This window comes from Oncorhynchus mykiss, chromosome 13 (assembly GCF_057628025.1).
Source record: "Oncorhynchus mykiss isolate SJ-2025 chromosome 13, ASM5762802v1, whole genome shotgun sequence".
Classification (NCBI taxonomy): domain Eukaryota; kingdom Metazoa; phylum Chordata; class Actinopteri; order Salmoniformes; family Salmonidae; genus Oncorhynchus; species Oncorhynchus mykiss.
The window spans coordinates 39,336,667-39,480,845 of NC_143034.1; the positions used below are offsets into that span (position 1 = coordinate 39,336,667).

At 42.6% G+C, this 144,179-nt stretch overlaps 3 protein-coding genes and 1 long non-coding RNA gene across 4 annotated transcripts; 2 read left to right on the forward strand and 2 right to left on the reverse strand.

The window, feature by feature from the left end:
- The first annotated feature begins 16,041 nt into the window (after positions 1-16,041).
- LOC118938065 (uncharacterized) lies at positions 16,042-19,892 on the forward strand. Its single transcript, XM_036939734.2, has 4 exons — positions 16,042-16,936; positions 17,072-17,137; positions 18,254-18,346; positions 19,023-19,892. The coding sequence occupies exons 1-4, from the start codon at positions 16,075-16,077 to the stop codon at positions 19,733-19,735; spliced, it is 1,734 nt and encodes a 577-aa protein (XP_036795629.2). The 5' UTR covers positions 16,042-16,074; the 3' UTR covers positions 19,736-19,892.
- A 26,795-nt stretch (positions 19,893-46,687) lies between these two features.
- Positions 46,688-93,440, forward strand: LOC110486087 (apoptosis-stimulating of p53 protein 2). Its single transcript, XM_090196159.1, is given in 20 exon segments — positions 46,688-47,287; positions 72,038-72,185; positions 72,738-72,851; positions 75,338-75,414; positions 75,537-75,638; positions 76,563-76,731; positions 77,250-77,431; positions 78,482-78,646; positions 79,298-79,511; positions 79,684-79,818; positions 80,215-80,330; positions 80,764-81,112; positions 81,338-81,799; positions 82,062-82,309; positions 87,181-87,318; positions 87,804-87,937; positions 88,288-88,454; positions 88,672-88,807; positions 88,809-88,869; positions 90,622-93,440. Coding segments are annotated over 20 exon segments (3,168 nt in total). The 5' UTR covers positions 46,688-47,278; the 3' UTR covers positions 90,664-93,440.
- Positions 93,441-98,637: 5,197 nt separating this feature from the next.
- LOC110485135 (GTP-binding protein 2-like) lies at positions 98,638-104,035 on the reverse strand. Its single transcript, XM_090194341.1, has 7 exons — positions 104,026-104,035; positions 103,745-103,944; positions 101,713-101,891; positions 101,133-101,351; positions 100,010-100,145; positions 99,583-99,641; positions 98,638-99,161 (listed from the first exon to the last, which is right to left on the reverse strand). Exons 1-7 carry the CDS (start codon positions 104,033-104,035, stop codon positions 98,927-98,929), a joined length of 1,038 nt encoding a protein of 345 aa, XP_090050467.1. The 3' UTR covers positions 98,638-98,926.
- Positions 104,036-104,240: 205 nt separating this feature from the next.
- On the reverse strand, positions 104,241-104,938 carry LOC149978880 (uncharacterized). The gene is made up of 3 exons (XR_016485885.1): positions 104,886-104,938; positions 104,530-104,714; positions 104,241-104,344 (listed from the first exon to the last, which is right to left on the reverse strand). It is a non-coding gene; the product is annotated as an uncharacterized LOC149978880 (long non-coding RNA).
- Positions 104,939-144,179: the final 39,241 nt, after the last annotated feature.

A 144,179-nucleotide genomic window follows, 5' to 3' on the forward strand; every position in this document is an offset into this window, starting at 1 on the left:
TGCATTTATACGGAGACTTGATTACACACAGGTGGATTGTATTTATCATCATTAGTCATTTAGGTCAACATTGGATCATTCAGAGATCCTCACTGAAATTCTGGAGAGAGTTTGCTGCACTGAAAGTAAAGGGGCTGAATAATTTTGCACGCCCAATTTTTCAGTTTTTGATTTGTTAAAAAAGTTTTAAATATCCAATAAATGTCGTTCCACTTCATGATTGTGTCCCACTTGTTGTTGATTCTTCACAAAAAAATACAGTTTTATATCTTTATGTTTGAAGCCTGAAATGTGGCAAAAGGTCGCAAAGTTCAAGGGGGCCGAATACTTTCGCAAGGCACTGTAAATACTACAGTATACTAGTCATGTCCGTAAAAACACTACAGTAAATACTACAGTAAAGTCTGCAAAAACACAAGTGAATAATATAGTATACTACAATCTGCAAGAACACTTGAATCAAAAAGTGAATCCTACAGTGAATACTATAGTATATAAATATAGTAATACTACAGTATTTAAACCATAGTATACTATAGTATTTTTATCCAGTGTGGGTTAGCTGTAAATGAGTAACATGTTTAAACTAGGACCACAATGGAAATAAATCATTATTCTCAACAAATATTCTAAATGCATTATCCACATGTGGATGTATTATTTTTAAATGGTCAAATAAAATCAATCAATCAAGGGATACTACAGTGTGAAGTTAAGTATAGTATACTACAAAATTCTATAGTAAGCACTACACGATCGAGGGGGAACCGCTGAGGAAAACCACAACATGAACTCTCCAAGGACAACACATTCAAATCAAAACAGCACTGACAAAGCTAGCAGTAAATCGATCTAAAAATTCTAAAGTAAGCACTATGTGATCAAGGGATACTACAGTGTTTAGTATAGTATTCCCCAGTATACTACAAAATTCTAAAGTAAGCACTACATGATCGAGGGATACAAAAGTGTTCTGTAAAATTATAAAGCAAGTACTACACATTTGAGGGATACTACAGTGTAGAGTATAGGATTTTAAAGTATTCTACAGTTCACTACAGAATTCTATAGTAAACTGTGGTAGTTTGTATGTGGGCTTTCTCACATGGCCATGAAGTTCTCTACTGTAATGGACAGAGTCTCTCCACAGCAGCGGTGACCTCACTATTATTGTTAAACACACACACACACGCGAGCACAAAATGGGCTCTGAGAGTCACAGCATGATACCTCAGCCATGGGGAAGAGCGTAGTCTCTTGGGAGTGTATGTTTTTGAGCCCCCAGCGGCCCCATCACGCAAGGTGGGATTCTGCTCTTCTGATTTAGGAGTAACAATTGAGGCAAGACAGTCTAAAACAAAATACCTTTTTACCATCACTGACTTGGTACCAGACGGTTGTGGTATTTGTTCCAATACACCCCACAGAAACAAAAATGTTTTTATAATTAAAATGAAATTCTATAAAAAAAACATTCATCTAATATTTAAGAATGCAAAAAAATGTCAACATCAAAATGTGTTTGAAAATACACTACACAACCAAAAGTATGTAGTCACCTGCTCGTCAAACATCTCATTCCAAAATCATGGGCATTAATATGGAGTTGGTCCCCGTTTTGCTGCTAAAACAGCCTCCACTCTTCTGGGAAGGCTTTCCACTAGATGTTGGAACATTGCTGCGGGGACTGATGTTGGGCGATTAGGCCTGGCTCGCTGTCGGCATTCCAATTCATCCCAAAGGTGTTTGATGGGGTTCAGGTCTGGGCTCTGTGCAGGCCAGTCAAGTTCTTCCACACCGATCTCAACAAACCATTTCTGTATGGAGAATCATCTAGAATGTCATTGAATGTCAATGCATGCTGTAGCGTTAAGATTTACCTTCACTGAAATTAAGGGAACTAGCCCGAACCAGGAAAAACAGCCTCAGACCATTATTCCTCCTCCACCAAACTGTACAGTTGGCACTATACTGTACATTGAGGCAGGTAGCTTTCTCAGATTCGTCCGTCGGACTGCCAGATGGTGAATTGTGATTCACCACTCCAGAAAACGCGTTTCCACTGCACCAGAGTCCAATGGCGGCGAGCTTTACACCACTTGGCATTGCACATGGTGACCTTAGGCTCGTGTGCGGCTGCTCGGCCATGGAAACCAATTTCATGAAGCTCCCGAAGAACAGTTCTTGTGCTGACATTGCTTCCAGAGGCAGTTTGGAACTCAGTAGTGAGTGTTGCAAACGAGGACAGATGACTTTTACACGCTATGCGCTTCAGCACTCGGCAGTCCCATTCTGTGAACTTGGCTCAGCAATTGTTACTCCTAGAAGTTTCCACTTCACAATAACAGCACTTACAGTTAAGTGCACTTACAGTTAACCGGGGCATAGACATTTTACGAACTAACTTGTTGTAAAGGTTAGGTTAGGTTAAAAGCATCCTATGATGGTGCCATGATGAAAGTCACTGAGCTCTTCAGTAAGGCCATTCTACTGCCAATGTTTGTCTATGGAGATTGCATGTCTCTGTGCTTTTCAACAATGGGTGTAGCTGAAATAGCCAAATCCACTCATTTGAAGGGGTGTCCACATACTTTTGTATATATAGTGTAGCTCAAGCACATTTTCCTATCATTGTAAATTACATTTGATACAGTTGACCTCATCCCTCTCGTCAAGCTGTGGTTCCTTCTTGACTGTCTCTGTTGAAGGCTTGAAACACATAGAACCTTCAACTCTTCAACCTTCAACTTAATCCAGACATCCATGGGCATTTCCATGGTTACAGAGTAACACAGACTTTTCCAATTTTTCACACACACACATATATAAATGATATATATATATATATATATATATATATATATATATATATATATATATATATATATATATATATGCTACGGTCACAAGACGCAGGCCTCCTAATTGTCCCTAGAATTTCTAAGCAAACAGCTGGAGGCAGGGCTTTCTCCTATAGAGCTCAATTTTCATGGAATGGTCTGCCTACCCATGTGAGAGACTCAAACTCAGTCTCAACCTTTAAGTCTTTACTGAAGACTCATCTCTTCAGTGGGTCATATGATTGAGTGTAGTCTGGCCCAGGAGTGTGAAGGTGAACAGAAAGGCTCTGGAGCAACGAACTGCCCTTGCTGTCTCTGCCTGGCCGGTTCCCCTCTTTCCACTGGGATTCTCTGCCTCAAACCCTATTACAGGGGCTTAGTCACTGGCTTACTGGTGCTCTTTCATGCCGTCCCTAGGAGGGGTGCTTCACTTGAGTGGGTTGAGTCACTGATGTGATCTTCCTGTCTGGGTTGGCGCCCCCACTTGGGTTGTGCCGTGGCGGAGATCTTTGTGGGCTATACTCGGCCGTGTCTCAGGATGGTTAGTTGGTGGTTGAAGATATCCCTCTAGTGGTGTGGGGTCTGTGCTTTGGCGAAGTGGGTGGGGTTATACCCCCGGACAGGGCCCAACAGGAAGGATATCATCGGATGGGGCCACAGGGTCTCCTGACCCCTCCTGTCTCAGCCTCCAGTATTTATGCTGCAGTAGTTTGTGTCGGGGGGCTAGGGTCAGTTTGGAGTACTTCTCCTGTCTTATCCGGTGTCCTGTGTGAATTTAGGTATGCTCTCTCTAATTCTCTCTTTCTCTCTCTCGGAGGACCTGAGCCCTAGGACCAAGACTCAGGACTATCTGGCATGGTGACTCCTTGCTGTCCCCAGTCCACCAGGCCATGCTGCTGCTCCAGTTTCAACTGTTCTGCCTGTGATTATTATTATTTGACCATGCTGGTCATTTATGAACATTTGAACATCTTGGCCATGTTCTGTTATAATCTCCACCCGGCACATCCAGAAGAGGACTGGCCACCCCTCATAGCCTGGTTCCTCTCTAGGTTTCTTCCTAGGTTTTGGCCTTTCTAGGGAGTTTTTCCTAGCCACCGTGCTTCTACACCTGCATTGCTTGCCGTTTTGGGTTTTAGGCAGGGTTTCTGTACTGCACTTTGAGATATCAGCTGATGTACGAAGGGCTATATACATACATCTGATTTGATTTAAAGAGAACAATCTGAGTCTGTGTCACTGTTATCATGGAGTTTTATCTGATTCTTGTTTGCTTTGCTTTGCTTTTTCAAGTGCTTTTGAGATGATATTTGTCATGAAAAATGCAATAGAAGTTGAATAAATTATTAGTGTTATTATTTGGGTAAAGAAAACTGCCTAATACTTTAGTGACTTTTGACTCTGGCCTTCTGTGTCTAAGGCAGTGAACCAGGCAAGCAGTAAGACACTGCCCTCTGCTGGACAGTTTAGGGATGAGCGACTGATGGGGGTGGGGGGCACAAAAAAATCAGAATTTATGAGTGTCTCGCAGGTCTGCATGCCCACAACTATAGAGAGAAATAGTAATAGTGTCTTTTTTGTAGGCACTAACTCCGCCATAGTTAGTTTTACAAAGCCTATGGGGAAATTAATGGCATTGTAGGGTTTTTGGATAAATGCCAAAAATAAGGTCTGTGGTAAATACAGGCTTAGGAGATCTTATACGTTTTGTCTTATGAGATAATCTTCATTAGCTAACATCTCTCTTTGTGAATTTTGAAGCATTTATGTCATTTTAAAAAAGCACCTATCATTTCAATTCATAAAGGTGATGTTAACTGACTTGATATCATCTCACAGATCTCCTAAACCTGTGTAAACCTCAGACCTTATTTTTTGTGTTTATCCCAAAACCACATTCTTTCCTCATTATTTTTCTGAACGAACCAGAGGTAGCGCATGTCCAGTTTTTAGGACTAAGCTGGCGAGCTCTATAACCACACATGCCTGCCCTAGGCTTTTGGGGGCCCTAAGTGTTTCAGGGCTTTTTTCAGAATAAAAAAAAATGACGTTTTAGAGTTCATTTCATGCAATTCTATACATTTTGGCATGGGGCATAGAGAAAAAGTTGCAGTTTTAAAGCTCATTTCATGTCATTCTGCTCATTTTGCCATGGGGCGGAGAGAAACATGTGCCATTTCACAGTTCATTTCCTGCAATTTAACACATTTTGCCATAGGAGAGAAATGTTTGCAGTTTTCAACATGATATCAAAGTGAGAGTGACTTATCAAGGAAAATTGTGCCAAGGAAAATAAAATCAAATGCATAAACATCACATTATTTGATATTATTATTTAATATTATTACTTCCTACTTTTTGTACTTTTTCTTTTGAGTTATTGTATGTATTCTATTATTTCAAATACAAATAACAAACTCATATTTCACACTGGTTTGCAGACCTCATGGTAGTGCAATATGAATGTCAATACGCTGATTGGGTAGTTGATTCCCCACAGTCTCTGAAACACAGTCTCTGAAAATCTCTGAAACTAGAAACACTTATCTCCCGCACTAGCTTTAAGCACCAACTGTCAGAGCAGCTCACAGATTACTGCACCTGTACATAGCCCACCTATAATTTAGCCCAAACAACTACCTCTTTCCCTACTGTATTTATTTTATTTATTTATTTTGGTCCTTTGCACCCCATTATTTTTATTTCTACTTTGCACATTCTTCCACTGCAAATCTACCATTCCAGTGTTTTACTTGCTATATTGTATTTACTTTGCCACCACTGTATGTTTGTTTTACTCCATGTGTAACTCTGTGTCGTTGTATGTGTCGAACGGCTTTGCTTTATCTTGGCCAGGTCGCAATTGTAAATGAGAACTTGTTCTCAACTTGCCTACCTGGTTAAATAAAGGTAAAAATAAATAAATAAATAAATAAAACCGTCAAAGTCCCGCAATAAGAGCCATGATGCTAATGTTTGTGTAAACTCGCCACAGTTGTGGGTGTCACAGAGTAGGGTGATATCCCATTTTATGGATCCACAATTCATAGTTAAGGCTGTACAGCAGAAGAGGCTGGTGGAGGGAGCTATAAGAAAAGAGCTATGGAAATCCTGTTTGACTCTGTTCCATTAATTCCATTCCAGCCATTACAATGAGTCTGTCCTCCAATAGCTCCGCCCACCAGCCTCCTCTGCTGTACAGCCTTAACTATGGATTGTGTGCAAAATGAGTGTCAATCAGTGTTGCCATGTTCATAGTTTTTCCGCCAAATTGGGCTACTTTGAAAACAATGTTGCGTTTCAAAATGTATTGGTCACATTTCTCTTTAATTTAAAAAAATATATGTTCACAGCTCTATCGCAAATGGCGTTATATGTTCACAGCTCTATCGCAAATTCTACACATTTAATGTCAGTTTCATTGTGGACTTTTCCCTGAAATTTGTTGTTGGCATATCAGGGTTTATAGGCTAACTGTATCTAGCTCAGCAAACCATGGCAAAGTTCAATTGCAATTTAAACCCAGATTTTAGTCAAGGAGCCTATGCCTACTGAAATAACAAGTCAATCTCGAAAATAGGCCATTTATAATGGTTTGTAGTCTTAACATCTGGCACATAATAATGGCACAATTGCCAGAAAATAGCTTAACGTTCATTTTTTGAAGTTCGTCCGTGTGTTTTGCACAGAGATTTCGAGATCCTCTGTCCAACTTTCATCACTCAAACTCTCCTGTCAGATGCATCTATAGTTATGCACATGCGCAAACGGGATTGATTTACAATTATAAACTGGGTGATTTGAGCCCTGAATGCTGATTGGTTGAAAGCAATGGTATATCAGACCTGTACCACGGGAGTGACAAAAACATACTTTTTACTGTTCTAATTACTTTGATTACCAGTTTATAATAGCAATACGGCACCTCAAGTGTTTGTGGTATATGGCCAAGATACCACGGCTAAGGGCTATGTCCTAAGAACAGCCCTTAGCCATGGTATATTGGCCACAGTGGCGACCCGTCATTCAGGGCACTGATCATGTCAATGTCATACTTTCAAAATCTTGACTAGCAGTCATTATCATGAATCAAGTCGACAATCTACTGCTAAATCCTTTTTAATCCTTGTCATATGAAATTATAGATAGAAATGATAGATAAAACGTATTGGTGGTCATCGGCCATTGGACATAAACATTTCACAACAAGTTGGAAACCGCAAATTCAACAATTAGTGGGTTGGGAGGAATTAGTGACGGTGGCTAACTACAAGCATTGCAAGACAATCACTAGCCTGATATTCAGTGGAGTGGCTGTGTGGTCCCAAATCTGGGATTAAGTGTCTCTTTTCAAGTTTAAAATTATAAACATTCAACATTGGCCATGCTGTCAATGAAGCATGATTTGTGCCGCGCTCAAAACAACTGTTAAAACTTCATTTCAGTGAGTTCAAGACAACTGGGAATTCTGGAAAAAAAACTAGCTCCGACTAGGAAATACGTTTTGAACAGTCATCCAACTCGTAATTGTAAATCGGGAACTCGGGCCTCTTTCTAGAGCTACGACCAATGACGTCATCATGATTTGACCTTGCTTTTTTCATAGTTCCCAGTAGTCTTGAAAGCACCATAAATCCAGAGAATGCCAGACTTTGATGACAAAATTTGCACACGGACTGCCGTGCCACTTTCCTGTTTGAGCACAACAACAGGAGTCCAAAAATGTCTTGTATGCTGCTGCATAAATTATGTAATATGCTAGGGAGATATGTATACTGTAGCTAAGAAAGTAATACTAAGTATATGTTGTGTAGTAAGCTGTTAGTAGCCCATGTGCCTCACCCTAATCATTTGGTTTATTTACCCCTCTAAATTTCGCCTTCTGTTCTGACTTGGTGGTGCACATGTAGCCTATAACCTGTTTAAGAGAAATGTAACGATCAAATTTTGCAAGAGCTTTCATTATCTGCTTATGTCCCCTTTATCTATCCAACAGTTCTGACTTGGTGTACTGGGAGAACACTGAAAGAATGGCCCATGTTCTGAATTCTGTCGCTGTACATTTCAAAGTGCTGAACAAATAGTTAGATTGACTACAGTGGCAGTTAGTGAGTGCTGTTTATGCACTGCAGTGCTAGCTTATGCTTTCAGTACTAGATTCGTTCTCGGATCCTTTGATTGGGTGGACAACATGTCAGTTCATGCTGCAAGACCTCTGAAAGGTTGGAGGATGTCCTCCAGAAGTTGACATAATTACTGTGTTAATCTATGGAAGGGGGTGAGAACCAAGAGCCTCCTATGTTTTGAAAGTCAATATACCAAGAGGATGAAGGAAGCTAGCCGTCCTCTGGCTACAACATGGTGCTACCCTACAGTGCTGTTAAGGCTACTGTAGACATTCATTGCAAAACAGTGTGTTTTAATCAATTATTTGGTGACGTGAATATATTTAGTATAGTTTTATCTCAAAAAGGATAACCTTTTCAATGTCTTACCATTTATCTTTTTATGAAATTCACTGAGGAGGATGGTCCTCCCCTTCCTCCACTGATTGACTAGGCCCGTCCTAGCTCGCTCATTAATGTCTTAATCGAAATTACGGATTGCATTTTATACGCTCGTTGTCCCCTTATGCCATAGTTTGTACATATCAATTGTCAGTAGAAAACACATTATTTTAACTAAGTCAGCCATATCAGCAATGTTTTTTAAATGCAAGGGAATGTGGCTGAATGAACTGTTTCATTGCCAGACAAGGCTTGGCTGATCAAATCAAATGTTATTTCTCACATACGCCGAATACAGCCTTATAGTGAAATGCTTACTTACAAGCCGTTAAAAATAAGAGAGATAAGAATAATATAGAATTAAAGAGCAGCAGTAAATAACAACAGCGGGGCTATATACAGGAGGTACCGGTACAGAGTCAATGTGCGGTGCCTGGAGTCATGGAAATTGAGGTACTATGTACAGGTAGGTAGAGTTATAAAAGTGACTATGCATAGATAATAACAGAGTATCAGCAGCGTAGGGGGGGGGGGGGCAATGCAAATCATCTGTGTCGCGATTTGATGAGATGTTGAGGAGTCTTATGGCTTGGGGGTAGAAGCTGTAAAGAAGCTTCTTGGACCTAGACATGGCTCTCCGGTTCCGCTTGCCGTGCGGTAGCAGAGAGAACAGTCTGCGACATTGGGTGGCTAGAGTCTTTGACAATTTTTAGACACCGCCTGATATAGAGGTCTGTAGTGCCTTGCGGTCGGAGGCCGAGCAGTTGCCATACCAGGCAGTGATGCAAACCGTCAGGATGCTCTCGATGGTACAGCTGTAAAACCTTTTGAGGGTGTGAGGACCCATGCCAAATCTTTTCAGTCTCCTGAGGGGGAATAGGTCTTGTCGTGTCCTCATCACGACTGTTTAGATGTGCTTGGACCACGTTGGTTTGTTGGGGATGTGGACGCCATGGAACTTGAAGCTCTCAACCTGCTCCACTACAGCCACATCGATGAGAATGGGGGCGTGCTCAGTTCTCCTTTTCCTGTAGTCCACAATCATCTCCTTTGTCTTGATCATGTTGAGGGAGGTTGTTGTCCTTGCACCACACGGTCAGGTCTCTGACCTCCTCCTTATAGGCTGTCTCATCGTTGTCGATGATCAGGCCTACCACTGTTGTGTCGTCAGCAAACTTAATGATGGTGTTGGAGTTGTGCCTGGCCATGCAGTCATGAGTGAACAGGGAGTATAGGAGGGGACTGAGCAATCACCCCTGAGGGGCCCACGTGTTGAGGATCAGCGTGGCGGATGTGTTTGTTACCAACCCTTACAACCTGGGGGCGGCCCGTACTGAGCGGCCTTTCAGGTTGTCGATATAGGACTTGTTTTTACTGTGGATATAAATACTTTTGTACCTGTTTCCTCCAGCATCTTCACAAGGTCCTTTGCGGTTGTTCTGGGATTGATTTGTGCATATCCTTCCTGAGACGTATGACTGCTGTGTAGTCCCATGGTGTTTATACTTGCATACTGTTGTTTGTACAGATGAACGTGGTACCTTCAGGTGTTTGGCAATTTCTCCCAAGGACGAACCAGACTTGTGGAGGTCTACAATGTTTTTTCTGAGGTCTTGGCTGATTTCTTTTGATTTTCCCATGATGTTTCCAAAGACGCACTGAGTTTGAAGGTAGGCCTTGAAATAAATCCACAGGTTCACCTCCAATTGACTGAAATTATGTCAATTAGCCTATCAGAAGCTTCTAAAGCCATTACATCATTTTCTGGAATTGTCCAAGCTGTTTAAAGGCACAGTCAACTGAGAGTATGTAAACTTCTGACACCCTGGAATTGTGATACAGTGAATTATAAGTTAAATAGGTCTGTAAACAATTGTTGGAAAAATTACTTGTGTCATGCACAAAGTAGATGTCCTAAATGACTCGCCAAAACGAGTTTAATGACACCAACCTAAGTGTATGTAAACTTCCTCCTTCAACTGTACGTGCTTTCAGTTCGTTCCATTTATTTTTCCAGCGATTGAACGCTAGCTAGCAGGACTGAAGGCAAAGGCAGATTTGCCACTCGTCGCCTGATCCTCACAAGGCACCCTGATCTTTTTCAGTGAAATCTCTGTTTCCTTCTCCAGCGAATGAAGGAGATCTGGCCTGGTCAGGTGTCTGTAGTATCTCGCCCCCGTCTGACTTATTGAAGAAAATCTCTTCCTCTCATCTGAGGTGAGTAATCTCAGTTCTGATGTCTAGAAGATCTTTTCAGTCATAAGAGACGGTAGCAGCAACATTATGTGCAAAACAAGTTACAAACAATGCAAAAAAACAAACAAAATAGCATGATAAGTCAATAAGTACCCCGGTGTAATAGTGGTAAGGATTCTACGAAAAAAAAATCAAAACATAAAATGATTGTGCAGCACTGTAGCAGTAGCTTGTTAATATGGCCAATGAAAAAAACGTATTGAATTTGAACAATTTCAGACAGCGGTCATTATTTAAAGTATACAATTGTAACTTGGTTTCAAAGAAGAGCTTTTATTTTGAAGGCACAAACCGGAAGTTATTTTTGTATTACTACCAGCAGCAGCAGGAGGAAGTAAACGTTTAGAAAAAGTATAATTATTTTATCAAGAACAGTAGAGGGGCAAAGTCAACTCCGAGATAGCTGAGCTAGTAATTAGCTCTATGTTCATATCGAGACGGTAAGACATATTTATTGTGTTGTGTTTTCTACATGTTCTAACAGTTTTAGAAGAGCAGTAACGTTAAGACAGGTCGTGCTATATTAAGAATATAGTCACAGGAAAATGGTGTCGGGCCATCCATTTACCCGTGACTATATTCATCATATTACACGGTCGTATGTGTACTACTATGTAACGTTTACAAACTAGCTTAAAAATTACAATTGAAATGAACTAATGTTATTTTTTGTATCTTTATTAATCTGCCCACCGGAGCGCGTTTGTTAGACCTAGACATGTTAAAAACAAGATTTTGTTGCTATGCTACAGAAGTATTGGGTGTTTTCACTAGGAACCAAACGGGAGGGGCCTACCTGAATTCGTCCAATAGAAACTGTAGTTTTTGTTGCAAAACGTTTCCCGTTGCAAATTGTTTTGCTTCAGTTACTTTTATTTATTTTTTTATTTTTTTATTTCACCTTTATTTAACCAGGTAGGCTAGTTGAGAACAAGTTCTCATTTGCAACTGCGACCTGGCCAAGATAAAGCATAGCAGTATGAGCAGACAACACAGAGTTACACATGGAGTAAACAATTAACAAGTCAATAACACAGTAGAAAACAAAGGGGGAGTCTATATACAATGTGTGCAAAAGGCATGAGGTAGGCGAATAATTACAATTTTGCAGATTAACACTGGAGTGATAAATGATCAGATGGTCATGTACAGGTAGAGATATTGGTGTGCAAAAGAGAAAAGTAAATAAATAAAAACAGTATGGGGATGAGGTAGGTGAAAATGGGTGGGCTATTTACCAATAGACTATGTACAGCTGCAGCGATCGGTTAGCTGCTCAGATAGCTGATGTTTGAAGTTGGTGAGGGAGATAAAAGTCTCCAACTTCAGCGATTTTTGCAATTCGTTCCAGTCACAGGCAGCAGAGTACTGGAACGAAAGGCGGCCAAATGAGGTGTTGGCTTTAGGGATGATCAGTGAGATACACCTGCTGGAGCGCGTGCTACGGATGGGTGTTGCCATCGTGACCAGTGAGCTGAGATAAGGCGGAGCTTTACCTAGCATGGACTTGTAGATGACCTGGAGCCAGTGGGTCTGGCGACGAATATGTAGCGAGGGCAAGCCGACTAGAGCATACAAGTCGCAGTGGTGGGTGGTATAAGGTGCTTTAGTGACAAAACAGATGGCACTGTGATAGACTGCATCCAGTTTGCAGAGTAGAGTGTTGGAAGCCATTTTGTAGATGACATCGCCGAAGTCGAGGATCGGTAGGATAGTCAGTTTTACTAGGGTAAGCTTGGCGGCCTGAGTGAAGGAGGCTTTGTTGCGGAATAGAAAGCCGACTCTTGATTTGATTTTCGATTGGAGATGTTTGATATGAGTCTGGAAAGAGAGTTTGCAGTCTAGCCAGACACCTAGGTACTTATAGATGTCCACATATTCTAGGTCGGAACCATCCAGGGTGGTGATGCTAGGCGGGCATGCGGGTGCAGGCAGCGATCGGTTGAAAAGCATGCATTTGGTTTTACTAGCGTTTAAGAGCAGTCGGAGGCCACGGAAGGAGTGTTGTATGGCATTGAAGCTTGTTTGGAGGTTAGATAGCACAGTGTCCAATGACGGGCCAAAAGTATATAGAATGGTGTCGTCTGCGTAGAGGTGGATCAGGGAATCGCCCGCAGCAAGAGCAACATCATTGAAGTATACAGAGAAAAGAGTCGGCCCGAGAATTGAACCCTGTGGCACCCCCATAGAGACTGTCAGAGGACCGGACAGCATGCCCTCCGATTTGACACACTGAACTCTGTCTGCAAAGTAATTGGTGAACCAGGCAAGGCAGTCATCTGAAAAACCGAGGCTACTGAGTCTGCCGATAAGAATATGGTGATTGACAGAGTCGAAAGCCTTGGCAAGGTCGATGAAGACGGCTGCACAGTACTGTCTTTTATCGATGGCGGTTATGATATCGTTTAGTACCTTGAGTGTGGCTGAGGTGCACCCGTGACCGGCTCGGAAACCAGATTGCACAGCGGAGAAGGTACAGTGGGATTCGAGATGGTCAGTGACCTGTTTGTTGACTTGGCTTTCGAAGACCTTAGATAGGCAGGGCAGGATGGATATAGGTCTGTAACCGTTTGGGTCCAGGGTGTCTCCCCCTTTGAAGAGGGGGATGACTGCGGCAGCTTTCCAATCCTTGGGGATCTCAGACGATATGAAAGAGAGGTTGAACAGGCTGGTAATAGGGGTTGCGACAATGGTGGCGGATAGTTTCAGAAATAGAGGGTCCAGATTGTCAAGCCCAGCTGATTTGTACGGGTCCAGGTTTTGCAGCTCTTTCAGAACATCTGCTATCTGGATTTGGGTAAAGGAGAACCTGGAGAGGCTTGGGCGAGGAGCAGCGGGGGGGGGCGGGGCTGTTGGCCGAGGTTGAAGTAGCCAGGCGGAAGGCATGGCCAGCCGTTGAGAAATGCTTATTGAAGTTTTCGATAATCATGGATTTATCGGTGGTGACCGTGTTACCTAGCCTCAGTGCAGTGGGCAGCTGGGAGGAGGTGCTCTTGTTCTCCATTGACTTCACAGTGTCCCAGAACTTTTTGGAGTTGGAGCTACAGGATGCAAACTTCTGCCTGAAGAAGCTGGCCTTAGCTTTCCTGACTGACTGCGTGTATTGGTTCCGGACTTCCCTGAACAGTTGCATATCACGGGTACTATTCGATGCTATTGCAGTCCGCCACAGGATGTTTTTGTGCTGGTCGAGGGCAGTCAGGTCTGGGGTGAACCAAGGGCTGTATCTGTTCTTAGTTCTGCATTTTTTGAACGGAGCATGCTTATCTAAAATGGTGAGGAAGTTACTTTTAAAGAATGACCAGGCATCCTCAACTGACGGGATGAGGTCAATGTCCTTCCAGGATACCCGGGCCAGGTCGATTAGAAAGGCCTGCTCACAGAAGTGTTTTAGGGAGCGTTTGACAGTGATGAGGGATGGTCGTTTGACTGCGGCTCCGTAGCGGATACAGGCAATGAGGCAGTGATCGCTGAGATCCTGGTTGAAGACAGCGGAGGTGTATTTGGAGGGCCAGTTGGTCAGGATGACGTCTATGAGGGTGCCCTTGTTTACAGAGTTAGGGTTGTACCTGGTGGGTTCCTTGATGATTTGTGTGAGATTGAGGGCATCTAGCTTAGATTGTAGGACTGCCGGGGTGTTAAGCATATCCCAGTTTAGGTCACCTAACAGAACAAACTCTGAAGCTAGATGGGGGGCGATCAATTCACAAATGGTGTCCAGGGCACAGCTGGGAGCTGAGGGAGGTCGGTAGCAGGCGGCAACAGTGAGAGACTTATTTCTGGAGAGAGTAATTTTCAAAATTAGTAGTTTGAGCTGTTTGGGTATGGACCTGGAAAGTATGACATTACTTTGCAGGCTATCTCTGCAGTAGACTGCAACTCCTCCCCCTTTGGCAGTTCTATCTTGACGGAAGATGTTATAGTTGGGTATGGAAATCTCTGAATTTTTGGTGGCCTTCCTGAGCCAGGATTCAGACACAGCAAGGACATCAGGGTTAGCAGAGTGTGCTAAAGCAGTGAGTAAAACAAACTTAGGGAGGAGGCTTCTGATGTTGACATGCATGAAACCAAGGCTTTTTCGATCACAGAAGTCAACAAATGAGGGTGCCTGGGGACATGCAGGGCCTGGGTTTACCTCCACATCACCCGCGGAACAGAGAAGGAGTAGTATGAGAGTGCGGCTAAAGGCTATCAAAACTGGTCGCCTAGAGCGTTGGGGACAGAGAATAAGAGGAGCAAGTTTCTGGGCATGACATGTAAATAGCATAACAAAAATGGGAATTTTTTAGAAAAAAATTAGATTTTCAAAACAGTAGTACGTCTGAGATTCATTCCACCAGCACTAAGCTTTTATCAGCTTCACTTTATTGAAGAAGTCCACATCTACTCGTTTTTGTAGTTCAGAATATGTATGTTTTATAATGTTTTATTGTGTGTTATGTGTTATGTGTTATTTTAACTGGTTGAATGATGCAAATTGCTTATCTATTTGTTCTATTGTGGCCAGACCCTTTCTCCCCCACTCAACAAATACTTTATCAGACCAGGATGGAACATAATAGTAATAATAATAATAATAATAATAATAATAATAATAATAATAATAAAAACATTGAGGTGTATCAGGCTCCTTAAAAACATTTCTCAAAAGAAAGGTATTGTTTGTTTAGGCACTCTGCTTTGCTCCTGAGTGGCGCAGCCGTCTAAGGCACTGCATCTCAGTGCTAGAGGCGTCACTACAGACCCTGGTTTGATTCTTGTTTAGATCCCGGGCTGTATCACAACTGGCCGTGATCGGGAGTGCCATAGGGCGGCGCACAATTGGCCCAGCGTCGTCCGGGTTAGAGGAGGGTCTGGCCGGGGTAGGCCGTCATTGTAAATAAGAATATGTTCTTAACTGACTTGCCTTGTTAAGTTTTAAAATTATTTGTATATATGTATTTAAAGAATGCATGGCTGGAAGAGAGGAATTTGTTGCGGTCTTGACTTCAATATTTTTCCACAGGGGGGCTTCAGTGTCCAATTTATCAGGGAAACCTAATACCCTGGCATTTGCAGCCCATTATTAATGTTTACAGATTGGTAGGCCTAGGCCGCCACTTTCCTTGGGCTTTTGCAAGGGAGCTTTACAGATACAATGGGCTCTGTTACCCCAGACAAATGTCATGATTGTTGAATCCAATGTTTAAAAATATGAAGAGGAAAGAAAAAATTAAGGAACCTGGGAAGAGAACATTTTTATGGCATTAATGCACCCATCATGGATAGTCACTATTCTCCAGCTCTCTGTTTTGTTTTAAGATTTGTAACCAGTAGTTGTAGTTAAGCTTGAAGATGAGCTTTGGGTTTCTAGGTAGTGTACCGCATGTTTCTTTATTTGACATCCACATTAAAGCTTCTGATGCTCATTGTAGTGATAGTTATTAAAATATAATTCTTTATAATGCAGTCACACTCGGCACAGAGTCCCAATGCCAGTGCTCCCCAGTGTCTTCAGAGCCAGACGGGACCCAGCCGAGGTAGAGGGAGCCCCTACAACAATCGATCCCGTGGGAACCCCTGCACCAACAGAGCTACACAGAATACCCATATCCATCCGACTGAACATAATACCCACACAAACAGAGACGTGCAAACACAACACACTAATCAATCCAGTGGAAACCCCTACAACTATCAATCCAGCGGGAACCACGGCACCAACCAAGCGAGACGGAATCCCCATATCTTTACGACGGAACCTAATCCCCACACCAACAGAGCCAGGCAAACCATCCACACCAACCAATCCAGTGGGAATCCCTACACCAACCAATCTAGTTGGAACTCCTACAGCAATTGATCCATCAGGAACCCCTGCACCAACTATGCTAGACAGAATCCCCACATCCATCAGCCTGAACAAAATTACCAGACTAACAGAGCCAAGCAAACACTCCACATCAACCAATCCTGTGGGAACCCCTTCACCAATTAATTCAGTGGGGACCCCTGCACCAGCCAAGCTAGACGGACTCCCCACACCAACAGACCCAGGAAAACCCTCCACATCAACCAAGCTAGACGGAATCCCCACATACATCTGCCTGAATGGAATCCCCACATCCATCTGCATGAACGGAACCCCCACCTCGATACAGTCCAAAATCCCCAGACCAATACAGCCCAAAATCCCCAGACCTATACAGCCAAAATTCCCCACACCAATACAGCCAGGCAAACCCTCCACACAAAATAATCCAGTGGGAACCCCTATACCAATTGATGAAACATCTGACTCCTCTGAGCACCAGGACCAAGAAATGCAAAGGCCAAAAAGAAAAATGTGGACAGGTAAGCATTAGGAGCCGGTTTCCCTGACCCAGAGTATTTCATTTTTTTTTAAAGGCCCGGACTAATCTGTGTCACAACGTATTGCATATTTGCAGTTTATTTGCAGTTCTCACGTGTTTGCCATTTCTCACACAGAGGGAGATCTAATCGTTGCTGAAGACGGTGCAACCATTCAAGCACAAAAGAAAATCAAAACAACAGGTATAACTGATATTTCAATTCACTTATTTAGGCTTAAGGTTCTGTACAATCAATCTACATTTTTGTATTGTGCCACATTGTCACGATAATGCAAAATGCATCATATGTTGCAAAACACATCATTATGAGGATGTGGCACAATACACTTTGCATCTTGAAGTGCTATATCTTGAAATCTTGATTGCTGACATGTAAAACATTTTGGAACTGGATCAACAGTGCACTAATGATGATGAAGAAAACAACAAAACAGTTTTGAGTGTATTATTCCATTAATACTATAAATGGAGCTGAAAAACATTAAAATAAGGATTGTATCAATAATTTGCTATCATATAGCATTGAGACAAAAATATTAAATAGTTTTACGATCCTGTGTTTTTAAGCTTTCAAATGATATTAAAGACAAACGTATGATCTTTATTAGTTGCAGGGCTATGGGTATTTCATTATAGTGGGGGGTCCAAAATGAGCCAGCTGAGCACCTCTATCCCCTGAATGGTTGTTCATTCAGGTGCAAGATGAGCCATGCTCATTATTTCTACCATCGGCATGTATAGAAAGTTTGATTTAAATAAAAAAGATGATTCATTTAATATGCAATAACCTCACAGCTACTTAATCACTTTCACTCTCAAAAGTATCACCACAGACAAAATACACCAGATACATCATTGGTGATATAAATCTGAAGCATCCGTTTAGAACTTCCACTCACCAGCAAATATAGTGAGAAGAACATGCAGTATGTTGAGTGCAGAACATTTTTTGCTCACACTACAGACTGCTATATCGATCTGCTAATACATGACTAGTAAATGACTAGTAAATGGCCAGTGCACACTTTTTTTTTTTTTTACCTTATATTTATTTATTTTTTATTCCGATTTTTCAGGGGGTGCTGTATGACAGACTCCATGAAATGAGGTATTTTGGTATGGTTTCCTAGAAGCAAGGGTGGCTCATATAATCCATTTGGCTCAATTTACCCCAATCTCCCCGCCACCAAATGTTGTAGACTTGACGCTTTGCCAAAGTTTCAAAAAAATGTTGTTGTTTAGGAGTCCAAGGGTGAATTGAGTTCTTGCACACACAGACTATTTGATCTGTTCGTAGAAGAGTGGCTGAACATGGATACGGATAGGCCCACGGTGTCAAGACATGCAGAGGTAGACACCGAAATATTAGATCAACTAGAAAAACACAAAGGTAATTGATTTAATATGGAATTGCCTCATGGCTACCTCATAGCTTTCACTATAAAAAGGTATCATTGTGAATGATTTACGTTCTGCAACTTTGTGAAGGCGTCCGCATGCTTCCCAGCCAAAACAGTTCGCAAGAGTTCGTGCATGGTAACATGTTGTGACGTTTTGGACTTCGGTGAGGGTTTTTTCGGTTGTTCGGGTACACCATTTTTTTTTCTTAAGGCAAGCTGAAGTTCGGAACTGAAGTCTACGCCCCTTCGGTGATTGGGATTCTTCAATAAAGTATTTTTTTGTCATTCAACGAGAACTCGTTTTGATGCAAATCTTTTCATTAAGAAATACTGCACCAAACATCTTAGTCTCGCAATTTTACATCTAACTAAGATCTCCTTTACAAAAACGTCTAAATTAATAACAGATTTCTTGAGTTATTTAGATCCATTCTGACTGTTTTGAGGAAGCGTATACTGGCTACAGCGTATCAAAACGGACCAACAGTACTATTGCCACGTTTTTCTGGCAAAGGTCTTTTGAAGGGAGTAGGCGAGCACACTCGTTCGGGTTCGCCTAGCCGCCAGCCGAACTGAAGCATGCTGACGCCTTAACAAAACATTGTCACAGTTATCCCAAGGATGAATTTGCAAACATAACATTTGATTCATTTCATCTGTTTGTAGAAGAGTCGCTGAACATGGATACGGATAGGCCCATGGTGTCAAGACATGCAGAGGTAGACACTGGAGTATTAGATCAATTAGAAAAGAGCAGCATTGTACAAGCAACCAACAAGCAAACTTTGTGGGCTATAAACTGCTTTAAGGACTGGCTGGCAGAGAAACAGATGATAGTGGATTTTTCAACCATTGAGAAATCTGAAATGAATGTCCTCTTGCGAGATTTTTACTGTTCTGTTCGAAGGGGTAAAGGTGGGGAGTATTGCATCCCAAGCTATATCGGAATCCGGGCTGGCGTGAACAGATTCATTAACCTCCCTCCCCTTAGCAGATCCTGGTGCTTGATGAAGGACAGTGAGTTTACCTCCTCTAATAATGTATTTCTTAGGGTACTAAAGAAACTCAGACGAGAGGGCAGGGACAAAACTACCCATCCTAAGGTGATTACAGCACAAGACCTTGAGATTCTTCAAAACTCTACTGTGCTAAGCCCCTACACACCCAGAGGACTAGTGAACAAAGTGTGGTTTGATATCCAGTTACACTTTGGCCCCAGAGGAAAAGAGGGCAATAGACGGCTAAGGCCACAGTCGTTTGTAATAAGGTACGATGAAAACGGAGCAAAATATGCAACTCTGACTTCCAAAGAAGAAAGACCGAACCACAAAGATGCAGAACTGGCAGAATCGCTGTGGAATCATGTTTCAGAACCCTGATAGTCCACTCTGTCCAGTCGCCTCCTTGGAGAAGTATCTGAGCAAGATCCCGCCAGATGCCATCCTAAGAAGATGGTCATCACCAGTGACAGCATGTGGTATAGCCAGGAGCCAATGGGGTTCAACTACCTTTCATCAATGCTGCCGACTGTGCCAGGTTTGCTTTTTTTCAAGCAAATTTCATAACATTTTAATATTCGCTAAATAGCTAAGTTGTACTCATAACTCAACCTGTTGTTGCTTCTTGGCTCACTCACTCTCTTTTTCTCTCTCTAGGAGGCTGGTACATTGGAAAAGTACACAAACAATTGCTTCCGAACTTTGCGCGAGATCATGTCTGTCAGCAGACTGATAGTTCCTTGAAGAATGTCGTAGCTGAATCAGAATTAGTTAGGTAACATAGAGAAATAAGATGTTTTAATTATTTTATACTTGTCATTATAATGTCTTCTTTTGGACTATACTGTTGGCAGTTGCATTTTCCTCTCTTCTCTAGGGAAAAGTCACTTGGGGCCCAGAGAGGGGAGAGGTCAGGCTTGTCTTTTACATGTCTGGTAATAGGCAGAATATCAGAAAGGGAAAAGTCAGGTTTAAACATTGTCTTCATAATGAATATATCTGTTAAACCATGTGAAGGGCTCCACCATGTCTGTACTCCAGTCACTCCCTCCTTTTTCCATTGGGGGGAGGAGTATGGTAATGTCTGGAACCATTGTATGTCCCTCTGATGTTGCCCTTATCTTGATTTAGTATATGACCTAGAGGCTCACTACCCTCCGGGAGTGTCCAGGAGGGGTGTATTTGAGATGGGAGTATCTAGAATTGACAATTGATATATGCCATTGGATGAGGTAATGTTTTGGTAGAACAAGATTAGAACCTCATCTTAGAGAGCAAACTGAACGATAATTTATAGCTAATGCTATCTGGCTATGGGATACTCCTCTCTCTCAAGTAAAAGGCCTTTGTGCTGTTTTCCTATTATCTGTGGTTCGTCATGTTGGTGCTCTTGCTACTGGTGAGTCTCTGATCCAGCTCTACGCAGACGACACCATTCTGTATACCTCTGGCCCTTCTTTGGACACTGTGTTCCCTCCAGGCAAGCTTCAATACCATACAACTCTCCTTCCGTGGCCTCCAATTGCTCTTAAATACAAGTAAAACTAAATGCATGCTCTTCAACCGATCTCTACCTGCACCAACATCACTACTCTGGACGGCTCTGACTTAGAATACGTGGACAACTACAAATACTTAGGTGTCTGGTTAGACTGTAAACTCTCCTTCCAGACCCATATCAAACATCTCCAATCCAAAGTTAAATCTAGAATTGGCTTCCTATTTCGCAACAAAGCATCCTTCACTCATGCTGCCAAACATACCCTTGTAAAACTGACCATCCTACCAATCCTCGACTTTGGCGATGTCATTTACAAAATAGCCTCCAATACCCTACTCAACAAATTGGATGCAGTCTATCACAGTGCAATCCGTTTTGTCACCAAAGCCCCATATACTACCCACCATTGCGACCTGTACGCTCTCGTTGGCTGGCCCTCGCTTCATACTCGTCGCCAAACCCACTGGCTCCATGTCATCTACAAGACCCTGCTAGGTAAAGTCCCCCCTTATCTCAGCTCGCTGGTCACCATAGCATCTCCCACCTGTAGCACACACTCCAGCAGGTATATGTCTCTAGTCACCCCCAAAACCAATTCTTTCTTTGGCCGCCTCTCCTTCCAGTTCTCTGCTGCCAATGACTGGAACGAACTACAAAAATCTCTGAAACTGGAAACACTTATCTCCCTCACTAGCTTTAAGCACCAACTGTCAGAGCAGCTCACAGATTACTGCACCTGTACATTTCCCACCTATAATTTAGCCCAAACAACTACCTCTTTCCCTACTGTATTTAATTTATTTATTTATTTTGCTCCTTTGCACCCCATTATTTTTATTTCTACTTTGCACATTCTTCCATTGCAAATCTACCATTCCAGTGTTTTACTTGCTATATTGTCATGCGTAGATGTAATAGGTGGCAGGGAAGTCAGGCGCAGGAGAGTCAAATGGAGTGTAAAATGGAGTCTTTTAATAAAGTCCACGGAGTATGCTCCATAACACTAAATGTACATAAACATGGGTACAAGGACCCGACGCACACCTATACAACAATCACACTACACTGACAATAAAACAATCTCTGACAAAGACATGAGGGGAAACAGAGGGTTAAATACACAACAGGTAATGAATGGGATTGAAAACAGGTGTATGGGAAGACAAGACAAAACCAATGGAAAATGAAAAAAGGATCAATGATGGCTAGAAGACCGGTGACGTCGAACGCCGAGCACCGCCCGAACAAGGAGAGGCAACGACTTCGGCAGCAGTCGTGACAGTACCCCCCCCCTGACGCGCGGCTCCAGCTGCGCGTCGACACCGGCCTCGGGGACGACCCGGAAGGCGAGGTGCAGGGCGATCCGGATGGAGACGGTGGAATTCTGATAACATGGAAGGATCTAACACGTCCTCCACCGGAACCCAGCATCTCTCCTCCGGCCCGTACCCCTCCCAGTCCACGAGGTACTGAAGGCCCCTCGCCCGACGTCTCGAATCCAAAATGGATCGAACAGAGTACGCCGGAACCCCCTCGATGTCTAGAGGAGGCGGAGGAACATTACGCACTTCAGCCTCCTGGAGCGGGCCAGCCACCATCGGCCTGAGGAGAGACACATGGAACGAGGGGTTAATACGGTAATGAGTGGGTAGTTGTAACCTATAACATACCTCGTTCACTCTCCTCAGGACTTTAAACGGCCCCACAAACCGCGGACCCAGCTTCCGGCAGAGAAGGCGAAGGGGCAGGTTTCGGGTCGAGAGCCAGACCCTGTCCCCTGGTGCGAACACTGGGGCCTCACTGCGGCGACGGTCTGCGCCAATTTTCTGACGCCTTATGGCACGCTGAAGGTGGACGTGGGCTGCCTCCCAGGTCTCCTCAGCGTGCTGAAACCAATTGTCCACCGCAGGGGCCTCGGTCTGGCTCTGATGCCAAGGAGCCAGAACCGGCTGATACCCTAATACACATTGAAAGGGAGTAAGGTTAGTGGAGGAGTGACGTAGCGAGTTCTGAGCCATCTCTGCCCAGGGCACGAACTTCGCCCACTCCCCCGGCCGATCCTGGCAATAAGACCGCAGAAACCTACCCACATCCTGGTTAACTCTCTCCACCTGCCCATTACTCTCGGGGTGAAAACCTGAGGTAAGACTAACCGAGATCCCCAGACGCTCCATGAACGCCTTCCAGACCCTTGATGTGAACTGGGGACCCCGATCAGACACTATATCCTCAGGCACCCCATAGTGCCGGAAAACGTGTGTAAACAGGGCCTCTGCAGTTTGTAAGGCCGTAGGGAGACCGGGCAAAGGGAGGAGACGACAGGACTTAGAAAACCGATCCACAACGACCAGGATCGTGGTGTAACCCTGTGAAGGTGGAAGATCGGTCAAAAAATCCACCGACAGGTGTGACCACGGCCGTTGAGGAACGGGTAGAGGTTGTAGCTTACCTCTGGGCAGGTGTCTAGGAGCCTTGCACTGGGCGCACACCGAGCAGGAAGAAACATAAATCCTCACGTCCTTAGCTAAAGTGGGCCACCAGTATCTCCCGTCAAGACAGCGCATCGTCCGACCTATCCCAGGATGACCAGAGGAGGGTGACGTGTGAGCCCAATATATCAATCGGTCGCGTACAGCAGACGGAACGTACAGACGACCAGCTGGACACTCAGGGGGAGAAGGCTCTGCACGTGACGCCCGCTCAATGTCCGCGTCCAGCTCCCACACTACTGGCGCCACCAAACACGAAGCTGGGAGTATGGGAGTGGGATCCATGGACCGCTCCTCTGTGTCATACAGCCGAGACAATGCGTCTGCCTTAACGTTCTGGGAGCCTGGTCTGTAAGAAAGAGTAAACACAAAACGAGTGAAAAACATGGCCCACCTTGCCTGGCGAGGATTCAATCTCTTTGCCTGCCGGATATACTCCAGATTGCGGTGGTCAGTCCAGATGAGAAAAGGGTGTTTAGCCCCCTCAAGCCAATGCCTCCACACCTTCAAAGCTTCTACGACAGCTAACAGCTCCCGGTTCCCCACATCATAGTTTCGCTCCGCCGGGCTGAGCTTCTTAGAAAAGAAAGCACAGGGGCGAAGCTTCAGTGGCGTACCCGAACGCTGAGAGAGCACTGCTCCTATCCCAGCTTCGGATGCGTCCACCTCCACTATGAATGGCAAAGAGGGATCCGGATGAGCCAGCACAGGCGCAGAAGTAAACAGAGTCTTCAGGTGCTCAAAAGCCCTGTTCGCCTCAGCCGACCACTGCAAGCGCACCGGGCCCCCCTTTAGCAGTGAGGTAATGGGAGCTGCCACCTGACCAAAACCCCGGATAAACCTCCGGTAGTAATTGGAAAACCCCAAAAAACGCTGCAACTCCTTTACCGTGGTTGGAGTCGGCCAATTACGCACGGCTGTAATGCGGTCGCTCTCCATCTCCACTCCTGAAGTGGAAATCCGATGCCCTAGGAAGGAGATGGATTGTTGGAAAAACAAGCATTTCTCAGACTTGACATATAGATCATGCTCCAACAGGCGACCAAGCACCCTGCGCACCAGGGACACATGCTCGGCGCGTGTAGCAGAGTATATCAGAATATCATCGATATACACCACTACACCCTGCCCGTGCAGGTCCCTGAAGATCTCATCTACAAATGATTGGAAAACTGATGGAGCATTCATCAACCCATATGGCATGACCAGGTACTCATAATGACCTGAGGTGGTGCTAAATGCCGTCTTCCACTCATCACCCTTCTTAATACGCACCAGATTGTACGCACTCCTGAGATCCAATTTTGTGAAAAAACGTGCCCCGTGCATTAACTCAATAATCGTATTGATCAGAGGTAGCGGGTAACTATATTTCACTGTGATTTTATTAAGACCTCGATAATCAACGCACGGGCGTAAACCGCCATCCTTTTTTTTCACAAAAAAGAAACTCGAAGAGACGGGTGAAATGGATGGCTGAATGAACCCCTGATGCAGGGATTCAGAGATATATGTCTCCATAGCCTCCGTCTCCGCTTGCGACAGGGGATACACGTGACTCTTGGGATATGCAGCGTCTACCAGGAGATCTATCGCACAATCCCCCAGTCGATGGGGTGGTAATTGAGTCGCCTTCTTTTTACAGAAGGCGAGAGCCAAATCGGCATATTCGGGGGGAATGCGCACGGTGGAGACCTGGTCTGGACTTTCCACCGTAGTAGCACCAACGGAAACCCCTAAACACCTACCTGAGCATTCTCGCGACCACCCTGTGAGAGCCCTCTGTGGCCAAGAAACAGTGGGGTTATGACAAACTAACCAGGGTAGGCCTAGCACCACAGAATACGCAGGAGAATCAATAAGGAAAAGACTAATCTTCTCCTTGTGACCCTCCTGCGTTATCATACACAAAGGTGCGGTTACCTCCCTGATAAACCCTGACCCTAATGGTCGACTATCTAAGGCATGAATAGGGAAAGGCATATCCACAGGAACAATAGGGATCCCTAAACTATGAGCTAGACTTTTATTAATGAAATTTCCAGCCGCACCCGAATCTACTAGCGCCTTATACTGGGAATGCAGTGAAAAGTCAGGAAAAGAGACAGAGACAAACATTAGTGCAGCAGAGGGCTCTGGATGAGAATGGTGCCTACTCACCTGGGGTGACGCCAGAATGCCCTGCCTGCCCTCTCTATTCCCAGAGGAACCAACCCGGCACCGACCAGCAGTGTGCTCTCTGCGACCTTGAATGGTGCTCGAGCGGGAACCCCCTCCGGTCTCCCTGCGCACCATCCCTCCCAATTCCATAGGTTCGGGAGAGAGGGTGCGGGAGGATGGAACAACCAGACCCCGATCTAGACGTCCACGAGTAGCCAGCATGTTGTCCAGCCTGATGGACATGTCCACCAGCTGGTCGAAGGTGAGGGTGGTGTCTCTACAGGCCAGCTCCCGACGGACGTCCTCGCGTAGACTACAACGGTAATGGTCGATCAGGGCCCTGTCGCTCCATCCAGCGCCGGCAGCCAAGGTCCTAAACTCCAAGGCAAAATCCTGTGCACTCCTCGTCTCCTGCCTCAGATGATAGAGAAGCTCACCCGCTGCTTTGCCTTCAGGTGGGTGATCGAATACTATCCGGAATTGGCGGGTGAACTCCTCAAAATGGTCCAGCGCCGCAACCTCCCTACTACACACAGCGCTGGCCCATTCCAGGGCTTTCCCGGTGAGGCATGAGATGAGGGCGTAACTCTTCTCACGGTCAGATGGTACTGGGGAGGCCGTGGCTAGATACAAGTTCAGTTTAAGGAGGAAACCCTGGCAGCCGGCAGTATCTCCGTTGTATCCCGTAGGTAGGGATAAATGGATCCTCGATTCCGGAGAGGAAAAATCGTTCACGGGAGATTCCGGTTGTGGTGGTGGCGCTGGAGAAACTCCCTGTCTCTCCCAGCGATCCATTTTCATGGCAATGTGATCCATGACGGAGCTGATAACGTCAATCTCCCTAGCTTGTTCCTGAACGCGTTCCTCCAGCTCCATGGGCATAGTGTCCTCTCCTGCTGACTTCATATATTTGGTCAGAGATTCTGTCATGCGTAGATGTAATAGGTGGCAGGGAAGTCAGGCGCAGGAGAGTCAAATGGAGTGTAAAATGGAGTCTTTTAATAAAGTCCACGGAGTATGCTCCATAACACTAAATGTACATAAACATGGGTACAAGGACCCGACGCACACCTATACAACAATCACACTACACTGACAATAAAACAATCTCTGACAAAGACATGAGGGGAAACAGAGGGTTAAATACACAACAGGTAATGAATGGGATTGAAAACAGGTGTATGGGAAGACAAGACAAAACCAATGGAAAATGAAAAAAGGATCAATGATGGCTAGAAGACCGGTGACGTCGAACGCCGAGCACCGCCCGAACAAGGAGAGGCAACGACTTCGGCAGCAGTCGTGACATATATTGTATTTACTTTACCACCATGGCCTTTTTTTGCCTTTACCTCCCTTCCCACCTCATTTGCTCACATCGTATATAGACTTGTTTATACTGTATTATTGACGGTATGTTTGTTTTACTCCATGTGTAACTCTGTGTCGTTGTATGTGTCGAACGGCTTTGCTTTATCTTGGCCAGGTCGCAATTGTAAATGAGAACTTGTTCTCAACTTGCCTACCTGGTTAAATAAAGGTGAAATATTTTTTTTTTTTTAAACTGTAAGTGAGAGGGGTGGATCTTTGCTTAAAAAGATCTGTTGCCATTATGTTGACACTCTCAGAATTCATTTATAGACACTGAATTGATCTGAGAGTCACAGGGCTATGGTGAAGCTCATATTATTACAATATTAAGTTTAAAGTATAACTCTGACTTGTGTGTGGTTTGTAAACTCTCCTTTCACTTAGTAATACAGGAAATTACCATGACAAGAGTTATTGAAAACCATCAATGGACAACAGAAAGAGATGTCAAATAGGCACAATGTGAGTCAAGGCAGTGACATGATTCAGTTTTACTTCCTACCAGCAACATTCTCTCGGTCTTATACACAAATAGAGAGCTTGACAAGATGCATACAGTCCTCACCATATGTATTTAGATTTTTTTTGTGGTGACAGTCCAGAATGCAACCTTTTAAATTGAGGTTGTATATTAGGTATAGATTTTGCTTTGTGCTGTGACTTTACTATTCAGAATTGTAAGCCTTTTAAGCTTTCTTTTCACCAACAAGTTGCACACTACTGGAAACTGTTTAACCATAATCATCCATTTAGAAAATGTAAAGTTTAGGGAAAAAAATCTCAGCACTACGAAGAATGGATGGATAAGAGGATATAGTTGCTTCTGATGGATAATTGGGGATAATTCATTTTTGTATGAGAATTTCTCAAATATAATTTTCTTTGTGGCTGGAAGCAATTTGAGATCTGTTTTTAAACTGGTAAAAATAACATGTCTACACTACTTTGTATACCATCTCTTGTGGCAAATGGTCATACTTACAGCTGTTTAACAAATTAGTTGTACCCTTCACATAGAAATTATATTTCCCTAATTTACAAGATCTATTGTTTAAAGGTTATGTACCAACTATCTAAAATTACCTGTACCCCCTTAAATTCAAGATGTTGAACTATATATCTCTTTCTCAGAAAGAAATAGAACTAACAAAACAATTGTGCTATAAGAGTGCTTGAGAGTTAAGGTGGTTACAAGAAGCATGGAAAACCAGATGAGCCAAACATATGTTGCGGGAAGGAACAAAAGGCCCAAGAGAAGTTGTAAACCATAGGGAACCAGGAATAAGAACGCATCGAGAGAACATATGGAGTGAAACAACCTCGTCTGAGGGCATTTGATGTAGAATATGAGTAATAACAAGTACATGTATTCTAAAGTGTGTAGGCATAGTGCACTTGATTACATTATAATTTTGGTCTACATGCATAATTGTAGCCTACTTTTCCTTGCTGGCACTAGGGCTGCTGAATCAAGTGCACCTACGCTTAACAGTGCGAAACAAATGTAAAAAAAATAAAGAAATAGGAAAGCAAGGCTTTATTAGTTTATAAACCATGTCTTTGGGCTTATTGTTTTTTACGGAAATGCTTGGAGATCACGATAGACCTGTTGGTAACCGCTGTTGTGGCCTTTTACTTACGAAGCACATCGGAGCATGAATTGAAATAACTTTCCCCACTACAGATTGACCGTTTATTAGTAAGGAAGGGCAAAGGCCTGCAAATGACTAAACCTGATATTTGTATACTGGTGAGAAGAATCTGTAGTAAAACTCCGACTCGAGAATAAACTGTCTCACAAAATGAATAATTAGACATTCGAAACCAACTGGAACCATTTACAAACGTATTGGAATGACCACACAAACTGAAATTGTCATTCATGGGGTGCGGGCAACCGTAATTTGAAAACCACAAATCAGAACCACAAACCCTGCCACTTGCTACTGGGAGGAGAATATAACCATTATGCAAAATGGAACTGTGACTGCAATGATTGACCTAACATGTCAAAGTTGTTTGTAGAAAAACTTTTTGTTTATGAGAATGAATGAAATACCTAGTGATGAGTTAGGCAGTCATAGGTATACTGAGCCCATAAAGCATGGATGAAAACTTTCATCACTGAAGAATCATTTGATAAAATGGCAGTATATTGCAAAATAGACTACGATTATGCGTGTAGACCAACATTATAATGTAAAATCTGAATGGCTATGTCTATAGACTTTAGGATACTTGTTTTACTGATTACTATACAATACTGGTCCGTGCTTGCCAGCAATGGAATGTCAGGAAATGTAGAAACTGAAATTCCAAATTCAAGTGTTGTAGTTATCCATCTGACTAGCTTTTAGCTTTTGCACTCAACATGGAAATATAATTGTTGTATTGAAGAATACAAGGCTTATCAAGAGACTACGCATGATTATTCATGTAACACACCGACTGTGTTATATTACGATGAGCTATATTATAATCACTAGGCCTATGCATTGCATGCAGAATGTTAAAGAATGTGATGATGAGTTACTATGAATGTCGTCAGATCGATATAAGCATTAATTAATTACATAAAGAATATATCTCTGTTCACTTCCTGCAAAATAATGTTTGACACTAGACAACATATTTTGTTTTATTTTGTATTATTATATCATTTACAAAAATAAACATTTGAATATTAAAACTTATCTACTTGCAGAGAAACAGCTCAACATTTACATTACTTTCAGTCATGTAACAGACTCCCATCCATAGCGACCCACAGAAGCAACCAGCTTCAACACCCTGCTCAAGAGCATGTCGACAGCTCTCCCACAAGGTCAAAAACGGGGACCCGAACCAGCCACCTCCCCAAGCTCCCAACTGCCAGGCCACCAGCCCTCCAAGATCCACAGTTCCCCGAGAGCTGCCCCTCAACCATCCAAGACCCTGCCCTCCCATATTTAAATGTGTGTGTGTATGTGCACGTGTGTGGGTTTGAATGCAAGTGTGTGTATATGCATGTGTACACGTGTACAAAACCTGCGCGGCATCAGCCTCAGTTAAACGGGCATTAGATGTAACAACGTTGCCCCTCAGTGTTATTCAAACGTTATTTTTTTCTAAACTTTTTAAGAAACGTTTATCTTTGACGATCATTCTGTCCCCCGCCCAGCAACTCTACTCCCGTTTGTCTCCAAGTGCAATATGTGCCATGTAAGAAAGCTAACGTTTAAGTTCCTTGCTCAGAACATGAGAACAGATGAAAGCTGGTGGTTCCTTTTAACATGATTCTTCAATATTCCCAGGTAAGACGTTTTAGGTTGTAGTTATTATTGGAATTATAGGACTATTTCTCTCTATACGATTTGTATTTCATATACCTTTGACTATTGGATGTTCTTATAGGCACTATAGTATTGCCAGTGTAACAGTATAGCTTCCGTCCCTCTCCTTACCCCTACCTGGGCTCGAACCAGGAACACATCGACAACAGCCACACTCGAAGCATCGTTACCCATCGCTCCACAAAAGCCGAGCAAGGGGAACAACTACTCCAAGTCTCAGAGCGAGTGACGTTTGAAACACTATTAGCGTGCACCCCGCTAACTAGCCAGCCATTTCACATCGGTTACACCAGCCTAATCTCGGGAGTTGATAGGCTTGAAGTCATAAACAGCTCAATGCTTTAAGCACAGCAAAGAGCTGCTGGCAAAACACATGAAAGTGCTGTTTGAATGAATGCTTACGATCCTGCTGGTGCCTACCATCGCTCAGTCAGACTGCTCTATCAAATCATAGACCTAGTTATAACATAATAACACAGAAATACGAGCCTTAGGTCATTAATATGGTTGAATCTGGAAACTATCATTTCGAAAATGTTTATTCTGTCTGTGAAATACGGAAACGTTCCGTATTTTATTTAATGGGTGGCAACCCTAAGTCTAAATATTGCTGTTACATTGTACAACCTTCAATGTTATGTCATAATTATGTACAATTCTGCCAAATTAGTTCGCAATGAGCCAGGCGGCCCAAACTTGCATATACCCTGACTCTGCATGCAATGAACGCAAGTGAAGTGACACAATTTCACCTGGTTAATATTGCCTGCTAACCTTTCTTTTAGCTAAATATGCAGGTTTCAAAATATATACTTCTGTGTATTGATTTTAAGAAAGGCATCTTACTGCATTCGCGTAACAGGCAGGCTCCTCGTGAGGCAGGTGGTTAGAGTGTTGGACTAGTTAACCGTAAGGTTGCAAGATTGAATCCCTGAGCTGACAAGGTAAAAATCTGTCGTTCCTCCCCTGAACAAGGCAGTTAACCCACCGTTTCTAGGCCGTCATTGAAAATAAGAATGTGGTCTTAACTGACTTGCCTCGTTCAATAAAGTTGGGGAAAAAAAAAAAGAATTGGCAAAATCGGCATCCAAAAATACAGATTTCTGATTGTTATGAAAACTTGAAATTGGCCCTAATTGATCGGCCATTACGATTAATCGGTCGACCTCTAATTTCTATAGTCAATTTTAGAATAATATGATGCTTTTTCAGCCCTTCCTGAACCTGAGACCAGAAGCTGGCTACATGAGGGCAATATCAAAACAAGTGGTCTATTGATTCTGTATCCTCACAACGAAATCTGCAGAGCTTCCCCAAATAATCAACATTTTGTTGGTGGCAAGAATTCTGTACCAACATTGTAGCTGAAAAGCACAAAGTCTTGAGTATTGCGTTGTTTTATGTACATCAAAAATCTCTTCCCAGCTATTTTGCTATCTGTATGGCACAGCTGTCAACGTCCTGATACTCAAATTAAACTGGTATACTTTCCTATTTATGCTATTTTTATTCCTCTGCCAGTTTGATGATTTATATTGGACAGACTGATAAGTTCACTGCCTCCTCAATTTTTGGGGTGTAATCAATTGGTTGGATTGAGCAGACCTTCTCATACAATTATGATAACTCCAACCATTCCAATTTACAAAATAATTTAAAAACAAAATACCACTTTCAGACATATTTTCCATAAATATAGGTATTTTATCAACCAGCACAATTGAGTTCAACCATAACATTTGTTGTGATATTTGTTCTGTCTTTTCAGGGGGATGAAATTGTAACCAGCTGCAGTGCTTGTTTGAAAAATATAGATACTTTGAAAAAGGTTTAATTATCAATTAATCGAAAATGAGACATGGCAATCTGCAAAAAGGCCTTTTTAAACAAGGGTTGACCTTTTCATAGCAATCTACTTGAGAACTATATAGGGTTCAAGTAAAACTTTTGTGTAAGTGAAGCTTTTCGAGAGCAGTTTAGTGCTTTTAACATGAAATGAGTATAGCCTTGTAATCCAAATCATATCACCATCATTGTTGCATCTTTACATAGAACAACACATCCCAGCATTTCCATAGCAATTGATGATTATGAGAGACCTTGCATTACTATAGAGATAGCTTCACTAGAGTACAAATGTATCCCAAACAATATGTTATTATTCCCCAATGTCCCTGTTCTGATATCTTCCCATTGCTTGTTGTTGTGCAAACATGCCAAGTGAGTCTAAATATTTATGATAGTGATTAAGAATCCCTAATGTAAAGAAACCCATTAGCCTATTAAGTGTGCCCCGAGAAATGCCTCGGAGACTACGCAAACGTGCATTTACAAGAAGTGGCAGCATGATTGAGTGAATCAAAATGCCAGGGACATGCTAAGCAGTAATGAGAAACAAAAGTCTGCCACAGCAGGGGCGTAGGTACGGGTGGGCACAGGCCCACCCAATCAGATTGAGCTCGACTTGTTGTTCCCACGGGACATTATTTGTCTTTTTACCTAAGCACGGTACTTGACTTGGGCAGGAGCTCACCATAACTGAGTTCTTGCTCCTCCTGTAGAATATTAGCTCCAAAGTAATTAGGAGTTCCTGCACCTAAATATAACTGGTACCGGCACCCAAAATGAGTACTGGCACCTATTTCAGTCCAAGTCAAGCACTGGCCTAAATATGCATACACCATCAGATTTCATAGCAAGCATTACACCCCAACCCGAGCCCTCTGTTCTACCACATCTGGTCTCTTCGCCCTCCCACTCCAACAGGAGGCCCAGTCCAAGCTCTTCTCTGTCCTGGCACCCCAATGGCAATGGTGAAAAGAGTTCCCAATTGTCATACTTGAGTAAAAGTTAAGATACCTTAATAGAAAATGACTAAAGTAAAAGTGAAAGTCACCCAGTAAAATACTACTTGAGTAAAAGTCAGAAATTATTTGGTTTTAATTATACTTGAGTATTATGTAACTGCTAAAAATATACTTAAGTATCAAAAGTAAAAGTATAAATCATTTCAAATTCCTTATATTAAGCAAATCAGACAGCACCATTTAAAAAAAAATGGATAGCCAGGGGCACGCTCCAACACTTTTACAAATGAAGCATGTGTTTAGTGAGTCTGTCAGATCAGAGGCAATAGAGACGATCAGGGATGTTCTCTTAATAAGTGTGTGAATTGGACAATTTTCCTGGCCTGCTAATAAGCATTCAAAATTTAACAAGTACTTTTGGGTGTCAGGGAAAATGAATGGAGTAAAAATAGTATTTTCTTTAGGAATGTAGTGAAGGAAAAGTAGTCAATAGTATAAATAGTTAAGCAAAGTTTAGATACCCAAAATAATTACTTAAGTAGTACTATCAAGTACTTTACACCCCTGTCCGATGGTGGAACCACCTTCCCCCTGAAGCCATCTTCCAAAATCACCTGAAACCCAACATTAATTATAGGCCTTTGGTTTATTATGTGTAGGTTTATCAAATCAAATCAAATGTATTTATATAGCCCTTCGTACATCAGCTGATATCTCAAAGTGCTGTACAGAAACCCAGCCTAAAACCCCAAACAGCAAGCAATGCAGGTGTAGAAGCACGGTGGCTAGGAAAAACTCCCTAGAAAGGCCAAAACCTAGGAAGAAACCTAGAGAGGAACCAGGCTATGTGGGGTGGCCAGTCCTCTTCTGGCTGTGCCGGGTGGAGTTTATAACAGAACATGGCCAAGATGTTCAAATGTTCATAAATAACCAGCATGGTCGAATAATAATAAGGCAGAACAGTTGAAACTGGAGCAGCAGCACGGCCAGGTGGACTGGGAACAGCAAGGAGTCATCATGTCAGGTAGTCCTGGGGCATGGTCCTAGGGCTCAGGTCCTCCGAGAGAGAGAAAGAAAGAGAGAAAGAGATAATTAGAGAAAGCACACTTAAATTCACACAGGACACCAAATAGGACAGGAGAAGTACTCCAGATATAACAAACTGACCCTAGCCCCCCGACACATAAACTACTGCAGCATAAATACTGGAGGCTGAGACAGGAGGGGTCAGGAGACACTGTGGCCTCATCCGAGGACACCCCCGGACAGGGCCAAACAGGAAGGATATAACCTATTTTTACTCCATTCATTTTCGCTGACACCCAAAAGTACTTGTTAAATTTTTATGTGAGCCGTATGTTAAAGCTAGAATATGTTAAAGCCGACCTATTATACTTTTAGCAATCAGGAAATGAGGGAGCGATTTCTGCATATGTGTATCTTTAAATGCAAGAGTCATGGATTTACGTACACCTAAAATACTATTTGATCTGTAATGTGAAATCACATGTTAGCTGGTTGGTTGTGTGCAATTGATTACAGTAGGGTAGGCTTTTATAATTTACAGTGCATTTGGAAAGTATACAGACCCCTTGACTTTTTCCACATTTTATTACATTAGCCTTATTCTGAAATTGATTAAATGTTTTTTCCCCCTCAATCTACACACAATACCCCATAATGACAAAGCAAAAACATGTTTAGAAATGTTGCACTTTTATTACAAATAAAAAACTGAAATATCACATTTACATAGTAAGTCTTCAGATCCTTTACTCAGTACTTTGTTGAAACACCTTTGGCAGCGATTACAGCCTCGAGTCTTCTTGGGTATGATGCTACAATCTTGGCACACCTGTATTTGGGGAGTTTCTCCCATTCTTCTTTGCAGATCCTCTCAAGCTTTGTCATGTTGGATGGGTAGCATTGCTGCACATATATTTTCAGGTCTCTCCAGAGATGTTTGGGTTTAAGTCCGTGCTCTGGCTGGGCCGCTGAACGACATTCAGAGACTTGTCCTGAAGCCATTCATGCGTTGTCTTGGCTGTGTGCTTAGGCTCGTTGTCATGTTGGAAGTTGAACCGTCGCCCCAGTCTGAGCGCTCTGGAGCAGGTGTTCATCAAGTATCTCACTGTACTTTGCTCCATTCATCTTTCCCTTGATTCTGACTAGTCTCCCAGTCCCTGCCACTGTAAAACATCCCCACAGCATAATGCTGCCACCAACATGCTTCACCGTAGGGATGGTGCCAGGTTTCCTCCAAACATGATGCTTGGCATTCAGGCCAAATAGTTCAATCTTGGTTTCATCAGACCAGAGAATCTTGTTTCTCATGGTCTGAGAGTCCTGCATCTGACTTTTCGTTGTCATGTGCCTTTTACTGAAGAGTGGCTTCCGTCTGCCCACTCTACCATAAAGACCTGATTGGTGGAGTGCTGCAGAGATGGTTGTCCTTCTGCAAGGTTCTCCCATCTCCACATCTCAAAGTGACCATCAGGTTCTTGGTAACCCCCCTGACAAAGGTCCTTCTCGCCGATTGCTCAGTTTGGCTGGGCAGCCAGCTCTAGGAAGAGTCTTGGTGGTTCCAAAGTTCTTCCATTTAAGAATGATGCAGAATTTCTTTGGTACCCTTCCCCAGATCTGTGCTTCGACACAATCCTGTCTCGGACCTCTACGGACAATTCCTTCGACCACATGGCTTGGTTTTTGCTCTGACATGTACTGTCAACTGTGGGATCTTATATAGACAGGTGTGTGCCTTTCCAAATCATGTCCAATCAATTTAATTTACCACAGGTTTACTCCAATCAAGTTGTAGAAACATTCCAAGGATGATCAATGGAAACAGTATGCACTTGAGCTCAATTTCGAGTCTCATAGCAAAGGATCTGAATACATCTGTAAATAAGGTATATACGGTTTATTATTTTTAATACATTTGCAAAAATTGTTTTTAACCTTTTATTTAACTAGGCAAGTCAGTTAAGACTTTGGCCTACCCCGGCCAAACCCTCCCCTAACCCGGACGATGCTGGGCCAATTGTGCGCCATCCTATGGGACTCCCAATCACAGCCGGTTGTCGTACAGCCCAGGATCGAACGAAGGTCTGTAGTGACGCCTCTAGCACTGAGATGCGGCGCCCTAGACCACTGTGCCACTCAGGAGCCATTATGGGGTATTGTGTGTTGATTGAGGAAAAAAAAATATTTACTACAATTTAGAATAAGGCTGCAACGTAAAAAGAAATCTGGAAAAAGTGAAGGGGTCTAAATACTTTCCGAAAGCACTCTAAGTGCCCAAATTATGGCCTACCTACATTTTTCCTTGCCCTAAAATCAACCGATTTCTGCCTATCCCACTCTGCTACAGTAATACTTAAATGTCAAATGTCAGCTGGGCAAGTAGCCTGTAGCCTTGTGCTTGATGGACCTGGGAGTTGTGAGCTATTCCCGGCAAAATGAAATATGGCGGACAACGAGGATCTGTCCCAGTATCCGAGGTCCACCACTTGCATTCATTCTGCGCAAATAGCCTACAGTTATCAGCTCGGAAACCATGAATTCTAAAATACACCGTGGATAGTGAAATGAGGCTGATCGAAATTAGCAGCGTGTATGGCATTGTGAGGTAATCTACACAATTTCCACGATAGGCAAAGGCATTATAATGTATATTGAAAAAATATATAAACACATCATGTAAAGCGTTGGTCCCAAGTTTCATGAGCTGAATTTTTTTTTCTGGAATTTACTAAACGCACAAAAAGCTTATCTCTCCAATTTTGTACACAAATTTGTTTACATCCCTGTTTGTGAGCATTTCTCCTTTGCCAAGAAAATCCATCCACCTGACAGGTGTGGAATATGAAGAAGCTGATTAAACAGCATAATCATTACACAGGTGCACCTTGTGCTGTGGACAATAAAAGGCCGCTCTAAGCTGTGCAGTTTTGTGAAACAACACATTGCCACAGACGTCTCAAGTTTTGAGGGAGCATGCAATTGGTATGCTGACTGCAGGAATGTGTGAGAGAAAAATTACGTATTTACCTTTTTTGTTTAATATTAATATTTAACTATTAATATGCTTAACAACGGTAAAGACATTTATTTAATGCCAAGGCTGTGCTTCTGAGAAAGAATGGTTAATCTCTTCCACATTCACTCCCCGCAGCTGGTCTAGGCGTGTAGTCAAGTACATGGGATAGAAATAAACTTGAGGAACAGATAGACCTGTACTGTTTTCAATCATCTTTGCTTCTGAGTAACCTGGTCACACGGCATAAGACAAAGTGACTCTGAGAGTGACCACAGTTCTTCAGTCCATCCTGTTCTTTTACTATCTTCCAAGGGCACAGCTGTCGGGAGATAGAAGAGATAGAAGTCTAGCTTGGTAGAGAAAGGAGTAAACGGAACTGCCGTTATCACTTGTTTGTCCGCTATGACCTCACACATCCGATACACCTGGCCACAAGAAGAAAACAAGGTAGTTTATGATGCCCTGATCTTCCGGGGAGGGGTGGAACCAACCATGACCATGAAATGTTGGGGTTTCTATATAAACCCCTTGCATTTCTGTATTATTTGAGCACTCAATCAATTCACCATATATGTGTGTGTTGTATTTACCTGTTCCCTTGTTAACAAGAATCTCCTGATTCTTTAGAACTTCCACGACAAATGTCGACTGGAGCTGTTGCTAGAGAATTCAATGTTGATTTCTCTACCATAAGCCACCTCCAACGTTGTTTTAGAGAATTTGGCAGTACGTCCAACCGGCCTCACAACCACAGACCACATGTAACCACGCCAGCCCAGAACCTCCACATCCGGCTTCTTATTCTTCTTTTTTTGGGGCGGCAGGTAGCCTAGTGGTTAGAGTGTTGGGCCAGTAACTGAAAGGTAAAAATCTACCGTTCTGCCCCTGAATAAGGCAGTTAACCCACTGTTCCTAGGCCATCATTGTAAATAAGAATTTGTTCTTAACTGTCTTGCCTTGTAAAATACAGGATAAATAATATTCCCCTGCGGGAATATTCCCCTGAGAACAGCCACCCAGACAGCTGATGAAACTGTGGGTTTGCACAACAGAATAATTTCTGTACAAACTGTCAGAAACTGTCTCAGGGAAGTTCATCTGTGTGCTCGTCGTCCTCACCATTGTCTTGACCTGACTGCAGTTCAGCGTCGTAACTGACTTCAGAGGGTAAATTCCCACCTTCGATGGCCACTGACACACTGGAGAAGTATGCTCTTCAGGGATGAATCTCAGTTTCAACTGTACCGGGCAGATGGCAGATAGTTTGGCGTTGTGTGGGCGAGCGTTTTGCTGATGTCAATGTTGTGAACAGAGTGCCTCATGGTGGCGGTAGGGTTATGGTATGGTTAGGCATAAGCTACGGACAACAGACACAATTGCATTTTATTGATGGCAATTTGAATGCATAGAGATACTGTGAGGAGATCATGAGGCCCATTGTCGTGCCATTCATCTGCTGCCATTACCTCGTGTTTTAGCATGATCATGCACGGCCTCATGTTGCAAGGATCTGTACACAATTCCTGGAAGCTGAAAATGTTCCAGTTCTTCGCCAATAGTTTGGCAAAGGACATTTCCTGTTTCCGCATGACAATGTCCCTGTGCACAAAGTGAGGTCCATACAGAAATGGTTTAGTGTAGTCGGAATCTAGGAAACTCAGAAATGTTCAACTTGCTAAATTTGTAGCTATATAAGTGCTGTGTTCATCCAGTTAGCAGGTCAAACATTTCAGAATTTCCTTGTTCCGACTAGCACTTGAAAGCCGCATGACATTAAGGGGGAGAAGAGATATGACCCTATAAAGTAACACAGTGTGAGTCATAATATCCATAAAAGTCACCTTGTCTGAGAGAGATTTCCATGGTTATCAAAACGTCATGCGAGGGTAAGCCTACACGAAACACAGCACTTATTTTAAGTGTTACTAAAATCCCCTATGGGAAAAATGGATGTTGGAAAAACGATTGGAACCATTTCCGTTTGACTGCTAGCTTTTATGGGTGTTATGACACCTCCACTGTGGGGCTCTATGCTGATGATAATGTTTGTAACATCTAACATATACATTCCCACTATACATATAGAATAGAAATGACGTGAATTATATTATGCTTACTGCAAGCATTCAGACCAGATTTACCGATTGAACTTCCCTAAACTACATTACATTGTACCTGGATTTTGATGCTACTGTGGACATCCCTCTTTTCTACACACTGTTAGGGGGGCGGTAGAAGACACTTCCCAAAACGATGAAACAAGGAGGAGTTTATTGATGCCAGGGGGGATTACAACCAAGTGGCATGGTGGTATTGATGATTGGAAAAATCCATTTGAACCGGCCCTCCAACTGGTAATTACTGGGAAACTCGTCTTTCATCTCTAATGGGTGGGTGGATGCTTATGAAGCTTTCACATCCTAGTCGGAACTAGGAAACTCTGAAATTCCCGACTTCCTAACTGGTTGTAGTTATACACCTGCTGCTTTCAATGAATCAGCATGTCGGAAATGACATTGTTTCCTAGTTCTGACTCTGATGTCATTGACAAAGGAAAATGACCTCTATAACCAACCTGGACTCAGGGGTAGACGTAACATAGTAAATATACATCCGGGACACTCCCAATTAGTATCTGTTACATTTAGTATGTTGTGTATTAATTTGTGGATGTCCATCATTCCGTTCGTATGATCTCTTACAAATTACAATTCGTATATGTTACAACTGTCCAAAACGGATGATATGTTACGAATTCCAATTTGTTGTTGCTAACATTAGCTAGGTGGCTGGGTGGTTATTGCTAACATTAGCTAGGTGGCTAACATTAGCTAGGCTAGAGGTTAAGGTTATGAGTTAGGTTGACGAGTTAGGGAAAGGGCTGGCTTACATGCTAAGTAGCTTAAAAAGTTGTATATAGTTGCAAAGTTGCTAATTAGTTGAAATGCTAAAGTTATCCGTGATGAGATTTGAACAAGCAACCATTGGGATGCGAGACTTTCAGGGTATACGCCCAGACAAAACAAGCAATGTAGAGATTCATTTTAACATCTAAACCACTGTGAAATATATTTTCAATAACCCAAAATATTGTATTTTCAGCTTTTTGAAGCTGGCGTACAAAACTGAAAGTAAAAGATGCGAAGACTAAACTCAAGAACGGGAAGCATCAAAATAGTGTACATAGAACAGATCTACCTCTTCTTAGACTTGCTTTCAATGAGAATGAAAAATCTGTAACTCACATTAGCAGGACATGTACTCAGAGCATGTGCTGACCAACTGGCAAGTGTCTTCACTGACATTTTCAACCTGTCCCTGAACCAGTCTGTAATACCTACATGTTTCAAGCAAACCAACATAGTTCACCATAGTCTCTGTGCCCAAGAACACCAAGGTAACCTGGCCAAATGACTACCGACCCGTAGCACACGTCTGTAGCCATGAAGTGCTTTGAAAGGATGGTCATGGCTCACATCAACACCATCATCACAGAAACCCTAGACCCACTCCAATTTGCATACCGCCCCAACAGATCCACAGATGACGCAATCTCTATTCCACTCCACACTGCCCTTTCCCACTTGGACAAAAGGAACACCTACGTGAGAATGCTGTTAATTAACTACTAACTCAGTGTTCAACACCATAGTGCCCTCAAAGCTCATCACTAAGCTAAGGACCCTGAGACTAAACACCTACCTTTGCAACTGAATCCTGGACTTCCTGACGGGCCGCCCCCAGGTGGTAAGGGTAGGCAACAACACATCTGCCACAATGATCTTCAACACGGAGGCCCCTCAGGGGCTATGCTTAATCCCCTCCTGTACTCCCTGTTCACCCACGACTGCGTACCAAAGCACGACTCCAACACCATCATTAAGTTTACTGACGACACAACAGTGGGCCTGATCACTGACAACGATGAGACAGCCTATCGGGAGGAGGTCAGAGAACTTGCAGTGTGGTGCAAGGACAACAATATCTCCTTCAGCGTGATCAAGACAAAGGAGATGACCATGGACTACAGGAAAAGGAGGGCCAAGCATGCCCCCATTCTCATCGACGGGGCTGTAGTGGAGCAAGGTTGAGAGCTTCAAGTTACTTGGTGTCCACATCACCAACAAACTATCATGGTCCAAACACACCAAGACAGTTGTGAAGAGGGCACGTCAACGCCTATTCCCCCTCAGGAGACTGAAAAGATCTGGTATGGGTCCTCAGATCCTCAAAAAGTTATACAGTTGCACCATCCAGAACATCCTGACGGGTTGCATCACCGCCTGGTATGACAACTGCTCGGCATCCAACCGCAAGGCACTACAGAGGGTAGTGTGTACATCAGTACATCACTGGGGCCAAGCTTCCTGCCGTCCAGGACTAGTATACCAGGCGGTGTCAGAGGAAGGCCCTAAAAATAGCCAAAGACTCCAGCCACCCTAGTCATAGACTTCTCTAGACTTCTTCCTGAAGACAAACAATGCATACGAAATGCTTCAGTCTGGTTTTAGACCCCATCATAGCACTGAGACTGCATTTATGAAGGTGGTAAATTACCTTTTAATGGCGTCAGACTGAGGGTCTGCATCTGTCCTCGTGCTCTTAGACCTTAGTGCTGCTTTTGATACCATCGATCACCACATTCTTTTGGAGAGATTGGACACCCAAATTGGTCTACATGGACAAGTTCTGGCCTGGTTTAGATCTTATCTGTCGGAAAGATATCAGTTTGTCTCTGTGAATGGTTTGTCCTCTGACAAATCAACTGTAAATTTCAGTGTTCCTCAAGGTTCCGTTTTAGGACCACTATTGTTTTCACTATATATTTTACCTCTTGGGGATGTCATTCGAAAACATAATGTCAACTTTCACTGCTATGCGGATGACACACAGCTGTACATTTCAATGAAACATGGCGAAGCCCCAAAATTGCCCTCCCTGGAAGCCTGTGTTTCAAACATAAGGAAGTGGATGGCTGCAAACTTTCTACTTTTAAACTCGGACAAAACATAGATGCTTGTTCTAGGTCCCAAGAAACAAAGAGATCTTCTGTTGAATCTGTCAATTAATGTTGATGGTTGTACAGTCGTCTCAAATAAAACTGTGAAGGACCTCAGCGTTACTCAGCGTTACTCTGGACCCTGGATCTCTCTTTTGACGAACATATCAAGACTGTTTCAAAGACAGCTTTTTTCTATGTACGTAACATTGCAAAAATCAGACATTTTCTGTCCAAAAATTATGCAGAAAAATTAATCCATGCTTTTGTCACTTCTAGGTTAGAGTACTGCAATAATCTACTTTCCGGCTACCTGGATAAAGCACAAAATAAACTTCAGTTAGTGCTAAATACGGCTGCTAGAATCCTGACTAGAACCAAAAAAATTGATCACATTACTCCAGTGCTAGCCTCCCTACACTGGCTTCCTGTTAAGGCAAGGGCTGATTTCAAGGTTTTACTGCTAACCTACAAAGCATTACATGGGCTTGCTCATACCTATCTTTCCAATGTGGTCCTGTCGTACATACCTACATGCACGCTACGGTCACAAGACGCAACCCTCCTAATAGTCCCTAGAATTTCTAAGCAAACAGCTGGAGGCAGGGCTTTCTCCTATAGAGCTCCATTTTTCTGGAATGGTCTGCCTACCCATGTGAGAGACACAGACTCGGTCTCAACCTTTAAGGCTTTACTGAAGACTCATCTCTTCAGTGGGTCATATGCTTGAGTGTAGTCTGGTCCAGGAGTGTGAAGGTGAACAGAAAGGCACTGGAGCAACGATCCGCCCTTGCTGTCTCTGCCTGGCCGGTTCCCTTCCATACCTTAAGGGAACAGGGGCTGAGTCACTGGCCTACTGGTGCTCTTCCATGCCGTCTCTAGGAGGGATGCGTCACTGACGTGGTCTTCCTGTCTGGGTTGGCGCCCCCCTTGGGTTGTGCCGTGGCGGAGATCTTTGTGGGCTATACTCTGCCTTGTCTCAGGATGGTAAGTTGGTGGTTGAAGATATCCCTCTAGTGGCTGTGCTTTGGCAAAGTGGGTGGGTTATATCCTGCCTGTTTGGCCCTGTACGGGGGTATCATCGGATGGGGCCACAGTGTCTCCTGACCCCTCCAGTATTTATGCTGCAGTAGTTTATGTGTCGGGGGGATAGGGTTAGTCTGTTATATCTGGAGTATTTCTCCTGTCTTATCCGGTGTCCTGTGTGAATTTAAGTATGCTCTCTCTAATTATCTTTTTCTTTCTTTCTTTCTTTCTCTCTGAGAACCTGAGCCCTAAGACCATGCCTCAGGACTACCTGGCATGATGACTCCTTGCTGTCCCCAGTCCACCTGGCCATGCTGCTGTACCAGTTTCAACTGTTCTGCCTGTGGCTATGGAACCTTGACCTTTTCACCGGACATGCTACCTGTTCCAGACCTGCTGTATTCAACTCTCTAGAGACAGCAGGAGCGGTAGAGATACTCTGAATAATTGGCTATGAAAAGCCAACTGACATTTACTCCTGAGGTGCTGACCTGATGCACCTTTGACAACCACTGTGATTATTTGACCATGCTGGTCATTTATGAACATTTGAACATCTTGGTCATGTTCTGTTATAATCTCCACCTGGCACAGCCAGAAGAGGACTGGCCACCCCTCATAGCCTGGTTCCTCTCTAGGTTTCGTCCTTTCTCTGGAGTTTTTCCTAGCCACCGTGCTTCTACACCTGCATTGCTTACTTTTTAGGGTTTTAGGCTGGGTTTCTGTACAGCACTTTGAGATATCAGCTGATGTGAGAAAGGCTTTATAAATAAATGTAATATGACTTGACTCTCTGCTACCGCGTGGAAAGGAGCAGCGTGGTTATTGTGATACATCTTTAATAAAGATGAAAATAGAACAATATACAAAAAACATGAAAAAACAAAAACAGCCCTCTGGTGTAACAAACACAAAGACAGGAACAATCACCCACAAACCCCATCACCAAACAGGCTACCTAAATATGGTTCCCAATCAGAGGCAATGACTAACACCTGCCTCTGATTGAGAACCATATCAGGCCAAACACAGAAACAGACAAACTAGACACACAACATAGAATGCCCACTCAGATCACACCCTGACCAAACAAAACATAGAAACATACAAAGCAAACTATGGTCAGGGTGTGACAGTAGTACACCCCCCCCCCCAAGGTGCGGACTCCGGCCGCAAAACCTGAACCTATTGGTGAGGGTCTGGGTGGGCATCTGTCCGCGGTGGTGGCTCTGGTGCTGGACGTGGCCCCCACTTCACCATAGTCCGCTACATTGTCCGCTTCTGTGGCCTCCTAACCACGGCGACCCTTCTAAATGACCCCACTGGACAGAGGGGCAGCTCGGGACAGAGGGGCAGCTCCTTGTAGAGCGGGAGACTCCGGCAGCGCTGGGCAGGCGGGAGACTCCGGCAGCGCTGGGCAGGCGGGAGACTCCGGCAGCGCTGGGCAGGCGGGAGACTCCGGCAGCGCTGGGCAGGCGGGAGACTCCGGCAGCGCTGGGCAGGCGGGAGACTCCGCCAGCGCTGGGCAGGCGGGAGACTCCGCCAGCGCTGGGCAGGCGGGAGACTCCGCCAGCGCTGGGCAGGCGGGAGACTCCGCCAGCGCTGGGCAGGCGGGAGACTCCGCCAGCGCTGGGCAGGCGGGAGACTACGCCAGCGCTGGGCAGGCGGGAGACTACGCCAGCGCTGGGCAGGCGGGAGACTCCGCCAGCGCTGGATGAGAGCACCTGTAGGGATGAGACGGAGAGACAGCCTGGTGCGGGGGGGCTGCCACCGGAGGGGTGGTGCCTGGAGGTGGTACCAGATAGACCGGATCGTGCAGGCGCACTGGAGCTCTTGAGCACCGAGCCTGCCCAACCTTACCCGGTTGAATGCTCCCGGTCACCCTGCCAGTGCGGCGAGGTGGAATAGCCCGCACTGGGCTATGCAGGCGAACCGGGGACACCGTGCATGTAAGCCAGCCCAAGGAGACGCACTGGAGACCAGATGCGTAGAGCCGGCTTCATGGCACTTGGCTCGATGCTCACGCTAGCCCGGCCAATATGCGGAGCTGGTATGTACCTCACTGGGCTATGCACCCGCACTGGGGACACCGTGCGCTTCACAGCATAACACGGTGCCTGCCCGGTCTCTCTAGCCCCCCGGTGAGCACAGGAAGTTGGCGCAGTTCTCCTACCTGGCTTCGCCACACTTCCTGTGTGTCCCCTCCCAAGACATTTTTGGGGCTGACTCTCGGGCTTCCATCCACGCCTCCGTGCTGCCTCCTCATACCAGCGCCTCTCCGACCTTCGCCGCCTCCAGCTCTTCTTTGGGGCGGCGATATTCTCCAGGCTGTGCCCAGGGTCCTTTACCATCCAACTCATCCTCCCATGTCCAGTACTCCTCACGCTGCTCCTGCTGCCTGTCACCACGCCGCTTGGTCCTGTTGTGGTGGGTGATTCTGTAACGGGATTCTTCTGTTGAAGGAGAGGCGGACCAAACGCAGCGTTGTTATCGTGATACATCTTTAATAAAGATGAAAATAGAACAATATACAAGAAACCGTGAAAAACGAAAACAGCCCTATCTGGTGTAACAAACACAAAGACAGGAACAATCACCCACAAACCCTAACACCAAACAGGCTACCTAAATATGCTTCCCAATCAGAGACAATGACTATCACCTGCCTCTGATTGAGAATCATATCAGGCCAAACACAGAAACAGACAAACTAGACACACAACATAGAATGCCCACTCAGATCACACCCTGACCAAACAAAACATAGAAACATACAAAGCAAACTATGGTCAGGGTGTGACAGCTGAACAGCTAATCAAATGGCTACCCGGACTACTTGCATTGTCACCCCTGTTTATTATCTATGCATAGTCACTTTACACCTACCTACATGTACATATTACCTTAATTACCTCGACTAACCTGTACCCCCGCACATTGACTCAATCCAGTACAGGCTGTATATATATATTGTTATTTTATTGTGTTAGTTTTTTAAAAACTTTAGTTTATTTAGTAAATATTTTCTTAACTCTTATTTTTATTAAAACTGCAGTGTTGGTTAAGGGCTTGTAAGTAAGCATTTCACGGGAAGGTCTACACCTGTTCTATTCGGCGCATACAAATACAATTTGATTTGCTTTGTCACATCAACACCTTAAGGTGAAACGCTTACTTACAAGCCCTTAACCAACAATTCAGTTTTAAGAAGAAAAAGTGAGTTAAGAAAAATATTTACTAAATAAACTAAAGTAAAAAATAAAAGCAACAATACAATAACAATAAAATATCAACAAATAAGATTTGATTTGAATTTGGTTTGGTCGCCCAAAAGTCTTACATAACCATATACCAAACGTAACATGTCATAGTAATTTGAGTGTACTTTACTATGTTACGGCTAGTCTAAAAAAGTCGGCTGCTATAACAGCATTTTCAGCAGTTAAATGCAACAGTAAAACATTATTAATATGGTTTTTGAAGTCTAATTTGTTTACGAGCATGATAGCTCTACTTTTAATTGATGGTTGACGCAGCTTGTTTGCCATTAGCCAATCAGCGTTTCTCAACGAATTGAACGCATGTGAATGTACCCACCTCCTATTTACCGCTTCACAACTGATGATTACCACCTTCCCACTTGGTTAGGAACGCAGCATTATATTCGCAGAACGCCTCACTCGCTTTAGGGTTGGGTGGCCAACGTTTGTTAATTCAACCGATACCTTTCCTAGTGGGCAAGTACACTTCTAGATACACATTGTCTAAAAATGTAAGTCTTTAATAGATAGAGCTAAAGATGGATTGAAAATTGGATTTAACAATGGACGTACAGTTGGCTATTTCTGCCGTTATATTATTCATGGTTGCACATTTGCACATTGTTGGGCCAAATAACCATGTCGATCAGGTGGCCACCGGACTAATCCTGAGAAATCATTTCAAGGGATAGATCGTTGTCATTGAGAAGGGCCTTGTTACAGTTCCATTGCAACAGGTCTCCAGCAAAAACAACCTCAATTGTGGAACGGGAGAATGTAAAATTAGAGAGGCGGTCGTGCGTATAATAGACGGGCGACAGAAAAAGGAATAAACTAGATCTGATGTCACTGCTCTGTTGGATTATCGAATACGTGAGGGATTTAATATCCTCGAATCGAAGATAGCAGTAGCCAACGTTGCATGTGATACGTTGCCAATATGATGCCGGTGAGTTATTGTAACAGACTACATGTTCCTTTTATGTTCGTGTTATGATTGAGATTTCGATTAGACAAGACAGAATTGTTTAGCATGTGATCTTACTCCTTGGGCTATGTTGTATCTCGTCCCTCAGCCATACCAACCATCACTATTTCTGTTATATTGAGACAAAGGAAGGATTACCACACAAAATCTGAACATGTTTTTAGCACACTGACAGTCAACGTAACGAATAGCAGGTTCTGTAAATACTATTTTTGTCATTTAGCAGATTTTTAGGAGCAATTACGGTTAAATTCTGTTAGTGTTCAAATACTGGAGAGTTGAGACCAAATCACGGACGCTGGACAGAGTGGATTTCAGTTGTAACAAAAGACAGTTTTAATGAGTCAGAGATATCTTGTCCCGCAGTTTTACGTGCACGGACCTAGTTCACATAACTCGGCAAGGAGCCAGGTGAAAAAGAGGCCTATACAATGGTTACATACATTTTTATACATAGAATAAAGTAGGTGGAGTCTTGTCGTTTCGGTCTTCTTGACTGGTCGGAGGGTTGGAGGCGGGCCTTGCTCTAGCCAGAGCGGGCCCCATTGGTGCACAGCAAAAGTTCTTTGCTCTTGGGACCGGCCAGTTAGAGGGAGATGAGATGTGTGTTTATATAAGGAAGAGGGGGTCAGTCTTATGGCTGGGTGTTTGTGTTCTTACGACGGAATGTCTTTGTTTATATGAGCTATGTGTATGAATATTTATATAACAAATCCCCCTCTTAACGTCTATTAGGCGTGAAAACTATAGCAGAAAGGTGGCGGTTGCAATCGTGGGTATACATAAGGTGGTGCTCCTAACCTTGTCTGGTTTGCATGGTGGGTCTGTAGGTGTAGTGCTACGTTTGGGACGGGAGTGATTGGAGGGAGTGATATCAGGAAAGGAGTTAGGGACATGTGTAGGGGTTGGTGTATGTGATGTGGCAGGGTGAAGTAGTTGTTCAATTAACCATGTGAAAGTCCTAGGGTTACTCCAAATATCAGTATGAATATCACAAATAAGGGACCAGATATCCCCAGCCTCACCCAGAGAGGGAGAAATTTCCCTCTAACTGGGCGAGGTTCCCTTCTCAGGGGAGGCGGAGTTTGATGCCGCATCACCTGAGGAAGGAGTGTCTTCATTTGGAATCGAATTTAGGCCGCTCAAATCAGCTCTGACTTCAGTCAGTGTTCTAGAAGGAATTGGGGCTGGGGTGCAATGTGTAAGGCGGTGCCAAGGTGTGCCTGATTTACCTTTGACCTGGACTGAGTGTGAAGTAACCTCCTTCACTTCGTACGGTCCAGTCCACCTGGGTTCCAGCCACTTTCTCTTGTGGACTGTAACCCTCACCCCGTCACCAACCTTTACCTTCAGTAGTGGCGTGTCCCCCGGCAGCTCCCCCTCCTGGACCTTGTGAACCTGGGTAGAGAGTGCTGCAGAGAGAACCGTCAGTTTTTTCACATAATTAGACATTACAATTTGTTGTACATCAAGGGCGGGCATATGACCTCCCTCCCTTGGTGGACCATGCATGACTCTACCAGTCATTATCCCATGAGGCACATACTTTAGCTATCTTAGCTTTTGGTTTGACGTTCCACCAGATTTTGGGATTGGGGCCTGTACTTAGATCCAAATCTGTGGGTTATGCCAAATCTTTCTTCCACCTGTCTCAGGTGTTTGTTAAATGTGAGCCATTTGTCAAATTTGATTTGTCTTGGGATGCCATTCCTGGGTATTAGTTTGGTTTGTAGCCACTTAAAGACTGACCTAGCATCCTCCCCTTTTGTTATTATTGCCTCTACCCATTTGGAGAACCTATCTACTATGACTAGGAGATAGAGTTTGCCTTTAGATAAATTTTCGGGGCCCATGTCGGTGTAGTCTATACTAATATCCTGAAAACATGCATTAGGTATTACGTATGAGCCCATTGGTGTTTGATATGGTGTCTTTGGGTTGTGTCTGTCACAACCATTGCATTCGTCACAAAATAAATCATCGTCATAAAATAAGTCAGTCATATTTTTTATGTGAGGGTGCCACCAGATGTGCGAGGCCTTTTTGGAGGGTCTTTAGTTTGCCTTTGTGTGTGGGGCCATGTGTTTCTCATAAAAGTTCTGGGTCCATCAGTGTGGCCTGCTTCATGGGCATGGGCTGAGTCTGTATAGATATTCAGTCTTTCCTTTTCCTCTGATGAGGACCTGCGTCAATCCGATGATTTCAGCTAATTTGGCCGATGCTGGTTGAGGGATGATGGCTGATTGAAGGGTGCCATCACGAGGTGAGCTGTTTTTTCAATAGCTTTTGCTACTGCAGCAACGTATCTGGAGCATGTTGACTGTCCTACCTCAATGTGGTCAAGTTTGAAGAGTAGTACATCAAGACCCTTCTCTCCCCCTCTTGTTTCTGGAATACGACGGATGAGGTGAATCCTTCCCTTCCAGAAACATCCAAATGGAACTTGTTCTTGTAGTCAGGTGCAGTCAGAGCTGCTGCCGCTGATAGATCTGTTTTCAGGAGTGCTATGGCTGTTGATGCTTCAGCCGTCCAGGCCAGGGGTGCATGGAGGTTCCTTGATCGTAGGATGACCGGTGCTGCCACCCCCTCTGGGCCACACCCAATGGTACAACACCTGATAGGTGGGGTCAGGTGCATCATGTCTTCGTCCCAGTCTGCAGTGTAGAGGCAGTCATCAGTTTCTGTTGCATTGAGTGTGCAATGGATCTCAGCTTGGGGAGTCTTATATGGGTGTAGAGTGTAGATTTGAGCTTTCAGTTGGTTGAACTTAAACTGGATGTGATGGGTGGCAGGCCCTGTGGGTAGGCATTTTAGCCAGTACACTTCTTGGGCTTCAGACAGTGTGGTCATCGGCAGGAGTGGCATCCTCATCATTCTTACTGGGTGATCAGGTGTTGAAGTGGGAGGGTTGGTTGTAATCTTGCTGCTCCTGCTGCATGTGGCTAGATTCTGGGTGGTTGTATGCTGGCTGTTGCTGATGCATGGGTGTGGGTCCTGGTTGCTGATGTTGCAGAGGTGGGTTTCCCCCACTTCCTCTTGCTCTCCATTGCTGTTGCTGCGGGGAGAGTGGTTTCATGCAATCTCTGGCAAAATGACCGGTAATTCCGCAGTTAAAACACTGGTAGTTTCCCCCTCTGTGTTGTCCAGTGTAGGGACCCCGTCGAGCCCATACTGGGTGTTGTTGTTGCAGGATATACTGCTGTGGGGGAGGGTATTGGGGTGGTTGGGCCCCCCTAGTGGCCGTGAGTGAGGCTGCCTGCTGTTGGATCATCTGAGCGACAGTCTGGGCCACTATTTGGGAGATGTCTGTTTTGGTTCCCGGCTCCTTCGTTTCTTCCGCCACCATCTGTTTCTTAGGTTTTTCTCCTTGTTGTGCTTCCTTCAATTGGAGTTTCAGGAGTTGTACCTGGAGGGACTGCACCTGGCTCTCAGCACCCCCTCTTTCCTTGTTGTGCTGGGTCACATGGTGGTGCACATGCGTATTGAATTGGGTCAGAGGAAGTGCAATCAACCCTACCGTTCCTCTGAGTTTGGTTTTAACATCTCCAGGACACCCGTTGACCACCATTTCCTTCCACATGCTGAGTGTGGTATCAGTGTGATCGAATGGTTCTTCGTGGACCGATCTCCATGTGGTCTTAGCCCTGTCCAGGTATGCTGCAGGTTGCTCACCTGGGTTGATTGTGAAGGAGGATAAGGTGGCATGGTTTCTTTCTGTAGGGTATGCTCTCCGTAGAACTTCCCATAATCTGGTACGGAAGTGGTCTATGGGCAGTGTTGGGGCCCGCCATCCAAGGTCAGCTGCTGTCATGAGGGCCTCCATGGTTCCGTGGTCGGTGGCTCTTGCTAGAAGTGCTTTCATGTCTCCTAGGCAGAGTTGCAGGCCTGACGTAAGTGTCTGCAGTTGAAGTAGCCACGCTGAAGCTCCTCCATGTAGGCTAGGCATCTGTCCCATCAGTGTTGTTAAATCAGTCATTTTCCAGGGCTGGTACTCCACAGTGTGTGCATCACCTGGTGTCGGTCGCAGGGGGTACTGTCCTGCCATCTCCTGCTCTCGCTCTCTTCTATCAGCAATTCTGGAGGATCGATGGAGTGTTTCGGACCCCATTGATTCGGTAACTTTGGTTACTGTTCCTCTCATTATGCCTTCCACACGGTAGGCTCCCTCTCTGTTGTTATCTTGGTTAGCTATTAGCTCCCTGAGTTCCTTAGCTCGAGCTATTGATGATTTCAGCAGCTCCTGCATCTTAGTCACGTTTGGAGCTCCCATCGGAGCTGGGGTGAGCACCATGTCAATTTCTTCTTCGTTTTCGATATCCATGTTCTGATGACAGTCCTCCCTATCCGTCTGATAGAAGTGGTTTGAATCTAATCTTGTTTGTAAGTGTCCTCTGGTTTCAGAGGTGAGAGAGTTCACAGAGGAGCATTGCGGCCTCCGTTCCTGGGGGAGGTCTCCTGCTCCTGGAATCCCAGTTTCGAACTGTTCACATACCATATGGCCAGCCGTTATCCCCAGGGTAATTTCCCCTTTTAACTCCCCTTGGTCTATTCTCAGAACTGGAGCCTGTATTGTGGGAGGTGCCCTGGGCAGGAATGGGTTGTGTGACGGGCTCCGGTGATTTTGTCCCTTTGAGTATGGCTGGGGCTGAACTGCCTCCATTGTCAATTGTGGATATAGTGAGGGAGAAACGGCCACAGGGGGAGCCGTGGGCAAGTTCTCAGGCGGAGCTTTAACATCCCCCGACGCCACAATAGCCACGCCCATCATGTCTGGTGTGTTTTTGGGTAGCACCCTCCTACTCTCCTGTATGGCCCATGTACCTATCTTGAGCTCCCCCTCTGCTCTCTCTCTCTCTCTTGTACCTACTTTTTTGAACCTGTGTATCTTGTTTCTCTCCGCCTCACTCGCTTTTGCATGCTCTACTGCGTCCTCTAATTCTGTCTGCATATCTTGGAGTTTCCCCCCTGTAGGTGGTCCTCCGCTAAAATAACCTGCTTGTGTCCATCTTATCCGTAATCCTTTCCACACTTTCTCCACTTTCCCATACTGTTTTTTACCTCCCGCTCTATCAATCATACTCTGATCTAAATATTCATTGAATTTTAGTTTGGGCGTGGTAGCTGCAGACATTTTATCTAGTTCGTCTGATAATGTGTATAATGCGTTATTTAGGTATATTCAATCCTTACTATGTGGTGTTTATTTCTATCGTTGTATGCTTAGCCTGTCCCTGGTCGAGACAAAGGGGGTTATCAGTATGTGACGCCCGCCACGTGTGTATTTCACCGGTATTTTATTTGAATTTGTTCAGCGATTCGTTTAGGTATTTTCTATAAATGATTCTGCGATTTCCTTTTGGAACAATATATCAGTGAATATATGCGGTTCTATAACAATTTTCAGAGTAATTCTAGCTCTTTAGGAAATATAGATAGAATGTCTAGACAACTAAGAGTTGTTCAGTGAATTATTTAAATACTTTCTGTAAACAATTCAGTAAATTCCTTTATGAACTTATATCAGTAAATTCGAGCGATTCTATAGCAATTGTCAGAATAATTATATATCTTTAGGAAATATGGATAGAATAGAAAAACCCAAAAATCAGTGTGTAGCTTTTAGCGTCTGTCAAACAAAGTCTGTACTAAGCTCGGCGGCTTATTTAAATACTTTCTAGAAACAATTCAGTAAGTTCCTTTATGAACTTTTATCAGTAAATTCCAGCGATTCTATAGCAATTGTCAGAATAATTTTAAACTTTAGGCAATATCAACAGGAATGAAAAAAACGAAAATCAGTATTCCAGCCCGGCTGCTGTCAATCAAAATTGCACGGCCATTCGATACTAAGGTGGCTTTGTCTACCAGCACGTGTGCATAATAGCCCAGTTACGTATCCCAACCTACTCCGCGACAAACGTTTCTTTCAATTTAATTTCCCCCATCTCCAAATCATGGAATGTCAACTCTGGTTCATATTATGTTTATTGTTTGATGTGCAATAGCCACCTCATTCCCGATCTCTGTCTTGTGGAACGCCAAACTTACATATCCTGTATCTACTCGACTACACCTCTTACAAAACCTATTAAATAATACACAGCTTTTTTAATAGGGCATTTTTCATGCAGATTCATTCAATCCAACCACACCTCCACAAGACCTATTCGATGTTATGTGTATCAACAGGAGATTTTACTTGCAGATCCGGTTCATCCATAATTCAACTATAACCACACCTCCACAAGACCTTATTCGATAGTATAGAACGTATCAAAAATAGGACATTTTTACTTGCAGATTCGGTTCATCTATAACCACACCTCCACAAGACCTTATTCGATAGTACAGAACATATCAAAACAGGACATTTTTACTTGCAGATTCGGTTCATCTATAATTCATTCATTCGTATGAAATTCTCATTGAATTTCCAACATCCATAATTGTGTCCATTACGTGTTAAAACACAGCCACTATTTAACGTCACCTCTATACACAACCCAATACATATATAATTAGGACAGTTTTCTATGCAGATTTCAGAACAAATAGGGTCCCTGGAGGAATTTAACACATTGGTCAATCACAATTCACACATTCCTATTAAAATAACTGAGTATAGGCCCATTAATAAGAATATATATATATATATTTTTTTTTACAAAACAAGATATCTTTAATCAATGTCTTAGGTTCTTATGTAAAAAATTTGGGCACCGATTCATACTCACGCCCAGTACTTTCTGATCAAAATTTGGTTTAGGCTATAATACAATATGCAGATTTCGATATAACGGGCTCTGCTCACCTTTATATAGAGCGCTCCGATCAGATTTCCTGAGGCAAGATGAATGGCTGGGGAAGTCACTCTTCCGTCTGATTTTTTTAGCCGTGATCAGTCTCGTCCTCTCACACTAACTTATAATAGATCGAATTCAAGAACAACCAAACTCTGCTACCAATTCTGTTAGTGTTCAAATACTGGAGAGTTGAGACCAAATCACGGACGCTGGACAGAGTGGATTTCAGTTGTAACAAAAGACAGTTTTAATGAGTCAGAGATATCTTGTCCCGCAGTTTTACGTGCACGGACCTAGTTCACATAACTCGGCAAGGAGCCAGGTGAAAAAGAGGCCTATACAATGGTTACATACATTTTTATACATAGAATAAAGTAGGTGGAGTCTTGTCGTTTCGGTCTTCTTGACTGGTCGGAGGGTTGGAGGCGGGCCTTGCTCTAGCCAGAGCGGGCCCCATTGGTGCACAGCAAAAGTTCTTTGCTCTTGGGACCGGCCAGTTAGAGGGAGATGAGATGTGTGTTTATATAAGGAAGAGGGGGTCAGTCTTATGGCTGGGTGTATGTGTTCTTACGACGGAATGTCTTTGTTTATATGAGCTATGTGTATGAATATTTATATAACAGTACTGGTAACGTTGACAGATTTTTGACCTAGTCAAATCGGGATTTAAACCAGCGACGTTTCGGTTACTGGCCCGAGTGTTGTATACAACATTAGCGTGATTAACAATAGTGGAATCGGCGGTTTGCATTCAAAATAAAAGTCCCCAATTGAAACTGATGCAAACAGATAAACATTGTGGAATCATGACACAATTGTACTAGATACTGCTAAACAAGGTTGGAGTGTTGTTTTCATTCAACAAAAGACAATAACTAATTAATCTGACACAAAGTAAAAATCAGTTGAAATTGCACTGTTGATGTATAGACTTCAGAATTGCAATGGAGGCATACATATATTGCAATGTACAGCCTTACCTATGGATCTTGGGTTCATTAAAATTGGGGTATCAGCCCAGTCAGTGACACCCACAGAACAGAACTGTAAAGTTTTCACAAATATTAGCTGTCGTAGTTTATTGCGGGACTCTGAAACCACTGTGAAATTAGCAACATATTAAAGGAAAGGTTACCCCCTTTTTGAATGTTATATTGTTTTTGTGCATCTCTGGGTGATCTGTTAATTCCCTGGGTTATTTCATGTTTTCATGTGCATCTGAGTTATTGGCAATCAAGCAGGCAGAAATCCTTCTGGTATCATTTAGCACAGTGATAATCGCTCTCACTACACTGGAAGTTAATAGGAATAAGAGTTTTAGATCAAAATGTCTATCATACATGTTAGATTTCAATACTGGCCGATGTCATAACTCGAGAGTATGTCTCCTCTCGACTGTGTCATTGATCATCTTTTTGTGATATTCGTACCTCGAGAAATGTGTAATTTAATGGAGGGTCTAGCTAATTTTTCCTGTTGTCTGCCTCTAAAGTCCAGGGTGTATTGCATGGTGCAGTTGACCAAGATATGGATTCCAATGACTGAAGGAATGTATAACGCCCCACGCAGAGCAGACTGTCGACCAATCGCGTTCACGTTGTCATGATGCTTCACGCGGTTGCTAAGCTAATCGTCACGCAATCCAGATAGTACGTAAAGTTACGAATCCAAAGCAATACGATACTACAGATAGATATACAGATTATCTAACATCTCATAAAATATTTGTAATGTTGTACTTCTTGTTGACGAAGTTCGTGCTAATGTTGGGTTTTTGAGCTACCACTCATTCACTCCTTGACTGAGAGCACTCCTTGTCCCAGAATCGCCCAGAATTCACCCCACGGGCCCATTGACGTAGCTTGGGCAACGTTTCCCATCACAAAGTATATCTGCCGTTGCGAATGTCAGACTCCGCTCTGTGAGGCACATCGATCTGCAGGTTGAGATAGTAAGTGCATTTTGTTTAGGCAATTTTACAGCTATCTACGTTACATGCTGATATTTCTTTGGTATTATTGAGTGTAGCTATGTTTGTTAGTTAGTTAGCCAGCCAGCCAGCCCATGGAGAGCATTGGATTGTGTAATTGACTTGAGATGCAACAGATCTCCACAACAATTTTCATTATTGCTACCAACCTTTGTTATAATGCCAAAAGGAAACATTTGTTCACAAAAAATATTCTTCTCACATGTTTTTTTAACACTGTAAATTCAAGAAATGAGTGGTTTTGGGTGGATTTTTTCCTTTTAAACTCACCAGTCAACCTACTATATGTGTATTGAGCATGTACAGCCTTACCTATGGATCATGGGTCCATAAAATGGGGATTCAGCCTACTCCATGACACCCACAGATTACAATTCTAAAGAGTTTGCGCAAATATTAGTGCAGTAGTTCTTATTGCGGGACTTTATTTTCACTAGTTTAATCTGTTTGCATTAGTTTCAATGGCAGAGTTTTATTTTTAAGGTGACCTGCCGATTCCGCTACTCATGCTAATGTGGTTCAGAAATTCCATGTTTCTCTGAATGTCTAGCTAGCAGGTTTCGCTTTCCTTAAATCATATCTCATGACTAATGACATTTCAGAAATTTAAAGAATGGTTTAAAATCATGCTGCATGCATATGAGGTTAACTGCAAATTAGGATACTACACCATATTTTGCAAGAAAAGCTTCAATGGACCACACACAAGTAAAATCCCAATTTAAAGGTTTGTGGTTGTCTAACACAATCCAAGTGTACGCTATTCTGTTTGTGCCTAGTGGGAATAGCCTATTTCACTTATGGAAAGTCATAATTCATCACCGGCCGTGATTGGGAGTCCCAAAGGGGGGTGCACAATCGTCCGGGTTTGGCCGGTGTAGGCCTTCATTGTAAATAAGAATTTGTTCTTAACTGACTTACCTAGTTAAATAAAGGTTAGATAATATATATATATATATATATATATACACACACACACACACAATTAGGCTTTGGGGATTACGTTTGCAATGGCAAAATCGGGAACAACCTCCAGAATCTTAATCTGTCAGATGACTGTCCTTATAGACCTTGGACATGGTTACTGTGTAACAATATACCCTAGTGATGTGTTAATTGGAGCCAACATGTCATCCTCAACAACATCTAAACATTTCCCTTTTCTTGTTTAAACCAGACACAGTTCTTTAAAAACAAATCTTGACTAATGAGTGGATGACATATCTTGACAACAACAGTTGAACCCAGTGAAGAAGCCTTATCAGTTGTGTCATTTTGCTAGTTAAACATGGGTTGGAAAGTAGACCTAAAACAAGAATTAAAAACTATTATTTGAAGAACAATGATCCTGCATTGTTAAACTGTAATGATGGTGAGAGAAATATAACTCCGCATGCCTGCCTGTTCCTCTTGGGAGCCCTATGGTGTTGGCCCAACATCTTGTATTTCTTTATATATGTCGATCCTGGGAGATTATTGTTAGCCCTGGTAGAATTCATAAACGAGGTGCTAAATCTATTTCAGGCTGTACCATCACTTGGTTATGTGAACTGAGAATTGATTTTTACTCAACTTGCAAGGACATCCTATCTATAAGTGAGGTATTAGCCAAGGTTGGCACCAAAAAGTGACACCAGTTATTTGGGGGACACATTTTGTGGAAACAACACAATTATTTAGCAGGGTCAGGGGTGATACAGATAGTAAATAACTCTGTTATCTGGTTCCAAATGTCATTGATTACAGTTGTTAAACTCATCCCACGTCTGAGGTTACGGAGGGCCTTTACAACTGTTACCAGTAACAGTAAGTGACCAGTAAGCAAGCACACAGACAGACATACACAATCTTCCTGCTGCTACATTTACGCTATTTATAAATCCATTAGGCGATTAGTCAAAAGTACTGCTCCGTGGCGGTGGTGGAGATTTTCAATGACATTTCCCATTGTCCCAAATGCCATATGAAAATGTTAACTTTTCAGTGACTGGGTTGTGTTCGTTTTCACCCAGTACTGTTTTTCTGCTCCCAGAGTAATGCTCAGCACAGTGGGGGTTGGGAACGGGGGAGGGTTGCTACTGCTACGCTGATTCAATAGTAAAGTCACGTGAGCCTGGCCATATGGCCTGGGTCCAGGCCGCAGCTTAAAAACATTGGGAGCTGACCAGCGGTAACGGCTTGCAAACCTATCCCAATCTGCCAACATTTATTAAAGAGCCACACAACCACAAGTCAAGAGTTAGTGCTAATATATTTTTTTAAACACGTAATGGAGAAAATGATACCGCTTCAACTGAAAAGGTCCCCGTTTCAAGAGGAAACACAAGTTCTTTGAAGTTGGACTCTGTAGGATGGCTTTGCCTTGATGATGCATGTATCGACAGATGCTCATTTGTTGGATGCTGTTATTGGCATGAATAATGAATGACTGCAGTGGATTGGATTACTCCTGTAGCTTGTAACTGCCGTCACAGCAAACTTAGTCATGGTTACATGATGAAATACAGAACTTTTTAGTTGCCATTTGTTAAGGGAAGGTCGTATAGAGTCTCTAGTCCGAGTCATCGTGGTCAAATGCCCATCTCACCTAATAACAGAGGAACAATTTGCAATTACAGAAAACATTTCCGAAGATATCATAGCACTTAGCTCATCGCCTTATCCTCCACCAAATAAGAATCCCTATTGCTAATGAGGTTTGTTCTCAGTCACACTGATGCTCCATTAATGAGAAGCTTAGCCTAACCGATCTCATTAGATGCCCCACACTGTGAAACATATATATATTTTTTTATACCAGACTAGACATCGCAGGCCAATGTCTGATCGGAGGATGGTTAAGTTGCCCCAGACGCTCATCATGGGTTAGTTTTGCAATTAATTTTTGATTGGGGGAGGGAAAGCTGATCCTAGATGTGTACTTAGGGGAAACTTCACCCTGGAGCTGTCTGATCTGTCTGAATAGAAGGGCAGTGTTGTGTTATTAGGGCTGCACCCACATGCAAAATCAAAGTGCTCTGCCTTTCCCCAGCTGTGTGAATCAGGGGAATTGTATTCAATCAAGTCACCTGCCATAAGTGTTTATATAGAACCTATCCATAGAATAAGAATTTATTGTTTTCAATTATATCATGGCTTTGTTTATACAACTACTGCCTCTGCACGTCTTATTCTGAAAACTGGAATGATCTGTGGCTACCTGGAATACAATGTAGCCTATGTAGCCTAGGACACTGTCTCTCAAAAGCAGTGAAGTATTCTATTCTACTTCTGGTTCTCCAAAATATACGGTGGGGTCCAAAATTATTGACACCCTTGATAAAGATGAGCAATAATGACAGTAAAAAATAAAGAATTCAAATACTGAGCTATATTGTATGCTAAAAAAATGGGAAATTTGGGAAATTATATACTAATACAATTCGTTAGAGAAAGCGATATATTATCTTTTTCTCAAAGGTAGGGGTCAAAATGATTGACACCCCTAAAGATTCTTATAAATAAAATAGTAAAATGTTTAGTATTTGGTCCCATATTCCTATCACGCAATGACTACATCAAGCTCGTGACTACAAACATGTTGGATGCATTTGCAGTTCGTTTTAGTTTAGTTTCAGATTAGTTTGTGCCCAATATAAATGAATGATAAATAATGTATTGTCACTTTTATTATAAATAAGAATATAATATATTTCTAAACACTTCTGCATCAATGTGGATTCTACCATGATTATGGATAATCCTGAATAATGAGTGAGAAAATTTAAAGGGTCAAAGATCATACCCTCAAGACATGCGAACCTCTCACCATCACCAGGGGAGGTTACCATGTGTTGGCAGCATGATCTTTGGTCCTCTAACTTTCTCAGTCATTATTATTCACGGTTCATTCAGGATTGTTCGTAACCACACTAATGTAGAAGTGTTTAGAAACATATTCTATTCTTAATTTACAATAAAAGTGACTCCAAAATGACACAATACATAAATTACTATGTTTTTTTTTACCCCCTTTTGTTCTCCCAATTACGATCTTGTCTCATCACTGCAACTCACCAAAGGGCTCAGGAGAGGCAAAGGTCGAGTCATGCGTCCCCTGAAACATGACCCGCCAAACGGCGCTCCTTAACACCCACCCGCTTAACCCTGAAACCAGCTGCACCAACGTGTCGGAGGAAACACTGCTCAACTGACGACCCAAGTCAGCCTGCAGGCGGCTGGCCCGCCACAGAGTCGCTAGAGCGATGAGTCAAGTACCCCTGGCCAAACCCTCCCCTAACCTGGACGACGTTGGGCCAATTGTGCGCTGCCCTATGGTAGTCCTGGTCACTGCCAGACTGACACAGCCAGGGGTCGAAGCCAGGTCTGTAGTGACGTATCAAGCACTGCGATGCAGTGCCTGAGACCGCTGTGCCACTCAGTAGGCCCTACAATGAATTTTATATTGGCCACAAAAGGATCTGAAACACAACAGAAATAGAATAATATGTCCCTGAACAAAGGGGGCTAAATCAAAAGTAACAGTCAGTATCTTTCTGGTGTGGTCACCAGCTGCATTAAGTACTGCAGTGCATCTCCTCATGGACTGCACCACATTTGCCAGGTTTTCTGTGAGATGTTACCCCACTCTTCCATCAAGGCACCTGCAAGTTCCTGGACCTTTCTGGGGGGAATGGCCCTAGCCCTCACCCTCTGATCCAACAGGTCCCAGACGTGTTCAATGAGATTGAGATCCGGGCTCTTCGCTGGCCATGGCAGAACACTGACATTCCTGTCTTGCTGGAAATCACACACAGAATGAGCAGTATGGCTGGTGGCGTTGTCATGCCAGGATGAGCCTGCAGGAAGGGTACCACATGAGGGAGGGGGATGTCTTCCCTGTAACTCAGTGTTGAAATTGCCTGCAATGACAACAAGCTCAGTCCGATGATGCTGTGACACACCGCCCCAGACCATGACGGGCACTCCACCTCCAAATTGATCCCGCTCCGTAGTACATGCCTCGGTGTCACGCTCATTCCTTCGATGATAAACGCGAATCCGAGCATCACCCCTAGTGAGACAAAACCGCGACTCGTCAGTGAAAATCACTTTTTGCCAGTCTGGTCCAGCGACAGTGGGTTTGTGCCCATCGGTGACGTTGTTGCCGGTGACGTCTGGTGAGGACCTGCCTTACAACAGGCCTACAAGCCCACAGTCCAGCCTCTCTCAGCCTACAGTCTGAGCACTGATGGAGGGATTGTGCATTCCTGGTGTAACTCAGGCAATTGTTGTTGACATCCTGTACCTGTCCTGCAAGTGTGAGGTTCGGATGTAATGATCCTATGCACGATGTTGTTACACGTGGTCTGCCACTGCGAGGACGATCAGCTGTCCGTCCTGTCTCTCTGTAGCGCTGTCTTAGGCGTCTCACAGTACGGATATTGCAATTTATTGCCCTGGCCACATCTGCAGTCCTCATGCCTCCTTGCAGCATGCCTAATGCACGTTCACCCAGGTGAGCAGGGACCCTGGGCATCTTTCTTTTGGTGTTTTTCAGAGTCGGTAGAAAGTCCTCTTTAGTGTTCTAAGTTTCCATAACTGTGACCTTAATTGCCTACCATCTGTAAGCTGTTAGTATCTTAACAACCGTTCCACAGGTGCATGTTCATTAATTGTTTATGGTTCATTGAACAAGCATGGTAAACCGTGTTTAAACCCTTTGCAATGAAGATCTGTGAAGTTATTTGGATTTTTATGAATTATCTTTGAAAGACCAGGTCCTGAAAAAGGGACGTTTCTTTTTCTGCTGAGATTACGTCCAACAACTTTGAAGAGTCACAAGCTTGATGTGGTCATATCTTGCTAGGAATATGGGACCAAATACTACAATTCTGACTACTGTCACGCCCTGACCATAGAGAGCCATTGTTTCTCTATGGTATAGTAGGTCAGGGTATGAATATGGGGAGATCTAGTTTTTCTATGTTGGTGTTTTGTATGATCCCCAATTAGAGGCATTCGTTGTCTCTAATTGGGGATCATATTTAAGTAGTTGTTTTTCCCACCTGTGTTTGTGGGATATTGTTTATTTTAGCACTCCATTGTCATCACGGCTCATTGATTCTTTATTGTTTTGTTATGTGGTTCACTTACTTTAAATAAAAAGATGTGGCGCCCAGATCACGCTGCACGTTGATCCGAGTATGCTTCCAACGATCTTGACAACTACTTTATTTATAAGAATCTTTAGTGGTGTCGATCATTTTAACCCCTACCTTTTTTTAAATATATTTTTTATATTACTTGTTAAACAAAATCTCTTTCTCTAATCAAATGTTTAAAATTATATAGTTTCACAAAAAAATATTTTCTTGCATACAATATAACTCAGTATTTGATTTATTTTATACAGTCATTATTGCTCATCTTTATCAAGGGTGTTAATAATTTCGGACCCCACTTGTACATACAGTACGAGATCAATGGAACGTCGACCGTGGGGGATAGCACAAGGATATAGTAAAAAAAAATGTATACCTTTATTTAACTAGGCAAGTCAGTTAAGAACACATTCTTATTTTCAATGACGGCCTAGGAACGGTGTGTTAACTGCCTTGTTCAGGGGCAGAACGACAGATTTTCACCTTGTCAGATCGGGGGATCCAATCTTGCAACCTTACAGTTAACTAGTCCAACGCAGTAACGACCTGCCTCTCTCATTGCACTCCACAAGGAGACTGCCAGTTACGCGAATGCAGTAAACCAAAGTAAGTTGCTAGCTAGCATTAAACTTATCTTATAAAAAACAATCAATCATAATCACTAGTTAACTACACATGGTTGATGATATATCTAGATATTATCTAGCGTGTCCTGCATTGCATATCATCTGACTGAGCATACAAGTCTAAGTATCTGACTGAGCTGTGGTAGGCAGAAGCAGGCGCGTAAACATGAATTCAAACAGCACTTTTGTGCGTTTTGCCAGCAGCTCTTTGTGCGTCAAGCATTGCGCTGTTTATGACTTCAAGCCTATCAACTTCCGAGATGGTTGCAGTGGTTGGCGCCTTGGGCTGTGCCGTGGCGGAGATCTTTGTGGGCTATACTCGGCCTTGTCTCAGGATGGTAAGTTGGTGGTTGAAGATATCCCTCTAGTGATGTGGGGGCTGTGCTTGGCAAAGTGGGTGGGGTTATATCCTTACTGTTTGGCCCTGTCCAAGGGGGTGTCCTCGGATGGGGCCACAGTGTCTCCTGACCCCTCCTGTCTCAGCCTCCAGTATTTATGCTGTAGTAGTTTGTGTCGGGGGGCTAGGGTCAGTTTGTTATATTTGGAGTACTTCTCCTGTCCTATTCGGTGTCCTGTGTGAATTTAAGTGTGCTCTCTCTAATTCTCTCTTTCTCTCTCTTGAAGGACCTGAGCCCTAGGACCATGCCTCAGGACTACCTGACATGATGACTCCTTGCTGTCCCCAGTCCACCTGGTCATGCTGCTGCTCCAGTTTCAACTGTTCTGCCTTATTATTATTGGACCATGCTGGTCATTTATGAACATTTGAACATGTTCTGTTATAATCTCCACCCGGCACAGCCAGAAGAGGACTGGCCACCCCACATAGCCTTGTTCCTCTCTAGGTTTCTTCCTAGGTTTTGGGTTTTCTACACCTGCATTGCTTGCTGTTTGGGGTTTTAGGCTGGGTTTCTGTACAGCACTTTGAGATATCAGCTGATGTAGCTGAAGGGCTATATAAATTGATTTGATTTTGTTTCCCTTGCTCTGCATGGGTAACTCTGCTTCGATGGTGGCTGTTGTCGATGTGTTGCTGATTCGAGCCCAGGGAGGAGCGAGGAGAGGGACGGAAGCTATACTGTTACACTGGCAATACTAAAGTACCTACAAGAAAACCCAATAGTCAAAGGTTAATGAAATACAAATGGTATAGAGGGAAATAGTCCTATAATTCCTATAATAACTACAACCTAAAACTTCTTACCTGGGAATATTGAAGACTCATGTTAAAAGGAACCACCAGCTTTCATATGTTCTGAGTAAGGAACTTAAATGTTAGCTTTCTTACATAGCACATATTGCACCTTTACCTTCTTCTCCAACACTTTGTTTTTGCATTATTTAAACCAAATTGAACATGTTTCATTATTTACTTGAGGATAAATTGATTTTATTGATGTCTTATGTTAAAATAAGTGTTCATTCAGTATTGTTGTAATTGTCAGTATTAGAAATACATAAATAAATATTGTCCGATTTAATCAGTATCTGCTTTTTTGGTCCTCCAATAATCGGTATCGGCGTTGAAAAATCATAATCGGTCGACCTCTAATTGGCACCCACCCATACGGACTGATTATTCTCTGAGGGGAAAATAAGATTTCCCCAATTCTGTTAAAGGCTTGGTCATCCATTGCAATGTGCATCCAAAATGGTAACCTTTTCCCTACATAGTGCACTACTTTTGACCATATCCCTATGGGTCCTGGTCAAAAGTAGTACACTGCATAGGGGAAAGGGTGCAATTTGGGACGCAGACCATGAGCCAGCAATGATAGCTCACCTATACGTTTGTGTATGAAAATACAAGTGTGCTACTTTGCATGTAATGTGACGTTCGGTCGATTTGTAATCGACAAGTCTTACAAAAGCCCAACAGATCTCTTTACAGTGCCTTGCGAAAGTATTCGGCCCCCTTGAACTTTGCGACCTTTTGCCACATTTCAGGCTTCAAGCATAAAGATATAATACTGTATTTTTTTGTGAAGAATCAACAACAAGTGGGACACAATCATGAAGTGGAACGACATTTATTGGATATTTTTTAACAAATCAAAAACTGAAAAATTGGGCGTGCAAAATTATTCAGCCCCCTTAAGTTAACACTTTGTAGCGCCACCTTTTGCTGCGATTACAGCTGTAAGTCGCTTGGGGTATGTCTCTATCAGTTTTGCACATCGAGAGACTGACATTTTTTCCCATTCCTCTTTGCAAAACAGCTCGAGCTCAGTGAGGTTGGATGGAGAGCATTTGTGAACAGCAGTTTTCAGTTCTTTCCACAGATTCTCGATTGGATTCAGGTCTGGACTTTGACTTGGCCATTCTAACACCTGGATATGTTTATTTTTGAACCATTCCATTGTAGATTTTGCTTTATGTTTTGGATCATTGTCTTGATGGAAGACAAATCTCTGTCCCAGTCTCAGGTCTTTTGCAGACTACATCAGGTTTTCTTCCAGAATGGTCCTGTATTTGGCTCCATCCATCTTCCCATCAATTTTAACCATCTTCCCTGTACCTGCTGAAGAAAAGCAGGCCCAAACCATGATGCTGCCACCACCATGTTTGACAGTGGGGATGGTGTGTTCAGGGTGATGAGCTGTGTTGCTTTTACACCAAACGTAACGTTTTGCATTGTTGCCAAAAAGTTCAATTTTGGTTTCATCTGACCAGAGCACCTTCTTCCACATGTTTGGTGTGTCTCCCAGGTGGCTTGTGGCAAACTTTAAACAACACTTTTTATGGATATCTTTAAGAAATGGCTTTCTTCTTGCCACTCTTTCATAAAGGCCAGATTTGTGCAATATACGACTGATGGTTGTCCTATGGACAGAGTCTCCCACCTCAGCTGTAGATCTCTGCAGTTCATCCAGAGTGATCATGGGCCTCTTGGCTGCATCTCTGATCAGTCTTCTCCTTGTATGAGCTGAAAGTTTAGAAGGACGGCCAGGTCTTGGTAGATTTGCAGTGGTCTGATACTCCTTCCATTTCAATATTATCGCTTGCACAGTGCTCCTTGGGATGTTTAAAACTTGGGAAATCTTTTTGTATCCAAATCCGGCTTTAAACTTCTTCACAACAGTATCTCGGACCTGCCTGGTGTGTTCCTTGTTCTTCATGATGCTCTCTGCGCTTTTAACGGACCTCTGAGACTATCACAGTGCAGGTGCATTTATACGGAGACTTGATTACACACAGGTGGATTGTATTTATCATCATTAGTCATTTAGGTCAACATTGGATCATTCAGAGATCCTCACTGAACTTCTGGAGAGAGTTTGCTGCACTGAAAGTAAAGGGGCCGAATAATTTTGCACGCCCAATTTTTCAGTTTTTGATTTGTTAAAGTTTGAAATATCCAATAAATGTCGTTCCACTTCATGATTGTGTCCCACTTGTTGATTCTTCACAAAAAAATACAGTTTTATATCTTTATGTTTGAAGCCTGAAATGTGGCAAAAGGTCGCAAAGTTCAAGGGGGCCGAATTCTTTCGCAAGGCACTGTACATGCCAGTGAGTGGTGCCAAGCAAACAGGGACATGCCAAGGAATTATCAAAAGCTCCCAATGTCTGCGTCCCCAAAACAAATAAGAACTAGATTATTATTTCAAAATTGTAGATGTATATAAAGCTCATTCTGTTTGGGCATTTTTACTGCATTTTCAGTCCTTTTAGATGTCAACTGTCAAACGAGCCTTAACAAGTAGTGTCCAGTTAATCTCTGATTGTCCTAGATGGCCTCAAGGCTCACTCAGATCTCCCAATGTGTCTACTGGTTCCCATAGCCCTTGCCCTATGTGATAAAATGAAGGCCCAGTGCAGTGAAATAGAAAATAACAGCCTACTCCTCTTCACTTTATCAACCTCTGACACCATCCCCCACTTCTGTATTGGTTCAAGCATGGGCTTCCTTCAGACGTGCATTTAGTCCAACATTTTCCTATTACCACTCAAGTAATGAATACATTAGTATAAGTGTGGTTTGGTTGATGAACAGCGTTAGTTTAAATGCATTTGCTGTTGAGAAGTGTGCTGTATACAGAGAAACAAGCTGGGGTCCATATACAGTGGGGAGAACAAGTATTTGATACACTGCCGATTTTGCAGGTTTTCCTACAAAGCATGTAGAGGTCATAGGACAGAATCTAAAACAAAAATCCAGAAAATCACATTGTATGATTTTTAAGTAATTCATTTGCATTTTATTGTGTGACATAAGTATTTGATACATCAGAAAAGCAGAACTTAATATTTGGTACATAAACCTTTGTTTGCAATTACAGAGATCATACGTTTCCTGTAGTTCTTGACCAGGTTTGCACACACTGCAGCAGGGATTTTGGCCCACTCCTCCATACAGACCTTCTCCAGATCCTTCAGGTTTCGGGGCTGTTGCTGGGAAATATGGACTTTCAGCTCCCTCCAAAGATCTTCTATTGGGTTCAGGTCTGGAGACTGGCTAGGCCACTCCAGGACCTTGAGATGCTTCTTACGGAGCCACTCCTTAGTTGCCCTGGCTGTGTGTTTCGGGTCGTTGTCATGCTGGAAGACCCAGCCACGACCCATCTTCAATGCTCTTACTGAGGGAAGGAGGTTGTTGGCCAAGATCTTGTGATACATGGCCCCATCCAGTCGTCCTGTCCCCTTTGCAGAAAAGCATCCCCAAAGAATGATGTTTCCAACTCAATGCTTCAAAGTTGGGATCTTGTTCTTGGGGTTGTACTCATCCGTCTTCCTCCAAACACGGCGAGTGGAGTTTAGACCAAAAAGCTCTATTTTTGTCTCATCAGACCACATGACATTCTCCCATTCCTCCTCTGGATCATCCAGATGTTCATTGGCAAACTTCAGACTGGCCTGGACGGCGTAGTGTGTTACTAATGGTTTTCTTTAAGACTGTGGTGCCAGCTCTCTTCAGGTCATTGACCAGGTCCTGCCGTGTAGTTCTGGGCTGATCCCTCACCTTCCTCATGATCATTGATGCCCCATGAGGTGAGATCTTGCATGGAGCCCCAGACCGAGGGTGATTGACCGTCATCTTGAACTTCTTCCATTTTCTAATAATTGGGCCAACAGTTGTTGCCTTCTCACCAAGCTGCTTGCCTATTGTTCTGTAGCCCATCCCAGCTTTGTGCAGGTCTACAATTTCTATCCCTGATGTCCTTACACAGCTCTCTGGTCTTTGCCATTGTGGAGAGGTTGGAGTCTGTTTGACTGAGTGTGTGGACAGGTGCTTTTATACAGGTAACGAGTTCAAACAGGTGCAGTTAATACAGGTAATGAGTGGAGAACAGGACGGCTTCTTAAAGAAAAACAGGTCTGTGAGAGCTGGAATTCTTACTGGTTGGTAGGTGATCAAATACTTATGTCATGCAATAAAATGCAAATTAATTACTTAAAAATCATACAATGTGATTTAGATTTTTGTTTTAGATTCCGTCTCTCATAGTTGAAGTGTACCTATGTTAAAAATTACAGACCTCTACATGCTTTGTAAGTAGGAAACGCTGCCGATATTGCAGGTTATCAAATACTTGTTCTCCCCACTGTATATGGCTCGTTGCGAACTGTGTGAAGACTTTGTTCCTAACAAAGACAGACAACTTCGCGAAAAAAGCACAATCATTGCTCGAATATACCTAACCATAAACATCAATGCCTTTCTTAAAATCAATACACAGAAGTATATTTTCTTAAACCTGCATATTTAGTTAAAATAAATCCAGGTTAGCAGGCAAGATTAAGCTAGGGAAATTGTCACTTCTCTTGCGTTCATTGCACACAGAGTCAGGATATATGCAACAGTTTGGGCCCCCTGGCTCATTGCGAACTAATTTGCCAGAATTTTACATAATTATGACATAACATTGAAGGTTGTGCAATGTAACAGGAATATTTAGACTTATGGATGCCACCCATTAGATAAAATACGGTTCCGTAATTCACTGAAAGAATAAACGTTTTGTTTTCAAAATGATAGTTTCCGGATTTGACCATATATGACCTAAGGCTCGTATTTCTGTGTGTTATTATGTTATAATTAAGTCTATGATTTGATAGAGCAGTCTGACTGAGCGGTGGTAGGCAGCAGCAGGCTCGTAAGCATTCATTCAAACATCACTTTCGTGCGTTTGCCAGCAGCTTTTCGCTGTGATTCAAGCATTGAGGTGTTTATGACTTCAAGCGTATCAGCTTCCGAGATTAGGCTGGCGTAACCGATGTGAAATGGCTAGCTAGTTAGCGGGGTGCGTACTAATAACGTTTTAATCGGTGATGTCACTCGCTCTGAGACCTTGAAGTAGTTGTTCCCCTTGCTCTGCAAGGGCCGCGGCTTTTGTCGAGCGATGGGTAACGATGCTTCGAGGGTGGCTGTTGTCAATGTGTTCCTGGTTCGAGCCCAGGTAGGGGCGAGGAAAGGGACGGAAGCTATACTGTTACACTGGCAATACTAAAGTGCCTATAAGAACATCCAATAGTCAAAGGTATATGAAATACAAATCGTATAGAGAGAAATAGTCCTATAACAACTACAACCGAAAACTTCTTACCTGTGTTGTGATTAGTTAATGTGACGACTGTTGTTCATCGAATTATTAAAGTTTCTAATTGCGTGATTAACTGAATCAAGCAATTATTAACTCATTAATCTGGGGCACCATGGGAAAACTAGTTTTTACTGAGTTTCTATTTCCCAAATTAACTCAAAGAATATCAGAATATCTATTTTACAACAGCCGCTAATTAACCAGTTACCTCTACCAATCTCGTTCTGAACGTCGTATAGCCCGTGAATCTGCATGGATCCGGGTCTCACCAATGAGTTCGTACCACACCAATCTTAGTTGAATATTTATTTACTAGAAAGCTAAAATGATAATAAAAGATATACATATACAAAACACATTATAGGCTATTGATTAGAACTTAGTATAACGGGCCAACATGGGGATTTCAAAGAGGGAGAGAAAAAAGAAAGTACACGAGAGAAATATACATTTGGGTGAATTTGTCAGCTTGTCCCAAACTGCCGCTCTTATGGGTCAGAATATAATGATGTATTTACGTGGGGATGATCTCCGAGGATTCTCTGCGTGGACCGTTCAGGGGACCGTTCAGGCTGCTCGATGACTCACTACTCCGGCGCACCTCTCTCATCGTCCTCCCGATGTCAGTGTCCTTTTGGCTTAGGAGTCTGTTCCCTCACTCTGCTCTGGAAGGGGTCTTCTAAGGATAGACAGCTCTGTAGCTCAGAGCTCACAGCATAGGAATAAAACCTATGTATATTTTTTTCTGAGGTCTTGGCTGATTTCTTTAGATTTTTCTATGATGTCAAGCAAAGAGGCACTGAGTTTGAAGGTAGGCCTTGAAATACATCCACAGGTACACCTCCAATTGACTCAAATGATTTAAATTAGCCTAGCAGAAGCTTCTAAAGCCATGACATCATTTTCTGGAATTTTCCAAGCTGTTTAAAGGCACAGTCAACTTAGCACAGTACACGCTAACCAGGTCGACAGGTCCACGGTGTTTCCTCCGACACATAGGTGCGGCTGGCTTCCGGGTTGGATACTCGCTGTGTTAAGAAGCAGTGCGGCTTGGTTGGGTTGTGTTTTGGAGGATGCATGGTTTTCGACCTTGTCTCTCCCGAGCCCGTACGTGAGTTGTAGTGATGAGACAAGATAGTAACTACTAACAATTGGATACTACGAAATTGGGGAGAAAAAGGGGGTAAAATAAAAAATAAATAAAAAATCTGTTACCAAATTGGTAACAGAGTTTCAAAAAAATAGTTAACGGAATGGGAAATCATAGTTGTCACAAACAACAATAGTATGCCAGCGAAAGGGAGAACAGTAGCAGGCGACCCAACTGTGTTCAGCTGATACATTTTTTCCTTTCTGTCATCTGGTTGTCAAAGCAAGAGTGTGAAAAGTCTGGATAACCTCTCTCTTCTCTATCTCTAATTAATGCAACCTCTCCTAGCTCTTATGACACCTACCTTCTCATTCAATTTTTTATTTGGTCAGTCCGCCCTGGCCTCAATTTCAACGTCCACAGACGTAATTTCTTGGTCCGGACCAGTCTTGATTTCAGCTTCCACAGACATCTGGACCGGCCCAAACATAGACGTCCACGATTAGTTCAGATTTGGTCCGGACACTTATGTTTCATAAGTTTGGACAACACAGTACAGTAAATAAAAGTAGAATATAGTACAGTAAGATACAGTACATTACACTTGTGTACTGTGCTATATTCTACTGTACTGAACTATAATTACTGTTCTGTGCTATACTCCATAGCTCTACTGTGCTGTACTTTGATGTCCAAACTTGTGAAAAATAGATGTCTATGATTGGTTCAGATTTGGTCTTGTTTGGTGGTGGAGCTCATTAAAATAATAGCCAGTGTGTAGAGTAATAAATAAATATGCAAAGGATGATATTGCACCTTTGTGTATGGATTTAGTATTTATGCATTTCTGTGTAGCATAGATCAAGGACCCATGATGAAATTCTGTTACCGGGTGTAAATTTACTTCACTTAATGTATACAGTTCAATAACCAAAATAAATGTATTTTTACTCAGTGTCATGTCATAGCTGACATCGCATTCTTTCTGCAGACATATTTGAATCTTCATTTGGAGCAGATTTTTGTGACCACGTTTTCCAAGTGTTTGGAAAACGTGGTCACAAACAGAGGGAGATTTAACTGAAATTCTGTTACCAAACTTTGCATCTGCACAGTTCTTTCAGTAAATTATATTCAGTGTGTAAATTGTTAAAAGTAGTCCTTGTGCATAGAGTTGTGTGGTTTGTTAAACTTTTAAATCAATGGTTTTCGTTTGGCATACATTTTAAGTAAAAAATATCAGTCTCAGCACAATTTCATTATCGTGGAATTGCCCCTATTAGGAAAAAAGACCACATTGACAAATGACTCCCCGTAAGATTTTTTTAATCCAAAATAGACATTGACCATCTGTTTGTTTCAAATGGAACAGGGACCTAATGTGCTACTTATTCTGTTCTCACTAAAACCCATTGCAGTGGGGGTTTCTGAATTGGCTCAGTCTTGTCTGGAGTTGGACCCCAATGTTCTCTAACACTGTTCTAATGGTCTATTTTTCACTGTCTGTGTCTTAGATGTTCCTCACCGTGTACCTCAGCAACAATGACCAGCATTTCACAGAGGTGCCCGTTACCCCGGAAACCCTGTGTCGTGATGTGGTGGAGCTGTGCAAGGAGCCGGGGGAGGGAGAATGCTTCCTAGCTGAAATGTGGCGAGGCTCAGGTGAGTTTCAGAATGGTTCTGACTCAGTCTTCTCAATTTTATGCCTTTTAAACTTGTCGTAAAGTGACAACTAGTTAAGGATCAAGTTGTTGGACAGTGAAAAGAGACAGTAAAGTAGGAGAGGTGCTAGTAGGGCATGGGCCAGATTCAAACCCATGCCAACACCGTAGTCATGTGTGAGGCTGTGGTATCACTGCTAGACCAACCAGGACACTTCCTGGCTAACTTTTGATGTCAGTGTTTACTCTAGGTTGATGTTATGCTGGGCTACACTCATCAAAGTGCTGAACTGAATGAAGCCAATCGAAGGCCTGAGTTTTCAAAAATCTTGTTCAATGTCAACTTTGGCCCAGTTCCATTTCACTCCCTAGCCCCTACAACTTCGGTGTTCACTAATCTTAAAGGTGACGTAATAGGTGAAAGCAGTATCACTATCCCGTCGATGTGAATACCTGAAGGGTAAAGGTTGGGGGTAAGAGGCAAGGGACCAAAATGGAACCGTGCCTTGGAATCAAGAACCGCTTACTCAGGCATATTTCTTTGTCACACCAGAGCGCGCCATTGGTGACGGAGAGCGAATGCTGGACGTGCTCCAGCGTTGGGGACACCAGAGGGGGGAGGTGCGCTTCCTCCTGCGCCATGACCGGGTACCCTGCAGAGAGTCAGGTGAGAGCCACAAACACACATTTTTCGATGCCCATCCCCCACCAGTACCCTGGATAATAAATAGTGTGGTAACTGAATGTGTCAAGCATAGCCTGAAAAATGTGAAAGCCTGGGTAGGCAGCTGTGTTTACTGGCCGTTATGTGTGTGGTGTACATAATGTTCTATTCCATTACAGTTGAGCCAAAGTCAATACAGCCAGCTACTATTCTAACTGGCAGACACACTTCCTAGTCCCCATTGTTGGGATGATGAATTTCAATACAATTGAATTGGATTTTACTTTTTTTTCCAAATCAATAAAATAATTTAGCTTTGTATATGGATTAGAATAACTGTCACGTGAAGTAAAATAAAATAAAAAAATTAGTGATAAGATTGTATATCTTCATGTTATTTGATGATGCATGCGGTTTTGACCATGGCACAGTGCCAAGCATTCTAAACATCGCTGAGATAATTAAAATCGCCATGATGTTTTGCGGCTGCTGGGAACATAGTTATTTAACAGGGTACACTCTAGTTTTCTTTCTTGCCTGCATTCTCTCAGGCCCAAAGGTAACCCAAGATTTTTCTGACTGTGGCTGCGTCCCAAATGGCCAATGGGCCCTGGTCACTGTGTAGTACACAATAAGGAATAGGATGCCATTCATGATGCAGCCTGTGTGTGGTGGTGATGATATGCCACGGGCACTGTCCGTTTTTGAACACACCCCCATATGATGTACAATATTTAACAGTTTAACACACTTTAAATGTGCTACACATAGGATTTGTACTTTATTTTTGCATTGTAATTTCAGATAATGTACATAATATATCTGCAGTAATAGTGTAATGACAGTGTTTCACAGTATTACTTACTGCCAGTGTTGTGATTGGCTGTGATATTCGCCTATTGATTTCTCCTGCCAGGCCGGCATCTGTTGCCAAAATGGGAAAGGTGTTTTGATTTTGTGGCTGTGTTTTTAGGGGAAATCAGGTCAAGTGGCCAATGTAGAAATGACTCTGTCATTTCCTGGGTGCTAAAATGTTACACTTTTCACTAAATTTCAGTTTATGTGAGAAATCAAACAATGAATAGCGTAGGGAATCATTGTAACGTCTAAATTGCTGTGAAATATATGTCAAATTTTTCTAAAAAAAAATTGAATGTGGTGGACCAAAGCCGAAAGTAAAAGGTTCAAGCGCGAGTCTCCGCCATGTTACGGGGAAATGGGATGCGGGGGAGGGGGTATTTGTTTTGAATGCAGCCTAGTCCTGTTGCAATTCACCTAGCTTCCACATGTGTAAGCACCTTTAAACAACTCCACCTTGTAGTCTTAGGTACTGTAGCATGTTAACGCCCTCTCAGCTGGGGTGTATTCATTACGGAAACCGTTTACCGTTTAAGAACCAAACGGAAGCAAACAAACAGCAAAACATGTCTATATTGGACAAATTCAGGTAGGTCCCTCTCCTTTTTGTTCCATTTGCTTCCGTTTAAGAAACGTTTTGCAACAGTATCTGTGTAATGAATACGCCCATGTTAATGGCTAAAGTGAGCCCATAGGGAACAGTACACTTTTCTTTCATTGCTGTGATTTTAGTTTTGTGCTTGTAATTTCTTCTGCGAATATCCGCATTACTTTTTCATGAGACGATTAGCCAAGGACATGTTATTTTCAATGGTATCACTATGTGATGCACCCGCATAACTTAGTCCTTTATGCAACTTGAAAACAACAGAAAACCATGTCTTTCTTTACCCAAGGCTCTCTGGTCATTTGAGAACCTTGTGTAGTTCCATGTGTTTGGGTTTCTAGTTGTTTGGAACGGCCCCCTACGCAGGACAAAGCCATATTGCGCAACAGAACAGTGCAAGGGATATCACAGCACAAAGGCTTTATTATTTGTATTTGGGACACGATGGTAGTCAATTACAACTAGTCTGGCTTGGCTCCCTGTTTAGCTTGTGCCGTTATTACCATATAAGGTGTAGAATTTGGGTTGTGTAACTAATAAACCTGAGTTGTGATCCCCAAAGAGCTTATTAAAGCGATCAGCCTTTTTGGGTTACCCATATAAGGAGTTTGCTAAACAGCATTGCATAACTGTCAGACACTGGCACGGGAAGAGCAACTGTGTGGAAGAGGCCTGGTTCTTTTGGCTGCTCCACCAGTTATTACACAATGAGCAGTTCTCCAACTCATGCTTGTCCTTTTCATCCCGTATCCTCAAGAGTATGACCCCTATTAATGGCGCAGTGCTCAGGTCTTGTGTTGGTTTTCCGGTCATGTTTGTTCCAACTTTGGTCATAAACAGACTGTAATACACAAACAAATTGGAGCCCCCTTTTAACAGAGATGTATAATTTTCCCCAAAAAGCAATTAGCTTCTTGCCTCTTTATACTTCCCATGATCAGTTGTGAAGCAAATGCACGTCCCTCTCCAACAGTTAGATATAAACACACACACTCACAAGGCCGCTGTATTTTGTCTTGTATAGGCGGATCAAGGGTTTCCAATCCCTCCGCTAAAAGGAATATGGTCAAGGTGCCTGTGGACCGATGCATGGAGAATGGGGTGAGTGCAAAAACGGTACTACAGTAAAAGGAAGGAAGATAGAAGCCGATGGTTAAATGGTATGGTGTGACACATTATTTGTCATTATTGACCCCCCCCCCCCCCCCCCCCCCCCCCCCCAGGTGGCACCACCTTGCATGGACATCACCCTCTCGGAGCTGCAGGAGTTGGCGTCACGGCAACAGCAGCAGATCAATTCGCAGCAGCAGCTCCTGGCCTCAAAGGTAGGGCAAGACATTGGCCATGTTGGAGAGCATGATATGTTGTGGGTAAATTGTGACTGACCGACTTGGCTATAAATTATAATCAGTAGTTATTTATGGTGCAAGGGGATTTGTACATCAGTGCAGTCGATGTCAAACAAGCCCATTGAGTCATTTGGCAGAGAAGTACAGCCACAAAATAAAGGTCAAGACATCTAATTCTTCACCTTGTCTCATGCCTAGGCCAGCATGAGGCAGATGGGCCTGTAAGGGCAGGGCTCTAGATGAGACAATGTCCAATAAAAAAAGTAGTTCTTTCCCTTTCTTATTAGCTTGACATAGACATCCAGTTGAATAGGCCTGCTCTAGAGTGGTTCCTGTCAAGGTTTCTTCCTAGACAGTTTTACTTCGCACGGTCTCCTCTGCCTTCTCTTTATTAAGCTCAATTAATAAAGACAATTATTTTTCTTTAAAGACAAGGGAAGGGCTGTGTGTTCTCCTACACTGAGTTAGAAGGTTACAAAGGCTACAGTAAAGGATGCTAACCTCCCACCATCACCAGTAACAGGGAAGGTTAGCATTGGACATTTTAGTCATTAAGCTGACCCTCTTATCCAGGGAGGGGGGAATTATCTTTGTGCTTCTAACTTTCTCACTCATCATTATTCATGCTTCATTTATGATTAATTCATAATCATGGCACCATCCATGTGAATATAGAAGTGTTCAGAAACATATTATATTCTCACATGTATTTAGTTACTATTGGGCAAGACATGATACAAAAGACACCCAAAACAAGAGTTTGTATAGTCACAAACTTGAAGTAGTCATTGTGTGCCAGGGATATGGGACCAAATACTACTACTTTGACTACTTTTAATACACCATGTGGCTATTATTAAAAACTTTAATCTGAAAATGTTTTCTTGTTTGGTCGGCTAGGAGCAACGTCTGCGCTACCTGAAGCTGCAGGAGCAGCAGCAGCAGGCGTCAGAGCATGAGAGACTACTGCAGCTTCGTGAGAATGCTGAGAACCAGGAGACCAAGCTGCGGCGGGTGCGGGCCCTCAAGGGTCAAGTGGAGCAGAAACGCCTTAGCAACAGCAAACTGGGTCAGTGCCAAGGGGAGAGTGAGGAGTCAAGACACTCGATGAAGAGGGGTTTGGGGAAGGAGCTGAGTAGGGCTTTCTGGGTGACATGTTTTTTTCCCTACTTGACACACTTGACATTTCTTTTAGTTGATTGGCTTAAGCCTACAGTGTACAACCAGCTAACTACTTTTGGTTCAAAAGAAGATTCCAGGTTTAGGTATCCAGAATATTATTTTGTTTAGTTATCTGTGTTCCGAGAATGTACACCTGACGGTTATGGGAACCTGAAGGTGCAATTTGGTGGAATGTATTTAAAACATTTCTCAAATGTTTTTCTTTTTTTATCTACCTTACCAGACATTCACAGAACATGTTTAGGTTTATGATCAAATATTGACGTTAACGGAACATTCGATTTTGGTTTGACCGAACACATCATTAGCATTCTCTAAATGTTACTTTTCAAATTTGACTAATGTGCATGTCTGTGCTTGCGTGTGTTTGTTGATTTGCGTGTGTGTATGTGCCTGGCTGTATAGTGGAGGAGATAGAGCAGATGAACGGGCTGTTTCAGAGTAAGCAGTGCGAGCTCCTGGTGGCCGTCTCGAGAGTGGAGGAGCTGAGCAGGCAGCTGGAGACCCTGAAAAGCGTCAAGATGGAGCCCTCTCATGATGGCCCGAGCTCCGCCGGCGAGCTGGAGCGTCTTTACAAGGAGCTGCAGGTAAGAGAAGATCAGATTTGTCTGCTTCCACAGAAGTTTCTTTTTATGGCATTTACAGGTAGACTCTGCAAAATAACATCATAACCACAGCACTGATGTTGGGTGATTAGGCCTGGTGCACAGTCGGCATTCCAATTCCCAAAGGTGTTCGATGGGGTTGAGGTCATGGCTCTGGGCAGGCCAGTCAAGTTCTTCCACACCGATCTCGACAAACCATTTCTGTATGGCCCTCGCATTGTGCATGGGGGCATTGTCAATCTGAAACAGGAAATGGCCTTCCCCAAACTGTTGCTACAAAGTTGGTAGCACAGAATTGTCTAGATTGTCATTGTATGCAGTAGCTTTAAGATTTCCCTTCACTGGAACTAAGGGGCCTAGTCGGAAACATGAAAAAGAGCCCCAGACCATTATTCTTCCTCCAACAGACTTTACAGTTGGCACTATGCATTCAGGCAGGTATTGTTCTCCTGGCATCTGCCAAACCCAGATTCGTTGGTCGGAACGCCAGATGTTGAAGCGTGATTCATCACTCCAGAGAACGCGTTTCCACTGCTCCAGATACCAGTGGTGGCAAGCTTTACACCACTCCAGCCGACACTTGTGTGCAGCTGCTCGGCAATGGAAACCAATTTCATGAAGCTTCCAACGAACAGTTATTGTGCTGACGTTGCTTCCAGAGGCAGTTTATAACTTGGTAGTGAGTGTTGCAACCAAGGACAGACGATTTTTATGCATGGCTGTGTGCTCAATTTTATGCACCTGTTAGCAACCGGTGTGGCCTAAATAGCCGATTCCACTAATTTGAAGGGGTGTCCACATACTTTTGTGTGTATATATAGTGTATACCCCCAGAACAAAACTGCTGGCTCTGAAGTTTTCTTTTCACACGGTCCTTTTCAGCACGGTTCCAGCAACTATGGTGGATATGTAACCAGGCAAACTCAGTAGAGATTGGTTTGGCTCGGCTTAGTTGGGCTCAGTAGTGGGAAAATCGCTATACACACATAAAGCTGACTCTAGCTCTTTCTCCCTTCTCCCCCCGATTTTAAGCTGAGGAATAAGCTGAACCAGGACCAGAGTGCCAAGCTGCAACAGCAGCGTGAGAGCCTGAGCAAGCGCAACCTGGAGGTGGCCACCATGGACAAGCGAGTGGCCGAACTCCGCGAACGCCTGTGGAAGAAGAAGGCAGCGCTACAGCAGAAGGCGAACTTGCCCGTGAGTCAAGTCGAGTTTCAAAAGCTTTATTGTTCCCTTAGGGCAGTGTACATCAGACCACATCAGCCCCACATTTCTTGGAACTAAGCTTAGGAATGGGGCCAGGGAAATGTATCACCACTCCAATTCATAGATGGAGCTATGGATGCAAGACCTCGCTGTCCATGAGAGAAATGTGATGTGTGCAGGAGTAATATTTTACTCCTGCATCCCTACATAAGGGATGGGCAACTTTGATGGGGGTGGGGGCCACAGAAAATCTGAACTTATCACGAGGGTCCACAGAGGCTCAAGGGTCTGACTACCCACATCCATACCTTTGGGGGCACGAAGTGACATTTTGTTGTTGTTGTCGTCCCCCCCCCACACCATGCAAGTAAAACATTTTAGCAGCCCCCTCTTGACAGCAGCGACAGCAGATAGTTGAGACCCCGACTGAGTTCCTAAAAACATTTATTATTCTATTTTGTATTTTTTTTTAATGGAAATTGATCCGTGGGCCGCCAGTTGCCCATCCCTGGCCTACATAGGGTGACATAACATATAAGGCTCATAATAAGATATTATAAAGGCTCATACATGCTAATAACAACTAACAAAGTGTCATACCTGCTAACTTTAGATAATGTGTTACCCAAACATTCTCTCCAGGTCCCCACAAAGAGCCAGGCCCTGCAGCCATGTGGCCCTTCCAGGGTGGCGGCCGTGGGCCCTTACATCCTGTCCTCCACTGCGGCCCCAGGGTCTCCGGTGCCCAGCCGACAGGAGCTGCTGATCAAGCCTGCCTACCCCGACGGCACCACCACCTTACCCATGCCAGACTCCTCCATGAAGGCCCCTCCTAGACCGCTTAAACCCTACTCAGGTAAGAATGTTGTTTCGTTATGGATGATTTTACTTTGTGTGTGTTCAATTGTGATTGTATGTGTGCGCTTGTGGCTGTGTTAGTGTGCATGTGTGTAACTGTGTAGTAGTAGATTGTGTACATCTGCCTTTGCAATTCAAGTGCTCTTTCCATGTGTTAACACTTCTCCCAGCTCTGACAGGTTTTCAGTCATCCAAGACGTCTCAGCTGTCCGACTGGTCCAGCTCCAGAGCAGAGTCCAGCGGCAGTCATCATGGCATGTCCTCAACTCTGCCTCGCATGTCCAGCCTCTCCTCACAGGGCTCAGGTAACCATCTTCCCTCGACTTGGCTCGGAAACAGGGTTGGGGTCAGTTCCACTGCATGAATTAACAAATACTAATAGAAATTTGTGCAATTTTGAATTAATGAAGGGAATTCTTGCTAAGGCCATATTATTTCATTCATTTAGAAATTCATGTCAGGTCACCCCCTGAGATGTAGTAGTGTTTTATTAAACTGATGCTGGGAATATATTCAAAATAAAGACTGCCTCCAGGTTACAGTGATTGTGATGTGTATATGGTTCTGACCATCTTGATTATGTTTGGTGGACGTCATATGGTTTGGATAATGTTCAAATAATGTTATGTCATTTGGTTTTAATAATGTAAATGTCATATGGTTCAGATAATGTTCTGATGTGATTTGTTCTGTGGTTGCAGGAGACGCCGAGACCCTCAAGGGCCAAAAGGGGCGTCACATTTCTATGTTTGACGCCCCGGCTCCCGTCCACTCACAGAACAATCAGAGCAGCGAGGACCTCTTGAGGGATACCCAGGTACTGCACTGATTTTCAGAAGCATTTTAGGAACGTTCATACAGTATACTTAAAAGATGCTCCCTTGCTATGTTCCTCCCTACCCGACTTCCATCCTTCCTAGAAATGATCACAGACCCACAGAGAATGTGGTCAGGGATATAGATTATTCTGCTTTCCATTTTTATTTTTATTTTTTCCATAAATGCCCGATTAGTCAATGAAGCAGCTTCAATGTATTTTTGATATACAGGGTTGTTTTTTGGTTGGAGCGTTGTACTTGCAACACCATTTGTAGGTTTGATTCCCTCATGGCCCACATACTTAATACTGGATTTGTGTTTGAACAGTTGCATTGGATAAAACCATCTGTTAACTGACATTGTTGCAGTTATATTATTATGCATTTAATTTTCATCATACTATGTATGTTACGGTCTTCTTGACTTGATAGGCGGGTGGTAAGGCTCTCGGCAAGGTGCCACCTCCTATCCCTACCAAGCCCCCGACTTTCGGCAAACCGCCTTACAGCACGGGCACCTTCCCGGGCAAGGCAAAACCGTCCGCCTCCCTCCATCTGTGTGCACCTCCGCCCATCCACAGCCACACCCTGCCTCTGCCAACCAAGCAGGAGGCTCCTCCGGCGGCTACGGTGCGCCCCTTCACCCCGGATCCTCCAGAGTCCACAGCGGCAGTGCCTGTCCTCCAGAAGCCACAGACGGTGGCTGCCTCCTCCATCTACTCCATGTACACCCAACAGCCCAGGACAGGTGGGGGCACTCTGACACGCACGCAGCCCAGAGGTGAGAGAAGGAGCCATGGGCTACTGTCGTGTCTTGGCTACTCCTGTGACTCCTGGATCTTTACCATGTTACTAAACTGAGTAATTTGTTAAAATCATTCTGCATTTTCTGTTATTGTTTTGGAAAATACCTGCCTTAAATTTCCCTACTTAACAACCTTAAAGTCTTTTAAAAGATGTTATTGTGTTAGCATGCTAGATTGACCATTCACTCTCTCTCTGATAGTGTATGGAAAACCAGTCATCTCAGGCAGTGGGGGGCAGCAGTCGCTCCTCCAGGACTCCACCTATTTGGGGGCCGGCGATTTCGAGGTGGACCAGGGGGGTCCCGGCCTGGCGTCTCTGGCACCTGAGAGCCAGTGGGGCCAGGAGACGGAGCGGGCCCCTCGTCCCCTCAGCCCCACCAAGCTCCTCCCCTTCATCTCGCACCCTCACCGGCACCCCAGCGACGCCGACCTGGAAGCCCTGCGCCGTCGGCTGCACCATGCCCCGCGACCCCTCAAGAAGCGCAGCTCCATCACAGAGCCTGAGGGCCCTGCGGGGCCCAACATCCAGAAGCTTCTCTACCAGAAGACCACACTGGCCGCCATGGAGACTGTTGTGGCGTTTCCATACGAGGGTGAAGGTGGAGGAACATGGAAGGAGGAGCCCCAGACTGCACTGGTACGTCCCAAGTTTTCCACTGCCGGTGGAGCCCCAGACGTCCCAAGTTTTCCATGCTGCAGCGTCCCTCGCTGAGACCGAGGAAGATTTTTATTTTACCTTTATTTAACCAGGCAAGTCAGTTAAGAACAAATTCTTATTTTCAATGACGGCCTGGGAACAGTGGGTTAACTGCCTGTTCAGGGGCAGAACGACAGATTTGTACCTTGTCAGCTCGGGGGTTTGAACTTGCAACCTTCCGGTTACTAGTCCAACGCTCTAACCACTAGGCTACCCTGCCGCCCCAGATGCACAGGTGCCCCCCCGCTCGCCCATCCCAGAGCCCTCTTTCTCCTCCAGCCACACCATGCCCCCGTCGCTGGAGGAAGAGGTGCCAGATCCCTGCCACCCGCCCCCCCATCAGCCAGAAGCCTACTTGGAGGAGTACCCGCCCTACCCGCCCCCTCCATACCCCAGCGAAGGGGAGCAGGACCTGGGGGAGGACACCCTCAACATGAAGGCTCCGGAGGTCACGGGACAGGTCACTCTGCCTCCGGTATGTAGCCACACCAAATACCCCATACTAGCATACTATATAGTATGAGGTCATGTTTTAGCCAAACATACTAAAAGTTGTGCTGGTATGGATATTGGGGTACATGGATGGTGATATATTTGGTATTGGGAAACCATTTTGATTAATGTATTGTTTTTGTGACATACAGTCAGAAGTTTACAAACACCTTAGCCAAATACATTTAAACTCAGTTTTTCACAATTCCTGACATTTTAATCCTAGTAAAAATTCCCTGTCTTAGGTCAGTTAGGATCACCACTTTATTTTAAGAATGTGAAATGTCAGAATAATAGTAGAGAATTATTTATTTCAGCTTTATTTCTTTCATCACATTCCCAGTGGTCAGAAGTTTACACACACTCAATTAGTATTTGGCAGCATTGCCTTTAAATTGTTTAACTTGGGTCAAATGCTTCGGGTAACCTTCCACAAGCTTCCCACAATAAGTTGGGTGACTTTTGGCAGATCCCTCATGACAGAGCTGGTGTAACGGAGTCCGGTTTGTAGGCCTCCTTGCTCGCACATGCTTTTTCAGTTCTGCCCACAAATTGTCTATAGGATTGAGCTCAGGGCTTTGTGATGGCCACTCCAATACCTTGACTTTGTTTTCCTTCAGCCATTTTGCCACAACTTTGCTTGGGTTCATTGTCCATTTGGAAGACCCATTTGTGATCAAGCTTTAACTTCCTGACTGATGTCTTGAGATGTTGCTTCAATATATCCACATAATTTTCTTTCCTCATGATGCCATCTATTTTGTGAAGTGCACCAGTCCCTCCTGCAGCAAAGCACTCCCACAACATGATGCTGCCACCCCAGTGCTTCACAATTGGGATGGTGTTCTTCGGCTTGCAAGCCTTTCCCTTTTTCCTCATAACATAATGATGGTCATTATGGCCAAACAGTTGTATTTTTGTTTCATCAGAGTAAATTTCTCCAAAAAGTACGATCTTTGTCCCCATGTGCGGTTGCAAAATGGCTTTTTTATGGTGGTTTTGGAGCAGTGGCATCTTCCTTGCTGAGCGGCCTTTCAAGTTATGTCGATATAGGACTCGTTTTACTGTGGATATTGATACTTTTGTACCTGTTTCCTCCATTATCTTCACAAGATCCTCTGCTGTTGTTCTGGGATTGATTTGCACTTTTCACACCAAAGTACGTTCATCTCTAGGAGACAGAACTAGTACTGACTAGTATGTACACTTCTGACCCACTGGAATTGTAATGCAGTAAATTACAAGTTAAATAATCTGTCTGTAAACAATTTTTGAAAAAATGACTTGTCATACACAAAGTAGATGTCCTAACCGACTTGCCAAAACTATAGTTTGTTAACAAGAAATTTGTGGAGTGGTTGAGAAACGAGTTTTAATGACTCCAACCTAAGTGTATGTAAACTTCCGACTTCAACTGTATACAACATATACGCCCACCAGAGGATCTGTCTTTTTCAGTCATCTGTGTTTGAAGGGTGTAAAATCCACTTGCCAGTATGGCTGTTGCGGTGACCATATTACCTCCACACCGGCAGTCATGAGTCATGACCGCAGTAAAATTCCATGTAACCGTTGAGTCAAGGTAATCTCATTTTATGCACTCTGGACATGCGTTGGTTGTACCCAACTCGCCTGGTACTCAGCGCTCTATTGTCCCTCTAGTCTAACCACTCGGACATAAATGCAATTGAAAATCACATCAAACATTTATCAGAACAGTATCATGTTTTTCAAACTCACCGCACTGTGATTGATCAATTTGAAGAAAGAAGTTCAACAACAGCTTGAAACTCACTGGAAAACATGGTCATTGTGGATGTTGTTTCAAAGCCTAACACAACAAAATGGACAGCGTTTTCTGAGGTGATGATTTTTTCAAAACCCCAATATGCAAATTAGAGCTTATGTGGGCCTGTATATGAAATGCGTGTTCTTATAAGCCCAGACTTTTCTATATGTAATCCAGTGTGAAAGCAGGGTTTTTGATGGTTGCCACTGAAGAGGATACTGCTACTATATTTATTTTCAGCTGCTCATATTAAGCACATGCTCCACTATAAATCTGGAATAGTCTACCAGTCCGCCATGGCAGGAAAGCGGCCTCCATTCACTATTCGAGAGCAGATGTTTTTTGCCCCTGTTCCTGGCCATTTGATAAGGGGCAATTCATTCTAAATCCATACTAATTTTACATAAAGTAAAATATAATTGGATTTGTTTAACACTTTTTTGGTTACTACATGATTCCATATGTGTTATTTGATAGTTTTGATGACTTCACTATTATTCACTATTATGTAGAAAATAGTACAAATAAAGAAAAACCCTGGAATGAGTAGGTGTGTCCAAACCTTTGACTGGTACAGTATTAGTCAAGACTAAATTGATGGGTGAAAATATGATCGCTTGATGAGAGGACAGCATGTGCAGTCTGAGGCAAGGAACAGAGCGCAAGCTTTTATTTGCGACTTTAATCATCAATGGCCTATAGTCGCATCATGCACCCCATATATGTTTTGATTTCTGAGACATTCTAAGGTTTGTAATCATCACAACTAAAGTTATTTAAAGAACTCTAAATCTAGTGTATAGGACCTGTTTCAAATGGTCACTTTTACACTCAGCAAAGCCACTTCATATGTGCACTCGCTCCGGAATAGGAAAAATATCCTTTGTTTTATTCAGCAACAGTGCATTCGGAACTATTCTGACCCCTTGACTTTTTCCACATTTTGTTACTTTACAGCCTTATTCTAAGATGGACTACATTTGTTTCCCCTTTCTCATCAATCTACATGCAATACCCCATAATGACATTGAAAAAATATTTACATAAGTATTCAGACACTTTACACTGTATTTTGTTAAAGCACCTTTGGCAGCGATTACAGCCTCGAGTCTTCTTGGGTATAAAAGCATGGCACACCTGTATTTGTGGATTTTCTCATATTCATCTTTGCAGATCCTCTCAAGCTCTGTTAGGTTGGATGGTGAGCGTTGCTGCACAACTATTTTTCAGATCTCTCCAGACATGTTCGATTGGGTTCAAGTCCGGGCTATGGCTGGCTGGGCCACTCAAAGACATTCAGAGACTTGTCCAGAAGCCACTCCTGCGTTGTCTTGGCTGTGTGCTTATGGTCGTTGACCTGTTGAAAGGTGAACCTTAGCCCTGGTCTGAGGTCCTGAGTTCACTGGAGCAGGTTTTCAACAAGGATCTCTGTATTTTGCTCCATTCATCTTTCCCTCGATCCTGGCTAGTCTCCTATTCCCTGGTCTGAATACTTATGTAAATGTGATATTTCATTTTTAAATAAATTGGCAACAATTTCTAAAAACACTTTTCGCTTTGTCATTATTGCGTGTAGATTGCCGAGGGGAAAATATAATAATATTTAATCAATTTTAGAATAAGGCTGTAACATAAAAAAATGTGGAAATAGTCAAGGAGTCTGAATACTTTCCGAAGGCGCACTAAGTTAAATTCTATTCTTATTACTATAAAACCATGTAATACTGTATAAAATAATAGCACAGGAATTTTAAACATATCTTGTTTGCTAAATGAACTAGCCTTACAGCCTATGGCGCATAGCCAAATAATGTACCTAGGTCAAATCATTCTGTTCTTCTGAAATACATTTTCTTCATAATCATAATGTTTTAGACCTGCCTAAAATAAATAATGGATTTATTGTGATAGTGTATATTAAATAGATTTCTTAGACTTAAAAAAAATGTAGATGTTCCAAAGGCGCACATCAGCGGGTTGTATGCGGCTGTATGCTTGGAGGCCTGGAGATGCTAAACATGTTTGTTAATTAACTGTCAGTTACCGTGAAACCGGTAGTCTTTTGAATGACAATAACTGGCTCACAACATTTAATGACCGCCACAGCCCTACTCGTCACTTAAATCTAGTTGGATTGATGGTTTTCATTTTACTCCTGCGACTCTTTCATACTCTTGCTTGTGCCTGTAATTTTTTCCCATTAACATTACGACTGCGGAAATGTTTGTATTGACCTGTCAAACACACCCGGTAATGGCTGAAATGGGCTCAATGGAATACATTGGCTTTCTGTTGACTATAAGAACGTTAAAGCTTAGTCTGGGATTTAACAGTCTCGTCACTTACATCACAAGAAAGCGAATAAATATAACTTTATTTTGATGGGTGTTAATTTTTTGTGGAATTGAAAAGTAATAATTTAATCCAGTTGAGGAAAAAAGATAACAAAATGTTAACGAATTAGATTTCCCTGAAATAAAGCAACTTCCCGAAAATAAACACTCGGATTATAGTGATATTATGTCCGATTTCGAAACAATGTAAAGTATGTTTATATCGGTGTATTCTAAAGCGAAGCGTGTTTATTTTTTTATCCGAGGGTATCCTGCTATTGACACACTTGTTGAATTATGCAAGAGAATGTGACAACAGTAATTAATGAAGCAGTCCTGTTCCACCCCTTTATGTTAATGTGTCATATATGCAAGTACATCCAGTGTATTTCTGCATATGATGCACATGTAATTATATTTTTAACACACACCCAAAAAAATACCTGACACAATATTAAAATGTTTATATTGGACAAATTGAATACCTGCATTTCCACCAAAGTCCCTGAACTGCAGTCATTATTTGTCTGAGCCAGTAAAATGTTTTATGTGCTATAATGTAGTCAATATCTGATGGATAATAACATTTCTAAAAGTTTGTAGGATCTTTATCCATTGTCCAACTGTTGCATTTATTATAATTCATTTTAAAACCTTTTAACAATTTCGATGACCATAGCTAGCAGATGTCACTGCATTTATATTGTAACACCCCTCACTCCACTCCTGCAGGGCAAGAGGACCAACCTGCGGAAGGTCGGCTCGGAGCGCATCGACCACGGCATGCGGGTCAAGTTTAACCCCCTGTCCCTGCTGCTGGACTCATCTCTGGAGGGCGAGTATGATCTGGTGCAGAGGGTCATCTATGACGTGAGTAGTCCCACTTCTTTTAATTGAAGAGATAGTATAGCGTTGGGAAGAAAATGGGGGTGAGGAGTCAAAGGGCTGTTGGTTAGATTCTCAGTGATGTGAGTTTTACATCATTAGCCCTGCTAATTTCGTCTGTTTCAATGTTAATACCACAGACTGGATAACCTCAGGCGACTCTTCCACGCAGACATCCCATAAGCAAAGGCTTTGCAATGCCGCTGCAAGTAATGCTTAGGTAGTACTCGTAAGCAACAAGAAATGCTGGTCAATGGCCGTCAAAATGCTTAGCTTAGAAGTTGCCCTTAGGCAGTTATAAGACCTGCTAAAACCTACCCAAATCCTAACCTCAACCATGTTGCCCTTAGGGGCAGATCTAAGATCAGCTAATCCCTCCCCAAATCCTAACATCAACCGTAAGGGGTAAAGACCGATAACTGACCTTTTCTAGGAAATGTCTTGAAGCCTATTAACTTTCCGCCTTATAGGTGGATGACCCCAGCCTGCCCAATGACGAGGGCATCACAGCCCTGCACAACGCCGTCTGCGCCGGCCACACCGAGATCGTCAAGTTCCTGGTGCAGTTTGGCGTGAACGCCAACGCTGCCGACAGTGATGGCTGGTGAGCCATTGTCACTTTACAGTGGCCTTGTCACGTTAGTTGCCGTTGTCACTTTACAGTAGCTTTATAAAAGCTGTTGTCACCCCCAGCAACCAGTAGCACGTCACATCCAATGTTTTCATGTGGATGATGTTATCCAGTCGCCCACTATTATTAGCGTTATTGTTTTTGTTTTTTATCTCTCCCCTCCTTCACTCTCCCTCACCCCTCCTCTTGATCTTATCTCCGCCAACTCTCCCACCTTGTTCCCTCTCTTATCTCCTTCTCCCTCTGCCCTCCTCTCTACCTTCTTCCCTTTCTTTCTTCCATTCCTACCTCACTCTACCTCTCTGTGTCTGTCTCTCTCCCAGGACTCCACTGCACTGTGCGGCCTCCTGTAACAATGTGCAGGTGTGTAAATTCCTGGTGGAGTCCGGGGCTGCTGTGTTCGCCACCACCTACAGTGATATGCAGACAGCGACAGACAAGTGCGAGGAGATGGAGGAGGGCTACGCACAGTGCTCCCAGTTCCTCTACGGTGAGACCGCTAGTGTACTCTGACTGGAGACCAAGCACAAACATTATTTGCTCAAAACAATATTTTTTTCCGTTTTGCACTCGACCCCTCCGCTGGTTTACAAAATGTAGCTACCCTCATCTACTCTAACATTCTGCCCTCCATAACACGTTTTAGCGGAAATTGAATCTTAACGGCTTGTTCCTGACGAGTTGGGTGTGACTTTGTGTTGATGCAGGTGTACAGGAGACGATGGGCATCATGAACCGTGGGGTGGTGTACGCCCTATGGGACTACGAGGCTGAGGACGATGACGAGTTGGCCTTCCAGGAAGGCGACTGCATGACGGTGCTGCGGCGCGAGGACAAGGACGAGAGAGTGGTGGTGGGCACGCTGCGGAGACCGAGAGGGCTACATTCCAAGAAACCTGCTAGGGGTGAGCAGGAGAGAGAGTAGGGACACTAGCCTGGCCACACATACGCTCTACCCCTAGTTCCTAAGCCCTAGGAACTCCTGTAGATTTGAAATGATTGGATAGGTGTAAGAAATGTGGCAAAAATCATAGGCAGAGTGAAGAGCAGTCAATTTGGAATCTAGCAATAGTGTCTGTCTGTGGGCTGCAGCTGTATATTGTATTCAGAACAGTGGTTTAGTATAGGAAAAGTGGACATGCATATATCCAGTGGTTTTGACCAAGGGCCATTTCCACAAAGCTTCTAAAAGGAGGAATGCTGATCTAGGATCTGTCCATATACCGTAAAACTTCCATTAAAAGGCGAGCTTCCAACAAACTCCGATCACTTCTAATGGCCGGGCATCGCAAAATAAATGGCAGTCTGTATTAAGTGTAGGGTCGAAATAGGGTAATTACCAGTAGGTTATGCATGCACGCATTTTCTCGCACTGCTCCAGCGGAATTTCACAGCATCTCTACCAAAGAGTTAAGAATTGTTTTTCAATCCTCTCTCTACCTCGCGCTGGATGATTGATTCCTATCTGCTAAAATGCAATCATTCGGTCTGTGTAGCCAGCAAAAAAACCTGACAACCGTGTTCTTATTTATTTAACCTAAGGCAAGTCAGTTAAGAACAAATTCTTATTTACAATGACGGCCTACATAGAGGTAGGATATTCAACAAACATTCGGAGAGCTATATCTCTAACTTCCAACCTCAAACTAACTTTACCCTAATCCACTTTGCCGCCTTTGTAGCCTAACATTTGTAGTGCGTTCTAAATGTAAGTGTTTTAATTAGCAAACGAAACCGTTAATAATGACCGTAGCTGTTTTTATCAACTTGTAGAGCTAGAAACCCGATTTTTATAACAGGGTGAGCTCTGCGTATAAAGTAAATAATCGACCGGTTGTTTAAAGTGATACATTTTGGCAAATTAAATGTGAAAGGTTCTACTCTGAGATGTTGTGAATACTGGCCCCGGTGCTGGAGGTTCGAAGAACATGTTCAGTGAAAAGCAAGGGCTCACTGGGGACGGGGGGGTACAAAACGAGGCAACGGTGTACTTTATGACCATGTGGACTCCTCCGGGCGGTCGGGTAGGCTGCTTGGAGTGTTTATCCAACTGAAGAAAAATGTATAAGAATAATTATGTAAGCCCCACTTCTAAAACCAAAACTGTGCCCCTGGTGAAAAGTGCAACTTGCAATCTATTTGGGAAGAAATTGCCCTTGGGGGTCTACTTCTCTGATTAGAAGACTGGGGAAAACCTAACTGTTGTGTATTGATATTCTAGTTTGTCCCTTTAGGGCACCTGTAACACCCCCCCTGCTTACCTACGTTGGAAAGCTGGGAATGTTTTGTCCTGTGAAACGCATTAAACAATGCCCATGTTAGTTTCTACTCCTGTCTAATGTTCTGTCCTTATATTAGTTGTATTAGTAATACATTGTGCTATGCAACGCTAACATTTCTTAGTCATGCGTGCCTTGTAAAGACCTACCAGCTCTATGCGTCACCTCCTTGACAAAAACTTGTCTGCCATTTCACATGTGGAAATCATCCTACATCTGGCAATGATTAATAGATTTCTTTAACTAGTGGGGGAAATCCTGTCACTTAAGAAGATTATGTAATAATGCTGAATCTAAATTGAGACATCTAAATGAGAATCTCAGCCCCCTGCTTACCATAGTTATATGATCTTTAAAATGGTATTTTCTTATTTTTAGCTGTATCTGAGGATCAAGCCACGGCAGAGGAGCTTGGCTTAAATTATGTCGGCTCACGTTCCACCCTACTCGCTAAAAACTACTCCGACTCGAAGAAGTTACTTTTTGAAAGGCGAATGAAGAACCTACTTCTGGTCTTTTGGATGTCAAAGTCAAGCATTCCACTTCAAGCTTTTGGACCTGTCTGTGAAAGACCATATCATGCTAAAGGGTTTTCAACCTATGTATGGATAATATTCACATGGTCAAGCTGTTTCCTTTTCACTGCAGGAATGTATTATGGGACAACATTTGTAATGGAGACTTCTGAACAGTGTTTTTTTTTTTTTGTAGACGTGTGATTTTCTGAGCAGATTCAATTTGTAAGGGTTTGTAACTGTGGCAGTTGGAAATGTAAAGCTTTTTCTACGTCATGGCAAGCTTATATCCACACAAGATACAGTATATAAAAACTTTGGTTGTGTATTTGACTATTTTCCTTTATCTTCCGTTATCAAACAATCTTGCTGTGGGTATACAGTGCCTTCAGAAAGTATTCATACCACTTGACTTATTCCACATTTTGTGTTACAGCCTGAATTCAAAATTGATTAAATTTGTTTTTTTCTCACCAATCTACACACAATAGCCCATAATGACAAACTGAAAACATGGTTTAGAAATGTTTGCAAATGGATTGAAAATGAAATCCAGAAATATCTAATTAACAAGTATTCACACCCCTGAGTCATTCATTACATGTTAGAATCACCTTTGGCAGCGATTACAGCTGAGTCTTTCTGGATTAATCTCTAAGAGCTTTACACACCTGGGTTGTACAATATTTGCACATTATAATGTAAAAAAAAATATTCAAGCACTGTCAAGTTGGTTGATCATTGTTAGACAGCCATTATCAATTCTTGCCATAGATTTGGAATCCGATTTAAGTCAAAACTGTTACTAGGCCACTCCGGGACATTCAATATCATCTTGGTAAGCAACTCCAGTGTATATTTGGCTTTGTATTTTAGGTTATTGTCACGTTGAAAGGTGACTTTGTCTCCCAGCATCTGTTGGAAAGTAGACTCAACCAGGGTTTCCTCTAGGATTTTACCTGTACTTAGCTCTATTCTGTTTTATTTTATCCCAAAAAAACTCCCTAGTCTTTGCCGGTGACAAGCATGCCCATAACATGATGCAGCCACCACCATGCTTGAAAATATGAAGAGTGGTACTCAGTGATATGTTGTGTTGGATTTCCCTCAAACCTAACAATATTCAGTACATAAAGTTCATTTGTTTGCCACAATTCTTTGCAGTTTTAGTTTAGTGCCTTATTGCAAACAGGATGCATGTTTTGGAATATTGTTTTTCTGTACAGGCTTTCTTTTTTTCACTCTGCCATTTAGGTTAGTATTGTGAAGTAACTATAATGTTGTTGAACCATCCTCAGTTTCTCCTATCACAGCCATTAAACTCTGTAACTGTTTTAAAGTCACCGTTGGTTGACCTCATGGTGAAATCCCTGAGCAGTTTCCTTCCTCTCCGTCAACTGAGTTAGGAAGGACGCCTGAACCTTTTGTAGTGACTGGGTGTATTGATACACCATCCAAAGTGCAATAACTTAACCATGCGCAAAGGGACATTCAATGTCTGTTTTTAATTGTTTTACCAATTATCATGGGCATTCTTTGTGAGGCATTGGAAATCCTCCCTGGTCTTTGTGGTTGAATCTGTGTTTAAATTCACTGCTCGACTGAGGTACCTTGCAGATGATTGTATTTGTGGGGTACAGAGATGAGTCATTCAAAAATCATGTTAAGCACTATTGCACGTAGTGAGTCCATGCATCTAATGTGACTTGTTAAGCAAAAAAAAAAGGGTTTGAATACCTACTGACTCAAGACATTTCAGCTTTTAATTTTTAATTTTATAAAACATTTTTTTATTTTTTTTATTTTTTTAAATACACTGATGTTATGGGGCATTGTGTGTAGACCCGTGACACAATCCATTTTAAATTCAAGCTGTAACACAACAATGTGCAAAAGGGTCAAGGGGTGTGAACACTTTCTAAAGACACTGTAGTTCCACCTAGATTTGAAGCTCTGTAATGTTACTTTCAGTTTTCCTATCAATGTTTATTTTCCAATGTTTTTGTAGAACATTTGTGCGTGTGTGTTTAAGTACTGTATGTAGCCTGGCATGCTGTGCTAATAATGTTGAATGCACAAGCTTCAACGGCATTGCTCAACATCACCTTCTCATTCCAAACCTTCATATCTTAAAGAGATGCTCAACGTTCTTCGTGGAAAGGTATCGTCCTGTAGGTTTTTGCGCCAACCATAATCTAGCCCATCCTATTTATAACAATTAGGTGGTTGATAAGCTGAATCGGGTCAGTTTACAACTGCGGTTGGAGCGAAAACCTACAAGAGGGTAGCTCTCCAGGAACAGGGTTGGGCAGCCCTGCACATGGACCAGACAGAATATGACCAGCATTTTTTGGTTACACAACTTTCACGATTAAGCCATTATAAATGCGTTTTAATCCTTTATAAATTATTTTAAATACCTAATTTCAATGTAAATGATGAAATAGTCATATGAATAGTATGTAGACCCTTAACTATTTATACATGTTTAGCCTATTCATGAAAGTCATTATAAAAGTGTAAACACATTTTATTAATGGCATTGAGTAATTTAAACCAGTGACATTTCAAACACGTTGCTGTCAGCTAAACTGCAAAATTCACATTAAATGTGTTCTGTGAACAATCGGTGTTGACCATCAAGCCAAATAAGTTCAGCTTTTAAAAAGTCAATAAAAATATGCAAAAAGATTGTCTTTTGATGTTTCTATGGAAGTCATGATAAAACATGTTTAATATTTACACAACCTTGATGCAATACATACACATACTGCAAACTTGCCACTTGTCACAACCGAATAGAAGCTAATAATACCTGTAATATTTAATTTATAATCCAAAAGAAAAGTGCTCTGCATGCTTTCTCTACTAAATTTGTATATTTCCTATGACAGTAAACATTTTAAGATACTGTAAAGATCAGCTGATACTTGAATAAACAGCATACATCTGTGGTCACCAAGACCTCAATATGCATCAACACCATGATAAATTGAAACGTGTTTCACTACTGCTCTCCCGGACTAGATTCGGTAACATCTGGCATACACACATGCATGCATGCAGAAGCTATTTCAAAAAAATACAAAGTGCAAAATCGACAACTCCCACTACAATTTTAGTGCTTCAATATGGTATTTAGAAGTTCAGGTACAGTACATTCAATGCTTTAGTTATAATTGCACACAACCCCGTGAAGGATAAGGGATAAAGTCAAGAGTTCAATAAATATTTGTCATTTAGGAGTCCATTTTGTCTGACAAGATTCTCACAAGTCCCTATTAAGCATGCAGACTCCACATTGTTATCTAGCTGCACAAAGCTCCCTTGTACACAGATGAGCCTGAAGCTATGACACAGTATAAACAGTTTAAACCTGTTTAGGTTACCCAATACTAACCTGTAGCATTGGGTTCAATGGGTTGACATTATAACAGGGTTACAAAAGCAGTGTCCGCTACCACGAAAAAAAAGCCATGTCGCTACCATGAAAAAAAAGCTGTGTCGCTACCATGAAAAAAAAGCTGTATCGCTACATCACATCACTTAAAATACTTGCCCCTATATTTCTTTCAGAACGGGTTTGCAATCCAACAGTCTCTTGACTGCGCCAAGAGTCTTGACTCTGCTCATTCTCAACCCTCACACATTACTGCTGCCCTACAGACTTAGTTGAATTTGACATTTGGAAAATTAGCATGGCAGCATTTACGGTTGGTGCTAGTGCCACTTGTGCCACCAAAATGGGTGGCACGTAGTCTACTTTTCATTAATACTAACCAAGACAAATGAAGTGCAGAGTAAACCACATAATAAGGAAACTTTCATTCAAAAGCATGGTAAAAGATCTCTTTCATTTGCAGACAGGACCACCACTGGTCAACTCCCCTGCTTTGCTCATGGTTTTGAAAGCAATGCTAACTGATACAACCTGTTTACACTAGCATTGCTACATGCTAGCCATTCTGGATGTTGGTAAATAACAAGCTAACAAACTTAAAAACGACAAAGCCTTAGGTCAGGGTTTCCCAAACTCGGTCCTGGGGCCGCCCCTGGGTACACGCTTTATTTTTTGCCCTAACACTACACAGCTGATTCAAATTATCAAATTATCAAAGCTCGATGGTGAGTTGGTTAATTGTATTGCTAGGGCAAAGACCAAAACTTGCACCAAGGGGAGTGGGGCCCAGGACCGAGTTTGGAAAATCCTGCCTTAGGTAAGTCGACAATGACCTAATACTTTTAAAAAGCCAACTATCCCATTAAACTTCCAACGGATGGGTATGCTGAGTATGTTCCACATTGTCCAGTATAGTAAAACAGGGAGAGCAGGCATTTGATCTATTGTATCTGTTATGAAATGACCAAGAGAGGGATGGGAATGGTTCCTTCAAGCAATCCACAGCAGATTAGATGAAAGCTTAGCCTGCCTTCGATGAGGTCACCAGACTTTGATTTAAGACACCGACCTTTGCCTCTACCCACACTCATCAAAGCATTCGTTCCAGAATCCACCACTGAGAAATATCAAGTGTTTCAATAGGGCTTCACATCTCTACATGGCACGAAGGGCAGATGTGGAAAGTACAGTACAGACACACTTAGATACACACAAATGGGGATTAAAATACTAGTGTGTGGTTCAATAACAATCTACTGGGATGACGTCCGGCGCCGGCAGTTCACACAAACTTACTCTGAGAGGGGGATACATGTTCAGGAGAGCTTATCATTTCCTCTCTTTCCCTCTTTTCTCCTCCTCTCTATTTCTCTATCTCCCTCTGGTTCTGGTCATGGATCTGGTTCTGGTCATGTGAGTCAGGCAGGAGGCTGGTGACATGCCCTTGGTCACGCCCTCCTTGAAGAGCAGCTTGGCGCCCATGCGGAGGTACTCGGGGTGTTTAATGAAGCGAAAACAGACCACAGCCCTCTCTCCTGTGCGCAGCTCCTCCTGGTGGTGAAAGCAGGGAAGGGGACACAAAACGGTTCGTGTTGACGCATAAATCAGCAGGGCCACAATCAGTAGGCAGACATTGTGGAACGTTGCAGATAGAAATGTCATGGATAGAGCTGGCCTGATTCCTCTTTCTCTACATGACAGAGAGGCATGTTTGTTCTATATAATAACATTTCTATCTGAACATTGCACAAAGTTGTGTCCTACTGAACGCGGCCCATATTGAGGCAGTGTATACTTAAGCAATAAGGCCCTTGGGGGTGTGGTATATGGCCAGTATATCATGGCTAAGGGCTGTTCTTGGGCACGACGCAACACAGTGTCTCCTGACCCCTCCTGTCTCAGCCTCCAGTATTTATGCTGCAGTAGTTTATGTGTCGGGGGGGCAAGGGTCAGTTTGTTATATCTGGAGTACTTCTCCTGTCCTATCCGGTGTCCTGTGTGAATTTAAGTATGCTCTCTCTAATTCTCTCTTTCTTTCTCTCTCTCGGAGGACCTGAGCCCTAGGACCATGCCTCAGGACTACCTGGCATGATGACTCCTTGCTGTCCCCAGTCCACCTGGCCGTGCTGCTGCTCCAGTTTCAACTGTTCTGCCTGTGATTATTATTATTTGACCATGCTGGTCATTTATGAACATTTGAACATCTTGGCCATGTTCTGTTATAATCTCCACCCGGCACAGCCAGAAGAGGACTGGCCACCCCACATAGCCTGGTTCCTCTCTAGGTTTCTTCCTAGGTTTTGGCCTTTCTAGGGAGTTTTTCCTAGCCACCGTGCTTCTACACCTGCATTGCTTGCTGTTTGGGGTTTTAGGCTGGGTTTCTGTATCAGCTGATGTACGAAAGGCTATATAAATATATGTGATTTGATACAGCCCTTAGCTTTGGTATATTGGCCATATACCACAAACCCCTGAGGTGCCTTACTGTTATTATGAATAGGTTATTGAGGTAATTAGAACAGTAAACAAGTAGTTTGGTCTGATATACCAGGGCTTTCAGTCAATCAGCATTCAGGACTCTAACTACCCAGTTTATAATTATTATTACTAACTTTTCCATGCAGGTCTGTCTTACGTTCCCCACGTGCACAGTCACTTGGAAGCCCCGACTGAATGTTTTGGCGTGGAAGAGAAGGACGATGGCCGCCTCAAACTGCCAGCAGATGGTGGGGTTCATCTTCGGGCTGACCATCACCATATTCAACACACACGCACCAATAAGTACTTTGGGAGATGGGAAAGGAACAACCATTGTGGGACTGGTTTTATAACAACAGTAGAATACATTTTGACTGCATATGATTCGTGAGTTGTTTGTGCATGTACAGTTGAAGTCTGAAGTTTACATACACTTAGTTTGGAGTCATTAAAACTTGTTTTTCAACCACTCCACAAATTTCTTGTTAACAAACTATAGTTTTGGAAAGTCGGTTAGACATCTACTTTGTGCATGACACAAGTAATTTTTTCAACAATTGTTTACAGACAGATTATTTCACTTCTAATTCACTGTATCACAATTCCAGTGGGTCAGAAGTTTACATACAAGTTTACAAATCGACTGTGCCTTTAAATAGCTTGGAAAAGTCCAGAAATTGATGTCATGACTTTAGAAGCTTCTGATAGGCTTAATTGACATCATTTGAGTCAATTGGAGGTGTACCTGTGGATGTATTTCAAGGCCTACCTACAAACTCAGTGCCTCTTTGCTTGACATCATGGGAAAATCTAAAGAAATCATCCAAAACCTCAAATTGGAGACCTCCACAAATCTAGTTCATCCTAGGGAGCAATTTCCAAACTCCCAAAGGTACAAACAACAGTATGCAAGTATAAACACCATGGGACCACGCAGCCGTCATACTACCGCTCAGGAAGGAGATGCGTTTTGTCTCATAGAGATGAACGTACTTTGGTGCGAAAAGTGCAAATCAATCCCAGAACAACAGCAAACGATCTTGTGAAGATAATGGAGGAACAGATACAAAAGTATCAATATCCACAGTAAAACGAGTCCTATATCGACATAACCGGAAAGGCTGCTCAGCAAGGAATAAGTTACTGCTCCAAAACCGTCATAAAAAAGCCACACTACGGTCTGGTCTGATGAAACAAAAATAGAACTGTTTGGCCAAAATTACCATTGTTATATTGGGAGGAAAATTGGTGAGGCTTGCAAGCCGGAGAACACCATCCCAACAGTGAAGCACAGGGGTGGCAGCATCATGTTGTGGGGGTGCTTTGCTGCAGGAGGGACTGGTTCACTTGCATCATGAGTCAGGAAAATGATGTGAATATATTGAAGCAACATCTCAAGACATCAGTCAGGAAGTTAAAGCTTGGTCGCAAATGGGTCTTCCAAATGGACAATGACCCCAAGCATACTTCCAAAGTTGTGGCAAAATAGCTTAAGGACAACAAAATCAAGGTATTAGAGTGGCCATCACAAAGCCCTGACCTCAATCCCATACAAAATTTGTGGGCAGAACTGAAAAAGCATGTGTTAGCAAAGAGGCCTACAAACCTGACTCGGTTACACCAGCTCTATAGGAGGAATGGGCCAAAATTCACCCAACCCTATTTTGTGGGAAGCTTGTGGAAGGCTACCTGAAATGTTTGATCCAAGTTAAACAATTTAAAGGCAATGCTACCAAAAACTAATCGAGTGTATGTAAACTTCTGACCCACTGGGAATGTGATGAAAGAAACAAAAGCTGAAATAAATAATTCTCTCTACTATAATTCTGACATTTCACATTCTTAAAATGAAGTGGTGATCCTAACTGACCTAAGACAGGGAATTTTTACTAAGATTAAATTGTGAAAAACTGAGTTTAAATGTATTATATTGTGTTATGAGTGTGCATGGACATTGTGTCAGATTGTTCAAGGACAAAAATGGGTTTTCACTGATAGCTATCAATTTTAGAATGACTTTATTTCTAGAATAGATTTATATTTCCCATGAGGCAACTTCTTGTCTGGAGTGCTTCTAAAAGAAACAAACAGAAACATAGTTGGCTACACAGACCTCCTACCTATACTTGAGGTTTCACATGTAACACACAAAACATAGGACAGATGACAGTATCATAACCATGAGCATTTTGTGCAGTCATCCTGTTTCCCATTGTGACCCTGCAATGTTCAGTCATATTAAGGGATGTGATTGGCAGAACATAGAAAATGGGGAGGAAAGTACAGTATCTTATAGATAAATATCATGAAAATTCACATGCAGTGCAGTTGTGTTGTGGCTGAACCCTCTGACCTTGCGGAGCAGCGAGCGGTCAAAGTTGCCGAGGGCCAGTGTGGCGGCTTGGCCAGCTCTCAGCACCCTGCATGCCGAGCGGTTCCTATGGATGCTGCCCAGCTTCAGCCTCAGGAAACGGCCCTCGTCCGTAGGGCCAACCACCAGCCTCTCCCCCTCGCGACACACCCCACTGTCCGCGGGTCAACGGGAGGAAAAACATTATGATATGTCAAAGTGGGAACTCTCCAGGGCAAATTATTTTTAGCAGCAATTCAGGGTTACACAGTTTGCAGTACATTGACTTCTATTGTTTTTTGATTTGCTAAAAGCTTAACTGAGCAAATCCTCTGATATTATCTACAAAAAAAAGCTCAACAAAGTCCCTATAGATGGGATTTGTGCCACAAATGCTAAAACATTAGCACTTGGAAACAGTGCCAGGGAAACTAAACTAAAGCAGGATTGCTGTCAGACCTTGTCCATAGACAGCTTACAGGGTAAGGAGACCAATATGTAATTTTGTAATTTGGGTGAACAATCCCTAGAACAGTGCTAAATAAATCCATTATCATTCCATTTATGAGTATCAATATGACATATGGCCAACTGACCTGTAGAGAGTTCCTCCCACCACTGTCCCCACATCTGGCACGGTATAGATCTCATCTACCTATATTCACAAGCAGAGGAATGAGGAGGTATATTTTGCTAGCATTGATACAGAATATTGGGCGTGAATCTGAATGTGTGAAAGTGCATGTTCACATCTCGTATGTGTACAATGCATGTGTGGGTGTATGTTTTGTTATGCGTGTGCATGAACGTATGTATGCGTTTGGATGGGTGTGGTGTGTTTGTAAAGAGTGTGTGTATATGTGTAATATATTCGTTGTTTCTGCACAAACGTGTTAATGTGTATTATTGTGTTAGTTGTGAGTGTGCATGGACAGACACAATGTCCATGCACACACATAATTCACACAATAATTGTATACGTTAATGTGTCTGGGTGTGTGTGTGCATACGCAGGTGTAGTACCTGGAACTCAGTGAGTTGCTGCATGAGCTCCTCCTGCTCCTTGCTGTTGCTGAGAGGAGGCAGGATGTTGAAGAAGACCTTAAGCAGGGCTAGACTCTCTCCAGACACGCTGGACAGGGTGAAGATGGGTGTGATGCTACGGCACAAAGAGACAACGTGAGGGACACACCAGGGTTGAACACTCAAGCACAGACTATACACGTAGCGAAAGTGGGCATGAGGTGACTTTTACAACCAGAATATAACCTATGCATAACGTCAAAAAAGTTGTCGTAATTTTGTGTAAAGAAATTGGCTTGGGTGATCGTAACGTCATTCTCTGGATGTCAACTGGTTTTCTTGTTGAGGAGACATCCGATACATCAAATCATAAAGATGTCATATTTTGGATGTTATCTGGTCAGATAACCAAATAACAACCAGATAGACCTATTTTTATGGTTGCTCAAAAGAAGTCAAAAAAACTTCTCACCTGGTTATCTGACTTCCGTAAAATTAGTTTACACCTGGGAAATTGAGGTATTATGATGTTCCATGCCAAATTCTGCCCACTAAGTTAGTTAGTCCCTTGATATTTAAATGAGACTTAGGTCAATTCACCAGGGCTGGGAATTGACAGGGACCTCACTATACAATACTATCATGATACTTTGGTGCTGATACGATATGTTTTAAAATTCTCACAATTCTACATGTATTGCGATTCGATACAGCAATTTTATTGTGATTCGATGTTCCAAACATATTGCTCACCATATATCTGCTGCAGAGGGACAAGCGAGAGCCATGAGAAAACAAGTTTTGGTCAGTCATGGAAATAAAAGTGTAGAAAACAAATTGGCTCCCTATTTAAAAAGATGGAGAACAAGCTATGAAGGAAACATACTGGAGTTTTGGTGCAGCTATTGCAAAAATAATATTGCGATATTGTCAAAACGATACAATATATCGTCAAAAATATGTAACTGTATTGATTTTTTTCCCCCACCAATACAAACAACGTTGCCGCTTGCTAAGTCAATTCCTTTCTAGTCACCCTGGACTAAGGCCTATGTGGTGTATATTGGGTTGTGAATCTCAATTCCAGTTTCCTTCTAGGTCTTTTCTTCTTTTCAGCAGATACCTGGAGGACTGAGCGAACTGCTGGGCGGCTGTGACGGCGTCGTCTGGGCTGGCCACCACCATCGGCACTTTGTTAGAGCCGGGCAGCTTGAGAACGTGCTCCAGCTGGCGTACTGTGCGCTCCACTGTTCCTTTGGCACACAAGTCCACTTGCTGACCACGATAAAGATGGGCACCTTTAGTGCCATGGCCAGGCCCAGGTGCTCGCGGGTGGTGCCAGCTAAGAGGGAGAAAATATTATCTGGTTGGGTCAGTGGTAGGGTCATAAAACTCCCAGTAATTTACCAAAGTTACCAGACTTCAGAAATGTTGGTAATTTACTGATTATTTTGGAAATCTAAGGAAACTTTGGTAATTTATCCTTGAGTAAAAATGGTGTCCATGAATTTCTTGTAAATAGACCATAAGGTTCAGGAGAAGATTAATGGAAAAACATCTAATCAACAATGACCTCATTTGCAATTAACGCCCACTTTGTAACCCTAGTCAGTGGTCACATAAGTAGTTAAACGCACATCACTTTTCATAGCTTGCTGGGCCAAACAAATCTTGTAGAAGTTAACAAGGCCCGCACAATCTACACTGTTATGCCTGTGTTGGCGCTGACCACCAGCATGGCGAAGTCTGGGCAGTAGCTGGTGAGGCCAAAAATTGTGGTTTTCAGGTACTTGTGGTGGCCGGCCAGGTCAATGAAGGTGATCATCTTAGAAGAGCTCTCGCAAATCTCTTCGGCTGTACGGGAGTCACTGTAGTTCACCACCTTCAAAAGCCACATGAGAGGAAGTTCAATTACACTGTTTTTATGGGTTAGGCCAGGCAAAGTTGAATTACTCTGCCTCACTTTTCTCCACACCAAAAAAAAATAAAAACTTCAGATGTGTTATTCTTTGTCGAATATATGCGGCTATTTGTTTATAATGCACTGTCCGCTCTCCCTTGAGGCTTTCCTAAATTGATGCCCAACAGACCAAACAGCCTCAAATCACGCGTTCGGGTCATGTTCAAGCCTCGGATTGGACAGTGAAACACACATGCTCGCACCTGCAGGCGACGTGCAGATGTTTCATTTCTGGCCAGAGATCAGGGCATTCATCAGCAAAGACGCAGAGCAAGTATTTTGGACAACCAAATTTAAGTCAAAATGATTGATGAAATCAAAGTTTGTCAGCTGTATGGTGATTTGAAATTCATAACTACTGGTATTACCAGTAGCAGTAGGCCAACCGATAACACCACAACGGAATGCGTTTGAAGTGATGACACGCCGCCGAGAACAGCTAGCATGTCCAGCAAAGTACATCGCCAGTGGCATGCACATACTTCGTGCAGATCAGCAGGTGGGGGCTTTTTGTGGCATCCAGATGAGACAATCGAAGGAGGATGCGGTGAGCAAAGTTACTGGGCTCGAATTTAGTCACGCTTGCTCTATATAGATTGATGCTTATAATTGTGCATGTTATAAACCAATTTTTTATTTTTTGATGATTAAAGCTGGATGGCTGGATATATGTATTTTTTTCCCAATGCTACATTAATTTGATTAATTAATTTGACTCTCCTCTATGAGAGGCCTAATCATATTTGTATGACTATTCTGTTAATGCTAAGGCTATAGAGATGCATTCAGGTAATGAACTCATTATTATGCATCAACATTTTAATTTGATTACAATGATTTATTGTCAATCATTCTTGAATTTGTTAGGCTATACAATTAAGTAGATTAAAACATTCATACATTACTTTTTTTTATATAATTTTTGAATATGATAGAATATTGCATTCCATTATACATCCTATGTGAATAATGTTCATTAATGTTAATATGTGTATTAATAATAATAATCTGAAAATCAGTGTCATGACTCCCGCCGAAGTTGACTCCCCCGCCTGTTCGGGCGGTGCTCGGCGGTCGTCGTCACCGGCCTACTAGCCGCCACTGAGCCCTTTTCCCTTTTCTGTTAGTTTTGTCTTATGAGTTGCACCTGTTTCCGATTTGTGTTTCTGGATTTGTTTCCCTATTTAAGATTGTGGAACCCGCCCTTTGTTGTGCGGGATTATTTTTGTGTTTACGTTTGTGTTGTTGCTCCGGACCGTGTTTACCCTGTGTTTGGGTTGGTCAGCGTTTGTGCCCTGTGTTTTGGGCATTACAATTTTTGGTGCCGGAATAAAGTGCATTTTTCCCCTGGAACTCTCTGCACCTGATTCCTACCTACACAACAAGTCAGCCGTGACAATCAGTCTGAAATTGAATATTTTGCCTATTGTCCATGTCCATATAGCCTAGGACAATGTGGTAAAGTACTGTTATTCCTTATCCACCTAATGATATATATATATTTTTTTTATAAAAAAATGTATCTCGCTCACCTCACTTTTCTGGGGGGAAAATCCATTAAACAGTGAATCAATTTTGTCTGGCCTTAGTAACAAATGGAAGATGTTCAAAACATTTGTGTGCTGTTACACAGTTTTTGTGTTATTACTTTTTTGTTATATCAGTGTAGTTTTTGAGGAATACATTTTTTTTATGTCCTTGCTCAAAGGAGGGGAAACTCATGCATGTTTATCCTTCCTTCTGTATCTTGTCACCTATAAGACGCAGTTACTCACCTCCCCTTTGCTATTGAAGCCCAAAATCTCAAAGCTGATGCTTGATGACCTGCCCGTTTGGATCTCATGAAGGTGTCTGAAGAGGTCGAGGCGTGCCCGGCCTCGCCCGTTGTCCAGCTCGCCTTGAGTCAGCACGCCTGCGTGTGGCGAGGTGGCGTCCACGTTTCCCAGTACCGCCACACGCAGGTCCAAGAACTGCTCTCATACACACACAAGAGACACAGCAGTGAAATTACAGCAGATCGGCGTGGCAGAAATCCTGCATTGTATGTACAGCTTACCATTGACCATTCATATAATTGAGTGCAAAACAAGTCACTCTTCTTTCGCATTTTAATGCTTAATTGATAGACAGAAAATAAAGAATGGGAGATAGGTGAGAAGGAGACAGTGAGAAGTGATTTGAACCACAGACTCTGGGGAGCGTTGCATATGTGCAAGGAGCCAGGAGTGTTAGAACTGTCCCTTAAATAAGACAAGGTGCTGTTTATCCCACCTGTTGGTCGTCTGGAACTTTTCGGACAAGAACCTCCTTTTCCGGCAGTTTCTGTCTGAGTCGTAATCCACCTCTCCCGTAGAAGTGTGATGTCAGCACCAACCCTGATGAGGCAGAGATATCACATTTATCACCTGTTAAATACAGTAACAATGGCAAACTGTCAAATTAGACATTTATAAACTAGTTTCTTCAAGAATCAATGGGTATAATTGAAATGACCATTAGGCAGAAGAAAATACCCCAGATTGTGCCTTTGGCGACATTTGCATATGAGGTAGTGACATACTTCTCTGCCATCCTCCGTAGGGTCTTCAGCGAGGCTCTCATGTCTCCCTCTGACAGTCCGACAAGCAGACCATTGTCTTCCACCCCAATCTGATACACTGCCTCGCCCCGTCCCTCTTGAAGACGCCATTTTAGCTGGGTGGCCAGGTGTTCAAATCGGTATTGTGTGGGGTTCACCAACTTCAGCTGCAGTGAAGTTAGAGCAGGGACAGCACTTCACCACCAAGAAGTGTCCAACAAGTGAACCACGTGTTTGAGAGTGTGCATGCATATACATGGATGTGTTTTGACTTTTGATTACTAGCTACAGGTGAAAGGGAAGATGGCATGCAAAAATAAAGAAATGTATACTAGTACCTTATATTCAATGTTTCCTTCTTCAGCCTGAGAGAAACAGAGGGAAGGACATGTTTTGAAAAGGTGTGTCTATACTGTATTTTGGATTTTGACAGACAAGCACACACCCCTGTTGACTAATGTACTTCTGAATAAAAACTACCCACACCACAGCAAGCTATCACTACACTATTTTACATCTATGCACCACCAGGGAAGCAATTTATCTTGCAACAACATGGAGCTGTCAAGCTTCTCTCTTGCAACTAGTCGACACAACATTGTAATGTGAGAACGCCAGCTGTTGTTGTTGTCAACAAACAAACAAATGCCCATTCCCTGCTTATAACAACGTCATGTATGGCCAAAAAGTTTTCTTACCATGGAAAAAGCTCAGACGACAGCATCTGCCAGAAGCTAGCTAAAATAATGTCCGAATTTGTAAAAATAATATCGCTAGCTAGCCAACTAACATGAACTTGATAGCAAGCTGCAGCTAGCTACAATAGCTAACGTTAGTCAAGTTACCTCCGGTGGTGAATATGGTGTTGTTTTGTTGGTCTTCGTCTTTTTACTCCTCCGTCTCTTTCTTCTTTTCCCCTTTTTTGAACGCGTTTTTTGGGACGTCTTCCTTCTCCCGTTACCTGAACTGGGTCCTTGCAAATTTGATCTAACGTTAGGCAAATTTTATCTAACGTTAGCGGTTGTACCAACACCGGTCCCGCCTGATATTTGCGCATCCATCACAAGAATGAAATAGCTAACGCTAACCCACGCTGTAAGAATATAACAGACTTAAAGTTGTACGCCTGAAAATTAATAAATACACATACATATGGGCTCAGTGTGGGTAGCTAACGCAATCGGTCCAACTGAGGCTGGCCTTCTCTACATCACTTGCCTTCTGCTAGCTAGCTAGCCCTCAGGGCTCCCCAACTGGCCCGGGTCCCGATTTATATTATATTATTTATATTACCATTTTTTATATTAATGAATTTAAATGTTTTTCATTGTTGGACATTCAATACTAAAAACACCAGTAAATCAGCTCCAATTGATTTAATTTGCCAGCAGCATACCACCCTGCATCCCACTGCTGGCTTGCTTCTGAAGCTAAGCAGGGTTGGTCCTGGTCAGTGATTGGAGACACTGCCCTGTGTAGGGTGCCGTCTTTCAGATGGAACTTAACGTTCTGGAACTGGTGTCCTGACACTGAGGTCATTAAAGATGCCTTGGCACTTGTTCCCAAATTACCACACATAATAGAGAGCCTTGATCACAAGCAAGGTTTGAAATGATTATATTTTTTGTCAAATATTATATCTGTTTGGGGCTTCTTGCGATCAATTTGCAGTCTACAAATGATTTTAAATTATGTTTTGGCCACCGATCATCAACAAAAATTTGTCCCGTGGCTGAATCTCGCTGATGATCCCTGCGTACTGTAAAAAGAGGATGACGCTCCTGTCTGGAGCGAGCCTCCACCACCAGCATCCGTGTGGAGGAGGGCTCAGGATGGCGGCATGAGAAGGGGTGACATTTCTAGCTGAGGAACAATTTGAGGGTTTTCTCACAGTTTATAGTTTTAGGCTGCAGTTGCAATTTGTTTTTGTTTTCTCAAAAAAAAAAGATATCTAACCATACAATGTAGCTATTTTGAATAATGTTGTAATGAATCATACCATTGAATATATATGTTTGACGATTTCCAACGAACAAACTAGCTATCGAAAAGTTTCCGCGTGTTTAGTTAAGTTAGTCTGCTAACGTCTTCATAGCTAGTAGCATGTAATCAGGATATGACCAAACTGTTGCTGAGATAATGGATGTTGAAACTTCCAAGGAGAAAATAGGCATTGTTGAAACTTGTAAAAAAAAGGGGGTGAATGTGACTCATACCCGAATACCCCAACCAAGGAGCAACTTCCAAAGAAGCTGAGAAGTGAACCATCACTGAGCCAGCTACAGGACAACATCGTCCGCATCCTCACGGCTAACATCAAAGGGAGCGCAGATGACATCATGATGTAAAAGAACACTACCAGCATCGTTAACCTGAAGAAATCGAAGAGATGGAATCTTCGAATTTATGGAATAGCAGAAAAATCTGACGAGAACATCAAAGCAAGAGTGAAGGACATTTGCAGGGCAATAGTCCCGGAGGAGGAGCGAAATGTTGTTGCAGGTTCTCTGGATGTAGTGCACCGCCTGGGTAGGCTGAGAGATGGGGAAAACAACCAGACACCACGACCAGTGATCATGAGATTCATCTCCAGGACAGCGAGGGATATGACATGGAAAAGTGCAAAGTGTGAGCCAAGCTTTTTATATATATATATATATATATATATATATATATATATATATATATATATATATATTTTATGGCAAGGAAATTCCCACTGACACTCAATGTTAGATTGATGGCTATTCGTTTTACCAATCTATGGCACAATGTTATTTGCAATTGTATAAATATATATAATTTAGGTCAACTACTTGCAAAGGACTGTTTTTATTTGCAACTAGTAAGAACTTTCCTTTTTGTGAGAACCCGCTTCATGTGAACGTATACAAGTTTAATATTCTTCATATAGTCACTGTGATAGTAAATGTCCATTTCTGTTTTTTCTATTAATGCCAGGGGAATCCGTAATATTTTGAAAAGGAAATCTTTTTAATTTTGTATTGTAAGGGTAAGTGTGCCGACTTTTATTTCATTCAAGAAACTCATGCCTGTTCCACAGATACTGCGTTTTTGTCATGTATTGTCATGTTGTGTCCTGTTCCTGTTCTTTCTCTTCACCCTGTCTCCCTCTGCTGGTCGTATTAGGTTACCTTTTCTTCCCCTCTTTCCCCCAGCTGTTCCTTGTCTTCTCTAACTACCTCGTTCACCCCTTTTCCCACCTGTTCCCTTTTTTCCCTCTGATTAGGTCTCTATATCTCTCTCTGTTTCTGCTTCTGTCTTTGTCGGATTCTCGTTTGTGTTACTCATGCCTGAACCAGACTATCGTCGTGTTTGCTGCAACCTTGTCCTGTCCTGTCGGAATCTGCATGTTCATCTAACCTTGTCCTGTCCTGTCGGAATCTGCCTGTCCATCTGAGCCTACGTGTGTTTCGTCATTAAAGAAACTCTGTTTTGTTAATTCGCTTTTGGGTCCTCATTCACGCACCTGACAGAAGAATCCGACCAAGAATGGACCCAGCGACTTCGGATCCTCTCCACTCAGCCGTCGAGATCCAGGGAGCGATGCTAGGCAGACACGAGCAGGAATTGTCTGCTGCTCGACATGCCGTTGAGACCCTGGTCACCCAAGTCTCCAACCTCACAGAACAGGTTCACCATCTCCGCCTCGATCCACCGGCCACTTCCAGGGCTTTCGAATCTCCGGAGCCCAGAATCAATAACCCGCCGTGTTACTCTGGGGAGCCCACTGAATGCCGCTCGTTCCTCACCCAGTGTGATATTGTGTTTTCTCTCCAGCCCAACACTTACTCCAGGAGCACTGCTCGTATCGCCTACGTCATATCTCTCCTTACTGGACGGGCTCGTGAGTGGGGCACGGCAATCTGGGAGGCAAGGGCTGAGTGTACTAACCAGTATCAGGACTTTAAGGAGGAGATGATACGGGTTTTTGATCGATCTGTTTTTGGGGAGGAGGCTTCCAGGGTCCTGTCTTCCCTATGTCAAGGTAATCGATCCATAACAGACTACTCTATTGAGTTTCGCACTCTTGCTGCCTCCAGTGGCTGGAACGAGCCGGCTTTGCTCGCTCGTTTTCTGGAGGGTCTCCGCGCAGAGGTAAAGGATGAGATTCTCTCCCGGGAGGTTCCTTCCAGCGTGGATTCCTTGATTGAACTCGCTATTCGCATTGAGCAACGGGTTGATCTTCGTCACCGAGCTCGTGGAAAGGAGCTCGCGTTCTCCGTTGCCCCCCTCTCCGCATCACTACCATCTTCCTCTGCCGGCTTGGGTGCTGAGCCTATGCAGCTGGGAGGTATCCGCATCTCGACTAAAGAGAGGGAACGGAGAATCACCAACCGCCTCTGTCTCTATTGCGGTTCCGCTGGTCATTTTGTCACTTCATGTCCAGTAAAAGCCAGAGCTCATCAGTAAGCGGAGGGCTACTGGTGAGCGCTACTACTCCTGTCTCTCCTTCAAGATCCTGCACTACCTTGTCGGTCCATCTACGCTGGACCGGTTCGTCAGCTTCCTGCAGTGCCTTGATAGACTCTGGGGCGGAGGGCTGTTTTATGGACGAGACCTGGGCTCGGGAACATGACATTCCTCTCAGACAGTTAAGGGAGTCCACGGCCTTGTTCGCCTTGGATGGTAGTCCTCTCCCCAGGATTCAGCGTGAGACGCTACCTTTAACCCTCACTGTCTCTGGTAATCATAGCGAAACCATTTCTTTTTTAATTTTTCATTCACCTTTTACACCTGTTGTTTTGGGCCATCCCTGGCTAGTTTGTCATAATCCTTCTATTAATTGGTCTAGTAATTCTATCCTCTCCTGGAACGTCTCTTGTCATGTGAAATGTTTAATGTCTGCTATCCCTCCTGTTTCCTCTGTCTCTTCTTCACAGGAGGAGCCTGGTGATTTGACAGGGGTGCCGGAGGAATATCACGATCTGCGCACGGTGTTCAGTCGGTCCAGGGCCACCTCTCTTCCTCCACACCGGTCGTATGATTGTAGTATTGATCTCCTTCCGGGAACCACTCCCCCCCGGGGTAGACTATACTCTCTGTCGGCTCCCGAACGTAAGGCTCTCGAAGATTATTTGTCTGTAGCTCTTGCCGCCGGTACCATAGTCCCCTCCTCCTCTCCCGCCGGAGCGGGGTTTTTTTTTGTTAAGAAGAAGGACGGGTCCCTGCGTCCCTGCATAGATTATCGAGGGCTGAATGACATAACAGTGAAGAATCGTTATCCGCTTCCTCTTATGTCTTCAGCCTTCGAGATCCTGCAGGGAGCCAGGTTTTTCACTAAGTTGGACCTTCGTAACGCTTACCATCTCGTGCGCATCAGGGAGGGGGACGAGTGGAAGACGGCGTTTAACACTCCGTTAGGGCACTTTGAATACCGGGTTCTTCCTTTCGGCCTCGCTAACGCTCCAGCTGTCTTTCAGGCATTAGTCAATGATGTCCTGAGAGACATGCTGAACATCTTTGTTTTCGTTTACCTTGACGATATCCTGATTTTTTCACCGTCACTCCAGATTCATGTTCAGCACGTTCGACGTGTCCTCCAGCGCCTTTTAGAGAATTGTCTTTTTGTGAAGGCTGAGAAGTGCACTTTTCATGCCTCCTCCGTCACATTTCTCGGTTCTGTTATTTCCGCTGAAGGCATTAAGATGGATCCCGCTAAGGTCCAAGCTGTCATTGATTGGCCCGTCCCTATGTCACGCGTCGAGCTGCAGCGCTTTCTCGGCTTCGCGAACTTCTATCGTCGTTTCATCCGTAATTTCGGTCAGGTGGCAGCTCCTCTCACAGCCCTTACTTCTGTCAAGACGTGCTTTAAGTGGTCCGTTTCCGCCCAGGGAGCTTTTGATCTCCTCAAGAATCGTTTTACATCCGCACCTATCCTTGTTACACCTGACGTCTCTAGACAGTTCGTTGTCGAGGTTGACGCGTCAGAGGTGGGCGTGGGAGCCATTCTTTCTCAGCGCTCCCTCTCTGACGACAAGGTCCACCCTTGCGCGTATTTTTCTCATCGCCTGTCGCCGTCGGAACGTAACTATGATGTGGGAAACCGCGAACTGCTCGCCATCCGCTTAGCCCTAGGCGAATGGCGACAGTGGTTGGAGGGGGCGACCGTTCCTTTTGTCGTTTGGACCGACCATAGGAACCTTGAGTACATCCGTTCTGCCAAACGACTTAATGCGCGTCAGGCGCGCTGGGCGCTGTTTTTCGCTCGTTTCGAGTTTGTGATTTCTTATCGTCCGGGCTCTAAGAACACCAAGCCTGATGCTTTATCTCGTCTCTTCAGTTCTTCAGTAGCCTCCACTGACCCCGAGGGGATTCTCCCTGAGGGGCGTGTTGTCGGGTTGACTGTCTGGGGAATTGAGAGGCAGGTAAAGCAAGCACTCACTCACACTCCGTCGCCGCGCGCTTGTCCTAGGAACCTTCTTTTCGTTCCCGTTCCTACTCGTCTGGCCGTTCTTCAGTGGGCTCACTCTGCCAAGTTAGCCGGCCACCCTGGCGTTCGGGGTACGCTTGCTTCCATTCGCCAGCGTTTTTGGTGGCCCACCCGGGAGCATGACACGCGTCGTTTCGTGGCTGCTTGTTCGGTCTGCGCGCAGACTAAGTCCGGTAACTCCCCTCCTGCCTGCCGTCTCAGGCCGCTTCCCATTCCCTCTCGACCGTGGTCTCACATCGCCTTGGATTTTGTCACCGGACTGCCTTCGTCAGCGGGGAAGACTGTTATTCTTACGGTTGTCGATAGGTTCTCTAAGGCGGCTCATTTTATTCCCCTTGCTAAGCTTCCTTCTGCTAAAGAGACGGCACAAATCATCATCGAGAATGTTTTCAGAATTCATGGCCTTCCGTCAGACGTCGTTTCGGACAGAGGTCCGCAATTCACGTCTCAATTTTGGAGGGAGTTTTGCCGTTTGATTGGGGCTTCCGTCAGTCTCTCTTCCGGCTTTCACCCCCAGTCTAACGGTCAAGCAGAACGGGCCAATCAGACTATTGGTCGCATCTTACGCAGTCTTTCTTTTCGCAACCCTGCGTCTTGGTCAGAACAGCTCCCATGGGCAGAATACGCCCACAACTCGCTTCCTTCGTCTGCGACCGGGCTATCTCCTTTTCAGAGTAGCCTCGGGTACCAGCCTCCTCTGTTCTCATCTCAGTTCGCCGAGTCCAGCGTCCCCTCCGCTCAGGCTTTTGTCCAACGTTGCGAGCGCACCTGGAAGAGGGTCAGGTCTGCACTTTGCCGTTATAGGGCGCAGACTGTGAGAGCTGCTAATAAGCGTAGAACTAAGAGTCCTAGATATTGTCGCGGTCAGAGAGTTTGGCTCTCCACTCAGAACCTTCCCCTTAAGACAGCTTCTCGCAAGTTGACCCCGCGGTTCATTGGTCCGTTCCGTATTTCTCAGATCATTAATCCTGTCACAGTGCGACTTCTTCTTCCGCGTTATCTTCGTCGCGTCCACCCGGTCTTCCATGTCTCCTGTGTTAAGCCCGTTCTTCGCGCCCCCGCTCGTCTCCCCCCCCCCCCCCCCCATCCTTGTCGAGGGCGCACCTATCTACAGGGTCCGTAAGATTTTGGACATGCGTCCTCGGGGCCGTGGTCACCAGTACCTAGTGGATTGGGAGGGGTACGGTCCTGAGGAGAGGAGTTGGGTTCCCTCTCGGGACGTGCTGGACCGTTCGCTGATCGATGATTTCCTCCGTTGCCGCCAGGTTTCCTCCTCGAGTGCGCCAGGAGGCGCTCGGTGAGTGGGGGGGTACTGTCATGTATTGTCATGTTGTGTCCTGTTCCTGTTCTTTCTCTTCACCCTGTCTCCCTCTGCTGGTCATATTAGGTTACCTTTTCTTCCCCTCTTTCCCCCAGCTGTTCCTTGTCTTCTCTAACTACCTCGTTCACCCCTTTTCCCACCTGTTCCCTTTTTTCCCTCTGATTAGGTCTCTATATCTCTCTCTGTTTCTGCTTCTGTCTTTGTCGGATTCTCGTTTGTGTTACTCATGCCTGAACCAGACTATCGTCGTGTTTGCTGCAACCTTGTCCTGTCCTGTCGGAATCTGCATGTTCATCTAACCTTGTCCTGTCCTGTCGGAATCTGCCTGTCCATCTGAGCCTACGTGTGTTTCGTCATTAAAGAAACTCTGTTTTGTTAATTCGCTTTTGGGTCCTCATTCACGCACCTGACAGTTTTGGGGGAATGATATTTGGTTTTCGTTTGGTACTAATCGGTCAGCAGGTGTCGCTATTTTAAAAGGCTACTTGAAGGGTCGTATATTGAGTCATGAAGCAGATAATACAGGGAGATGGATTATATATACTATTGGTAGAATTCAACCACATTCAATTCATTGTTGTAAATACGTATGCTTCCAATAATAAGTCAAGTAACTGATTTTATTTAGATACATTGAGAGGAAAATAAGTAAAATGATGTCTAAATTTCCATTGGCCAAAGTAATATGGGGTGGAGATTTTAATACAGTATTACAAGATAATCTAGATATATGGCTTCCTAAGGATAGAAATTATGTTTGTGAGATAAGGAATATGTCTAAGGTTAGGTGTTCTAGATATTTGGAGACAAAATAACCCAGATAAGATTATGTTTACATGGAGTACCAAAGATGTATCTATACAATCCCGTATTGATTTCTGGCTGATATCTGAAGATATGGCTGACAAGGTTGATACAGTCTCGATTGAACCATCAATTTGAACAGACCACAAAAGGATCTCAATAAAGATAAATATGCATGGTTTGTCAACAAAAAAGTTAGTAAAGGTTACTGAAAAACGAATAAGACTTTCCTAGAGAATAAAGTATTTAAGAAGAAAGTTGCAGGAATTATTGATAAATACTGGAATTGAGCCTGTGTTATGAATACGTTTGGAAGTTACTGGGAGCAAATGAAATTTGATATAATGCTTTTGGCTATTTCAATGGGGAAAGAAATTGCTCATGCCAAGAGAGAGAAAGAATATGACATCAGAAAGGGAATAATGGATTATACTAAAAAAACTGAACTAACAGTTCAGGAGTTACTGGAGCTATCATCATTGCAAATGCAGTTAGACTGTATCTACGAGGAAAAGGCCCGGGGAGCGTTTGTAAGATCGAGATGAAAATGGATGGAAGAGGGAGAGAAAAATACAACATATTTTTTTTTATTTAGAAAAAGGGCAGATGAAAAGACTTCCAAATGTAAATTAATGATTAATAATACTTCCAATGAAAATCCAAAAGAATTCTCAGCATGTTGCCCAGTTTCATCAGAATCTGTATACATCAGCCCAGTCAACTTCCAATATGGATCTTTTCTTAGGCAATGTAGCAAACATTGCTAAGAAGATAGATAATGATTTCAAGGATTTTTGTGATAATGAGTTATCTGAAATTGAGATAAAAAAAAACTGTATTAAAAGCCTTAAGGACTGGAAATTATGGTTTAATAGGCATGTTTTATAAAGCATTCAATGATAAATTGATTCCTTTCATTCTTGCTATGTTCCAAGAATCAATAGAAAAAGGGGAGTTACCAGCTTCCTTAATTAAGGCCCAGGACAATACTGCCCCCTTTGGAAGAATTGCGTGCCCATAGTAAACTGAAAACAAATCTGTCCAAAATTGCTAATATATGCATCTAATAATTATTATTGGATAGAAAACACTCTAAAGCTTCTAAAACCGTTCAAATTATGTCTGTATGTAAAGCAGAACTCTCAGGGCAGCCATTCTCCCAAACTCTCTCTTGTCATCATGAAAGTTGGGCCAACTTTGACGTCATCGCCCACACCCTTCCCAACCAGCTACAGATCTGCGAACAGTTTCTATCTGTTCAGCGCGGTGTCTCCTTTCAGTGGGGCCTGTCTTTGTGAGAATCGCCGCTCCCTCGACTTTTGGCGGGCTGAAACCTTCGGCTTGCGCGAAAATACATGTACTTTCATGCGCGCGTCGGGTCCGGCTCTCTCTTTGTTCCAGGACTGACCAAACGATGTCGGGTTGTCTGTTCGAGCCAGGGATTGTTTTGCACGTTTAGAATATGCTAAAGCTTGATTCTGCACTTAGTTTGACCAGTTTAGTCGACATATAATATGTAATTTTGAAGTTTTGATGCGCGTCCACTAGAATTTTGGCTGCGTTTCAACCGGAATTTGTCGCGTTTGATAACCTAAAGACACAGACTTGAAAACCAAACGCATTTTTTGGTAAGTATAACTCCTTCCACGTCTTCGGGTTGAAGAACATCAAAGGTAAGGGAATATTTCTGTGGTTATTTTGGGTTTCTGTGGACTCCAAGATAGAGGAGACATAATGCTAATTTCTGAGCGCCGTCTCATATTATAGCCTAGTGAACGAATTCTGTAACGTTAAAAATAAATGTATCACAGCGGTTGCATTAAGAAGAAGTGTATCTTTCTATCTATATGTAGAACATGTATATTTAGTCAAAGTTTATGATGTGTATTGCTTGTTATCTGACGTTATCTGCCGGAGCTATCATAATTTCTCCGGACATCCGAGTAGCATTTTGTGAACATGGCGTCATTGTAAACAGAGATTTATGGATATAAATAGCATATTATTGAAAAAAACATAAATGTACTGTGTAACATGTCCTATTACTGTCATCTGATGAAGATTTTCAAAAGGTTAGTGAATTATTTTTCTTTTAATCCTGCGTTTGTTGATTGCATGTTTTGGCTATTCAAATGAGCTGTGTCTTTGGTGGTGGTTTGACATAAATATGTGCTATGTTTTCGCCGTAAAACATTTTAGAAATCTGACTTGCTGGCTAGATGAACAAGGTGTTTATCTTTCATTTGAGCTATTGGACTTGTTAATGTGTGGAGGTTAAATATTTCTAAGAATATTTTTGCATTCCGTGCGCCACCGTTCCAGCTGAACGTGGGAGGGTATGTGCCCAAAAGGGAACCTACAGCGTAAACAGGTTAAAGCAAGGTGCAATTACTTTGATTCCCAAACCTAATAAGGATAGTCTTTATATAGACAACTGGAGACCCATTAGCCTGTTGAATAATGATGTGAAATGATTTGCCCTTGTATTGAAACAAGGCTTGCAGCATATAATTGATGAAGAACAATCTGGTTTTATGCATGGTCGACACATTAGTAATAACATCAGGTTGATCTTAGATATGATTGACTATAATGACCTCATCCTTGATGATAGCTTTCTTATGTTTGTTGATTTTTATAAAGCTTTTGACACAGTAGAACATGAGTTTATGTTCAAAGCAATACGTTTTTGGGGGGTTTGGTGAATTTTTTTGGAAAGCAGTCCAAACTTTGTACATTGGCTGTAAAATTAGCTCACGGGACTTCCCAAAGATTTGATGTTGGCTGTGGCATTAGGGCTGCCCAATTAGTCTTTTTTTATTATTGGTTACTCAAATGATGGCTTTTCATATCAAGAAAGGGAATTTTCAAGGTGTTTCAGCACTTGGCAATGAATTTAAACTATGTCAACTGGCTGATGATACCACCATATTTTTGAGAGACAGGAATGAGCTTTCTAAATCAGTTTCCTGTATTGAAGATTTTTTCTTCGTTTCGGGTTTGAAAATTAATATCAATAAGTCAGTCTTATTTCCACTCAAGTATTGTGTTTTACAGGAAGTTTAGGGTATCCCAATTAAAGATAAGATTACTTATCTTGGAATTGTTATATGCAAGGATGAAAAACAAAGGAGTGAATTAAACCCCATTATTGAGAAAGCAAAGAAGAAATTGAACCTCTGGTTGCTGAGAGATATTTTGTTATCGGGTGTTATTGTCCCAAAGCTGAAGGGTTATCCAGATCGGTTTATGTCTCGTTATCACTTGAATTATCCCTTAAAATTGTTGGTGCTGTTACTTAAACTCCTGTAACTTTTGATGCGAATATCATTTTTGCCTCCAAACTCTAGATTTGAGTAGCAAAGAAGTAGACAAAGCTGGAACACTTGACATGTCTTGTCTAAGTGGTTGCAAAGTGGTTTTATTAGATGATTTGTGTCAAAAATTGCTTGATTTCACTTACAAAGAATGTCACTTGGAAGTGATGATGTCACAATGGGGCACTTGAGTTTCTTGAGAGATCCAATGAAAGTGGAAGGAGGACATAAAGTGGACAAGAAAGTGAAAAATGGAAACAGTGTAACAGATATAAAAAATTCTATACAAACAACTTGATTGAGACCGTTGCGAATTTGTTGATATTGGAACGGCATTTCTAGCTTAAACGGTGTAGGAGGAATGTCTCCTCATGATTTTGGTCCTGCAGCATCTGCGAGTATCCTAGCCAACGGTTCCGTTTTGGAATATCAGAATTGACACAGAGAGCTGTTAGTGAAGAGCAGGTGAGGGGTTTCTTAAATCGCTCTCCCTCGAGAACGGTAGACCCAATTTTAAAAGCGTTTCCGCCCTTGAGAAGCAGAGTAGTAGAGAAAGATTTTATGCCAAAATATGTTTGTGTAACTGTTTGTTTAGTGGTCAAAACGATAGTTGTTTGGGAAAGTAATAAATTGCCTTGCTGCTGGCATGATTTACAGACACTTGAAAGTGAGGCGATGGGTTACGAAAACGGCTATAGTTACAGATTGGTAGCCCCGATTTGAAATCCGCCCCTTTCTATGAAGAGCAGAGAAGCAGGGGAAGATTTTAGCTTGCAGAACTTGCAGAACTTTTTTCCTCAAAAATGCTCCGAAAGTGGTCAAAACGACCGTTGTTTGTGAAGGTTGAAAAACACGTGGTAATGCAGTTACAAAAACAGCTGCACCGTAAGTTCCGTATAGAATATTTTTATTCTGGACACAGCTATGAATAGCAGAGAAGTAGACGAATATCCCATTCACTCTAACTTCTTGTCTAACTTGTTGCAGTATTGGTCAAAATATACACTGCTTGCCAAAATGTTACAGAAACTGATGTTGGTGCTGTTACTTAAACTCCTGTAACTTTTGATGCGAATATCATATTTGCCTCCAAACTCCAGATTTGAGTAGCAGAGAGGTAGACGAAGCTGGAACACTTGACATGTCTTGTCTAAGTGGTTGCAAAGTGGTTTTATTAGATGATTTGTTTCAAAAATGGCTTGATTTCACTTACAAAGAATGTCACTTGGAAGTGATGATGTCACAATGGGGCACTTGAGTTTCTTGAGAGATCCAATGAAAGCGGAAGGAGGACATAAAGAGGACAAGAAAGTGAAAAACGGAAACAGTATCACAGATATCAAAAATTCTATACAAACAACTTGATCGAGACTGTTGCGAATTTCTTGGAATTGGAACAGCATTTCTAGCTTAAACGGTGTAGGAGGAGTGTCTCCTCATGATTTTGGCCCTGCAGCGTCTGCGAGTATCCTAGCCAACGGTTCCGTTTTGGAATATCAGAATTGACACAGAGAGCTGTTAGTGAAGAGCAGGTGAGGGGTTTCTTAAATCGCTCTCCCTCGAGAACGGTAGACCCAATTTTAAAAGCGTTTCCGCCCTTGAGAAGCAGAGTAGTAGAGAAAGATTTTATGCCAAACTATGTGTGTGTAACTGTTTGTTTAGTGATCAAAACGATAGTTGTTTGGGAAAGTAATAAATTGCCTTGCTGCTGGCATGATTTACAGACACTTAAAGGTGAGGCGATGGGTTACGAAAATGGCTATAGTTACAGATTGGTAGCCCCGATTTGAAATCTGCCCTTTTCTATGAAGAGCAGAGAAGCAGGGGAAGATTTTAGCTTGCGGAACTTTTTTCCTCAAAAATGCTCCGAAAGTGTTTAAAACGACCGTTGTTTGTGAAGGTTGAAAAACACGTGGTAATGCAGTTACAAAAACAGCTGCACCGTAAGTTCCGTATAGAATATTTTGATTCTGGACACAGCTATGAATAGCAGAGAAGTAGACGAGTATCCCATTCACTCTAACTTCTTGTCTAACTTGTTGCAGTATTGGTCAAAATATACACTGCTTGCCAAAATGTTACAGAAACTGATGTTGGTGCTGTTACTTAAACTCCTGTAACTTTGATGCGAATATCATATTTGCCTCCAAACTCCAGATTTGAGTAGCAGAGAGGTAGACGAAGCTGGAACACTTGACATGTCTTGTCTAAGTGGTTGCAAAGTGGTTTTATTAGATGATTTGTGTCAAAAATTGCTTGATTTCACTTACAAAGAATGTCACTTGGAAGTGATGATGTCACAATGGGGCACTTGAGTTTCTTGAGAGATCCAATGAAAGCGGAAGGAGGACATAAAGTGGACAAGAAAGTGAAAAACGGAAACAGTATAACAGATATAAAAAATTCTATACAAACAACTTGATTGAGGCCGTTGCAAATTTGTTGATATTGGAACGGCATTTCTAGCTTAAACGGTGTAGGAGGAGTGTCTCCTCATGATTTTGGTCCTGCAGAGTCTGCGAGTATCCTAGCCAACGGTTCCGTTTTGGAATATCAGAATTGACACAGAGAGCTGTTAGTGAAGAGCAGGTGAGGGGTTTCTTAAATCGCTCTCCCTCGAGAACGGTAGACCCAATTTTAAAAGCGTTTCCGCCCTTGAGAAGCAGAGAAGTAGAGAAAGATTTTATGCCAAACTATGTGTGTGTAACTGTTTGTTTAGTGGTCAAAACGATAGTTGTTTGGGAAAGTAATAAATTGCCTTGCTGCTGGCATGATTTACAGACACTTGAAAGTGAGGCGATGGGTTACGAAAACGGCTATAGTTACAGATTGGTAGCCCCGATTTGAAATCTGCCCTTTTCTATGAAGAGCAGAGAAGCAGGGGAAGATTTTAGCTTGCAGAACTTTTTTCCTCAAAAATGCTCCGAAAGTGTTTAAAACGACCGTCGTTTGTGAAGGTTGAAAAACACGTGGTAATTCAGTTACAAAAACAGCTGCACCGTAAGTTCCGTATAGAATATTTTGATTCTGGACACAGCTATGAATAGCAGAGAAGTAGACGAATATCCCATTCACTCTAACTTCTTGTCTAACTTGTTGCAGTATTGGTCAAAATATACACTGCTTGCCAAAATGTTACAGAAACTGATGTTGGTGCTGTTACTTAAACTGCTGTAACTTTTGATGCAAATATCATATTTGCCTCCAAACTCCAGATTTGAGTAGCAGAGAGGTAGACGAAGCTGGAACACTTGTCAGAGAGCTGTTAGTGAAGAGCAGGTGAGGGGTTTCTTAAATCGCTCTCCCTCGAGAACGGTAGACCCAATTTTAAAAGCGTTTCCGCCCTTGAGAAGCAGAGAAGTAGAGAAAGATTTTATGCCAAACTATGTGTGTGTAACTGTTTGTTTAGTGGTCAAAACGATAGTTGTTTGGGAAAGTAATAAATTGCCTTGCTGCTGGCATGATTTACAGACACTTGAAAGTGAGGCGATGGGTTACGAAAACGGCTATAGTTACAGATTGGTAGCCCCGATTTGAAATCTGCCCTTTTCTATGAAGAGCAGAGAAGCAGCTTAAGATTTTAGCTTGCAGAACTTTTTTCCTCAAAAATGCTCCGAAAGTGTTTAAAACGACCGTCGTTTGTGAAGGTTGAAAAACACGTGTTAATTCAGTTACAAAAACAGCTGCACCGTAAGTTCCGTATAGAATATTTTGATTCTGGACACAGCTATGAATAGCAGAGAAGTAGACGAATATCCCATTCACTCTAACTTCTTGTCTAACTTGTTGCAGTATTGGTCAAAATATACACTGCTTGCCAAAATGTTACAGAAACTGATGTTGGTGCTGTTACTTAAACTGCTGTAACTTTTGATGCAAATATCATATTTGCCTCCAAACTCCAGATTTGAGTAGCAGAGAGGTAGACGAAGCTGGAACACTTGTCAGAGAGCTGTTAGTGAAGAGCAGGTGAGGGGTTTCTTAAATCGCTCTCCCTCGAGAACGGTAGACCCAATTTTAAAAGCGTTTCCGCCCTTGAGAAGCAGAGAAGTAGAGAAAGATTTTATGCCAAACTATGTGTGTGTAACTGTTTGTTTAGTGGTCAAAACGATAGTTGTTTGGGAAAGTAATAAATTGCCTTGCTGCTGGCATGATTTACAGACACTTGAAAGTGAGGCGATGGGTTACGAAAACGGCTATAGTTACAGATTGGTAGCCCCGATTTGAAATCTGCCCTTTTCTATGAAGAGCAGAGAAGCAGCTTAAGATTTTAGCTTGCAGAACTTTTTTCCTCAAAAATGCTCCGAAAGTGTTTAAAACGACCGTCGTTTGTGAAGGTTGAAAAACACGTGGTAATTCAGTTACAAAAACAGCTGCACCGTAAGTTCCGTATAGAATATTTTGATTCTGGACACAGCTATGAATAGCAGAGAAGTAGACGAATATCCCATTCACTCTAACTTCTTGTCTAACTTGTTGCAGTATTGGTCAAAATATACACTGCTTGCCAAAATGTTACAGAAACTGATGTTGGTGCTGTTACTTAAACTGCTGTAACTTTTGATGCAAATATCATATTTGCCTCCAAACTCCAGATTTGAGTAGCAGAGAGGTAGACGAAGCTGGAACACTTGTCAGAGAGCTGTTAGTGAAGAGCAGGTGAGGGGTTTCTTAAATCGCTCTCCCTCGAGAACGGTAGACCCAATTTTAAAAGCGTTTCCGCCCTTGAGAAGCAGAGAAGTAGAGAAAGATTTTATGCCAAACTATGTGTGTGTAACTGTTTGTTTAATGGTCAAAACGATAGTTGTTTGGGAAAGTAATAAATTGCCTTGCTGCTGGCATGATTTACAGACACTTGAAAGTGAGGCGATGGGTTACGAAAACGGCTGTAGTTACAGATTGGTAGCCCCGATTTGAAATCTGCCCTTTTCTATGAAGAGCAGAGAAGCAGGGGAAGATTTTAGCTTGCGGAACTTTTTTCCTCAAAAATGCTCCGAAAGTGTTTAAAACGACCGTTGTTTGTGAAGGTTGAAAAACACGTGGTAATGCAGTTACAAAAACAGCTGCACCGTAAGTTCCGTATAGAATATTTTGATTCTGGACACAGCTATGAATAGCAGAGAAGTAGACGAATATCCCATTCACTCTAACTTCTTGTCTAACTTGTTGCAGTATTGGTCAAAATATACACTGCTTGCCAAAATGTTACAGAAACTGATGTTGGTGCTGTTACTTAAACTGCTGTAACTTTTGATGCAAATATCATATTTGCCTCCAAACTCCAGATTTGAGTAGCAGAGAGGTAGACGAAGCTGGAACACTTGTCAGAGAGCTGTTAGTGAAGAGCAGGTGAGGTGTTTCTTAAATCGCTCTCCCTCGAGAACGGTAGACCCAATTTTAAAAGCGTTTCCGCCCTTGAGAAGCAGAGAAGTAGAGAAAGATTTTATGCCAAATTATGTGTGTGTAACTGTTTGTTTAGTGGTCAAAACGATAGTTGTTTGGGAAAGTAATAAATTGCCTTGCTGCTGGCATGATTTATAGACACTTGAAAGTGAGGCGATGGGTTACGAAAACGGCTATAGTTACAGATTGGTAGCCCCGATGTGAAATCCGCCCTTTTCTATGAAGAGCAGAGAAGCAGGGGAAGATTTTAGCTTGCAGAACTTTTTTCCTCAAAAATGCTCCGAAAGTGGTCAAAACGACCGTTGTTTGTGAAGGTTGAAAAACACGTGGTAATGCACTTACAAAAAGAGCTGCACCGTAAGTTCCGTATAGAATATTTTTATTCTGGACACAGCTATGAATAGCAGAGAAGTAGACGGATATCCCATTCACTCTAACTTCTTGTCTAACTTGTTGCAGTATTGGTCAAAATATACACTGCTTGCCAAAATGTTACAGAAACTGATGTTGGTGCTGTTACTTAAACTGCTGTAACTTTTGATGCAAATATCATATTTGCCTCCAAACTCCAGATTTGAGTAGCAGAGAGGTAGACGAAGCTGGAACACTTGTCAGAGAGCTGTTAGTGAAGAGCAGGTGAGGTGTTTCTTAAATCGCTCTCCCTCGAGAACGGTAGACCCAATTTTAAAAGCGTTTCCGCCCTTGAGAAGCAGAGAAGTAGAGAAAGATTTTATGCCAAATTATGTGTGTGTAACTGTTTGTTTAGTGGTCAAAACGATAGTTGTTTGGGAAAGTAATAAATTGCCTTGCTGCTGGCATGATTTATAGACACTTGAAAGTGAGGCGATGGGTTACGAAAACGGCTATAGTTACAGATTGGTAGCCCCGATGTGAAATCCGCCCTTTTCTATGAAGAGCAGAGAAGCAGGGGAAGATTTTAGCTTGCAGAACTTTTTTCCTCAAAAATGCTCCGAAAGTGGTCAAAACGACCGTTGTTTGTGAAGGTTGAAAAACACGTGGTAATGCACTTACAAAAAGAGCTGCACCGTAAGTTCCGTATAGAATATTTTTATTCTGGACACAGCTATGAATAGCAGAGAAGTAGACGGATATCCCATTCACTCTAACTTCTTGTCTAACTTGTTGCAGTATTGGTCAAAATATACACTGCTTGCCAAAATGTTACAGAAACTGATGTTGGTGCTGTTACTTAAACTGCTGTAACTTTTGATGCAAATATCATATTTGCCTCCAAACTCCAGATTTGAGTAGCAGAGAGGTAGACGAAGCTGGAACACTTGTCAGAGAGCTGTTAGTGAAGAGCAGGTGAGGTGTTTCTTAAATCGCTCTCCCTCGAGAACGGTAGACCCAATTTTAAAAGCGTTTCCGCCCTTGAGAAGCAGAGAAGTAGAGAAAGATTTTATGCCAAATTATGTGTGTGTAACTGTTTGTTTAGTGGTCAAAACGATAGTTGTTTGGGAAAGTAATAAATTGCCTTGCTGCTGGCATGATTTATAGACACTTGAAAGTGAGGCGATGGGTTACGAAAACGGCTATAGTTACAGATTGGTAGCCCCGATGTGAAATCCGCCCTTTTCTATGAAGAGCAGAGAAGCAGGGGAAGATTTTAGCTTGCAGAACTTTTTTCCTCAAAAATGCTCCGAAAGTGGTCAAAACGACCGTTGTTTGTGAAGGTTGAAAAACACGTGGTAATGCACTTACAAAAAGAGCTGCACCGTAAGTTCCGTATAGAATATTTTTATTCTGGACACAGCTATGAATAGCAGAGAAGTAGACGGATATCCCATTCACTCTAACTTCTTGTCTAACTTGTTTCAGTATTGGTCAAAATATACACTGCTTGCCAAAATGTTACAGAAACTGATGTTGGTGCTGTTACTTAAACTCCTGTAACTTTTGATGCGAATATCATATTTGCCTCCAAACTCCAGATTTGAGTAGCAGAGAAGTAGACTAAGCTGGAACACTTGACATGTCTTGTCTAAGTGGTTGCAAAGTGGTTTTATTAGATGATTTGTGTCAAACATTGCTTGATTTCACTTACAAAGAATTATACTTGGAAGTGATGATGTCACAATGGGGCACTTGAGTTTCTTGAGAGATCCAATGAAAGCGGAAGGAGGACATAAAGTGGACAAGAAAGTGAAAAACGGAAACAGTATAACAGATATAAAAAATTCTATACAAACAACTTGATTGAGGCCGTTGCAAATTTGTTGATATTGGAACGGCATTTCTAGCTTAAACGGTGTAGGAGGAGTGTCTCCTCATGATTTTGGTCCTGCAGAGTCTGCGAGTATCCTAGCCAACGGTTCCGTTTTGGAATATCAGAATTGACACAGAGAGCTGTTAGTGAAGAGCAGGTGAGGGGTTTCTTAAATCGCTCTCCCTCGAGAACGGTAGACCCAATTTTAAAAGCGTTTCCGCCCTTGAGAAGCAGAGAAGTAGAGAAAGATTTTATGCCAAATTATGTGTGTGTAACTGTTTGTTTAGTGGTCAAAACGATAGTTGTTTGGGAAAGTAATAAATTGCCTTGCTGCTGGCATGATTTACAGACACTTGAAAGTGAGGCGATGGGTTACGAAAACGGCTATAGTTACAGATTGGTAGCCCCGATGTGAAATCCGCCCTTTTCTATGAAGAGCAGAGAAGCAAGGGAAGATTTTAGCTTGCAGAACTTGCAGAACTTTTTTCCTCAAAAATGCTCCGAAAGTGGTCAAAACGACCGTTGTTTGTGAAGGTTGAAAAACACGTGGTAATGCACTTACAAAAAGAGCTGCACCGTAAGTTCCGTATAGAATATTTTTATTCTGGACACAGCTATGAATAGCAGAGAAGTAGACGGATATCCCATTCACTCTAACTTCTTGTCTAACTTGTTTCAGTATTGGTCAAAATATACACTGCTTGCCAAAATGTTACAGAAACTGATGTTGGTGCTGTTACTTAAACTCCTGTAACTTTTGATGCGAATATCATATTTGCCTCCAAACTCCAGATTTGAGTAGCAGAGAAGTAGACGAAGCTGGAACACTTGACATGTCTTGTCTAAGTGGTTGGAAAGTGGTTTTATTAGATGATTTGTGTCAAACATTGCTTGATTTCACTTACAAAGAATTATACTTGGAAGTGATGATGTCACAATGGGGCACTTGAGTTTCTTGAGAGATCCAATGAAAGCGGAAGGAGGACATAAAGTGGACAAGAAAGTGAAAAACGGAAACAGTATAACAGATATAAAAAATTCTATACAAACAACTTGATTGAGGCCGTTGCAAATTTGTTGATATTGGAACGGCATTTCTAGCTTAAACGGTGTAGGAGGAGTGTCTCCTCATGATTTTGGTCCTGCAGAGTCTGCGAGTATCCTAGCCAACGGTTCCGTTTTGGAATATCAGAATTGACACAGAGAGCTGTTAGTGAAGAGCAGGTGAGGGGTTTCCTAAATCGCTCTCCCTCGAGAACGGTAGACCCAATTTTAAAAGCGTTTCCGCCCTTGAGAAGCAGAGAAGTAGAGAAAGATTTTATGCCAAATTATGTGTGTGTAACTGTTTGTTTAGTGGTCAAAACGATAGTTGTTTGGGAAAGTAATAAATTGCCTTGCTGCTGGCATGATTTATAGACACTTGAAAGTGAGGCGATGGGTTACGAAAACGGCTATAGTTACAGATTGGTAGCCCCGATGTGAAATCCGCCCTTTTCTATGAAGAGCAGAGAAGCAGGGGAAGATTTTAGCTTGCGGAACTTTTTTCCTCAAAAATGCTCCGAAAGTGGTCAAAACGACCGTTGTTTGTGAAGGTTGAAAAACACGTGGTAATGCACTTACAAAAAGAGCTGCACCGTAAGTTCCGTATAGAATATTTTTATTCTGGACACAGCTATGAATAGCAGAGAAGTAGACGGATATCCCATTCACTCTAACTTCTTGTCTAACTTGTTTCAGTATTGGTCAAAATATACACTGCTTGCCAAAATGTTACAGAAACTGATGTTGGTGCTGTTACTTAAACTCCTGTAACTTTTGATGCGAATATCATATTTGCCTCCAAACTCCAGATTTGAGTAGCTGAGAAGTAGACGAAGCTGGAACACTTGACATGTATTGTCTAAGTGGTTGGAAAGTGGTTTTATTAGATGATTTGTGTCAAACATTGCTTGATTTCACTTACAAAGAATTATACTTGGAAGTGATGATGTCACAATGGGGCACTTGAGTTTCTTGAGAGATCCAATGAAAGCGGAAGGAGGACATAAAGAGGACAAGAAAGTGAAAAACGGAAGCAGTATCACAGATATCAAAAATTCTATACAAACAACTTGATCGAGACTGTTGCGAATTTGTTGGTATTGGAACGGCATTTCTAGCTTAAACGGTGTAGGAGGAGTGTCTCCTCATGATTTTGGCCCTGCAGCGTCTGCGAGTATCCTAGCCAACTGTTCCGTTTTGGAATATCAGAATTGACACAGAGAGCTGTTAGTGAAGAGCAGATGAGGGGTTTCTTAAATCGCTCTCCCTCGAGAACGGTAGACCCAGTTTTAAAAGCGTTTCCGCCCTTGAGAAGCAGAGAAGTAGAGAAAGATTTTATGCCAAACTATGTGTGTGTAACTGTTTGTTTAGTGGTCAAACCGATAGTTGTTTAGGAAAGTAATAAATTGCCTTGCTGCTGGCATGATTTACAGACACTTGAAAGTGAGGCGATGGGTTACGAAAACGGCTATGGTTACAGATTGGTAGCCCCGATGTGAAATCCGCCCTTTTCTATGAAGAGCAGAGAAGCAGGGGAAGATTTTAGCTTGCAGAACTTTTTTCCTCAAAAATGCTCCGAAAGTGGTCAAAACGACCGTTGTTTGTGAAGGTTGAAAAACACGTGGTAATGCAGTTACAAAAACAGCTGCACCGTAAGTTCCGTATAGAATATTTTTATTCTGGACACAGCTATGAATAGCAGAGAAGTAGACGGATATCCCATTCACTCTAACTTCTTGTCTAACTTGTTTCAGTATTGGTCAAAATATACACTGCTTGCCAAAATGTTACAGAAACTGATGTTGGTGCTGTTACTTAAACTCCTGTAACTTTTGATGTGAATATCATATTTGCCTCCAAACTCCAGATTTGAGTAGCAGAGAAGTAGACGAAGCTGGAACACTTGACATGTCTTGTCTAAGTGGTTGCAAAGTGTTTTGATTAGATGATTTGTGTCAAAAATTGCTGGATTTCACTTACAAAGAATGTCACTTGGAAGTGATGATGTCACAATGGGGCACTTGAGTTTCTTGAGAGATCCAATGAAAGCGGAAGGAGGACATAAAGAGGACAAGAAAGTGAAAAACGGAAGCAGTATCACAGATATCAAAAATTCTATACAAACAACTTGATCGAGACTGTTGCGAATTTCTTGGTATTGGAACGGCATTTCTAGCTTAAACGGTGTAGGAGGAGTGTCTCCTCATGATTTTGGCCCTGCAGCGTCTGCGAGTATCCTAGCCAACTGTTCCGTTTTGGAATATCAGAATTGACACAGAGAGCTGTTAGTGAAGAGCAGGTGAGGGGTTTCTTAAATCGCTCTCCCTCGAGAACGGTAGACCCAGTTTTAAAAGCGTTTCCGCCCTTGAGAAGCAGAGAAGTAGAGAAAGATTTTATGCCAAACTATGTGTGTGTAACTGTTTGTTTAGTGGTCAAAACGATAGTTGTTTGGGAAAGTAATAAATTGCCTTGCTGCTGGCATGATTTACACACACTTGAAAGTGAGGCGATGGGTTACGAAAACGGCTATGGTTACAGATTGGTAGCCCCGATGTGAAATCCGCCCTTTTCTATGAAGAGCAGAGAAGCAGGGGAAGATTTTAGCTTGCAGAACTTTTTTCCTCAAAAATGCTCCGAAAGTGGTCAAAACGACCGTTGTTTGTGAAGGTTGAAAAACACGTGGTAATGCAGTTACAAAAACAGCTGCACCGTAAGTTCCGTATAGAATATTTTGATTCTGGACACAGCTATGAATAGCAGAGAAGTAGACGGATATCCCATTCACTCTAACTTCTTGTCTAACTTGTTTCAGTATTGGTCAAAATATACACTGCTTGCCAAAATGTTACAGAAACTGATGTTGGTGCTGTTACTTAAACTCCTGTAACTTTTAATGTGAATATCATATTTGTCTCCAAACTCCAGATTTGAGTAGCAGAGAAGTAGACGAAGCTGGAACACTTGACATGTCTTGTCTAAGTGGTTGCAAAGTGTTTTGATTAGATGATTTGTGTCAAAAATTGCTGGATTTCACTTACAAAGAATGTCACTTGGAAGTGATGATGTCACAATGGGGCACTTGAGTTTCTTGAGAGATCCAATGAAAGCGGAAGGAGGACATAAAGAGGACAAGAAAGTGAAAAACGGAAGCAGTATCACAGATATCAAAAATTCTATACAAACAACTTGATCGAGACTGTTGCGAATTTCTTGGTATTGGAACGGCATTTCTAGCTTAAACGGTGTAGGAGGAGTGTCTCCTCATGATTTTGGCCCTGCAGCGTCTGCGAGTATCCTAGCCAACTGTTCCGTTTTGGAATATCAGAATTGACACAGAGAGCTGTTAGTGAAGAGCAGGTGAGGGGTTTCTTAAATCGCTCTCCCTCGAGAACGGTAGACCCAGTTTTAAAAGCGTTTCCGCCCTTGAGAAGCAGAGAAGTAGAGAAAGATTTTATGCCAAACTATGTGTGTGTAACTGTTTGTTTAGTGGTCAAAACGATAGTTGTTTGGGAAAGTAATAAATTGCCTTGCTGCTGGCATGATTTACACACACTTGAAAGTGAGGCGATGGGTTACGAAAACGGCTATGGTTACAGATTGGTAGCCCCGATGTGAAATCCGCCCTTTTCTATGAAGAGCAGAGAAGCAGGGGAAGATTTTAGCTTGCAGAACTTTTTTCCTCAAAAATGCTCCGAAAGTGGTCAAAACGACCGTTGTTTGTGAAGGTTGAAAAACACGTGGTAATGCAGTTACAAAAACAGCTGCACCGTAAGTTCCGTATAGAATATTTTGATTCTGGACACAGCTATGAATAGCAGAGAAGTAGACGGATATCCCATTCACTCTAACTTCTTGTCTAACTTGTTTCAGTATTGGTCAAAATATACACTGCTTGCCAAAATGTTACAGAAACTGATGTTGGTGCTGTTACTTAAACTCCTGTAACTTTTGATGTGAATATCATATTTGCCTCCAAACTCCAGATTTGAGTAGCAGAGAAGTAGACGAAGCTGGAACACTTGACATGTCTTGTCTAAGTGGTTGCAAAGTGTTTTGATTAGATGATTTGTGTCAAAAATTGCTGGATTTCACTTACAAAGAATTATACTTGGAAGTGATGATGTCACAATGGGGCACTTGAGTTTCTTGAGAGATCCAATGAAAGCGGAAGGAGGACATAAAGAGGACAAGAAAGTGAAAAACGGAAGCAGTATCACAGATATCAAAAATTCTATACAAACAACTTGATCGAGACTGTTGCGAATTTGTTGGTATTGGAACGGCATTTCTAGCTTAAACGGTGTAGGAGGAGTGTCTCCTCATGATTTTGGCCCTGCAGCGTCTGCGAGTATCCTAGCCAACTGTTCCGTTTTGGAATATCAGAATTGACACAGAGAGCTGTTAGTGAAGAGCAGATGAGGGGTTTCTTAAATCGCTCTCCCTCGAGAACGGTAGACCCAGTTTTAAAAGCGTTTCCGCCCTTGAGAAGCAGAGAAGTAGAGAAAGATTTTATGCCAAACTATGTGTGTGTAACTGTTTGTTTAGTGGTCAAAACGATAGTTGTTTAGGAAAGTAATAAATTGCCTTGCTGCTGGCATGATTTACAGACACTTGAAAGTGAGGCGATGGGTTACGAAAACGGCTATGGTTACAGATTGGTAGCCCCGATGTGAAATCCGCCCTTTTCTATGAAGAGCAGAGAAGCAGGGGAAGATTTTAGCTTGCAGAACTTTTTTCCTCAAAAATGCTCCGAAAGTGGTCAAAACGACCGTTGTTTGTGAAGGTTGAAAAACACGTGGTAATGCAGTTACAAAAACAGCTGCACCGTAAGTTCCGTATAGAATATTTTTATTCTGGACACAGCTATGAATAGCAGAGAAGTAGACGGATATCCCATTCACTCTAACTTCTTGTCTAACTTGTTTCAGTATTGGTCAAAATATACACTGCTTGCCAAAATGTTACAGAAACTGATGTTGGTGCTGTTACTTAAACTCCTGTAACTTTTGATGTGAATATCATATTTGCCTCCAAACTCCAGATTTGAGTAGCAGAGAAGTAGACGAAGCTGGAACACTTGACATGTCTTGTCTAAGTGGTTGCAAAGTGTTTTGATTAGATGATTTGTGTCAAAAATTGCTGGATTTCACTTACAAAGAATGTCACTTGGAAGTGATGATGTCACAATGGGGCACTTGAGTTTCTTGAGAGATCCAATGAAAGCGGAAGGAGGACATAAAGAGGACAAGAAAGTGAAAAACGGAAGCAGTATCACAGATATCAAAAATTCTATACAAACAACTTGATCGAGACTGTTGCGAATTTCTTGGTATTGGAACGGCATTTCTAGCTTAAACGGTGTAGGAGGAGTGTCTCCTCATGATTTTGGCCCTGCAGCGTCTGCGAGTATCCTAGCCAACTGTTCCGTTTTGGAATATCAGAATTGACACAGAGAGCTGTTAGTGAAGAGCAGGTGAGGGGTTTCTTAAATCGCTCTCCCTCGAGAACGGTAGACCCAGTTTTAAAAGCGTTTCCGCCCTTGAGAAGCAGAGAAGTAGAGAAAGATTTTATGCCAAACTATGTGTGTGTAACTGTTTGTTTAGTGGTCAAAACGATAGTTGTTTGGGAAAGTAATAAATTGCCTTGCTGCTGGCATGATTTACACACACTTGAAAGTGAGGCGATGGGTTACGAAAACGGCTATGGTTACAGATTGGTAGCCCCGATGTGAAATCCGCCCTTTTCTATGAAGAGCAGAGAAGCAGGGGAAGATTTTAGCTTGCAGAACTTTTTTCCTCAAAAATGCTCCGAAAGTGGTCAAAACGACCGTTGTTTGTGAAGGTTGAAAAACACGTGGTAATGCAGTTACAAAAACAGCTGCACCGTAAGTTCCGTATAGAATATTTTGATTCTGGACACAGCTATGAATAGCAGAGAAGTAGACGGATATCCCATTCACTCTAACTTCTTGTCTAACTTGTTTCAGTATTGGTCAAAATATACACTGCTTGCCAAAATGTTACAGAAACTGATGTTGGTGCTGTTACTTAAACTCCTGTAACTTTTAATGTGAATATCATATTTGTCTCCAAACTCCAGATTTGAGTAGCAGAGAAGTAGACGAAGCTGGAACACTTGACATGTCTTGTCTAAGTGGTTGCAAAGTGTTTTGATTAGATGATTTGTGTCAAAAATTGCTGGATTTCACTTACAAAGAATGTCACTTGGAAGTGATGATGTCACAATGGGGCACTTGAGTTTCTTGAGAGATCCAATGAAAGCGGAAGGAGGACATAAAGAGGACAAGAAAGTGAAAAACGGAAGCAGTATCACAGATATCAAAAATTCTATACAAACAACTTGATCGAGACTGTTGCGAATTTCTTGGTATTGGAACGGCATTTCTAGCTTAAACGGTGTAGGAGGAGTGTCTCCTCATGATTTTGGCCCTGCAGCGTCTGCGAGTATCCTAGCCAACTGTTCCGTTTTGGAATATCAGAATTGACACAGAGAGCTGTTAGTGAAGAGCAGGTGAGGGGTTTCTTAAATCGCTCTCCCTCGAGAACGGTAGACCCAGTTTTAAAAGCGTTTCCGCCCTTGAGAAGCAGAGAAGTAGAGAAAGATTTTATGCCAAACTATGTGTGTGTAACTGTTTGTTTAGTGGTCAAAACGATAGTTGTTTGGGAAAGTAATAAATTGCCTTGCTGCTGGCATGATTTACACACACTTGAAAGTGAGGCGATGGGTTACGAAAACGGCTATGGTTACAGATTGGTAGCCCCGATGTGAAATCCGCCCTTTTCTATGAAGAGCAGAGAAGCAGGGGAAGATTTTAGCTTGCAGAACTTTTTTCCTCAAAAATGCTCCGAAAGTGGTCAAAACGACCGTTGTTTGTGAAGGTTGAAAAACACGTGGTAATGCAGTTACAAAAACAGCTGCACCGTAAGTTCCATATAGAATATTTTGATTCTGGACACAGCTATGAATAGCAGAGAAGTAGACGGATATCCCATTCACTCTAACTTCTTGTCTAACTTGTTTCAGTATTGGTCAAAATATACACTGCTTGCCAAAATGTTACAGAAACTGATGTTGGTGCTGTTACTTAAACTCCTGTAACTTTTGATGTGAATATCATATTTGCCTCCAAACTCCAGATTTGAGTAGCAGAGAAGTAGACGAAGCTGGAACACTTGACATGTCTTGTCTAAGTGGTTGCAAAGTGTTTTGATTAGATGATTTGTGTCAAAAATTGCTGGATTTCACTTACAAAGAATGTCACTTGGAAGTGATGATGTCACAATGGGGCACTTGAGTTTCTTGAGAGATCCAATGAAAGCGGAAGGAGGACATAAAGAGGACAAGAAAGTGAAAAACGGAAGCAGTATCACAGATATCAAAAATTCTATACAAACAACTTGATCGAGACTGTTGCGAATTTCTTGGTATTGGAACGGCATTTCTAGCTTAAACGGTGTAGGAGGAGTGTCTCCTCATGATTTTGGCCCTGCAGCGTCTGCGAGTATCCTAGCCAACTGTTCCGTTTTGGAATATCAGAATTGACACAGAGAGCTGTTAGTGAAGAGCAGATGAGGGGTTTCTTAAATCGCTCTCCCTCGAGAACGGTAGACCCAGTTTTAAAAGCGTTTCCGCCCTTGAGAAGCAGAGAAGTAGAGAAAGATTTTATGCCAAACTATGTGTGTGTAACTGTTTGTTTAGTGGTCAAAACGATAGTTGTTTGGGAAAGTAATAAATTGCCTTGCTGCTGGCATGATTTACAGACACTTGAAAGTGAGGCGATGGGTTACGAAAACGGCTATGGTTACAGATTGGTAGCCCCGATGTGAAATCCGCCCTTTTCTATGAAGAGCAGAGAAGCAGGGGAAGATTTTAGCTTGCAGAACTTTTTTCCTCAAAAATGCTCCGAAAGTGGTCAAAACGACCGTTGTTTGTGAAGGTTGAAAAACACGTGGTAATGCAGTTACAAAAACAGCTGCACCGTAAGTTCCGTATAGAATATTTTTATTCTGGACACAGCTATGAATAGCAGAGAAGTAGACGGATATCCCATTCACTCTAACTTCTTGTCTAACTTATTTCAGTAGTGGTCAAAATATACACTGCTTGCCAAAATGTTACAGAAACTGATGTTGGTGCTGTTACTTAAACTCCTGTAACTTTTGATGTGAATATCATATTTGCCTCCAAACTCCAGATTTGAGTAGCAGAGAAGTAGACGAAGCTGGAACACTTGACATGTCTTGTCTAAGTGGTTGCAAAGTGTTTTGATTAGATGATTTGTGTCAAAAATTGCTGGATTTCACTTACAAAGAATGTCACTTGGAAGTGATGATGTCACAATGGGGCACTTGAGTTTCTTGAGAGATCCAATGAAAGCGGAAGGAGGACATAAAGAGGACAAGAAAGTGAAAAACGGAAGCAGTATCACAGATATCAAAAATTCTATACAAACAACTTGATCGAGACTGTTGCGAATTTCTTGGTATTGGAACGGCATTTCTAGCTTAAACGGTGTAGGAGGAGTGTCTCCTCATGATTTTGGCCCTGCAGCGTCTGCGAGTATCCTAGCCAACTGTTCCGTTTTGGAATATCAGAATTGACACAGAGAGCTGTTAGTGAAGAGCAGGTGAGGGGTTTCTTAAATCGCTCTCCCTCGAGAACGGTAGACCCAGTTTTAAAAGCGTTTCCGCCCTTGAGAAGCAGAGAAGTAGAGAAAGATTTTATGCCAAACTATGTGTGTGTAACTGTTTGTTTAGTGGTCAAAACGATAGTTGTTTGGGAAAGTAATAAATTGCCTTGCTGCTGGCATGATTTACACACACTTGAAAGTGAGGCGATGGGTTACGAAAACGGCTATGGTTACAGATTGGTAGCCCCGATGTGAAATCCGCCCTTTTCTATGAAGAGCAGAGAAGCAGGGGAAGATTTTAGCTTGCAGAACTTTTTTCCTCAAAAATGCTCCGAAAGTGGTCAAAACGACCGTTGTTTGTGAAGGTTGAAAAACACGTGGTAATGCAGTTACAAAAACAGCTGCACCGTAAGTTCCGTATAGAATATTTTTATTCTGGACACAGCTATGAATAGCAGAGAAGTAGACGGATATCCCATTCACTCTAACTTCTTGTCTAACTTATTTCAGTAGTGGTCAAAATATACACTGCTTGCCAAAATGTTACAGAAACTGATGTTGGTGCTGTTACTTAAACTCCTGTAACTTTTGATGTGAATATCATATTTGCCTCCAAACTCCAGATTTGAGTAGCAGAGAAGTAGACGAAGCTGGAACACTTGACATGTCTTGTCTAAGTGGTTGCAAAGTGTTTTGATTAGATGATTTGTGTCAAAAATTGCTGGATTTCACTTACAAAGAATGTCACTTGGAAGTGATGATGTCACAATGGGGCACTTGAGTTTCTTGAGAGATCCAATGAAAGCGGAAGGAGGACATAAAGAGGACAAGAAAGTGAAAAACGGAAGCAGTATCACAGATATCAAAAATTCTATACAAACAACTTGATCGAGACTGTTGCGAATTTCTTGGTATTGGAACGGCATTTCTAGCTTAAACGGTGTAGGAGGAGTGTCTCCTCATGATTTTGGCCCTGCAGCGTCTGCGAGTATCCTAGCCAACTGTTCCGTTTTGGAATATCAGAATTGACACAGAGAGCTGTTAGTGAAGAGCAGATGAGGGGTTTCTTAAATCGCTCTCCCTCGAGAACGGTAGACCCAGTTTTAAAAGCGTTTCCGCCCTTGAGAAGCAGAGAAGTAGAGAAAGATTTTATGCCAAACTATGTGTGTGTAACTGTTTGTTTAGTGGTCAAAACGATAGTTGTTTGGGAAAGTAATAAATTGCCTTGCTGCTGGCATGATTTACACACACTTGAAAGTGAGGCGATGGGTTACGAAAACGGCTATGGTTACAGATTGGTAGCCCCGATGTGAAATCCGCCCTTTTCTATGAAGAGCAGAGAAGCAGGGGAAGATTTTAGCTTGCAGAACTTTTTTCCTCAAAAATGCTCCGAAAGTGGTCAAAACGACCGTTGTTTGTGAAGGTTGAAAAACACGTGGTAATGCAGTTACAAAAACAGCTGCACCGTAAGTTCCGTATAGAATATTTTTATTCTGGACACAGCTATGAATAGCAGAGAAGTAGACGGATATCCCATTCACTCTAACTTCTTGTCTAACTTATTTCAGTAGTGGTCAAAATATACACTGCTTGCCAAAATGTTACAGAAACTGATGTTGGTGCTGTTACTTAAACTCCTGTAACTTTTGATGTGAATATCATATTTGCCTCCAAACTCCAGATTTGAGTAGCAGAGAAGTAGACGAAGCTGGAACACTTGACATGTCTTGTCTAAGTGGTTGCAAAGTGTTTTGATTAGATGATTTGTGTCAAAAATTGCTGGATTTCACTTACAAAGAATGTCACTTGGAAGTGATGATGTCACAATGGGGCACTTGAGTTTCTTGAGAGATCCAATGAAAGCGGAAGGAGGACATAAAGAGGACAAGAAAGTGAAAAACGGAAGCAGTATCACAGATATCAAAAATTCTATACAAACAACTTGATCGAGACTGTTGCGAATTTCTTGGTATTGGAACGGCATTTCTAGCTTAAACGGTGTAGGAGGAGTGTCTCCTCATGATTTTGGCCCTGCAGCGTCTGCGAGTATCCTAGCCAACTGTTCCGTTTTGGAATATCAGAATTGACACAGAGAGCTGTTAGTGAAGAGCAGATGAGGGGTTTCTTAAATCGCTCTCCCTCGAGAACGGTAGACCCAGTTTTAAAAGCGTTTCCGCCCTTGAGAAGCAGAGAAGTAGAGAAAGATTTTATGCCAAACTATGTGTGTGTAACTGTTTGTTTAGTGGTCAAAACGATAGTTGTTTGGGAAAGTAATAAATTGCCTTGCTGCTGGCATGATTTACAGACACTTGAAAGTGAGGCGATGGGTTACGAAAACGGCTATGGTTACAGATTGGTAGCCCCGATGTGAAATCCGCCCTTTTCTATGAAGAGCAGAGAAGCAGGGGAAGATTTTAGCTTGCAGAACTTTTTTCCTCAAAAATGCTCCGAAAGTGGTCAAAACGACCGTTGTTTGTGAAGGTTGAAAAACACGTGGTAATGCAGTTACAAAAACAGCTGCACCGTAAGTTCCGTATAGAATATTTTTATTCTGGACACAGCTATGAATAGCAGAGAAGTAGACGGATATCCCATTCACTCTAACTTCTTGTCTAACTTGTTTCAGTATTGGTCAAAATATACACTGCTTGCCAAAATGTTACAGAAACTGATGTTGGTGCTGTTACTTAAACTCCTGTAACTTTTAATGTGAATATCATATTTGTCTCCAAACTCCAGATTTGAGTAGCAGAGAAGTAGACGAAGCTGGAACACTTGACATGTCTTGTCTAAGTGGTTGTAAAGTGTTTTGATTAGATGATTTGTGTCAAAAATTGCTGGATTTCACTTACAAAGAATGTCACTTGGAAGTGATGATGTCACAATGGGGCACTTGAGTTTCTTGAGAGATCCAATGAAAGCGGAAGGAGGACATAAAGAGGACAAGAAAGTGAAAAACGGAAGCAGTATCACAGATATCAAAAATTCTATACAAACAACTTGATCGAGACTGTTGCGAATTTCTTGGTATTGGAACGGCATTTCTAGCTTAAACGGTGTAGGAGGAGTGTCTCCTCATGATTTTGGCCCTGCAGCGTCTGCGAGTATCCTGGCCAACTGTTCCGTTTTGGAATATCAGAATTGACACAGAGAGCTGTTAGTGAAGAGCAGTTGAGGGGTTTCTTAAATCGCTCTCCCTCGAGAACGGTAGACCCAGTTTTAAAAGTGTTTCCGCCCTTGAGAAGCAGAGAAGTAGAGAAAGATTTTATGCCAAACTATGTGTGTGTAACTGTTTGTTTAGTGGTCAAAACGATAGTTGTTTGGGAAAGTAATAAATTGCCTTGCTGCTGGCATGATTTACAGACACTTGAAAGTGAGGCGATGGGTTACGAAAACGGCTATGGTTACAGATTGGTAGCCCCGATGTGAAATCCGCCCTTTTCTATGAAGAGCAGAGAAGCAGGGGAAGATTTTAGCTTGCGGAACTTTTTTCCTCAAAAATGCTCCGAAAGTGGTCAAAACGACCGTTGTTTGTGAAGGTTGAAAAACACGTGGTAATGCAGTTACAAAAACAGCTGCACCGTAAGTTCCATATAGAATATTTTTATTCTGGACACAGCTATGAATAGCAGAGAAGTAGACGGATATCCCATTCACTCTAACTTCTTGTCTAACTTGTTTCAGTATTAGTCAAAATATACACTGCTTGCCAAAATGTTACAGAAACTGATGTTGGTGCTGTTACTTAAACTCCTGTAACTTTTGATGCGAATATCATATTTGTCTCCAAACTACAGATTTGAGTAGCAGAGAAGTAGACGAAGCTGGAACACTTGACATGTCTTGTCTAAGTGGTTGGAAAGTGGTTTTATTAGATGATTTGTGTCAAACATTGCTTGATTTCACTTACAAAGAATTATACTTGGAAGTGATGATGTCACAATGGGGCACTTGAGTTTCTTGAGAGATCCAATGAAAGCGGAAGGAGGACATAAAGTGGACAAGAAAGTGAAAAACGGAAACAGTATAACAGATATAAAAAATTCTATACAAACAACTTGATTGAGGCCGTTGCAAATTTGTTGATATTGGAACGGCATTTCTAGCTTAAATGGTGTAGGAGGAGTGTCTCCTCATGATTTTGGTCCTGCAGAGTCTGCGAGTATCCTAGCCAACGGTTCCGTTTTGGAATATCAGAATTGACACAGAGAGCTGTTAGTGAAGAGCAGGTGAGGGGTTTCTTAAATCGCTCTCCCTCGAGAACGGTAGACCCAATTTTAAAAGCATTTCCGCCCTTGAGAAGCAGAGAAGTAGAGAAAGATTTTATGCCAAATTATGTGTGTGTAACTGTTTGTTTAGTGGTCAAAACGATAGTTGTTTGGGAAAGTAATAAAATGCCTTGCTGCTGGCATGATTTATAGACACTTGAAAGTGAGGCGATGGGTTACGAAAACGGCTATGGTTACAGATTGGTAGCCCCGATGTGAAATCCGCCCTTTTCTATGAAGAGCAGAGAAGCAGGGGAAGATTTTAGCTTGCGGAACTTTTTTCCTCAAAAATGCTCCGAAAGTGGTCAAAACGACCGTTGTTTGTGAAGGTTGAAAAACACGTGGTAATGCAGTTACAAAAACAGCTGCACCGTAAGTTCCATATAGAATATTTTTATTCTGGACACAGCTATGAATAGCAGAGAAGTAGACGGATATCCCATTCACTCTAACTTCTTGTCTAACTTGTTTCAGTATTAGTCAAAATATACACTGCTTGCCAAAATGTTACAGAAACTGATGTTGGTGCTGTTACTTAAACTCCTGTAACTTTTGATGCGAATATCATATTTGTCTCCAAACTACAGATTTGAGTAGCAGAGAAGTAGACGAAGCTGGAACACTTGACATGTCTTGTCTAAGTGGTTGGAAAGTGGTTTTATTAGATGATTTGTGTCAAACATTGCTTGATTTCACTTACAAAGAATTATACTTGGAAGTGATGATGTCACAATGGGGCACTTGAGTTTCTTGAGAGATCCAATGAAAGCGGAAGGAGGACATAAAGTGGACAAGAAAGTGAAAAACGGAAACAGTATAACAGATATAAAAAATTCTATACAAACAACTTGATTGAGGCCGTTGCAAATTTGTTGATATTGGAACGGCATTTCTAGCTTAAATGGTGTAGGAGGAGTGTCTCCTCATGATTTTGGTCCTGCAGAGTCTGCGAGTATCCTAGCCAACGGTTCCGTTTTGGAATATCAGAATTGACACAGAGAGCTGTTAGTGAAGAGCAGGTGAGGGGTTTCTTAAATCGCTCTCCCTCGAGAACGGTAGACCCAATTTTAAAAGCATTTCCGCCCTTGAGAAGCAGAGAAGTAGAGAAAGATTTTATGCCAAATTATGTGTGTGTAACTGTTTGTTTAGTGGTCAAAACGATAGTTGTTTGGGAAAGTAATAAAATGCCTTGCTGCTGGCATGATTTATAGACACTTGAAAGTGAGGCGATGGGTTACGAAAACGGCTATGGTTACAGATTCGTAGCCCCGATGTGAAATCCGCCCTTTTCTATGAAGAGCAGAGAAGCAAGGGAAGATTTTAGCTTGCAGAACTTTTTTCCTCAAAAATGCTCCGAAAGTGGTCAAAACGACCGTTGTTTGTGAAGGTTGAAAAACACGTGGTAATGCACTTACAAAAAGAGCTGCACCGTAAGTTCCGTATAGAATATTTTTATTCTGGACACAGCTATGAATAGCAGAGAAGTAGACGGATATCCCATTCACTCTAACTTCTTGTCTAACTTGTTTCAGTATTGGTCAAAATATACACTGCTTGCCAAAATGTTACAGAAACTGATGTTGGTGCTGTTACTTAAACTCCTGTAACTTTTGATGCGAATATCATATTTGCCTCCAAACTCCAGATTTGAGTAGCAGAGAAGTAGACGAAGCTGGAACACTTGACATGTCTTGTCTAAGTGGTTGGAAAGTGGTTTTATTAGATGATTTGTGTCAAACATTGCTTGATTTCACTTACAAAGAATTATACTTGGAAGTGATGATGTCACAATGGGGCACTTGAGTTTCTTGAGAGATCCAATGAAAGCGGAAGGAGGACATAAAGTGGACAAGAAAGTGAAAAACGGAAACAGTATAACAGATATAAAAAATTCTATACAAACAACTTGATTGAGGCCGTTGCAAATTTGTTGATATTGGAACGGCATTTCTAGCTTAAATGGTGTAGGAGGAGTGTCTCCTCATGATTTTGGTCCTGCAGAGTCTGCGAGTATCCTAGCCAACGGTTCCGTTTTGGAATATCAGAATTGACACAGAGAGCTGTTAGTGAAGAGCAGGTGAGGGGTTTCTTAAATCGCTCTCCCTCGAGAACGGTAGACCCAATTTTAAAAGCATTTCCGCCCTTTAGAATTAGAGAAGTAGAGAAAGATTTTATAACAAATTATGTGTGTGTAACTGTTTGTTTAGTGGTCAAAACGATAGTTGTTTGGGAAAGTAATAAAATGCCTTGCTGCTGGCATGATTTATAGACACTTGAAAGTGAGGCGATGGGTTACGAAAACGGCTATAGTTACAGATTGGTAGCCCCGATGTGAAATCCGCCCTTTTCTATGAAGAGCAGAGAAGCAGGGGAAGATTTTAGCTTGCAGAACTTTTTTCCTCAAAAATGCTCCGAAAGTGGTCAAAACGACCGTTGTTTGTGAAGGTTGAAAAACACGTGGTAATGCAGTTACAAAAACAGCTGCACCGTAAGTTCCGTATAGAATATTTTTATTCTGGACACAGCTATGAATAGCAGAGAAGTAGACGAATATCCCATTCACTCTAACTTCTTGTCTAACTTGTTGCAGTATTGGTCAAAATATACACTGCTTGCCAAAATGTTACAGAAACTGATGTTGGTGCTGTTACTTAAACTCCTGTAACTTTTGATGTGAATATCATATTTGCCTCCAAACTCCAGATTTGAGTAGCAGAGAAGTAGACGAAGCTGGAACACTTGACATGTCTTGTCTAAGTGGTTGCAAAGTGTTTTTATTAGATGATTTGTGTCAAAAATTGCTGGATTTCACTTACAAAGAATGTCACTTGGAAGTGATGATGTCACAATGGGGCACTTGAGTTTCTTGAGAGATCCAATGAAAGTGGAAGGAGGACATAAAGAGGACAAGAAAGTGAAAAACGGAAGCAGTATCACAGATATCAAAAATTCTATACAAACAACTTGATCGAGACTGTTGCGAATTTCTTGGTATTGGAACGGCATTTCTAGCTTAAACGGTGTAGGAGGAGTGTCTCCTCATGATTTTGGCCCTGCAGCGTCTGCGAGTATCCTAGCCAACTGTTCCGTGTTGGAATATCAGAATTGACACAGAGAGCTGTTAGTGAAGAGCAGGTGAGGGGTTTCTTAAATCGCTCTCCCTCGAGAACGGTAGACCCAGTTTTAAAAGCGTTTCCGCCCTTGAGAAGCAGAGAAGTAGAGAAAGATTTTATGCCAAACTATGTGTGTGTAACTGTTTGTTTAGTGGTCAAAACGATAGTTGTTTGGGAAAGTAATAAATTGCCTTGCTGCTGGCATGATTTACAGACACTTGAAAGTGAGGCGATGGGTTACGAAAACGGCTATGGTTACAGATTGGTAGCCCCGATGTGAAATCCGCCCTTTTCTATAAAGAGCAGAGAAGCAGGGGAAGATTTTAGCTTGCAGAACTTTTTTCCTCAAAAATGCTCCGAAAGTGGTCAAAACGACCGTTGTTTGTGAAGGTTGAAAAACACGTGGTAATGCAGTTACAAAAACAGCTGCACCGTAAGTTCCGTATAGAATATTTTTATTCTGGACACAGCTATGAATATCAGAGAAGTAGACGGATATCCCATTCACTCTAACTTCTTGTCTAACTTGTTTCAGTATTGGTCAAAATATACACTGCTTGCCAAAATGTTACAGAAACTGATGTTGGTGCTGTTACTTAAACTCCTGTAACTTTTGATGTGAATATCATATTTGCCTCCAAACTCCAGATTTGAGTAGCAGAGAAGTAGACGAAGCTGGAACACTTGACATGTCTTGTCTAAGTGGTTGCAAAGTGTTTTTATTAGATGATTTGTGTCAAAAATTGCTGGATTTCACTTACAAAGAATGTCACTTGGAAGTGATGATGTCACAATGGGGCACTTGAGTTTCTTGAGAGATCCAATGAAAGCGGAAGGAGGACATAAAGAGGACAAGAAAGTGAAAAACGGAAGCAGTATCACAGATATCAAAAATTCTATACAAACAACTTGATCGAGACTGTTGCGAATTTCTTGGTATTGGAACGGCATTTCTAGCTTAAACGGTGTAGGAGGAGTGTCTCCTCATGATTTTGGCCCTGCAGCGTCTGCGAGTATCCTAGCCAACTGTTCCGTTTTGGAATATCAGAATTGACACAGAGAGCTGTTAGTGAAGAGCAGGTGAGGGGTTTCTTAAATCGCTCTCCCTCGAGAACGGTAGACCCAGTTTTAAAAGCGTTTCCGCCCTTGAGAAGCAGAGAAGTAGAGAAAGATTTTATGCCAAACTATGTGTGTGTAACTGTTTGTTTAGTGGTCAAAACGATAGTTGTTTGGGAAAGTAATAAATTGCCTTGCTGCTGGCATTATTTACAGACACTTGAAAGTGAGGCGATGGGTTACGAAAACGGCTATGGTTACAGATTGGTAGCCCCGATGTGAAATCCGCCCTTTTCTATGGAGAGCAGAGAAGCAGGGGAAGATTTTAGCTTGCAGAACTTTTTTCCTCAAAAATGCTCCGAAAGTGGTCAAAACGACCGTTGTTTGTGAAGGTTGAAAAACACGTGGTAATGCAGTTACAAAAACAGCTGCACCGTACGTTCCGTATAGAATATTTTTATTCTGGACACAGCTATGAATAGCAGAGAAGTAGACGAATATCCCATTCACTCTAACTTCTTGTCTAACTTGTTGCAGTATTGGTCAAAATATACACTGCTTGCCAAAATGTTACAGAAACTGATGTTGGTGCTGTTACTTAAACTCCTGTAACTTTTGATGTGAATATCATATTTGCCTCCAAACTCCAGATTTGAGTAGCAGAGAAGTAGACGAAGCTGGAACACTTGACATGTCTTGTCTAAGTGGTTGCAAAGTGTTTTTATTAGATGATTTGTGTCAAAAATTGCTGGATTTCACTTACAAAGAATGTCACTTGGAAGTGATGATGTCACAATGGGGCACTTGAGTTTCTTGAGAGATCCAATGAAAGCGGAAGGAGGACATAAAGAGGACAAGAAAGTGAAAAACGGAAGCAGTATCACAGATATCAAAAATTCTATACAAACAACTTGATCGAGACTGTTGCGAATTTCTTGGTATTGGAACGGCATTTCTAGCTTAAACGGTGTAGGAGGAGTGTCTCCTCATGATTTTGGCCCTGCAGCGTCTGCGAGTATCCTAGCCAACTGTTCCGTTTTGGAATATCAGAATTGACACAGAGAGCTGTTAGTGAAGAGCAGGTGAGGGGTTTCTTAAATCGCTCTCCCTCGAGAACGGTAGACCCAGTTTTAAAAGCGTTTCCGCCCTTGAGAAGCAGAGAAGTAGAGAAAGATTTTATGCCAAACTATGTGTGTGTAACTGTTTGTTTAGTGGTCAAAACGATAGTTGTTTGGGAAAGTAATAAATTGCCTTGCTGCTGGCATGATTTACAGACACTTGAAAGTAAGGCGATGGGTTACGAAAACGGCTATGGTTACAGATTGGTAGCCCCTCAAAAATGCTCCGAAAGTGGTCAAAACGACCGTTGTTTGTGAAGGTTGAAAAACACGTGGTAATGCAGTTACAAAAACAGCTGCACCGTAAGTTCCGTATAGAACATTTTTATTCTGGACACAGCTATGAATAGCAGAGAAGTAGACGAATATCCCATTCACTCTAACTTCTTGTCTAACTTGTTGCAGTATTGGTCAAAATATACACTGCTTGCCAAAATGTTACAGAAACTGATGTTGGTGCTGTTACTTAAACTCCTGTAACTTTTGATGCGAATATCATATTTGCCTCCAAACTCCAGATTTGAGTAGCAGAGAAGTAGACGAAGCTGGAACACTTGACATGTCTTGTCTAAGTGGTTGCAAAGTGGTTATATTAGCTGATTTGTGTCAAAAATTGCTTGATTTCACTTACAAAGAATGTCACTTGGAAGTGATGATGTCACAATGGGGCACTTGAGTTTCTTGAGAGATCCAATGAAAGCGGAAGGAGGACATAAAGAGGACAAGAAAGTGAAAAACGGAAACAGTATCACAGATATCAAAAATTCTATACAAACAACTTGATCGAGACTGTTGCGAATTTCTTGGTATTGGAAGGCATTTCTAGCTTTAACGGTGTAGGAGGAGTGTCTCCTCATGAT

What these genes read in the sequence shown, in the direction of transcription:
- LOC118938065 (XM_036939734.2), top strand. Translation starts at nt 16,075, where the DNA reads ATGCCAGTGCTCCCCAGTGTCTTCAGAGCCAGACGGGACCCAGCCGAG. An exon ending in AAAAAGAAAAATGTGGACAG is followed by an intron (nt 16,937 to 17,071) that starts GTAAGCATTAGG and finishes TTTCTCACACAG; the next exon opens with AGGGAGATCTAATCGTTGCT. An exon ending in AAAGAAAATCAAAACAACAG is followed by an intron (nt 17,138 to 18,253) that starts GTATAACTGATA and finishes ATCTGTTCGTAG; the next exon opens with AAGAGTGGCTGAACATGGAT.
- LOC110485135 (XM_090194341.1), bottom strand. An exon ending in GCTTCAATAGCAAAGGGGAG is followed by an intron (nt 101,892 to 103,744) that starts GTGAGTAACTGC and finishes TGGCTTTTGAAG; the next exon opens with GTGGTGAACTACAGTGACTC. An exon ending in CAGTTCGCTCAGTCCTCCAG is followed by an intron (nt 100,146 to 101,132) that starts GTATCTGCTGAA and finishes TTTGTGCCGTAG; the next exon opens with CATCACACCCATCTTCACCC.